This window comes from Hemitrygon akajei, chromosome 3, assembly GCF_048418815.1.
Source record: "Hemitrygon akajei chromosome 3, sHemAka1.3, whole genome shotgun sequence".
Taxonomy (NCBI): domain Eukaryota; kingdom Metazoa; phylum Chordata; class Chondrichthyes; order Myliobatiformes; family Dasyatidae; genus Hemitrygon; species Hemitrygon akajei.
The window spans coordinates 133,879,231-134,021,558 of record NC_133126.1 but is presented as its reverse complement, the minus strand read 5'-3'; the positions used below and the strand labels follow the sequence as shown (position 1 = coordinate 134,021,558).

General features: G+C 41.4%; 1 protein-coding gene across 3 annotated transcripts; it reads right to left on the bottom strand.

Annotated features, from left to right (window-relative positions):
* Nucleotides 1-71,145: 71,145 nt before the first annotated feature.
* Nucleotides 71,146-111,818, bottom strand: LOC140725415 (beta-galactoside alpha-2,6-sialyltransferase 1-like). 3 transcript variants are annotated; one of them, XM_073040849.1, is made up of 8 exons: nt 111,507-111,818; nt 110,710-110,775; nt 98,827-98,940; nt 91,649-92,498; nt 83,804-83,901; nt 78,904-79,005; nt 75,830-76,004; nt 71,146-72,149 (listed from the first exon to the last, which is right to left on the bottom strand). In XM_073040849.1, exons 4-8 carry the CDS (start codon nt 92,445-92,447, stop codon nt 71,896-71,898), a joined length of 1,428 nt encoding a protein of 475 aa, XP_072896950.1. In that variant the 5' UTR covers nt 92,448-92,498; nt 98,827-98,940; nt 110,710-110,775; nt 111,507-111,818; the 3' UTR covers nt 71,146-71,895. The 3 variants fall into 3 exon arrangements, with proteins under 3 accessions (XP_072896950.1, XP_072896949.1, XP_072896951.1); XM_073040848.1 differs by lacking the exon at nt 111,507-111,818 and having other exon boundaries at nt 110,710-111,002; XM_073040850.1 differs by lacking the exons at nt 78,904-79,005; nt 111,507-111,818 and having other exon boundaries at nt 110,710-111,007.
* Nucleotides 111,819-142,328: the final 30,510 nt, after the last annotated feature.

Here is a 142,328-nt window from a genome sequence, read left to right as displayed (position 1 = left end):
TACCTGAAAAGAATTCTTCAGGATATTACAGGTGATCACCCGATGTAAATATTAAAACTAATTTTCATTCCAAATAAATTCAAGTAATTACTTGTGGCAGATTTAAAGATATTAATTCAGCAAAACATATTTGGTATTCAGGGAAAAACAGCTCTCCATGGTTTGTTTGATCTTCGGCTATAACATATAATCAAGCTAAATACGATCTTTTCAGTTCAGCATAAATTGTCATGATGGATTTTGAAAACCGAGCTAGAACCTAGTTGGGTGTATTTGTCTCTTACATCACTCCAATGGGACCCACTATTAACAAATTTCATTGAACTCAAAGCCTGTTGTTGTTGAATTATAAATCAAATCAGCAAAAACAAGAAATAATTTTGTTCCACAAACTTTTCTCCATTTTTAAAGGTAGTGCAAAAAATGTACTTTATGCTTTTGGCTCTGTAATCCAGAGCTTTTTTTCTCAAGAATAACATTTCATGATCAAGTTGTTGAATGGAATTTTGACATAAGCATGATATGCATAAAATATGGCACCTTATTCTGTAGAAATGCAACATATTATAATCTATAGACTGGCCTCCGAAACTGTCTTTGGAGGTCTAACGTAGCACCTGACTTGTGCATCCACAATCATGGGATGAATCACACTAGACTTCATGATAGATTGTCATTCTCTATCATCACTGGATGCAAATCTTGGAATTGCTTACCCAAAGGCTTTATGTATCTTCACCAAAACGACTCCAGTACTTAAAAGATCGTCTACCACTACCTTCTCAAGGGCATTTTGGGATGGACAATAAACTTCTGGCCTCCCCAACAAAAAAGATACCATATTCATGACATTTAGATCTGTAACAAAATTTCACCAGATGTATATGAAGCAGGCAGATTCTGCCATTATTATATTACACTGATTTGGACCAGTGATCTAGCCAAAACTGCCTCGTAACCTCATGAACAAGCACTCAGGATAAAAAAGACCCCTACCCTCCCTTCATCCTCCAGTTCACCCCTCTTCTTCCATCAGTGCTTTTAAGAGGATTTAGTACCTTGTGAGCTTATTTAGGTGTTATTCAAATGTTTCAAGTGTTTATTGTTTTGTAAAATATATTAAGTTACAGGAATCCATAAGATGTGGTGAGGAAAGTGGTGAATGAATAGACACAGAGCCTTCAGGACAGACAAATTGTCCCATAAACTGAGTACGTTATTAGCATTCCCTTTTGAAAACAAAATAATTGGGAGAGTAAACCCAGTAATATGACACAATCAGCATGCCTTCAATCTATAGCTGTCTGCTACGGCAGCTGTATTCAGTCACTAAAAAAAATCCTTTTACTCTATGTGTTCTCAGATTTCTTCTCTGCAGTGTGAATTTGCCTGACCCTACGTGCCATGTGTTTGGAGGAAGTCTGATGAATTTCAGAGAGGGAAGCTGCAAAGGCCTTAGAGGACGATCTCAACTATCCTGAGACCCAGGAGTGCTGGCTGTCGCCAACTAATTGGACTCTGAAAACTCACATTCGTTCCACAATCACACTTTATTTACATGTACACAAGGAGAGCAGCATGACCCCAGCCACCACACTGTTCCATAGTTTGTACAAAGAAATTGCATTTTCATACAGAAATTGACTAGTTGGTTACAGTTATTGACCAATGAGTAACCTTGAGTTTGTTCAAATTTCTTATTTGTGCAATCAATCACAATTCACACTACAGTAATATAGGAGTCAATAGTCAATATAAACTACAAGTGAACAACTGACCACTTTGATCTTTACTAATTTCCCTCAGTTGGTATGTGGCTTGCATCCTTTAATTACATTCTTATGGTGCCTTAGTCTGCCAAATGGCTCCCTGCTGTGCAGGGGAAACTATGCTCTTCAAAGACCTTTCTTCAAAGGCCTCTCTTACCTTGGTTAACTGTGCACACTCTCTGCAAACTATCCTTGCCTGGACATTAACTTAACCCTTGCTTGTTGCCAGTTATGCACCAGAAGGGACTAGCAGCCTATGCTGATTGACAAGTGAACAAAATGAACAGGCAAGTTCACTACTGTAGTTGAAAATTTGGGTGGTTACAGTCTATCCTCATTTAAGAGCACCTGGCAGTCTGTGTACCATGGGTTGTCACTTCCCTGTTTTGCCTATTCATTAATTGTAAACCTAGTATATTTTCACATGTGCCAAAGTACAATGAAAAACTTACCTTGCATACCAATCTTATAAATTATTTTATTACAACAGAACATTGAGATAGTACAATGCAATACAATAAAAGAGTGCAGAATATAGTGTTAAAGTTAGAGAGAAAGATGATAATGAGGTGTTATAACAGCTAGGGAACTGTTCAATAGTCTTATAATGACAGAATTGGATCTTCCCTTGAGCTTGGTCGTCCATGCTTTCAAACTTCTGTATTTTCTGCCGATTGGGTGTGAGGACAAGAGTGCATATCTGGGGTTGATGGGGTCTTTTATCATGTTGGCTGCTTTACTCAGGCAGCATAGTTTGGTCAGAGGCCGTGGAGGGGAAGGTTAGCTTCCTGAGCTGTATCTACAATTATCTACAGATTCTTATGGTCATAAGCAAAACAGTTGTTCTATCTAACCATAGATTGGACAGATTCCAAGAATAGTATGATACTTTGCATATGACTTTGCTTTTCAAATGTACAAATGTGATGAGATTGTGTGACACTTTCAAATGCTTTTGCTTCTCAAATGTCAACAGTTCCAGTTTGCACAGAGAGAAAATTGAACGTTGATGATATTGATCTGACCTTCTGCTCTGGCAATCATCTGTCGCTGCAACTTCTATTGCCTACAATAACCACAGCATTGTTCAGCAAGGTTGAGTCCACAAATTGTCTTTCACTTGCATGCTGAATAATGTTCAAATTTTACAAAAAAAAACATGCCCACTTGGAACTGGGATGATAGCTTTCCAAGGTATTGGAGATTTGCATAACATAGCTTTATTTTTTGTTAAATATTGTCATCAATAGATCTCATTTAAAGTTTAATGCTCCTATATATATTTATTAACCTAAGTAATATCAAATAACAAAGTTAAATATTTCTGAACTACATTATCTGGTTATTACAGCTGACAAAATAAAGTAAAACAAACTGAAATTCTATGGAAAATAAATGGTATTCTGTCAATATTAAATTTTTCAACAGGGAGTCTCAGTATTTTTCTGTTGGCCCTTTGTCATATTCATCTCTGAAGATTTATGGAAGGAATATCTTCATAATTTGATAAGGAAATGTTGCTAAAATACCATATTCAAGTCAGAACATCATCAGCTCCAATACTGAGATAATGTTTTTTGCAATATTATCCAGCACATTATAATCTATCTAACTTGACTTTCAGTTAAATATATGGTTATAGATTATATGAGCAGAATTACATTCATATTGTATTCCTTACACTGCGAATCACATCAAGTTCAAATAAAAGGTACATACAGTACGGTATATGTTGTTGTAGACTACATTGAGATTCATTGTCTCTCAGGCATTTACAGGAAAATAAATACAACAGAGTGTATGAAAAACTATACCTGTACATAAAGAAAGAATGATAAATAACTAAGAGGCTCTTAAAAGACCCTATTGTATCCACTTCCACCACAGCCACCAGCAGTGATTTCCACACACCCACCCCTCTCTGTGTGAAAAACTTTCCCCTGACATCCCCTCAATACCTATTTCCAAGCACCTTAAAACTATGCCTCCTTGTGTTAACCATTTCAGCCTTGGGTAAAAGCCTCTGCTATCCACACAATCAATGCCCCTCATTATCTTATACACCTCTATCAGGTCACCTCTCATCCTCCATTGCTCCAAGGGGAAAAGGACAAGTTCACTCAACCTATTCTCATTAGGTACGCCCTCCAATCCAGGCAACATCCTCGTAAATCTCCTCTGCACTCTCTATATAGTATCCACATCCTTCTTGAAGGTGACCAGAACTGAACACAGTAGTCCAAGTGAGGTTTGACCAAGGTCCTATATAGCTGTAACATTACCTCATGGCTCTTGAACTCAATCCCATGGTTGATGAATGCCAACACACCACAACACTGTCAACCTGCTCAGCAGCTTGTGCTATCGGCACGGACCGCAAGATCTCTCAGATCCTCCACAATGCCAAGAGTCTTATCATTTAACTTACTTTCTGTCTTTAAAATGGACCTACCAAAATGAACCACTTCACACTCATCTGGGTTGAAGTCCATTTGCCACTTCTCAGCCCAGTTCTGCATCCTATTGATGTCGTGCTGTAACCCCTGAAAACCCTCCAGACTATCCACAACACCCCCAACCTTTGTGTCATCAGCAAACTTACAAACCCACCCTTCTACTTGCTCATCCAGGTCATTTATAAAATTCACAAAGAGCAGGGGTCCTAGGACAGATTCCTGTGGAACACCACTAGTCACCAACCTCCATGCAGGATACAAACCATCTACAACCACCCTTTACCTTCTGTGGAAGAGCCAATTCTGGAACCACAAACGAAGGACTCCTTGGATCCTATGCCATCTTACTTTCTGAAGGAGCCTTGCATGGGGAACCTTATCAAATGCCTTACTGAAATCCATATACACTACATCCACTGGTCTACCTTCATCAATGTGTATTGTTACATCCTCAAAGAATTCATTCAAGCTCATAAGGCATGACTTACCCTGGATAAAGCCATGCTGACTATCCCTAGTCAGATTATGTCTCTCCAAATGCTCATAAATCCTGCCTCTCAGGATCTTCTCCAACAACTTGCCCACCACTGAAGTCAGACTCATGTATTAGAAATAGTCCTTGAAAATGAATCTGTAGCTTGTAGAATCAGTTCAGAGGTGTGTTGAGTGAAGTAATCCATGCAGTTTAGTAGCCTGATGTTTGTAGGGTAATAGCTGTCCCTGAGCCTGGTGGTGTGAGACCTACAGCTCCTGTACCACCTCCCTCTTGGCAGCAACAAGAACCTAGATGGTGGAGTCCTTGATGATGGATGCTGCTTTCTTGTGGCAGTGCTTCATGAAAATGTACATAATGGTCACAACAGGGCTATAGCAGCTGCCATTTCTTTGGCTTATCACTTAATCCTGGAACATCTGGACATCTACACCCTAGTCATCAGGATACTCTTCACTGACTACAGCTCTGCATATACCACTATCATCCCTTCAAAGCTAAACTTTAAATTCCTCGGCATTATCATTTCAGAGGATCTATCCAGATTCCAGTTTGCAAAGATTTGGTATATCATCTAAAACTTTGACAGACTTCTATACATGCACAGTGGGAGGAATACTGACTGGTTACATCACAGCCTGATATGAAAACGCCAATGCCATTGAACAGGAAAATCCTCCAAAATGTAGTGGATACAGCCTAGTCCATCAGGGGTAAAGCCCTCTCCAACATTGAGCACATCTACAAGGAGCACTGTTACAGGAAAGCAGCATCCATCATCAAGGACTCCCACCATCCAGGCCATACTGTCTTCTCACTGCTGCCATCAAGAAGGAAGTTCAGGAGTTTTAGGTTCCAGATTCTGGAACTGGTATTACTTTTCACCTATCAGGTTGCTGAACCAGAGTGGATAATTTCATTCACGTCAACACAACCAATGGACGCACTTTCAAGTTCTCTACAATGTGTGTTCTCAATATTTATTACTTATTTATTATTATTATTATTATTATTGTTGTTATTATTATTTTGTTTTTTTCTTTTTATATTTGCACAATTTGTTGTCTTTTGCACATTAGCTGTTTATCCGTCTTTGTTTGTGAGCAGTTTTTTAGTGATTCTATGTATTAATTATAGAGTCATAGAGACATGCAGTGCAGAAACTGGCCCTTTTCCCATCTAGGCAATGCAAAAACCATTTAAACTGTCTACTCCCATCGACTTACACTAGGACCTTAGCCCTCCGTATGCCTACCAACCATTTATCTATCTAAACTTCTCTTAAACATTGAAATCGAGCTTGCGTGCACCAATTGTGCTGGCAGCTCATTCCACACTCTCATGACTCTGAGTGAAGAGGTTTCCCCTCATGTTCCCCTTAAGCTTTTCACCTTTCACCCTTCACCAATGACCTTTGGTTGTAGTCCCACACAACCTCAGTGGAAAAAGCCTACTTGCATTTACCCTATCTGTACCCCTCATAATTTTGTATACCTTTATCAAATTTCTTTTCAGTCTTCTATATTCTAAGGAATGCTATCCTAATCTATTCAATCTTTCCTTATTGCTCAGGTCCTCCAGTCCTGGGAACATTGCTGTAAATTTTCTCTGTACTCTTTCAACCTTGCTTACATCTTTCCTGTATGTGGGTGACCAACACTGTACACAATACTCCAAATTAGGCCTCTGTATTCCTTTGTATTTACTGCGAATGCCCAAAAGAGAATGAATCTCACTGTAGTATATGGTGAAATACATACACTTGGACAATAAATTTGCTTTGAACTATGGTGGGGAGGGCATTGCCTGTGATGGACTAGTCTGTATCTGCACTCACTGTAGACTTTTCCATCTCTGGATCTGCTGTTTCCACATCAGGCCATGGTGCAACAGGTTAAGATAATCTCAACTGTTCTTCTATAGAAGTCTGTCCAAGTTTTTGGTGATATACCAAATCTATGCAAGCTCTTAGAAGGTAGAGGTGCTGTTGTGTCTTTCTTGTGATGACATTTATATGTTGGTCCCAGGACAGGTTGGCTGATATGACAGTGCCAAGCAATTTAAAACTACTGACTCTCTCCATCTCCGATCTCCTGATGAGGACTGGCTCATGGACTTTCAGCATCTTCCTCCTATGGTTGATAATCACCTTTCTGATTTTGCTGGTGTTCAGTGAGAGATTGTTGTTGTGGCACCATTCAACCATTTTTATTCCAGTCACCTTCCTATTTGCTGAATTGTCACCACCTTTGATTCACCCAACAATAGTTGTGTCATCAGCAGACTTTAATAGATGATTGGAGTTAAACTTAGCCATACAATCTGAAGTATAGAATGAGTAAAGCAGGGGGGCTAAGCACACAGCCTTGAGGTGCACCTGTGCTGATATACAGTATGCAGATATTGTTGCCATTCCACACTGACTGGGGTCTGCATGTGAAGAGATCAAGCATCAGTTGCACAGGGAAGTATCGAGACCCAGGTCTTGGAGTTTTGAGTTTCCTGGGGATGGGTTTCCTGTTGAATGCTGAGCTGTAGTCAATAAACATCATTCTGATGCTTGCATCTTCCTTTTTATCTGCACTATATTTATCTATAATAATTTGATGCCTTTGCACTATACTGCTGCCACAAAACAACAAATTCCACATTATATAAGTCAGTGATAATATATCCAATTCAGATTCTGATTCTGATTCCTACCAATGCCAAAGTTCATTATAATAACAAAATGTTACACAGTAATTCAATGCATTTGAAGAACGTAAAATGTCATATTAAAGGTATGTTTACCATAACTCTAAGGGTGTAATTTTTATATTTGTCAGCTATTTTCATTAATCATAGCTTTTTTAGTCTTTCATCTCCAATCTCCTAATAAATTCCTAAGATGCCAAACCCTTGTTTCTATATTCCTTAATAATAAAGAGAATTTAGATGCTATCCCTTGGCTGTGAAAACAGAAAACAGATTTTAGGTGGTGTGCCTTCAACAATGGCAGAAACTCACCAAAGATTGACAGCATTTCCCCAATCTCATCTTTTACCATTTTGAAGATCAATGGCAGTGTGCACATGGAAGTAAGAACTTCTAAATTCTCTACCAATCTAAACATCATGTTGGAAATATAATGCCATTCCTTTAATACTTTTGAGTCCAATTGCTGGAATTCCCCATTTAACAGCAGCATAGTAGTAGCTTTCCCAAACACACAGTAGCCATCCAAGATGGCCACCCACCATCACCTTCTCAATTAAGGTTAGGTAATAGATGATGGGCTTGTAAGCAATACTCATGTAGATACAAAAAATGTTATCAAAGTGTGTGCTTGAGTATAAAAGGATACTTTATAATAATTAGTTGTTCCTTCTTGTTTTACCAAGGTCACTCAAGGTACCATTCTTCAAGTAAATATTAATGCTGACCCAGTTTATCAGTATTTTACACAAAACTGTACATCAGTGGCTGAAGCAATTCCTATCTTCTGAATACTGCACTGTGTGTGACAACTGGTAATTAAAGTTGCATTGTAGTTTTCATTAAATCACCAAAAGAAGCATCTCATAAAAATATATCAAATGACTCAGAGCAGCATCTACAACACAGAAATGAATACCACCCTGTTTGTTGATGGTGAGTAGATGCACCCTCCTACTCAATGATAATAACTTGTTGTGCCTTAACATACAGAGATGGTCAGAAATTACAGCTGGCAAAATCTCTTAATTTTTTTCAGAATTTAACATTAGTTCTTTGCACCCACTTGTCAAAATGATTAGCTTTTCAAGCTTTCATTTTGGTTAATTTGTCATAATAATTTAGATCAGTGTAGAAATAAAAGGGTCCTTATCATAAGACCTCAAGATATAAGATCAGAATTAGGCCATTTGGCCCATCATCTACTCCACCATTTATTCATGGCTTATCCTTTTTCCCTTCTTGCCCTGACTAATCAAGAATCTATAAACCTCTGCCTGAAATATACCAGAAGACTTGGCCTATATAGGCAGACAGAATGGGGATTATTGAGTAATTCGCTTGTTAATTAAATTTGCTGACACAAGAAGCTACTGATGCAAGAATCCAGAACAAAAAAATAAATTTGCTTACTGGATAACTCTACTGCTATCCAGTGACCTGTGTCTGTGACCTGTGAATAGACATGCATTGATAATATTTAACTGTCCTCCACACATTGGTGAGTTTCCCTTAAAAGGATCCAGAACTTGGAGTGAGAGCCCCAAATGTTTAAAAGAAGTATTTCTCGGGACTTTCGGGTGAGTGGCCCTTTGTGACATCAGTGATTCATCAGCTGCATGTCACATATCTGACTGTCCGCCTTGCAAGCTCGCCCTTGTGAGTGGACTGGTGTTTCAAGTGGCAAGGTACTGAAAGGGCAGTTGATTAGAGTTGGAGGAAAGGACTGAGCCAGCTGTTGTGAGTTTTCCCTCAGGCAGGAATTGGGAGTGGTGGTACAGATGATAGGAAATGACGGGGAAAGCAGAAGTAGCAAATGGGAAGTGATACTGAGTGAAATGAGTTGTATGGAGGAAGACAAATGGCAGATTTCTGGGAAATGGAAAAATAATCAGCCTTTTGAGGATTGTAGTGAATTATTGTTCAGTGATGAAGGCAGTAGACAGGCCTTAAATAAAAGAAGGAAGGAAGTCAGTAAGATTTTATTGAGCTTTGAATGAGTACCTGTTTCTGATATCAATCCAATTAGACTAACTAAGGATTTTTAAAAAGCATTAGGTGATATTGTGGGTGCAAGATCTTAATAGATGGGGCAGTCTAAGCAAAAATAGTAAGCAATGTGAGAAAGATTTGGGGTTAAAAGCTGTGGGAAGAAGGAAAGTTACACCAAGAAATTATATTGAACAACAGTGGCTTTGGTGCATAATCTCAGGAGTACCTCTAAATGTATCCATGGACCAAGTTTTAAATAATTTAGTCAGGGGAAAGTTGTGGATGTTAAACATTTGAAAGAGTTTCATTGTGGATTTAGAACAGATAGCTTATTGGTGTTGATTAAATTTGATGGAGAAATTTTCCAGGTAGTGCTAATTTAAGTTATTAAATATGAGTTATATGGTTCAAATCTATGTATCACCCCTCTAAGATATTTTCAATGTCACAAGTTTGGTCATGTGTGTGTAACAATAAAAAGAGGTGTGGGAGATGTGGTGGAGAACATGATCATGGCAATTGTAGATAAGGCGTTAGGCTTACTTGTAGCAGCTGTGAAGGAGAGCAGGCGAACATAGCTCTATTTATGTAGGATGTCTTGTTTATAAGAAAGCCATGAAAGTGGAGTGTGGTTGGGTGGAAACCGGCATATCATTTGCAGAGGCTCTGCAGGAAGTACAGAATACAGTGTCAATGCAATCTATTAATATTCAGAATGCAGTTATTTTAAAGAGAGTATAAAGTGCTTAATTGTATAATAAAAGACTTGCTGTTGATGAACTAAAGTTTGTCATTTTCATGGCAAATGTGGTAAATTGTACAACAGAAACTAAAAGTAGGACAGAAAAAAGAAACAAAATTAATGAAATTTACAGGAAGGTGCTTCCTGCTTGGCATTGCTGCCTGCCCCACCTTGAACAGCTCTCTTAGGTCAGGTGCACAGTCACCAGTCAGGAACCACTGCTCATTGATGTTTTGCTCCCTTCACCCTGGTACATCTCCTGGTGGTGGATCAGTGGTAGGGACATCTCCTTGCCACCCCCTGGAGCTTCCAGTGGGGTTAGTCGGTCCCCCAATTTTTGTCGTTCCTCCTCAGCCACAGCGAAAAGCTGCCCTTTTCTGCCTCTTCAGCCAACTCTCGGATGGCCCTTCTGACAGGTGCTCCAGTCACTGCCAAATCATGGGGTAACCTTGTTGGTGATGTGCTGCTGAAGCCCCGGCATCCTACCTCCACAGGGTAGATGATGGTCATCCAGCCAGCTTCAACCTCTTCAGCTTGTGGGCAGCCTCCTCTCCCTCCTCCCATGGGATGGTTAACTCAATGAGGAGGACTGTCTTGGTGACCATGGATCACAGTGCCATGTCTGGGTGAAGATTGTGGTGGTACTTTCTGAGGGGAACTGTAGCTTTCTGCTGAGATGTGCGCTCATGTAGAAAAACATCTATAGATTAAATACTTAACTTTATAGGAGTAAATAATGTTTAGACTTTGAAGGAGGTTTGTTAATGTTTTTTTTCTAATCTTACAATGGAATGGCTTCTAGCCTGTTAGTCAATGGTCAATAGTTCAAGAAATTTATTAAAGAATAACCAAATAAACCTGATGTTATATGTGTACAGGAAGCCTTTTTGAAATTTTGTCTAAGTATTAATATAAAAGGTTATGTTGATATAAAACGCGATTGGAGAATGGATAATGGAAAAGGATTGATTGCATTTCTCAAAAATGAGATAGCACATAGAGTTTTAGAACTTGTGGTTTTGTATGAGTCAATTGTGGTTGAAACGGGTATAGGTAACAAATTTTATAACTTTTGTGGTAGTTTAATACATGATATATTGGGAAGTGTGTATGCAAATGGGAAAAATAAGGTTATTTAGTGTGCAGATTTCAATGCTCATTATTCAATGTGGGTTTGTAGTGACACAAATATGAATGGGACAATTATGCAAGGCTATCTGAAGAAAAATGTTTGTGTGCTTGGATGATGGTAAGTGTACAAGGATAAATCTATTTAATAACACTGTTTCTGCTTTACAATTCAACTGCCAGGACTTAAGAACTTTTTAAAAGCTATTATTAATGCTTTTTGAGATAGTGATTTAGATGCATATCATATTTTTTACTGAGTTAAGTATTGTATGTAATTAGTTTTGCTACAACAAGTGTATGGGACATTGGAAAAAAAAAGTTGAATTTCCCCATGGGGATGAATAAAGTATCTATCTATCTATCTATAGGTCTGAGGATTTATCAGGGGTGTGTGACTGGGAAATGATACAATGGTGGAGAGTGATTATTTCCCCATTATCTGTGCAATGTATCAGAAGAAAGGTTTTTCATATCCCCAGATGAGGTTTTAAAAGGCAAATTGGGATGTACTTGATGATTTATGTGAAAGTAGATTTCCTGCTTATTTGGTCTTAGATAGTATTAAGTTGAGTCATAATACCTTGTGCTCTGTACTCAGCTCAATAGGTAAGGAATCAATTCCCAGAACTTTGGGAGATAACTAAAGGAAAGCTGTTCCCTGGTGGACTGATGAATGTAAAGGAGCTGTGAGGGAGGGGAATAAAGCTTTTGGAAAGCTAGGCAGTGTTTTGCTTATTCATCTTTTATACAACATGAAAGAGCTCAAGCTGTAGTTAAAGAAGATGTGGTTGAGATAGACAAGGATAATATATTGGAGAACATACTGTGATAGCATTGGGAGAGAGATCCAGGCAGGGGAAGTTTGAGGTGTGATACAGAAAATCAAGGTTTTAGAAAACTTGATACATTACCAGCTTTATATTGTGGGGAGAGGATTGCAGCTACTGACTCTGAAAAAACAGAATCATTAGCAAAAACATATGCCAGTGTACAAAGTTTGACCAATTTGAGTAAAGAAGAGAGATAGTTTAGAGAAATAGTTTTGGCAAGTAATCCTCAGATTGTCGAGCAAAAACAATGTTCCAGTTCCTGCTTGGATGTCGAGTTTACATTGTTGGAAATAAAAGGGCTATTGATGGTGTTGGTCAGACATCACCTGGGAAAGATGATATTTGTTATATTATGTTAACAATAGATAATAGACAATAGGTGCAGGAGAAGGCCATTTGGCCCTTTGAGCCAGCACCGCCATTCGGCCCTTCGAGCCAGCACCGCCATTCAATGTGATCATGGCTGACCATCCACAATCAGTACCCCGTTCCTGCCCTCTCCCCATATCCCTTGACTCCAATATCTTTAAGAGCTCTATCTAACTCTTTCTTGAAAGCATCCAGAGAATTGGCCTCCACTGCCTTCTGAGGCAGAGCATTCCACAGATCCACAACTCTCTGGGTGAAAAAGTTTTTCCTGAACTCCGTTCTAAATGGCCTACCCCTTATTCTTAAACTGTGGCCTCTGGTTCTGGACTCCCCCAACATCGGGAACATGTTTCCTTCCTCTAGCGTGTCCAATTCCCTAAATCTTACGTTTCAATCAGATCCCCTCTCATCCTTCTAAATTCCAGTGTATATAAGCCCAGTTGCTCCAATCTTTCAACATATGACAGTCCCGCCATCCCGGGAATCAACCTCGTGAACCTACACTGCACTGCCTCAATAGCAAGAATGTCCGACCTCAGATTTGGAGACCAAAACTGAACACAATACTCCAGGTGTGGTCTCACCAGGGCCCTGTACAACTGCAGAAGGACCACTTTGCTCCTATACTCAACTCCCCTTGTTATGAAAGCCAACATGCCATTAGCTTTCTTCACTGCCTGTTGTACCTGCATGCTTACTTTCAGTGAATGATGAACAAGGACACCTAGATCTCGTTGTACTTCCCCTTTTCCTAACTTGACACCATTCAGATAGTAATCTGTTTTCCTGTTCTTGGCACCAAAGTGGATAAACTCACATTTATCCACATTAAACTGCACCTGTCATGCATCTGCCCACTCACCCAACCTGTCCAAGTCACCCTGCATTCTCCTAACATCCTCCTCATATTTCACACTGCCACCCAGCTTTGTGTCACCTCCAAATTTGCTAATGTTACTTTTTAATCCCTTCATATAAATCATTAATACATATTGTAAATAGCCGCGGTCCCAGCACCGTGCCTTGCGGTACCCCACTAGTCACTGCCTGCCATTCTGAAAAGGACCTGTTAATCCCTACTCTTTGTTTCAACATGATTGTTGGATTGAAAACGTATATTGGTTTTGAAATTCTTTAATAAAATATGTGTTGAAGGGAGACTTCCTGTTTCCTGGAATTAGCAGTTGTTATCACTATATTGAAACCTGGTAAGGATCAATCAGATCCTTTCGGTCATTGAACTGCTTTGCTAACTTCACATGTACGTAAGATAATGGAATGAATGGTTACAGCAAGGCTTTCATATCTTGTGGAAAGTAGTGGAGAATTAGCTGTACACCAATCTGGATTTCATTAAGAGAGAATGACCATGTATTCATGTTAAGTTTGGAATTTGATATGTTAATAAAGAATCAGTGGTAGCAGTCATCTTTGATGTAGAGAAAGCTTATGATGTGTTATGGACACAAGAATTGCTGCTTAAACTGGAAAAGATGGAAATAGGTGGTAGAATGTTCAATTTGATTCAAGATTTTTTATGTGATAGAAAGATACAAGTTAGTGTGGGAACAATGTTCTCTAAGCAGTATGAGATACGTAGAGAATGGACTCCACATGAGTGTGTGTGTGTGTAGCCCACTCCTTTTTAGTATTATGATTAATGATATTTTCTTAAATGCTGCTTTAACATTTCCAAATTGTTATATGCTGATGATGGTGAGGTGTTGAAGAGAGGCAGGAATATAAATTATGTAGTTAGGAAAATGCAGGCAGCTGTTAACGAAATAGAGAAATGGGGACATCATTTAAGTTTTCTGTTGCAAAGATTCAAGTTATTTGTTTTTCTAAAAGGAACATTACAGCCACAATTGATCTCAAGTGTGGGAACAATGTTCTCTAAGAAGTATGAGTTACGTAGAGAATGGGACTCCACAGGAGAGCGTGTGTGTAGCCCACTCCTTTTTAATATGATTAATGATATTTTCTTAAATGTTGCTTTGATGTTTCCAAATTGTTATATGCTGATAATGGTGCAGTGTTGAAGAGAGGCAGGAATATAAATTATATAGTTAGGAAAATGCAGGCAGCTGTTAATGAAATAGAGAAATGGGGACATCATTTAAGTTTTCTATTGCAAAGATTCAAGTTATTTGTTTTTCTAAAAGGAACATTACACCCACAATTGATCTCAAGTTATATGGTAAATCTCTTCAACAAGAGTTGATGATAAAGTTTCACATATAACATTTGTTAGGATATCACTGACATCGTATTGTATATTAGTGCGTATTTGACTTTTCGATATTATTTGAGGAATTTTTTGGTGGGTGGGAATTTAGTGGATATACACCCTGTATCTTTGCTTCACACTCCAGCTTAGTAGGCGGTGGCAATGCACCTTATGTTGATCTGCAAGAAGAAGCTGAGAGGTCTTTGTTAGAGTGGCCAATGTAAGAGTGGAGAGCTGAGGCTTTAGACTGAAAGGGTGTAGTAAGTGCCACAGGTATTAGCAGTGAGGGCAGCCCTTCAGAGAGAAAGCAGTGGTATAAACAGGTAAGCTTTTATTTTGTTGTTGATCCTTAGACCTTGATTCAGTGCAGGCAGAATGGTAGTTAGTCTAGTGGAATGCTCTTCCAGCAAAATGTGGGAAGTCAGGAAACCTCATTGTCTTCCTGACGATTACATCTAGTGGTAGTGCACCAAGCTGTAGCTACTGACAGACCAAGTCAAGAAACTGGAACTACAGTTAGATGTTCTCAGGATCATCTGAAAGGCAGAAGGCTTCATTGACAAATGTTTTAGTGAGGTGGTTACACCTAAGGTATTGGCTTCAAACAGGTCGGTGACCACCAGAAATAAGGGAAGTAGGCAGTCAGTGCAGTGGCCATTCCCCTCACAAACAGGTATACCTCTGGCCACTGTTCAGGAGCATGTTTTTTCAGGGGCTGGTGGCAAAAGTCAGGTCTCTAGCCCCGTTAACCTGTGCCTTAGGGAAAAGGTACGGTCAGGCACGTGATAATGGCTGGAGACTCAATAGTGTGAGGGAGAGAAACGAGATTCTGTGGCTGCAGAAGTGTCAGGATGGTGTGTTCCGCCCCAGCCCCCAGGCTCAAGGATGCATCTGAGCAGCTACAGAAAATTCTTGGGTGGGGGAGGGTGAACAGCCAGAGGTTGTTGTACACTTGGTACTAATGACAAAAGCAGAACAAGTGATGAGGTCCTGCAAAATGAGTATAGGGAGCTAGGTAAGAAATTAAAATGCAGGCCCTTAAGGGTAGTGATCTCAGGATTTCTCCTGCTGCCACATGCTAGCAAGTCCTGGAATAGGAAGATAGGTCAGGTAAAGGTTTAATTGATTAACAGGAGAGAAGTGGGGTTCAGACTAAGGACAAAGTCAGTGAGATGATGAGGGTACATGAAACAACTAATGAGTGTAAAAGGGTAGGTAGGACCACAGATTTAAACTACATCTGTTTCAATGCACATAGCTTAACAAGAAAAGCAGATGAACTGGGGGGGGGGGGGGGGTGCGTGGGAGTGGATTGCCTCCAGGGACTAGGATATTGTGGCCATAACAGAAATGTGATTGAGAGAAGGGCAGGACTGGCAGCTCAATGTTCTGGGATACCAATGCTTCAGGCGTGACAGAGAAACCGGTAAAAGTGGAAAGGGTTGTTGCCTTTTTGATAAACGACATCACACAGTGTTAAAGGATATTCTAGAGGGGTCACCTAATTATGTCATTTAAGTAGAACTTAGAAATAAGAAAGGGATTTTCACCTTGGTAGTGCTGTACTATAGACTCCTCTCAGGTCTCCTCTCCCCCCCCCCCCCACCCCCACTCCAAAAGTCAGTAAGAACTGAGGAGCAGGTAGGTGAAGAATTACATGTTGTTGTCAGTTAATTGTAAATTTTCTGGCAACACCACTATCAAAGGTAGTGATGAATCAGCATATAGGAGGGAGATTGAAAAGTGCCATACAACAACCTCTTACTCAATGTCAGCAAGACCAAGGAGGTTTTTTTTAAATTCATTTATGGGATGTGAGCATTGCCAGCTAAGTCAGCTGCCCTTGAGAAGGCGATGGGTGATAAGCTGCCTGCTTGAACCACTGACAATAGACTTCAGGAGGAGGAAACCAGAGGTCCATGAGCCAATCCTCATCAGAGGGTCAGAGGTGGAGAAGGTCAACAACTCTTTTCCTTTCTGTTATTATTTTGGAGGACCTGCCTCAGGCCGAGCACATAAGTACAATTATGAAGAAAGCAAGTCAATGTCTCTATTTGCTATTTACAGCTTTGAAGGGCATTAAGGTGGGAAATATCCAGTGTCTGACCAAGTGCACCCCCGGACTTTATGGGAGGCCAAAAAAGAAATTACAGAGGCCCTTGTAAATACTTGCTTCATTGTTACCCACCAGTGAAGTTCCAGGAGACTGGAGTGTGGCTATTATCTTTCCACTGTTAAAGAAGTATAGCAGGAATAAGGCAGGGAACTATAGGTAACTGAGCTTGACATCAGTTGTAGGAATGTCATTGGAGGGAATGCTGAGGAACAAGAATTACTATCATTTGGATAGTCAAGACATGATCAGAAATAATCAACGTGGTGTTGAGTGGAAGGTCATGTCTGCTATGTGCATACATCTTCTAATGTCTCTGGACACATCTTCAGTGATGTTCCTGGAATCATCGGATGTTTTGGGTCTTTCAACATCATACACCCTTCTCCAGGTGACCCAGCCGGGGCTGATCAGACCCCAGCTTGTGTCCAGATGGCTAGCTACACATGACTCCATGGCTCCCCTCTCTTGAGCCACAGCCACCTTGAGACTCTCTCTGCCACATCGGTGGTACTGCGGATGGCTCTCCTCTTCCTCTCTCCCTCGATGCCCAAATTGCTGTAGGCTCTGGCTAAGGAACAGGCTGCGAATCCCCTACAACCAACTTCCACTGGGAGACACCTCGTTCTCCATCCAGCCTGCTGGCAGTTGCTGACCAGTCCTGTGTACTTAGAGAGCTTCCTTTCAAAGACCTCTTCCAAGCGATCTTCCCATGGGACTGTCAGCTCCAGCATCACCACCTGCTTCGTACCTGTTTCAGACACAAGGACAATGTCTGGGCGCAGGGTGGTGGCTGCGATATGGTTGGGGAATTTCAGCTGCCTTTCGAGGTCCACCAACAGCTGCCAGTCCCTTGCGGAGGTCAGGATGCCTGCAGATGTTCTTTTGGTGGGTATTGGCTGATGAATATTTTGGAGTTTTTAAAGAGGTAACTAAGGACATAGATGAAGGAAGGACAGTAGATGTCTACCTGGACTTTTTTAATGTCTTGGACAAGGTCCTACATGCCAAGCTGGTCTGGAAGGATAGGTTGCATGAGATTTGGAGCTCATGAGCTGGATTCAGAATTGGCTTGATAGGAAGCAGAGAGTGATGGTAACATGGAGGCCTGTGAATAGTGGGACCAGTGTTGGGTCCTGTGTTATGCATTCATTATGTAAATGATTTGGACAGGAATGAACATGGCATGATTAGCAAGTTTGCTGGTGATATTAAATTAGGGGGTCTTAATGGTGAACTAGGTCACAATGGATTACAATTAGACCTTGATCAGTTAGAGAAATGGGTAGAGGATTTCAACATGGGTAATTGTAAAGTGATGCATTTTGGATTTTCAAGCCAGAGTTACAGTGAGTGGCAGAGCATTGACATGTTATCAAACAGTAGGATCTGGAAGTACAAATGCACAGATCATTGAAGGTAGCCATGCATGTAGACAGGCTGGTGAAGGAAGGAATTTATCATGCTGGCCTTTATCAGTCAGGCAGTCATATTCTGCAGTTACATAAGTTGGTGAGGCCACTCTTGGAGTAACATATACAGCTTTGGTCACCCTGTAATTGGAAAGACATTGCCAAGCAGGAGAAAGTGCAGAAGACTTTTATGTAGATGCTACCTGGACCAGGGAGTCTGTGTTATAGCAAAAGTTTGGCCACACTGGATTATTATTCCTTGGAGAATGGGAGAATGAGGGATGTCAAGTTCATAAGGTACAGGATGTTTAAGATGGATCCGTGGCTGACAAGGGAAATAGAGCACCCGTGGCTGACAAGGGAAATTAGGGATAGTATTGTGGTGAACTACATATACCTGTCTGGACACCCCCCCCCCCCCCCGCTGACTGCTCCTGTGGCCCCTCCCACTGACTGTGGCTCCTCCCACAGACCCCGGTATAAAGGCGATTGAGGTCTGAGCCCGGCCCTCAGTCTCCAGGATGTAGTATGGTGGTCAACTACTGCTTGTTCTTTCTTCCAGTCAATAAAAGCCGATATCTCGACTTCACGTCTCAGAGTGAGTTATTGATGGTGCATCAATTTTATTGACTGGATGTTTTAAAACATGGAAAGCATTTTACGTCCGGAAAGATTGGATTTGGACCCCCAAGCTCCTGAAGCAGCTCTTGCCTTTGAACTCTGGCTTGCATGCTTCCAATCATACTTGGAGGAGGTTAGTGCAACTGAACCCGCTGTTATGCACTGAATTCTCCTCTCAAGGGTCACCCCGAAAGTTTACTCACTTATCAGAGACCTGCCAACCTACCAAGGGGCACTGGACGCCATCAAAAGACAGTACCTGCGGCTGGTGAACACTGTCTATGCAAGACATCGCTTAGCTACGCGACAACAGCAGCCTGGAGAATAGAGCGCCGAGTTTCTCCGAGCCCTACAGACACTCGTGCGAACTTGCGATCGCAAAACACTCACGGCGGAACAGCATGCGGAGCTCCTCGTACGAGACACCTTTGTTACAGGAATCAGGTCAGTGTATGTGCGCCAGCGGCTGCTGGAAAATGCCGATCTTACCTTACACTCGGCGATCGAGATGGCCGACACGCTGGAGGCTGCTCTGCACAACGCTGACGCTGTCCAGCCGCGCGATCCCCCGCCGGTTCCGTGGACACCTCAGACCCCACCGCCGCCGGTTCCCGCGAGTAAATTCGCCAACGCCGCTGCCAGTCCCGATTCCACGAACTCCCCGAACCCGACCACTGCTGCTGCCAGTCGCAAGCCCGCGCAGTGTTACTTCTGCGGACTCGAAAAGCACCCCCGAAACCGCTGCCCGGCCCGAGAAGCAACCTGTTCCAGCTGCGGGAAGAAGGGCCATTTCGCCAAGGTCTGTAAGCCTAAACCACGAGCGGGGTTGGGCAGCGCTGCGTGTGAGGTATGGAGGCCGCCATCTTGCATGCCTGGATGGAGGCGGCCATCTTTGTCGGCGCCAACATGTCCCGCCCCTTACCCACCAGTGCTTACTGGCACCAAGACGGCAGTTCAACTCTGGCCACCGTAACCCTCGACCAAAGCGCCCCACACCAGCTTGCAAGGTCAATGATGGACATCCTGGTGGAGGGGCACAGGACTAGCTGCCTGTTTGACACAGGCAATACTGAGACTTTTATTGACCCGGACACAGTGCAACGCTGTGGACTCGTTACACGGCCGGTAAGCCAGAGGGTCACCATGGCTTCTGTGTCACATTCCACAGACATCCGGGTGGGTTGTGTAGCGACATTGGTGGTGCAGGGCACAGAATATCGGGACTTTGCGCTACTGGTCATGCCTCAACTGTGCGCGCCTGTGCTATTGGGGCTGGACTTCCAGAGCCACCTCGAAAGTATGACTATGGCATATGACGGGCCCCTCCCACCACTCACTGTCAGGAATCCTCAGTTTTGTGGGACCTCGCCATATACCCCGCTACTGACCACACACACACACCGACCCACACATCCCACCCAGCACCATGCCGACAGCTGCGCTACTGACACCCCTTGCAGCCTCTCCACCCTCAAGATCTCTCCCCCACCGCTGTTCACTAACCTGACCCCCGACTGTAAACCGGTGGCAACTAAAAGCAGGAGGTACAGCGCGGGGGACAGGGCCTTCATTCAGTCAGAGGTGCAGCGGCTGCTCGGGGAGGGGATCATTGAGCCAAGCACAAGTCCTTGGAGGGCCCAGGAGGTCATTGTTCAGACCGGGCAGAAAAATAGGATGGTCGTGGACTATAGTCAAACCATCAATAGGTTCACGCTGCTTGACGCGTACCCCCTACCACGCATCACGGATATGGTCAACCAGATAGCTCAGTACAAGGTGTACTCGACCATAGACCTGAAATCCACTTATCATCAGCTCCCCATCTGCCCAGAGGACCGCCCCTACACCGCCTTCGAGGCGGGCGGCAGGCTCTATCACTTCCTGCATGTCCCATTCGGTGTCACAAATGGTGTCTCGATCTTCCAGAGGGAAATGGACCAGATGCTGGACCAATGCCAACTGAAGGCCACATTTCCCTATCTGGATAACATCACCATCTGTGGTCACGACTGGCCGGATCACAACGCCAACCTCCAACGATTTTTCCAAGTGGCTGAAGCTCTGAACCTTACTTATAACAGGGACAAGTGTGTGTTCGGAACCACCCGACTCGCTATCCTTGGGTATGTCGTGGGAAACGGGGTCATTGGCCCTGATCCAGACCGTATGCGCCCCCTGTTAGAACTCCCTCTTCCCACCACCCTTGGAGCCCTCAAACGGTGCCTGGGCTTCTTTTCCTATTACGCCCAATGGGTCCCTCACTACGCAGACAAGGCCCGCTCCCTGGTCAAGTCTACCACTTTTCCCCTCTCTGCCGAGGCCTGCGAGGCCTTCAGCCGCATTAAAGGGGACATTGCCAAAGCAACGATGCATGCGGTGGACGAGACCATTCCCTTCCAAGTAGAGAGTGACACCTCCGACTTCGCGCTGGCTGCTACCCTCAATCAGGCAGGCAGGCCAGTAGCATTCTTTTCTCGTACTCTTCAAGGCCCTGAAATTCGGCACTCCGCGGTGGAGAAAGAAGCCAAGGCCATAGTGGAAGCTATTAGGCACTGGAGGCACTATCTCGCCGTCAAAAGGTTCACCTTGCTGACCGACCAGCGCTCAGTTACGTTCGTGTTCAGCAACCAACAGCGGGGCAAAATCAAAAATGATAAAATTTTACGGTGGAGAATAGAACTCTCCACCTACAACTATGATATCCTGTACCGGCCTGGAAGGCTCAAAGAGCCCCCTGATGCCCTATCCCAGGGAGCATGTGCCAGCGTGCAGCTCGACCAGCTATATGCCCTCCATGCAGATCTTTGCCACCCGGGGGTCATCCGATTTTACCATTTCGTGAAAGCCCGGAACCTGCCGTACTCCCTTGAGGACATCAGGACGATAACCAGGGACTGCCAAGTCTGCGCTGAGTGCAAACCGCACTTCTACCGTCCTGAAAAGGCGCAACTTATCAAGGCCACCCGCCCCTTTGAGTGACTGAGTGTTGACTTTAAGGGCCCCCTTCCCTCCACTGATCGCAATGTCTACTTTCTCAACATTATCGACGAGTACTCGCAGTTCCCCTTTGCCATCCCCTGCCCCGACACCACTACATGTCCGTCATAAAAGCCCTGTGCCAGCTCTTCACTCTGCTCGGATATCCCTGCTATATCCACAGTGATAGAGGGTCCTCCTTCATGAGTGACGAGCTGCGCCAGTACCTGCTGGGTAGGGGCATTGCTACTAGTTGGACCACGAGTTATAATCCCCGGGGAAATGGACAGGTGGAGAGGGAGAATGCCACAGTGTGGAAGGCCACACTTTTAGCCCTTAAGTCAAAAGGGTTGCCGGTCTCTCGATGGCAGGAGGTCCTCCCTGAGGCACTCCACTCTATCCGCTCCCTGTTATGTACGTCCACCAATGCCACCCCTCACGAGCGCCTATTCTCTTTTCCCAGGAAGTCTGTCACTGGGACCACCCTACCAGCTTGGCTGATGTCGCCAGGGCCAGTGCTGCTCTGGAAACATGTGAGGAGTAATAAATACTCCCCGCTGGTTGAGAGAGTTCACCTTCTACATGCGAACCCCCAGTATGCTTACATGGTCTTACCTGATGGGCGGGAGGACACGGTCTCCGTCCGTGACCTGGCGCCCGCAGGAGCAGCAGACCACTACCCCCGAACACTCCACAGTAACTATGAACACTGTACCCGAGGTGACACCGCGCACACCGAGCCCTACACAGACTCCTCACGACACTCCTATACCGGGCGTCTTGTACACGCATGAGGGATCACTGACGCCTAGTGGGCTGACACCTCCAGTTAGGCCGGAACCAGCACAACCTCCGTCTCCGGTTCAATCACCACCGGCATCTGTGCAATCACAGCCGGTGCTACGTAGATCGCAGCGACAGATTCGACCACCTGATAGACTTAACCCGTAAATATACTTGTAAGAAACTTCGCCACATGGGGACTCTCTTTTAAAACAAAGGGGGGGTGAATGTGGTGAACTACATATACCTGTCTGGACATGTCCCCCTGCTGTCTGCTCCTGTGGCTCCTCCCACAGACCCTGGTATAAAGGCGATTGTGGCCTGAGCCCGGCCTCATTCTCCAGGATGTAGTATGGTGGTCAACTACTGCTTGTTCTTTCTTCCAGTCAATAAAAGCTGATATCTCGACTTCACGTCTCAGAGAGAGTTATTGATGGTGTATCAAGTCCAAAGAAGAAACATACAAATTAGCAAAAAAAAAAGCGGCACACCTGAGGACTGGGACAAATTCAGAGACCAGCAGAGGAGGACAAAGGGCTTAATTAGGAAAGGGAAGAAAGATTGTGAGAGAAAGCTGGCAGGGAACATAAAAACTGACTGTAAAAGCTTTTATAGATACGTGAAAAGAAAAAGATTGGTCAAGACAAATGTAGGTCCTTTACAGTCAGAAATAGGTGAATTGATCATAGGGAACAAAGACATGGCAGACCAATTGAATAAATACTTTGGTTCTGTCTTCACTAAGGAGGACATAAATAATCTTCCGGAAATAGTAAGGGACCAAGGGTCTAGTGAGATGGAGGAACTGATGGAAATACATGTTAGTAGGGAAATGGTGTTAGGTAAATTGAAGGGATTAAAGGCAGATAAATTCCCAGGGCCAGATGGTCTGCATCCCAGAGTGCCTAAGGAAGTAGCCCAAGAAATAGTGGATGCATTAGTGATAATTTTTCAGAACTCCTTAGATTCTGGATTAGTTCCTGAGGATTGGAGGGTGGCTAATGTAACCCCACTTTTTAAAAAAGGAGGGAGAAAGAAACTGGGGAATTATAGACCGGTGAGTCTGACATCGGTGGTGGGGAAAATGCTAGAGTCGGTTATCAAAGATGTGATAACAGCACATTTGGAAAGAGGTGAAATCATCGGACAAAGTCAGCATGGATTTGTGAAAGGAAAATCATGTCTGATGAATCTTATAGAATTTTTTGAAGATGTAACTAGTAGAGTGGATGGGGAGAGTCAGTGGATGTGGTATATTTAGATTTTCAAAAGGCTTTTGACAAGGTCCCACACAGGAGATTAGTGTGCAAACGTAAAGCACACGGTATTGGGGGTATGGTATTGATGTGGATAGAGAATTGGTTGGCAGACAGGACGCAAAGAGTGGGAGTAAACAGGACCTTTTCAGAATGGCAGGCAGTGACTAGTGGGGTAACGCAAGGCTCAGTGTTGGGACCCCAGTTGTTTACAATATATATTAATGATTTAGACGAGGGAATTAAATGCAGCATCTCCAAGTTTGCGGATGACACAAAGCTGGGCGGCGGTGTTAGCTGTGAGGAGGATGCTAAGAGGATGCAGGGTGACTTGGATAGGTTAAGTGAGTGGGCAAATTCATGGCAGATGCAATTTAATGTGGATAAATGTGAGGTTATCCACTTTGGTTGCAAGAACAGGAAAACAGATTATTATCTGAACGGTGGCCGATTAGGAAAAGGGGAGATGCAACGAGGCGTGGCTGTCATTGTACACCAGTCATTGAAGGTGGGCATGCAGGTACAGCAGGCGGTGAAAAAGGCAAATGGTATGTTGGCATTCATAGCAAAAGGATTTGAGTACAGGAGCAGGGAGGTTCTACTGCAGTTGTACAAGGCCTTGGTGAGACCACACCTAGAATATTGTGTGCAGTTTTGGTCCCCTAATCTGAGGAAAGACATTCTTGCCATAGAGGGAGTACAGAGAAGGTTCACCAGATTGATTTCTGGGATGGCAGGACTTTCATATGAAGAAAGACTGGATCGACTAGGCTTATACTCACTAGAATTTAGAAGATTGAGGGGGGATCTTATTGAAACATAAAATTTTAAAGGGATTGGACAGGCTTGATGCAGGAAGATTGTTTCCGATGTTGGGGAAGTCCAGAACGAGGGGTCACAGTTTAAGGATAAAGGGGAAGCCTTTTAGGACCGAGATGAGGAAAACCTTCTTCACACAGAGAGTGGTGAATCTGTGGAATTCTCTGCCACAGGAAACAGTTGAGGCCGGTTCATTGGCTATATTTAAGCGGAAGTTAGATATGGTCCTTGTGGCTAAAGGGATCAGGGGGTATGGAGAGAAAGCAGGTACAGGGTTCTGAGTTGGATGATCAGCCATGATCATACTGAATGGTGGTGCAGGCTCGAAGGGCCAAATGGCCTACTCCTGCACCTATTTTCTATGTTTCTATGGATAGTCATAATCTTTTCACCTGTATCGAGAGTCCATACCCAGAGGAAACAAATAGCAGATAAAATGGAAGTTATTTAAGAGAGTTGGGAGGAAACTTCATTACTCAGAAGCTGGTGACTACCTGAAAGAAGCTGCCAGTGGAAGTGGTCAAGGCAGGTACAGATGGTTCTCAAATGTTGCATTTAGATTGGTCGATGGAGTGGAGGATTTGGAGAGTTATGGGATGAATGTAGGCAACTGGTACTCACAAGGAAGAGCCTGGCATTGCATGAACTAGTTGAGCTGAAGATCCTGCTATTCTGACTTTACTCTATTGATACTTTCTGGGAAAAAAGTATAAACTTCACCTATTGAATGGTACATTACTATTTTTAATGTCCCCAATATTCCCCAATTGGGTGATATTGCATTAATTAATAGTCTGCAAATCAAACAAGTTTACTGTTTGTATTAATAAATGACTTCATAGTTTAAAGATCTTTGTCAAAAAAAATTGTACCTATTTGCATCTATGTGTGAAATACATAAATTATTTTTCTTAAGTTTTAAAGAAGTTTATGCCCAATTCTGGTGTAGGTGCACCCATCATGAAACTGGAGCATGTACTTCAATAAGTACACTTAACAGGTAAATTTAATGTCAGCGAAATGTATACAATTGTTACACGGACATAGCAGGAAGAACAAACCCAAGTGCAGGACTCTGACACAGAGGCAGGATCAGGAGGCAGAATCTCTGTAGCGAGCGCAGAATCGAGACCAGGCTGAGTCAGGACTAGGGAGGCTTGATTCACGAAGAGATATGGGGTTGAAGACTTGGAGCAAGGTTCCTCTCTTTCTGAGAGTCGAACAACAATCTGGCAAGGGCTGACCGGAGCTGTCGGGGTCTTGTCCTCCGGTGGCTAATGGAAACCAGGTGCTCGTGATTGAGAGGAATTGGGAAAGATTGGGAGTCAAGTGTGGGGATTAAGGACCAATCAGGGAGGAAAGGGAAAAGGTGGGAAATGCCAGCCAGGACCATGACAGTACCCCCTCCTCAAGGGGAGCCTCCCGGCGACTTCCCCGGCTTGTCGGGATGGTCCCAATGAAAGTCCTGGCTGAGGGAAGGGTCCAGAATAAAGGAGCGGGGAATCCAGGAACACTCTTCTGGCCCCTACCCCTCCCAATCCACCAAGTACTGGAACCCTTTGCCTCTTCGGCGTACATCCAATAGTCGTCGGACGGTGAAGGCTGGATGGTTGTCAATGATTCGGGCTGGTGGGGGAGTGTCGGGCGGTGGACACAAGGGGCTGACTGAGTGGTTTAACTTGGGAAACATGGAAGGTAGGGTGGATGCGTAGGGAACTTGGTATCTTCAGTCGGACCACCGTAGGATTGATAACCTGTTCTACCCTGAACGGACCTAGGAAGCGAGGAGCGAGTTTTCTATGCTCATTCTTGAGTGGAATGTCTTTGGAGGACAGCCATACCAACTGCCCAGGTTGGTACTCCGGTGCCAGGGTCCGGTGTCGGTCGGCTGTCTCCTTGTAGCGATCTGTTGAACGGGCTAGGGCCGCGCATGTCTCCTCCCAAATCCTGCGGCACCGGTCGATATGATCGCGGACGGATGGTACTGCAATCTCTGCTTCCTGCGTGGGAAACAATGGGGGCTGGTACCCCAATGAGCACTCAAACAGGGATTTTCCTATGGCTGAACTCACGAGGGAGTTGTGGGCATACTCGACCCACGGGAGTTGGTCACTCCAGGTGGCTGGGTTGTTTTCGGTCACACAACGCAACATCGCTTCCAGGTCCTGGTTAATCCGCTCCGTCTGTCCATTAGTCTGGGGGTGGAAGCCGGATGTTAGGCTGACTGATGCACCCAGAGCTCGGCAGAATGCTCTCCACACTTTGGAGATGAACTGGGGACCTCGGTCCGAGACGACGTCGGTGGGGATTCCGTGGAAGCGGAAGACGTGGCGGACAAGGAGGTCAGTGGTCTCTTGGGCCGAGGGGAGTTTAGGTAGGCCTACAAAATGCATAGCCTTAGAAAATCTGTCCACCACGGTGAGGATGGTCGTATTCCTGCGGGATTTGGGCAGACCCGTAACAAAGTCCAGCGTGATGTGCAACCATGGGCGGCTAGGAACAGCCAGGGGGCAACGCAATCCCACTGGCGGCCGATGCGAGACCTTTCCCCGGGCACAAGTGGGACATGCCGCGACGTAGGAGCGGGTGTCTGCCTCCATGGAGGGCCACCAAAAATGTCTTCTCAGGAGTGCCAGGGTTCGATTACTTCCAGGGTGGCAGGCAAATCGAGATGCATGCCCCCACTGGAGGACCTGAGATCGGACACGTTCAGGCACATAGAGGCGGTCGTTGGGTCCCTTACCTGGGTCCAGGTCATCCCGTTGGGCTTCCTTTACCACAGACTCGATTTCCCTTTACCACGGACTCGATCTCCCAGGTGAGGGAAGCCACCACGCAGGTCGGGGAATGATCGTTTCTGAACTGGAGATGTCCTCCCTGGAGCCATATTGGCGGGAGAGCGTGTCCAGCTTTCCATTCTTGGACCCTGGGTGATAAGTGATGGTAAACTTGAATCGCCCAAAGAATAATGCCCAACGGGCCTGGCGGGAGTTCAGGCGCTTGGCGGTTTGAATGTACCCCAGGTTTTTGTGATCTGTCCAGACAACGAATGGGTGCTCTGCCCCCTCTAGCCAGTGCCTCCACTCTTCCAACGCCAGTTTGACCACCAATAACTCTCAATTTCCCACGTCATAATTCCGTTCCGCGGGTACAATCGGCGGGAAAAGAAGACACAGGGGTGAACCTTTTCGTTCGTACCTGACCGTTGGGACAGGACTGCTCCTACCCCGGAATCTGAAGCGTCCATCTCCACGATGAATTGTCGGGACGGGTCCGGATGGATCAGGATGGCGGCGGTGGTGAAGCGTCTCTTTAAGCTATCGAATGCCGCTTCCACTTCGGCGTCCCAAGAAAAGGGTTTGGAGGGCAAGGTAAGCCAGGTGACGGGGGCAGCCACCCAACTGTAGTCCCTGATAAAACGGCGGTCGAAGTTTGTGAACCCTAGGAACCGTTGGAGTTGCTTAAGGGTCGTTGGCCTAGGCCATTCCTCCACCGCACGGATCTTCTCAGGGTCTGCTCTCACCTGCCCTCCTTCGATGATGTATCCTAGGAAGCTGACTGAAGGGACATGAAACTCACATTTCTCTGCCTTCACAAACAGTTGGTTTTCCCACAGCCTCTGAAGGACTCTACGGACATGGTGAACATGTTCTTGCAGGCTGCGGGAAAAATCAGAATGTCGTCTAGATAGATGAACACGAAACAGTTAATGAAGTCCCTTAACACATCATTGATGAAGGCCTGGAAAACGGTGGGAGCATTCGTAAGGCCAAACAGTATTACCAGATATTCAAAATGGCCCAGAGGGGTGTTAAAGGCTGTCTTCCACTCATCCCCTTCTCGTATCCTAACGGGGTGGTAGGTATTCTGTAGATCCAGCTTGGAATAGACGGTCATTCCATGTAGCGGGTCAAAGGCTGAACTAATGAGAGGTAAGGGGTACTTGTTCTTTTCTTTTTAAATCTTTTTATTAATTTTAAGAAAAACATAAGTGAAATATGAATACAAAACGTTTGAGAGTACATAATTAATCGTTTAAATAGACAATCAGATTCTTGTTCTTAATGGTGATATTGTTCAAGCCTCAATAATCAATTCAGGGGCGAAGCAATCCATCTTTCTTCTCCACAAAGAAGAACCTCGCGGCCACAGGGGAGGAAGAGGGCCTGATGAGGCCCGCTGCGAGGGACTCGCCCAGGTATTTCTCCACGGCCTCCCTTTCTGGTCGCGATAAATTATAACAGCGACTGGTGGGCAGTGGGGCCCCAGGGAGGAGGTCGATGGCACAGTGATAAGGGCAGTGCGGAGGCAGGGCAAATGCTCGTTGTTTGCTGAACACCTGTCCCAGGTCGTGGTATTCAGCGGGTACCCAGGAGAGGTCAAGGTCTTCAGAGACCGGTGGGGTCGCCGGAGCCTCCCTGGGAGGTGGGGCCGACCGTAGACCGTGGGCGTGACATGCCGGACTCCACCTGGCTATCCTCCCGGCGGTCCAGTCGATCTGGGGATTGTGGTGAACCAGCCATGGGCATCCTAGTACCAGCGGGGCTTGAGGCGAGTGGATTAGATTGAATCTAACCTTCTCTTGGTGGTTACCGGACAGGACTAGTGTTAAAGGCGGAGTGCGGTGGGTTACCCAAGCCAGCAGCCTACCTGTGGTGAACTACGTATACCTGTCTGGACACGCCCCCCCGCTGACTGCTCCCACAGACCCTGGTATAAAGTTTACTCCCTTATCAGGGACCTGCCGACCTCTACCGTCCAGACCCCGGGCCTCCACGGGGGTGGAGAGTGGCTCTCGAGGGATACCAGCCTGGGCGGCTACGTCTTCATCCATCAGATTCCCCGCAGCACCGGAGTCTACCAAGGTAGACAAGGACAGGGACTGTTGGTCGTAGGTTACCGTAGCTGGGATCTGCATCCGGGTTTGGGGAACTGAAGGGAGTGTCGTCTGATTCACCAGAACAGTTGGAGTGGGGGCTACACTAGGAGCGGACGGGGAAGAGAGGCTGGCCGAAGATGGTAAGGTGGGCCATAGGATGACCCAAGGAGCTGGGCGACCGGCCTTCTCTCTCTGCCGTTCTCGAAGACGATTATCTAACCTAATGGCTAGAGCGATCAAAGAGTCCAGGCTGTTCGCGTCATCCCTGGTCGCTGATTCATCTTTTATCTTGTCAGAGAGACCCTGTCGAAACACTTCCTGTAGTGCTTCGTCATTCCACCCAGAGTCGGCCGCTAAAGTTCGGAACTCTACGGAGTATTTCGCTGCACTTCGCGAGCACTGACGGAGAGTCAGAAGGTGCCTAGCGGTGTCCTTCTCGCGAATGGGCTCTTCAAAGACCTTCCTCATTTCAGAGACGAAGGTGGAGAAGGAGGAACAGATCTCTGGCTGGTTGTCCCAGATCGCGGTGGCCCATGATAAGGCATCCCCTTGTAACAGCCCTGTGATGTACGCAATCTTTGATCTGTCCGAGCAGTACGTACGTGGCTGTTGCTCAAAAACCAGAGAGCATTGCAGTAAGAAAGCCCAGCACTTCCCTAGGTCCCCAGCGTAGGGTTCTGGTTCGGGGACATATGGCTCTCAAGGGGATCTTGTTGATGGTTCCAGGGGCACAGACGGTCCAGGTTGCCCGGGTGAGTCAGCCAGAGTTCTCGGGGGTTGAGGCGGACCAAGGAAGATGGACAGCCGGTCCACCTGCTCAGTGACCTTCCCCACACTTGTGGTCAGCATATGGAGGTGTTCAATAACTTCCCGGAGAAATTGGTCGTGGGCGCCCAGCAACCGGCCCTGGCGGGTGAGGGCCCGTTGCATGGGATCCGAGTCCGCTGGGTTTATGGCTGGCCAGTTTGTTCTGTTACAGGGACGTGGCAGGAAGAACGAACCCAAGTGCAGGACTCTGACACGGAGGCAGGATCAGGAGGCAGAATCTCTGTAGCGAGTGCAGAATCGAGACCAGGCTGAGTCAGGACTAGGGAGCCTTGATTCACGAAGAGATGCGGGGTTGAAGACTTGGAGCAAGGTTCCTCTCTTTCTGAGAGTCGACCAACAATCTGGCAAGGACTGACCGGAGCTGTCGGGGTCTTGTCCTCCGGTGGCAAATGGAAACCAGGTGCTCGTGATTGAGAGGAATTGGGAATCAAGTGTGGGGATTAAGGACCAATTAGGGAGGAAAGGGAAAAGGTGGGAAATGCCAGCAAGGACCATGACAACAATATACATCCTGAAATTCTTTTTCTTCGCAAACATCCATGAAAACAGAGGAGTACCCCAAAGATGAATGACAGTTAAATGTTCGAACCCCAAAGCCCCCCCCCCAGCTCCCCCCTACGCGTAAGCTGTAACATTGCAATGATCTCCCCACTCCAACCAGGAAAAAAGCATTGACATCCAACCCACTGAGTACACAAACGTGCAGCAAAGCATCAATGAAGACATAGGGACATGTCTATGCAGTCTTTTGGGGTCTTTGCAGTCCCCCAAAGACTACTCGTTCACCCGGTAATTCAACGTACTACAGGCTCTGGACACAATTGACTTAGACTGGTTGTCACTTCCTGGGCATGCATACTTGCAATGATGTCATCAACATGCATAATAAAACCTACAAACAATTTGCCTTTGTCACTCACAGAAAAACAAACAATAAACCTTCAACTAAATTGCTAACCATGTATCTTAAAAACTCACAGTATGACTTCAATACTTTGGCTGCCCATTTGGCTGATCTCAGCATAGTTGGGTTTTCTTTCCTGTCACCTGACTGCCTACAAAATTCTTCACTGTAGATGCCTTTGGTTTTATCTCTGCCTGATGGATGTATCTCAGGGGTGTGCAGCCAGTTAGACGTTAGAACCAAGTGCAGGGAGTGGGAATGGTCATAGGGTGAATATGGGCCCCTCTCCACAGTAACACTTTCTCCATCTATTACATCTGCCATAGGATTGCAGCGTTAAAACTTGCAAAGACAACTACAATACTTTATGCAGTTGCCACTGAAATCCTCTGGATTGATATAACATGCCGAACTCTGTGAGTTTGTGTGTGTGGGGGTGGGGGGCAGTTGAAAGACAGAGTAGTTACTCTACGGATCTTTCAGGAGTACATTTTACCAAGTTTTAGCAGCAACTCCAAATGAGCATTCACCAAAATACAGCACACATTTATCACATCAAAAATGATGGAATTCCAATTTCCAGACATTTAATAGTGGAGCATGATGTAGAGATTAGCACAGAATTAGTTGAACACATGAATCAATCTGCCCTGAGTTCTTTTTCCTTCCCTGCAGAGATTCATTGATCACAATTCTCCAGAGAACAAACAAGGCAAAGATTGCTCTTTCTGTCCAGCTATGCAGAAATACCACAAAAATATTTGTAAACAATTTATACTGCTTCCTGTTCCCACTGAAACGTAGTTAATGGAGTTGGATTCCCATGGTTGATAATCATAACTTTAAGAAACAATTGGAGGAAACCACCCAATGCTGTGCAACAATACAGGGACAAGATTCAGACACAACTCTCCACCAACAACACACGCAGCTTATGGCAAGGTCTGCACACCATCGCAGACTTCAAAGCTAAACACAGTGGAGTTTCCAACAACGTTGCCTCGCTCCCAGATGAGCTAAATCTTTTTTACACTCGATTCAATGTTGCCAACACTGAGCCCCTGAGGAGAACGACAGCTGATGCAACCGGCAGCTTGGTCATCTCTGAGGCCAAAGTACACAGGTGTTTACAATGCGTAAGCAGTCACAAGACTGCGGGACCAGACGGCATCACAAGGCGAGTACTCAGGATGTGTGTGGTACACTGGCAGATGTATTTACAGACATTTTTAATCTCTCCCTCTCCCAGAGTAACATGGCTGAATGATTAGCTTCCTGTTGCACTCGCCTTAATAATAAACAAATGCTTTGAGAGGCTGGGCAACGACTACATCTGCAGCTTGCTACCACCCACACTGAACCCCCTACAGTTCACTTACTGACGCAACTGATCGACAGAAGATGCAATATCCACAGTTCTACACACCATCCTTACACACCTGGAGAAGAAGGATGCTTATGTGAGAATGCTGTTCTTGGACTACAGTTCAGCATTCAACACCAGAATTCCCTCCAGACTTGACAACAAACTCAGAAACTTCGGCTTTCACACTGCCTTGTGTTGCTGGATCCTGGACTTCCTGTCAGATCGCTGGCAGTTGGTAAGAGTGGCCTCCCTCACCTCTGCCCTTCTGATTCTCAACACAAGTGCCCCTCAGGGCTGTGTACTAAGCCTCCTCCTTTACTTTCTGTGTACCCATAACTGCGTCGCTACCCACAGCTCCAATCTGCTAATTAACTTTGCTGATGACACTACACTGATTGGCCTAACCTCAAATAATAATGAGGCAGCCTACAGAGAAAAAGTCATCACACTGACACAGTGGTGTCAAGAAAACAACCTCTCCCTCAATGTTGCAAAAACAAAGGAGCTGGGTGTCGACTACAGGATGAATGGAGACAGGCTAACCCCTATTGACATCAATGGATCTGGAGTTGAGAGGGTGAACAGCTTTAAGTTCCTTGGCATAAACATCACCAACAATCTCACACGGTCTGTACATACCGGCTGTGTGGTGAAAAAGGCACAACAGCACCTCTTTCACCTCAGATGGTTGAAAAGTTTGATGTGGGCCCCCAGATCCTAAGAACTTTCTATAGGGACACAATTGAGAGCATCCTGACTGGCTGCATCACTGCCTGGTATGGGAACTGTACTTGCCTCAATCGCAGGACTCTGCAGAGAGTGGTGTGGACAGCCCAGCGCATCTGTAGATGTGAACTTCCCACTATTCAGGACATTTACAAAGACAGGTGTGTAAAAAGGGCCCGAATGATCATTGGGGACCCGAGTCACCCCAACCACAAACCGTTCCAGCTGCTACCATCTGGGAAGCGGTACCACAGCATAAAAGCCAGGACCAACAGACTCCAGGACAGCTTCTTCCACCAGGCAATCAGACTGATTAATTCATACTGACACAACTGTATATGTATGCTATATTGACTATCCTGTTGTACATACTATTTATTATAAATTATTATAAACTGCATACTTAGATGGAGATATAATGTAAAACTTTTTATTCCTTATGTGTATGAAGCATGTAACTAATAGAGTCAATTCAATTTAATTCAAATGCAATTGCTACATTTATAAATAGCTACATCAGAGAACAAAATTAATACACCACAGTTGTTATGGAGCTTTTTTTTCAAGATTTAAGATTCAAATTTATTTATCACATCTACGTCAAAACATACAGTGAAATGCATCCTTTGCATTAACAACCAACACACATGAGGATGTGCCGAGCTTTTAAAGACACATACGCACTGGTGTCTCGCACCACCCCCCCCCCCCCCCCCCCGCCCCACAAAATCAGAGTCTTCACCATAGATGTAGATGAACTGCTTTCAGGGGGTTGGTCACAAAGCATATCAACTCTTGCCTGAGTGGTCACGCAAACCTACTCCAATTTGCCTACTGTCACAGCAGCTGAACAGTAGATATCATTTCATTGGCTCTTCACTCAGCTCTGGAACTCTTGGACAATGAAGATGCGTACGTCAGAATGCTCTTCATTGTCTACCGCTCAGTATTCAACACTATCATCCCCCAACTCATCACTAAGCTGCAAGACCTGAGCCTCAGTACCTCCCTGTGCAACTGGATCCTTGATTTCCTCACTGGCAGTCCCAGTTAGTACAGGTTGGCAACAACATCTTCCTCAAACTCACCATCAGCACTAGACTACAGAGCCGTGTGCTTAGCCCCCTGTTCTATTCACTTCAAACTTATGAGTGAGTGGCTAAGTACAATTCCAGTGACATATTTAAGCTTGCTGATGACGCCACAGTTGTTGGCCAAATCAAATGTGGTGATGAATCAGCATACAGGAGGGAGACTGAAAATCTGGTTGAATGATACCACAGCAACAACCTCACTGAATGTCATGAAAACCAAAAGCTGATCATGAACCACAGGAGAAAGAGGGCAAAGGTCCATGAGCCAGTCCATATTTGGGGAACAGAATGGAGGAGGGTCAGCAGCTTCAAATTTCTTGGTGTTAGCATATCAGAGAATCCGTCCTGGGACCAGAACATAAGGGACATCAGAAAGAAGGCATGACAGCACCTCTATTTTCTTAGAAGTTTGCGTAGACTTGGCATATTGCCCAAAACTTTGACAAACATCTGTCGATGCTTGGTAGAGAATATTCTAACTGGTGGCATCACAGCCATGTATGGAAACTCTAATGATCAGGAAAGGAAAGCAGTGAATACAACCCTATCATCACAGGTCAAACCTTCCACACCATTACATAAATTTACATGAACTGCTGCCACAAAAAAGCCGCATCCATTATCAGAGACTTACCCCAACCAAGAATGCCCTCTCGCGACTACCATTGGGCAGGAGGGTTAGAAGCCTTATTGTCCCATACCATCAGCTTCAGAAACAGCTACTACTCTACAATCATCAGGCTCCCGAGCCAACAAGGATGATTTCAATCACCACTCCTCTGAAGTGATTCTATAACCTACACACTCGCTTTCAAGGGTTCTTTACAACTCTTGTTGTCAGTATCTTCTTTTTATTTACAGAGTTTGTCTTCTTTTGCACACTGGTTGTTTGTCAGCTTTTGTCTTTTCCCATGTATAGTTTTTCCTAAATTCTGTTGTATTTCTTTCCTGTAAATGCCTGCAAAAAACTGAAGTGATAAGTGTGACCCTCTTCTCAAATGGAGAACTTGGAATGATGAGGATTCAAATTTATATGATATTAAGATTGATTTCTTAATTTCACACTCAGCTGTCACCAGGTGACTTTCTCCTCACCTCTATGTACACCTATGCTATCTTGAACCCTTCCTTTCTCTACAAGTTAAGAAATGTTTTATTTATCTATCTATCTATCTATCTATCTATCTATCTATCTATCTATCTATCTATCTATTTATTTATTTATTTGGAGATACAGTGTAAAATAGACCCTTCCAGCTCAACTAGCTGCACCACCTAGCAACCCACCGACTTAACCCTAGCACAGGCCCTTCCAGCCCAACGTGCTGCACTGCCTAGCAACTCACTTTCAACTTTTCATGGTTCTAGTGAGTAATTGGCCACTATGTCTTTGTTCTTCCTTTATTTGGTCACTTTGTAAACAGTTTTATTTTTATTGCATTTAACTGATTTAAGATATGAGTCTCCTCAATGCATAATATAAATCAGTCCCATGAGAAATGGGCTTTTGAAATAACTGTGTGTTCCAGTACACTCAACCTACTGATGATCAAAAAGTGCCAGAGATACATATTAGGTCAGGCAGTACGTATGGTAAGGGATGCTCATCTAACATGGCCAAGTATATTCTAACTTGCTGGGAAGGTGAGTAATAGAGACAATAAAGAGAATGGCTGTGTTGGGGCAAAGATGAAAGAAAAACTGAATAATATAAAAGTTGGTGATGCTGGCTGAGAGGGTATCTCTTACGCTTTGTAACTCCACAAACTAAGCTAAAGAAAAGCACGGAGCCGGGTGCAATGTGTTTATTTCATTCTTACTTTAGTGAGGTGTGCTCATACAAGGTGGTAGTGTAATGATGAATGCAGTTCATGTTTAACCCATAATAAATTATGTAAACAACAAAGAATGCTTAAGAAAGCAATACAGCGTATTTATAATATTGAACAAATAGTAAATACACAACACTCCTCCCTGCCTAACTGTAAATTCCAACTCAGTATAGAATGCATCTTAACTATATACACAGTTACTAGATAACGACTACTATACAGACATAAACCGCATAGTAAATTCTCAGACCCTAAGATTTAATTGTTGTGGAGGATTTCTTACTCTTGTGGGACTGTGTCTTTCCTGACAAGGGGTAACTCTGCCTGGTAGCTGGGGTTTGTGGCTGTGAAACAATCTCAGGTTCTGCGGTCTCCTCTGTGGTGCTTGTGAGAGTTGACTGTGGGTCTGCAGGAAATAGTTCTGACAGCTCTGGGCACCTTCCTTCTTTCTTCGCCAAGATGATCTTGGCATCTATTGGATGTGTTGGCTACCTGAACATGGTAAACTGCTTGATTTGCTCATCTATGCCACCAAAGCTTTGAGACAACACTTTCATTTTGATAATACCTAGATGACTAGCATGTAGCTCCTCCAACACTTTACCTCTCAGCTTGGATGATACAACTCCCAATGCCCACATAATGTACATATAGGGCAAGTTCCTCCCGGCGCTGGTAAAAATGGGGGAACTTGAGTTTCTGCTACATATTCCAGCCATTTTGGCCTGCCACAGAGACCTGAGACAGTGTGGAGTCTTTTCTGGTTTCCCTTTGGATCATAGGGAGACTTTTGATTTGCATGAAGGGGAATATGTACCTCCAGAGCAGTGTTTTCTTTGTAAATGTTTTGGGTATTTCCTTATTCAGGGATAAATAGGACAAACGTCAGCATTTCCACAATTCGATGTTGTAATTGCATCCAACAAGAAACAGTGCATTTGTGCTGCTGCTGTTAGTTGAAGATTGCACTGGTGAAGTTCAGCGTCTACTTGCTGGTGGCCAATAAAACAAAGAAAGCAACTCAACACTTGAGTCACACTTCTTCTGGTAAATGATCACTGCAAACAATACCCTGCAACTTTCCAGTTGGAGATGGACTTTTGAACCACTCATACGAGCTGACATTTTTGCAGTGTAAACTGAAGTCTCTGATGCACCATCAATAACTCTCGGAGACTGGAAGTGAATGATAGGCTTTTATTAGCAGCAAAAAGGGAGCACGACATCTCGGAGACTGAGGGAGGAGCATTGCCCCAATTATACCGGGGTCTGTGGGAGGAGCCACAGGAGTAGTCAGCAGGGGGCGTGTCCAGACAGGTATACATAGTTTACCACATTCACCCCCCCCCCACTTTGTTTTAAAAGAGAGTCCTCATGGGGCGAAGTTTCTTACAAGTATATTTACAGGTTAAGTCTATCAGGCGGTCGAATCTGTCGCTACGATCTACGTAGCACCGGTGGTGATTGCACCGGTGACGGTGGTTGTGCTGGCTCCGGCCTGACTTGAGGTGCCAGCCCGTTAGGCGTCAGTAATCCCTCATGCGTGTGCGTGGCGCCCGGTATGGGAGTGTCGTGAGGAGTCTGTGCAGGGCTTGCCGTGCACATCCAGATTTATCCAAATGTATGAGGTGGTTCAACTCGATTTTTTGATGTGTCTGATGGAGCGATACATCTATTTAAATGTAATCTGCAGCTCTGTTGCTGTTTCTAGTGAGGGATCAATTACACAATCACCAGTTGATCATAGAGGATCATCAAGAATTCATTCAGTATTAAAGGATTAAAATTCCTTTATGTTCACAAAGGTGTATGAGTCTTCAAAGACATCCTTCAATGCAATGCGAATAATATCAATTGTCCTAAGCACTTTGAGGAAGCCGGCTATTCAATAAATTTCAAGTGAACTCTGCTACTGGTCAACAATAACTCTTGTGAAATCATGTACTGCACATAATGGTATGTCAGTGAACTGTTTGGTGCTACCCTTAACTGCACCTTGGTTGGTCTGACATGATTCCTGGAATGAATTGGTTGTAAAATTCACCTCAACCACTATGGTTAAGCTGATTGGAGATAGCAAAATTAGATTTTTGGTAAATTACAAAACTGGTCAAGATATATCTCAAAAAGGCAGCATCCATCATTACGGACCCCCACTACCCAGGACATGTCCTCTTGTCATTGCTACCATCAGAGAGGAGATACAGGAGCCTAACGACACACACTTAACACTTTAGGGACATCTACTTCCCCCCCGCCGTCAAACTTCTGAATGGTCCATGAACCGATGAACACTACCTCACTATTTTCTTTCTTTTTGTACACACTCAGTGGCCTCAACTCCTGTACAATTGCACATTCATGCAAATATTGATTCAAGTCAATGGGAGCAGAAGGCAGGAAGGTGAGCGGGAGTTCAGCACCATCTGCCTGCGTTTGACCTGTCTCTCAGTCCCTCTCACTCACTGCTGCCAGAGGAAGGTGCCTGCCTTTAACCAGTCTCTCTCTCCCTCTTGTCAGTGCTGCCGGACTCTTGGGTCTTGTGTAAAATTTAATCGATGCAGTTTGTGAATCGGACTCTGTTATTCATGTTATATGTGTTTCTGATTTCTGGTTACAACTTATTGCTATTTTGTGCAATTTTAATTGGGGCAGACTGGCTCTGTGGTCTGCAGTCAATGAATAACACAGCACTGAATTGAACTGAACTGAAATAAACTGAACATTGGAAGCTGCATACGTACTGAGACAATAAATATACTTCAAATCTTTGAAGGACATAATGCTGAGGCTTCATAAGACATGGAATATTGTGAACAGTTTTGGACTGAAATTCACTGACTTTGCTTGGAAATATACAAACACGGTAATGTCTTGAAAGCTTATGAGTTCCATAATTAACACACGTGTCCTCACTTTGTAGTAGATTCCTCACTCCAAATGATAACTTTCAGTAATTTCCTTTAGGCTCAATTTGTTATGCTTTGTCAAAATGTGTTTCAGAAGTTTGTCCTTCGCCATTGCAATGATTTTTTACTTCATATTTTTTAAGGGCTTTATTCGCCAAATGGCATTCTTCAGTCAAAAGAATTGCCCTTTTTCTCCAGAGCAATATTTGGATCATTAAGATATACTTAACATATCTTTTATCAATCTACATTTGCACCAAAGGTGGCTGGGTTACCACAATGGGCTGGAAAAACCCAGCAGGTCAGCTAGCGTCTATGGAAATGAATAAACAGTTGATGTTTCAGGTCAATGCCCTTCTTCAGGACTGAAAAGGAAAGGGAAAAACTCCAGAATAAAAAGGTGCTGGAAGGGGAAGGAGGACAGCTAGAAGGTGATAGGTGAAGCCAGGTGGGTAGAACAGATTAAGGTCTAGAGAGAAGAAATCTGATGGAAGTGAACCATGGCAGAAAAAGAAGTAGACGGAGATTCAAGGGGGAGGTGATGGACAGGTAAGAAGAAGCAAGAGGCCAGTTGGGGAATAGAAGAAGAGGGGAGTGGAAGAGAAAAATGTTTGTACTGGAAGGAGAAACTGATATTCGTGCCATCAGGTTGGAGGCTACCCAAACAGAATATAATTTGTTGTTCCTCCATCCTGAGGTGTCATTTTCATTCCAATTTCCTGACTGCACCCACTGCAGTCATTTCCTAAGGCAGAAATGTAAGTTGAAAACATAGCAACTGAAACAAAAGTTGGCAGCAAATTGGGTCAGATGTATTTAGAAAAAAGTTAAAGACTCTACAGGCAGATCCAATTTACAATAGTGTTCTGTTCCTGAGAGCAGTTAGTCAGACAGAAATTAAAGAAAACAATTTGTAGCAGAGGACTGGAGAATCAGTAAGAGAGCGAACTGGTGTGGGAAGAGTGACAGACAGCCAGTCTCATTGATTCAGAACAGCAACTCTGCTCAGCTTAACCTAGCCTCTGATCATTACAGTTTGGGTTGGACAGTGATTTCATACAGAGATACTTTGTTTCCATCCAGCAAAGGAAACCTGCAACCCCGCTGCAACCAGAATATTCTTCAAACCAGTCTCTCAAGTCTAGATTAACGTGTTGCATAAGAACATAAGAAATAGGAGCAGGAGGGGGTGGGAAACTCTGACTGCAGCAGTGAGAATGGAAGATGTCTTTGAACACTCCAGCCAGTTAGTTGGCACAGGTTTTCAGTGCCCTGTCAAGTAGACCATCTGGGCCTTACGCCTTCCGAGGATTCACCCTCATGAAAGCAGTTCTGGTGTCAGCCATCCATCTACAGTCATAGGATGCCAGAGGGATTTGAACAGCCATCTGGCCCGTTGAGCTTGTTCTGCCATTCAATAAGATCATGGCTGATCTGACCATGGATTCATCTCCACCTACCTGCCTTTTCCCCACTACCCTTAATTCCCTTACTATGCAAAAATCTTTGCAACCTTGTCTTAAGTATATTTACTGAGGTAGCCTCTACTGCTTCGTTGAGCAGAGAATTCCACAGATTCTTTGGGATAGACAGTTGCTCATCTTCTCTGTCCTGAACTTACTGCTCTGAATCTTGAGCCTATGTCCCATAGTTTTCGTCTCACTTATCAGTGGAAACAACTTTACTGCCTCTATCTTAACTATTTCTTTCATAATTTTATGTTTCTGTAAGATCTCCTCTCATCCTTCTGAATTTCAGTGAGTACAGTCCCAGGTGACTCAATCTCTCCTCATAGTCTATCCTCCTCACCTCAGGAATCAACCTGGTGAACCTCCTCTGCGCCACCTCCAAAGCTAATATATCATTCCTCAAGTAAGGAGACCAGAACTGCACACAGTACTCCAGGTATGGCCTCACCAGTACCCTGTATAGTTTCAACGTAATTTCCCTGCTCTTAAATTCAATCCCTCCAGCAATGAAGACCAACATTCCATTTGCCTTCTTGATAACCTGCTGCACCTGCAGACCAACTTTTTGTGATTCATGCACAAGCACTCCTCTGCACAGCAGCATGCTGCAAATTTTTGCAATTTAAATAATAATCTGATCTTCCAATTTTCCTTCAAAAGTGGATGACCTCACATTTACCAACATTGTACTCCATCTGCCAGAATCCTGCACTCACTTTACCAACAGAGTATTCCATCTCTAGATTCTATGTATCCTCTGCACAATTTGCTTTTCCCCTCAATGTAGTGTCCTTAGCAAACTTAGATACACTACACTGGGTCCCCTCTTCCAGATCGTGAACAGTTGCAGCCCCAGCACCAACCCTTTCGGCACACTGCTCAATACCTATTGCCAACCAGAGAAACAGCCATGTATTCCCAACTCTCTGCTTTCTATTAGCTAACCAGTCCTGTATCCATGATAATACATCACCCCCAGCTCTATACATTCTTATCTTATGGATAAGTCTTTTATGTGGCACCATATCAAACACCTTCTGAAAATCTAAGTAATTAATGTCCATCTGATCCCCTCTATCAACCACACTTGTTATATTCTCAATGAACTCCAGTAAGTTTGTCAAACAAGAACTGCCTCTGCTGAATACATACTGCGTCGGCCTGTTGGATCCATTTCTTTCCAAATGCCTCACTATTTCTTCTTTAATGATAGCTTCAAGCATTTTCCAAACTACGTATGTTAAACTAACTGGCCAATAGTTACCTGCCTTTTGCCTACATCCTTTTTTGAACAGTGGTGTGACATTCACCACATTCCAATCTGCTGGGACCTGCCCAGAGTCCAGGGAATTTTGGTAAATTATTACTACAGCTTCAGCTATAACCTCTGCCATTTCTTCTAGTACCCTGGGATGCATTCTATTAGGATCAGGGGACTTGTCTATCTTTAGGCTCACAAGATTGCTCAGTACTATCTCTATAGTGATAGCTACTGTTTCGAGGTCCTCACCTCCCATCGCATTCATATCATCTTTCTTTGGCATGTTAGACATGTCTTCCACCATGAAAACCAACACAAGATAGTCATTCAAGGCCTGGGCCATTTCCTCATTACCCAATATCAATTCCCCCTTTTCGTCTTCCAAGGGAACTACATTCACTTTAGCCACCCTTTTCCACTTTATAGAATTAGAAAAACTTTTGCTATCTGATTCTATATTTTGTGCTAGTTTATTTTCATAATCTATTTTCCCTTTTTTTAATTGCTTGCTTAATGGTTCTTTGTTGTTTTTAAAAGTTTCCCACTACTCTTGGCGACTTTGTACACACAAGCTTTTAGTTTGATGCATTTCTTTATTGCCTTAGTCATCCGTGGCTAGCTCTCCCCACCCTTACTTGAAGTACTTGGACTTCAAAATTCACATGACAGCACCCAGAACATAAAGATTGCTGGATTAAAATTCATCCCCAACATGTCTAATGTCTAACTAAATCTCGTCTCATAATACAAAAAGAGACGCTTTCAGCCCACAGGTGGAGATAGTTCTCAGCAGACCAGATTCACCCTCTCCTTATTTCCCTGACAATCTGCATTTTTTTAATTTTTTTAATTAGTTTTTTCTATACATTTTACAAATTAAAAAAACCCAAATCACAATAAGGAACATTGATACAGTGCAAAATTAAGCATACAATGACAATGTACTACAAAGGAAGAGAATTTAACAAAAAAGCACCTAAATTAAAGACAAGTAAACTTAGTATCCTCCCCAAGCCCAGCAACACAAAAAAAAACTCCAGACCAACCACAACACAATATAGAGAATATAAATCAGGACAATCAAACTCCCAGACTGTGAATACACTTAGCAATAGAGGATAATAATGCCTACTACCAGAGAAAAAAAAAGGGAGCTGAAAGCAAGGGACCGAAAAGAAAAAAAAACCCTAGTCAAGAGGAAGGTTTATGAAAGTACTCGATAAAAGGTCCCCAGACCTTATGGAACTTTAGATCCGAATTAAGAACTGAGTAATGAATTTTTTCGAGGTCCAAGCAGGCCATAATGTCGTTAAGCCATTGAGCATGGGTGGGCGGGGCAACATCTTTCCATCTAAGGAGGATCAAGCGTCTAGCCAGGAGAGAGGCAAAGGATAATATTCGGCATTTGGTCGGACTCAGATATAAATCTGTCTCGCCCCAGAAACCGAACAAAGCAATTAAGGGGTTTGGTTCTAGGTGCTGATTCAGAATATACGATAACGTAGTGAAGACATCTTTCCAAAATTTCTCCAAGCTAGGTCAGAACCAGTACATATGAATGAGAGAGGCCACGCCCCTCTTGCATTTATCACAGAGCGGACTAATGTTAGGGTAGAATCGAGATAGTTTAGATTTAGACATATGGGCTCTATGAACAATCTTAAACTGTAAAAGGGAATGGCGTGCACAAAGAGAGGATGAGTTAACCGATTTGAGAATCGAGTCCCAGCTCTCATCAGATAAGGAGGTATTTAAATCCTGCTCCCAGGCCATTTTAATTTTATCCACAGGGGCCCGTCGTAAGGCTGCTAATTTATCTCAAATAATTGATATTAAACCTTTACCTAGTGGATTAATGGAAAGAAATAAGTCCATAGCATTTTTCGCAGGTATTTCAGGAAAGTTAGGAATTAAAGGAGCAATAAAGTGTCTAATTTGGAGATATCTAAAAAAAATGAGCATTGGGCAGATTGAACTTAACAGAGAGCTGCTGAAAGGAAGTGAAGCGATTATCAATAAAAAGATCTTCAAAATGTCTCATGCCCTTCCTATACCAAACATGGAATGCTGAATCGTACGTAGTAGGTAAAAAAAAGGTGATTATGCACGACAGGGCTGGAAACGGAAAAACCATGGAAACCATAATATTTCCTAAACTGAGCCCATATACACAAAGTGTGTCTAACAAGAGGATTAGCTATTAATCTGGACAGACTACTAGGGAGTGCAGAGCCAAGAAGTGCAGAGATAAATAATTCTTTAGTGGAGCTCAACTCCATTGCCACCCAATTAGGGCACTCGGGTTGGCCATGGAAGAAAGACCAAAAGGTAACACAACGTATATTAGCTGCCCAATAATATAAACGAAAGTTAGGTAAAGCCATGCCACCCTCTTTTTTAGATTTTTGGAGATGGATTTTATTAATTCTAGAGCGCTTATTCTTCCACAGATATGAGAAAATAATAGAGTCTAAGGAATCAAAAAAAGATTTAGGAATAAAAATTGGGATAGATTGAAATAAGTATAAAAATTTGGGGAGAACATACATTTTAACAACATTAATACGACCTACCAAAGACATAGATAGAGGTGACCATTGTGCCAGATTCTGTTTTATAGTATATGAAAGATTGGCAAAGTTTTCACGAAAGAGATCTTTAAACTTCCTTGTGACTGTAATTCCAAGATAAGTAAATTGATTATGGACTACTTTAAAAGGGAGATCACGAAATGTTAGTTCTTGTGCTTCTTTATTAATTGGGAAAAGTTCACTCTTATGTAAATTAAGTTTATAGCCAGAGATCTGGCTAAACTGGTCAAGAAGTGAAAACATTAGAGGTAAGGATGTAGACGGATTTGAGAGAAAGAGTAATAAGTCATCAGCATAAAGAGAAACTTTATGCTCAACACCCCCTCTCCAAATCCCGGTCAATTCAGGACAATTCCAAAATGCTATCGCCAAAGGTTCTATAGCCAAATCAAAGAGAAAGGGACTTAAGGGGCATCCCTGATGGGTGTCTCATTTGAGATTAAATACCTGGGATTTCTGAAAATTAGTTAAAACAAAAGCAGTAGGACACAGGTACAGCAATTTGATCCAAGAGATGAAACTTTGACCGAGGTCAAATTTTTCTAAGACTGCAAAAAGGTAGTTCCACTCTATATGATCAAATGCTTTCTCTGCATCGAGGGAAATAACACATTCAGGAATCCCAGTTGGAGGTGAGTATAAGATATTAAATAAATGCCGAATGTTAAAGAAAGGGAGACAGCTTTTGATAAAACCTGATTGGTCATCAGAGATAATGGAGGGAATGACGGTTTCTAATCTATGAGCCAAAACTTTAGCTAAGATCTTTACATCAACATTGAGCAAAGAAATCGGCCTATACGAGGAACACTCTGTTGGGTCTTTGCCCTTTTTTAATAGAAGAATAATAGATGCCTCATTGAAAGAGGGTGGCAGTTTGCCATAATTAAACGAGTCAGATAATACTGAAAGTAACTGAGGAGAGAGAAGTGAAGAGAATGATTTATAAAATTCTACAGGGAACCCATCAGGTCCAGGAGATTTCCCTGAGGACAGTGCAGAGATTGCAAAAGATATTTCTTCTGATGATATAGGCGCATTAAGTTTGGCTTTAAAATCAGATGAAAGTGAGGGAATATTCAGATTCTTTAAAAATTGATCAACAGAGATATTGTCATTCAAAGATTCAGAGGAATAAAGCCGAGAATAAAATTTTTTAAATGCGTCATTAATTTCTAAATGATCCGATGTAAAGTCTCCGTTCTCCTTCCGGATCTTTGTAATATGTTGTTTGGCTTTGGAACGCCTCAGCTGATTGGCTAGAAATTTACCAGACTTATCCCCATGAATGTAAAAGCGACTCTTGCTTTCGAGAAGTTGGCGTTCGACAGGTTGAGTAGACAGAAGATTAAATTTAGTTTGGAGTTCAACACGCTTCTTGTATAGTTCAGGGTTCTTAGTTTGAGCATATAGTTGATCCAATTCTTTAATCTGGTTAATGAGGTCTAATCGATCTGCACGGGATCTTCTGTTGAGATTTGCTGTGTAAGAGATTATCTGACCCCCCAGGTATGCTTTCATGGCATCCCAGACAATCTGGGATGACATTTCAGGTGATGTATTAGTGTTAAAATAAAAGGTTATCTGATCCTTAATAAATTTTAGAAAATCATCATCGGATAATAAAGTTGAATCAAACCGCCAGTGTTTATTCCTCTGAGGGAGACCAGGAAAGTTCAGAGAGAGAGTAATTGGGGCATGGTCAGAAATCAGTATACTCTGATAGTCACAAGAGTAGGCAAATGGAATAAGTTGGTTGTCGAGTAAGAAATAGTCAATTCTAGTGAAGGTATGGTGAACATGTGAAAAAAAAGAATAATCCCTCTCAGTAGGATGAAGGAAACACCATATATCAGAGATACCAAAATTAGAGAGAAATGATTGGATAGCTAAGGCAGATTTAGTAGGTGATCTGGTAACAGAGGATGATCGATCCAGATTAGGATCTAACCAACAGTTGAAGTCACCACCCAGTATAAGAGAGTATGAGTTTAAGTCTGGTAGTGAGGGGAAAAAACGTTCAAAAAAGTTAACATCATCAAAGTTGGGGGCACACAGGTTTGCTAGTGCAACTTTAGTGTTATATAGTTTACCAGAAACAATAATAAAATGGCCATTTGTATCAGATATTTTATTATGGAGTTCAAAAGGAATATTTGAGTTAATAAGAATGGAGACTCCCCTAGCTTTAGCGGCAAAGGATGAGTGAAAATGCTGACCCGCCCACTTTGACAGAAGCCGGGAGTTATCAAAACAATGAATATGAGTTTCTTGAAGGAAAGCAATGTCAGCTTTGAGTTGTTTAATATGTGAGAATACCTTCCTCCTTTTAAAAGGGTGATTCAATCCCTTTACATTCCAGCTCACGAATTTAAGTGCACTAGCCATCATCAATTACTAATGCATAAAAGGCAGCAGGCATATAAAAAGTCAAACTATACAGTAGCAGTCTGGGAGCAGAAATGTAAACATAGATTCGTAAAATCAAAACATAAACATGTCCTGAGCAATAAAGAAAAACAATAAATACAGTGAGTGATGTTGGAACTGGAAAATCCATCCCATCCACACAACCCAAAGCTAGACGGCTACCAAAAAAAGCATTGTCATTGACAACAGTTCCGTATAAATACTATAGCAAATAGTGACTAGTTTATGCACTAGAAAACATAACTACAAATTGGAACATCTTCTGCAGAAATATAAAACTTAATACAGAGAAAATCGGAAGAAAACCAAAACTAACCTACCCGCAAAAAATAAAGTAAGAGAAAGGGAAAAAAAAGGGAGGAAGGGGAAAGTTATAAATTCAAGAAGAGTACTTATCAACCATTTACAGAGAGTAGAAAAAAAAATCAAAGATTAAAAAAAAGGTGAAAAAAAAAATCAGCAATTAAACTGTGAACCAACGAACAGGGAGGCCTTCAATAAAGACTTCAAACCTCCAAAACAAGTTAGAGTCAGTTGTAGAACTCTATAGATAAAGTTATACAAGAATAAAATAGATTACACAAGTACTATTTAAACGTCCATAGGGAAACATTAAGCACAGAATGTCTATTTAAAAAAGACACACCAAATCCAGGGAGAGATTGTCAACAGCCCTCAGAGTTTCAATGAATAATGTCTAAGTGATTTAAGTAAAGTCTGAGTCCAGAAAAAGTAATTTTACTACGAGAAGTACTTATCCACCATTTTAGGAGGCCCGATCGGGTTCCGAAGATGACTGGATAGCCGGAAGACTTGCCACAAATGCCTCAGCCTCCTTCACTGACTTAAGCCACTTATATTTTCCAGTATTAAGCTTGATTCGTAAATTGGCAGGAGTGCGAAGAGAGGGTTTAAAACCACGGTCATAAAGCACTTTCATTATGCCTTTAAACTCAGCGCGCATCTTTAAGGTCTGGGGTGTAAAATCTTCCACAAAGCGAATGATTGTATTTTGGAAAGTAAAAGTACGACGTGCCTCCATAATCAGACGGTGTTTTACCTGGTATTGATGAAAGCACAAAATTACCGGTCGCGGGCGGGAGCCCAGAATTCCGGGGGGATCGTAGACCCTGTGTGCCCTTTCGAGCTCAGGCGGGTTCGGAAGCAAGTCTTTCCCAAATATCTCACAGAGAAACTCGGCGAAAAACTTCACGGTTGATCCCTGTTCGGTGGCCTCTGGCAACCCAAGAATTTGGAGGTTACAACGTCTGCTGCGATTTTCGAGATCCACCATTTTGGAAAGGAGTTTGTTACATTTTTCCTCTAGGCTGGAACAGAGAGTCTTCAAGTATCGAACCCGACTTTCTAAATCTTCAGAAGTCGAATCGATGCGAGATAAGTGTTCAGTATGTTCATCCACTCTATCGTTGATCCGATCCAGTTTGGCTTCCAGCTATTTGAAAACGGTTCTAAATTCCTTTAAAATTTCGTCTCAGAGCTGTTCGAGCGCAGCGAGAGTCTCAACCGAGAGAGCCGGAACTTCCTTTCTCCCGGATTTAGAACTCTTGCTAGACATTGTAAGGTAGATGTGTTCACAGGCAAGTAAAAGAAACCAAAAAAGTTCCTAACTAAGGTTTAAAAAAAATGGAGACATTTAGTGCAAAGATAGCGACAATAACAGAACAAAAGTTCAGAGCAGCTAAGCAATCGCCATCTTACCGGAAGTCCGACAATCTGCATTTATGGCATTAGCCCCAAATCCTTAATTCTGTCAATATCTCAAGTAACATTCAATGAGTTATTTTGCGTAGATTATTATTATTGGAAATGCAATGTTTTACATTTAATGCCCTGGTTCATATTTTTACTGTTATGCTGTATGTATTTCATTTTGGCAGTTCTGTAAGAGCAATCTGTTCTGTTTTTATAAAAACACAAAATGCTGGCAGAACTCAGCAGGCCAGACGGTGTTTTTATGCTTGTTTGGGTTACTGTTGAAGATAAGAGAGAGGAGTAGCGTGTGCTATCCAATTAGGATGGTCGGATTAAGGGGAGGTTTCTCTGGTGAGGACAACTAAGGTTGAGCTTGGGGCTTTAGCTTGAGGGGAGATGAAGAGAGAAGACGCTGGGGAGAACCGGTCGTAGCGTATGATCTGGTGCGAGACTCATTTGTTCGCGATGGATTGCCAGTGACGTTCCAAAGGTGGGTGCTTTCACGGCGACCGAGGGCCCAGCATGTGAGTAACAGAGAAGTTCAAGATGAGCTCCAACTTGTGCACATTGGACTGTTTAATTAGAATTGACCCTTTTCTCTTTGTTATTCTTTACTAACCCCTTATTTAAGATTCAAAAATACAATTCCTTTAATTGTACACATTGTACTGTCTGTTATTTCATGGCATTAATTTGTAATCGGGTGGTAAATGACACAGCATCCACACAAACCAGGATTTGAGGTTGGATTGAGCTCGCCTCAATCTCACGTGTTCAACAGGGCTGGAGATAGTCTTCTTTAGACTTATACAGGGTGTTTCATAGATATCAATGACAAGTGTCCTGGGTATAGCTGGTGAGTCAACATTGCTGTCAACTTATGTCCTATAGGACAAGGAAAGTTGATTCGTATTAGTACAAACATTTTTGCATGTACATGAAATAACACTTATTGCTAAACTGTCAGGCATGTACCGCTTTTAATTAGAATTAAAGCCTGATAAAAATTGTTCAATCTCTCCGTGTAAATTATCCATGTGAGAGTTTTAGAACAAAATACTTCAGTTGCTAGACATCTGAAATAAGTGAAAAAAAGCTCAAAAAAGTGAAGTAATGGACTTTTAACATCATAAACCAACCAGTTGTTATGTCTCCCCACTCACTGGGAAAATGGAGACACCCCTTTCTACCTTATTAGGGAGAGAGCGAGCCTGTGGTATATCATAAACTGGGTGAAACACAAAGTCTTTGGGGTAACTGCAAGTCTGTGTCTTTGCTGTTGCTTTTCTCACACTTGAGTGCTCGGTAGTGAGAGTCGATGTATTTTTTTGCCGATGGGAGGAGGGGGATTGATGCTTGCTGCCGCTTACGCACCGGAGGGAGGGGAGCAGGGGGACTTCGGGGTCCTAACATTTAACTGTCATTCATTCTTTGGGGGTACTCCTCTGTTTTCGTGGATGGTTGCAAAGAAAAATCATTTCAGAATGTATATTGTACACATTTCTCTGACATTAAATTGGCCCTTTGAAACTTTGAACCTTTGAAATTCTCCAAATACTTAACTAGGTCAAGTAGTATCTGTGGACAGGGACCCAGCTGATATTTAATTTTGATAATTTCTATCAAAACCAGGAAAAGTAGAGACTAATGTTTTTTTGAGATGAAAATCAGGCAAGAGAATGTGAGAACAAGGGGAAAGGTTTGGTATATATTGGAAGTCAGGGTGGATGAAATATGAACATGGACGATAACGTAATGCAAACAAGAGCAATAATATGACAAGCAAAGAAAGGAAGAGTTGATCCGGAGGACGTCTAAGAAGAGAAACAGAATCATTACTCTGAAATTAGTGAACCAGAATCCCAAGGATACCAGAAACCTGAAATCAGAATACAACACTAGAAGTGCTCACGGTGTGAAATTCTTAAACTTACTGTTCCGTCTGGGTGGTTGTAGTGTGTTAAGTTAGAAAATAAGGACAGTTTATCTATTTTACTTTGAGATTCATTGGAATAGATTACAAGGTCGAGGATAGAGAGTGTTGAGTTGGATTTGGATAGAGAATTAAAATTACAGGGAAATAAAAAACTAGGGCTACATTTACAATTAAATTTAAGCAATACACAAAATGCTGGAGGAACTCAGCAGTTCAGGTAGCATCAAAACTATGAAAGGTTAAGGAATTTTAGATTTAGGAATTTGTTAGGATTTAGGAATTTTTTTAGATAAAAATCAGGCGAGAACATGAGGAGAATTTCGGATACAAGGTACATCAGAATGGATTAAACATGAAAAAGGTCCAAAAAGTAATGATAGTATAATATGATTGGGTAGAGAGAATGAAGGACCTGGAACCACTGTAATTTGCCTACCACCAAATATTTACTGTGGACACAATCTCACTGGCTTCCACTCAGCCTTGGACCATCTAGACAACAGCAATAAATAAGTCAGGCTGCTATTTATGATTACTGCTCAGCACTCAACACCATCATCCCCTTAGTACTAATTAACAAGTTTCAAAACCTGGGCCTCTGTACCTCTCTCTACAAATGGATCCTTGATTTCCTCATTGGGACCACAGTCAGTGCAGATTAGAAATAACATCTCCTCCTCTCTGATGATCTATGCAGGTGCAACTCGAGGATGTGTGCTTAGCCCACTGCTAACTTGGCTCATAGACGTGTGTGTCTTCTGTGCACTCACATCTATGAGCCTAGGATTAGCTTAAATGACATCTGTAAATTTGCTGTTGAATCCACTATTGCTGGCAGAATATCATATGACACAAAGCAGGGAGATAAATCGGCTCATTGAGTAGTATGCAAGAATAATCTTGCACTCAACGTCAGCAAGACCAAAGAACTGCTTGTGGATTTCAGATAGGTAAGTCCAATCGCTTGACCGTTCTTCTACTCCTGGCAGATCGGCAGAGACTGAGGACTGCAGCACCAGTGGAGGTGTGTTCAAACAAGGCGAAGGAGTATTTACAGGAATATTTTGAACTGAAGAACTGGATTATATTCAAAGATCCATCTTTGGATCTGAATGAATATGCCACAGTTGTCACCTACTTCATCAAAACCTGTGTGGATGAGTGTGAGCCTTTGAGAACATAAAGAGTTTTTCCAAATTAGGAGCCCTGTCTGAACCAAGAGTTTCAAAGTTTGCTGAGAGCTGGATCTGCAGTGTTCAAGGTGGGCAATCCAGAGTGCTACAACAAATCTATTTATGATCTACAGAGGGCCATTGAGAAAGTGAAAAGCCAATTCCATGCGAAGGTAGAGAAGGAATCTGATTTACGAAAGCTGTGGCAGGGTGAACCTGTCATTACTTCGTATAAGGAAAATATGCAAAATATAAATAGCAGTGATCTTCACTCCCCAGTGAGCTCAATGCTTTTTATTCTTGCTTGGAAAGGGAAAATAATACTATTTCAGTGTAAATTATCATAACATCTGGTGACCCTGTGATCTCTGTCTCTGTCAGATCATTCTTCAAGGTGGTGAGACTTCAAGAAGATATCAGGCCCTAACGGTGTACCTGGCTGAGTACAGAAAACCCGTGCTGGCCAACTGGCTGGAGTGTTCAAGGACATCTTCAACCCTCACTATTCTAATCTGAGATTCCCACCTGCTTCAAAAGAGCAGAACTCGGGGGGCGTCACGTGATGACGTAGGGTCGAGACGTTGGGAATCCAGCTCCCTCGTAAAAGGTAATGAAATAGGGTTTAAATGAAGAAGAGTTAACAAATATCAATTAGAAACTATTTATAAGCAACTCAGGATTATCTTTTGATATGGCTCCTAAACTGAAACAGAAGAAATCTACTACTTCGAAGACTGCGCAAATCGGTGGGGAAAAAGGCCTAACCGTCTCGGCGAAGCATCGGACTCAAGTTGGATCTCCTCCCGGCGAAGTGCATGGCACTTCTGATGATGCGGGAAAGGAAGTTGCAGCAATGTCGGCGGTCTCTAAGAAGAAACGGCAGGAACAACACATGCGCGAAAGTATGTATGAACAGATATCAACAAAACTACAAATCCCAACTACGGCTGGAAGTGAAATTGGATGTGGATCGGAAGTAGAAACAGACTCTTTGGGAAATTCAGAGGAAGAAGAAGAGGAAAAGAAGGAAGAGATTAAAGGAGACATAAAAGATATCCTGATATATATGATGAATGAATTAAAAGCTACAAGAACAGATATGACGAATGAATTAAAAGCTATAAGAACAGATATAAGAAGGATGCAGAATACACTCGATAATGTGGTGGAAAAACAAAAGAAGATGGATAATAAAGTTAAAGAGATGGAAGTAAAAGTGGAAGAAAACACTGAAAGAATAGACAAGATAGAAAACAATAATCTTGCCTGGACAACAGAAAGAAAACGGATGTTGGAAAAAATGGATGCGCTTGAGAACTCTAGTAGACGAAATAATATTAAAATTGTTGGTCTTATGGAAGGTACAGAGGGAGAAAATCCAATAAAATTCTTTCAAGAATGGATTCCGAAAATTTTAGAAATGAAAGCAGGAAGTCAAGTAATTGAAATTGAAAGAGCACACAGAGCTTTAAGACCGAGATCTCAACAAGATCAAAATCCAAGATCAATTTTGATAAAATGCTTAAGGTACCAAGATAAAGAAATGATCTTGAAGGCAGCTACTCAAGGTGCTAAAAAGAGAAATGGGCCATTGATAATAGAAGGGAAAAGAGTTTTTTTTATCCAGACATAAGTTACGATCTTCTGAAGAGGCGGAAGGAATTTAATCCAGTGAAAAAATCTTTATGGGAAAAGGGCTATAAATTTTTATTGAGCTACCCAGCAAAATTGATAATTTTCCTGGATAATGGAGAATGAAGTTTTTTCATTGACTACCGGAAAGCGGAGAAATTTGTACAAGAATTACCTGATGTACATGAAGAGGAGTAAAGAATTATAGAAATGAAATGGACTAATGATGAAGACTGAAACAAGGTTGGACTTGATGGACATTTATAAGGAAAAAATAGTCGAGGAGTATTAATTGGGAGTAGATACATTAATTATTTTCTTTTTTTTCTTCACTAATATATTTTCTTTTTTTTTGCGGGGGAGCTGGAGGAGCTCCTGATCGATGGCTGCGAGTTTCACGTGTACAATCATGGCGATTGCCATGACCCGTAAAATGGGGGGCGGTAATGTTGTGTTCTTTTTATTCGCAACATTAGTGGGGGGGTATTTTGTTTTTTTTTCTTATATATTAGTTATCTTTCTTCTATTTTCCTTCTTTTTTGCCTGGATGGTTGGGGAGAGACTCATAGCAACATGGAAAATTTTAAAGAGTTCCCAAGGTACTATGAATAATTAATTTACTTAATTTATTAAGTTTTAATGTTAATGGAATTAATGGACCTGTGAAAAGAAAAAGAGTTTTAACATATATTAAGAAAATGAAAGGAGATATAGCTTTTTTACAAGAAACACATTTAACAGAAATAGAACATAAGAAATTAAAGAGAGATTGGGTTGGAAATGTCATTGCAGCTTCATTTAATTCAAAATCGAGAGGAGTTGCAATTTTGGTTAATAAATCTTTGCCAATTAAAATACAAAATGTAATAATTGATTCTGGGGGGAGATATGTGATTATACATTGTCAAATTTTTTCAGAATTATGGACTTTTATGAACATTTATGCACCAAATGAAAATGATGCAAAATTCATACAAGAAGTTTTTTTGAAATTGGCTGATGCACATGATAAAATATTAATAGGTGGAGATTTTAATTTTTGTTTGGATCCAGTCTTGGATCGGTCAACTAAAGTTGTTACAAAATCAAAAGTAACAAAACTAACTTTATCATTAATGAAAGATTTAAACCTGATTGATATATGGAGAAAAATTAATCCAAGAGAAAGAGATTATTCATTTTATTCAAATAGACATAAAACTTACTCAAGGATTGATTTTTTTATTATCAAAAAATATTCAAGATAGAGTGAAAAGTGTGGAATATAAAGCAAGAATACTGTCAGATCATTCCCCCTTGATAATGACAATGATAATGATGGATAAGGAGGAATAGATCTATAGATGGAGATTTAATTCAATTCTATTAAAACGTCAAGATTTTTGTGATTTTATGAAAAAACAAATTCAATTTTTTTTTGGATACAAATCTACATTCAGTTGAGGATAAAATTGTATCACGGGAAGCGATGAAAGCATATTTAAGGGGTCAGATTATAAGTTATACATCTAAAATTAAGAAGGAATACGCAGCAGAAATAGATCAATTGGTAAAAGATATAAAGTTAGAAAAAGAATCTCAAAGATATATGACAGAAGAAAAACGAAGACAACTTGTTAATAAAAAACTACAATATAATACGCTCCAGACATATCGTACAGAAAAAGTAATTATGAGAACTAAACAGAAATATTATGAATTAGGTGAAAGATCACATAAAATTCTTGCTTGGCAGTTGAAAACAGAACAGGTTTCTAAAACAATAAATGCAATTAGAACAAGTGTAAATAAGGTTACTTATAAGCCTTTAGAAATTAATGAAACTTTTAAAAAATTTTACACTGAACTATATCAATCAGAATAAAAAAAATAAGATTGCTGAGATAGATAAATTTTTATCACAAATAACCCTTCCAAAATTAAATTTGGAAGAACAGAAAGGATTAGATATGCCCTTTACATTAAAAGAGGTTGAAGAAGCTTTAGGATCACTTCAGAGTAATAAATCCCCAGGAGAAGATGGTTTTCCTCCTGAGTTTTATAAAAAATTTAAAGATTTATTAATTCCTCCTTTTATGGAATTAATATACCAAGTGGAAAGAATGCATAAACTCCCACAATCTTTTTTAACAGTGATCATAACTGTATTGCCAAAAAAAGATAGAGGTCCTTTAAAACCAACATCATATAGGCCTATTTCTTTGTTGAATACAGATTATAAAATACTAGAAAAAATTTTATCTAATAGAATATCTAAATATTTACCAAAATTAATACATATGGACCAAGCAGGTTTTATTAAAAATAGACAATCAATGGATAATATAACCCGGTTACTTAGTATAATTCCTTTGGCACAAAAAAGAGAGGAAATGAGTGTGGCAGTTGCTTTGGATGCAGAAAAAGCATTTGATAGATTGGAATGGGATTTTTTATTTAAGGTATTGGAAAAATATGAGTTAGGAAAATCTTTTATACAATGGATTAAAATTTTAAATACTAATCCTCAAGCTAAAGTAGTTACAAATGGTCAGATTTCAACACCATTTTGCTTAACGAGGTCAACTAGACAAGGCTGCCCATTATCACCTGCTTTATTTGTATTGGCAATAGAACCATTAGCTGAATTAATTAGAACAGATTCAGATATTGGGGGCTTTAGAGTTAATCAAGAAGAATATAAGATTAATTTATTTGCTGATGATGTTTTGATTTATTTAACAAACCCATTGCAATCTTTGCAAAAATTATCTTTTAGATTGGAAGAATATGGGAAAGTATCAGGCTATAAAGTAAATTGGGATAAAAGTGAAATTTTACCCCTTACCAAAGGAAATTATAATCAATGTCGATTAGCAACTCAATTTCGATGGTCAATAAATGGGATAAAATATTTAGGTATTAGAGTTGATAATGATGTAAAAAAATTATATAAACAAAATTATTGGCCATTATTAAAAAAAAGAGGATCTTGATAAATGGATGATGTTACCAATAACATTAATAGGTAGAGTTAATGCTGTAAAAATGAATATATTTCCTAGATTGCAATATTTATTTCAAACTTTACCAATACAATTACCTCAGAAGTTTTTTCAAGAACTGAATAAATATGTAAGGAAATTTCTTTGGAAAGGAAAGATGTCAAGAATATCATTGGAAAAATTGACATGTAAATTTGATTTAGGAGGGTTACAACTTCCAAATTTTAAGAATTATTATAAAGCAAATCAACTTAGATTTATTGCGTCTTTTTTTGATGAAGAAAAACCGGCATGGATTAGAATAGAATTAGATAAGATAGGAGAAAATATACCAGAAGATTTTATATATAAAAGGGAATCCAAATGGATACAGGAAAAAAAAAGAATCTCCTATATTAAGACATTTGATTGATTTATGGAATAAGGTAAATATGGACGATCAGATAAAGAAATCTTTATTAGCAAAAAGAACTTTAATTCAAAATAGGCTTATTCCTTTTACAATGGATAATAAACTTTTACATAATTGTTTTCAAAAGGGGATTAAATATATAGGTGACTGTTTTGAAGGAGGTATATTGATGTCGTTTGATCAATTAAAAAATAAATATAAAATATCAAATAACACTCTTTTCTGTTATTTTCAATTAAAAGCCTATTTACGAGAAAAGCTAGGATAAACAATGTTGATGCCAAAACCTAGTGAAATGGAAATATTAATTCAGAAAAATTTAAAAAATTACATCTTGTATGTATAATTTGATTCAAAAACAGACAATTAAATTAGGAATTCATAAATCAAGACAAAAATGGGAATCTGATCTGAATGTTAAAATTGATGGAAAAAATTGGTCAAGATTATGTTCTGATAGTATGAGAAATACAATAAATGTTCAACTTAGATTAATACAATATAATTTTTACATCAATTATATATAACACCACAGAAAATAAATAGATTAAATTTAAATATGTCTGACCAATGTTTTTGATGTAATCAAGAAATTGGTACTTTTTTACATTCTACTTGGTCTTGCTTTAAAATTCAACCATTTTGGATAAATTTAAGACTTTTATTGGAACAAATAACTGGAGTACAACTCCCACATAGTCCATTATTATTTTTATTAGGAGACATTGAAGGGACAATAATGAAACTTAAATAGAATAAGTATCAGAAAAAAATTATAAAAATTGCATTGGCAGTTGCCGAAAAAGTTATCGCAGTTACTTGGAAATCTGATTTATATTTAACAATGGATTGTTGGAATAATGAAATACATAGTTGTATTCCACTTGAAAAAATTACGTATAATCTAAGAAATGAATATGATATATTTTTGAAAATTTGGTTCCCATACTTACAAAAGATAGGATTAAATACATAGGTCCTTTGAAGATAAAATTATATTATTTGGGGAAAGTAAAAATAAATATCAAAATTATTTTGAGCTCCATGGAGCATGTGGGGATCCTCCGATATCCAGGCAATCTTTCTCTTCTTTCCTTTTTTTCTTTCTTTAGATAAGGGTTAAGGGGGGGGGGTGTTAAGGGGAGGGGGGAGGGTTAATATTATTTTTCTTACTATTGTATCACTACATTTATTCTTTGTAATTTCTAAAATTTAATAAGTAAATAATATTTTAAAAAAAGAGCAGAACTCGTGCTGGTGCCTAAGAAGATCACAGTAAGCTGCCTGAATGACTGGCGCCTAGCAGCACTCAATCCTACCATGATGAAGTTCTTTGAGAAGATGACCCTGTCTAGAATTAACTACTGTCTAATTAAGGAGATGGACAGGCTGCAATTTGCCCATTTCCTCAACAGGTCTACAGTGGAAACAATCCCACAGGCTCTCCCCTCTGCTTTGGAACTCACATGATGTCCAATGAAGAGAAGAACTTCCTTTGTGCTCTATCCATGTGGCTACTGTTACTGTCTTTCTTGGTGGTGTAGCATCGGTGTTTGGAGACATTGTTGAAGAGTATTTCCAGCTTCACCAGAAGCAACCACAGACTCTTTGTCTCAATCACCTTGATTGTCATGTATATTGGTTCTCTTGCCCAGCTCTGAGGTTGATCTGCTGCTTACACCAGATGCCACATATCCATGGGGAAACCCTCATTGAGGTTTAAATAAAAGAGTTGTTTCTGAAAACTCCTCCTTTTCACAACTGTTCTTCACAACTCGACCTCCTGCCTCATCCTGTTGTGTGTGTTTTCTGCTCACTCCCCAGTTGTCCTGCTTACTAATGCATCCACTGGGACAAGCTTCAGATTACCGAAAATACAATAACCTTAAGCACCCAGCACAGCACATCTTGGAACTGCTCTCTGAATTGACGTTCAAACCTTCAGAGCATATACTTTTGAGTTCTGCTGCACTAAAGTAACTAATTATGTTCAAGAAACTGTAATAACAGATTAAAACAGACAGTACTATTGCTGAGGAAGTCCATCATGCTATTGAGGGGACATTATATGTGTTTAAGGGGGATAGTTAATGTGTGAAGCGACTGGATGGCGATCCCACAAGAAAATAAGTTTTTCACATTGATTAGAACCAGTCTAATTTGAATAGTTCTGATAAAGGCTCACAACACACAACTTCACCATCACATAACATCATACCTTGTATGACCCCATTCACCCACACACATGGTGCTGTGGATGAAGTACTTAGATCTCAAAACTATGTGACTGAGCCCAGAGCATTAGCACTGCTGCATCCAAGCTCAACCAAAACATCTAATGTCTCAGTAAAACTCTGTTCCCATAATATAAAAGGAGACCGTTCATCCTATTGCTTGAGGTAATTCTCAGCAGAGTAAATTCGCTCTCTCATTTCCCTGAAAAGCTGCAGTTATGGCACTAGCCCCAATTTCTTGCTTCTCTCAATATCTCATGAAGTAATATTTGGTGAGTTATTTTCTGTATGATTATTGTGATTGGAATGCTGGAGTATCTCAGCAGGTTTGCCAGCATCTATGGAAAGAAATAAATTGTTTACGTTTTAGGTCGAGACCCTTCTTCAGGACTGGAAAGGAAGGGGAAAGACTCCAGAATAAAAAGGTGGTGGGAGGGGAACGAGGATAGCTAGAAGGTGCTAGGTGAAGCCAGGTGGGTAGAAAAGATAAAGAGCTGGAGAGCAAGGAATCTAATGGGAGAGAAGAGTGAACCATAGGAAAAAGAGGAGTAGAAGGAGATTCACAGGGGGGGGGGGGTGATTGACAGGTGAGAAGAGATAAGAGGCCAGATGGGGAATAGAAGAAGAGGGAAGTGGAAGAGAAAAATGTTTGTACTGGAAGGAGAAATCGATATTCATCCCATTAGGTTGGAGGCTACCCAAACAGAATATAGTGTGTTGCTCCTCCTCCCTAAGGTGTCATTTTGGTTCCAATTTCTGACTGTGCCCACTGCAGTCATTTCCTAAGGCAGAAATGTAACTTGAAGGCATAGCAACTGAAACAAAAGTTGGGAGCAAATTAGGTCAGATGTATTTAAAAAAAAAAGTTAAAGGCTGTACAGGCAGACCCAATTTACAGCAGTGTTCTGTTCCTGAGAGCTGTTTGTCAAACAGAAATTAAAGCAAACAGTAGAGCGGAGAATTGGTAGGCAAGTGAACTGGTGTGGCAAGAGTGACAAGCAGCCAGCCTCACCGATTCAGAGTACTGCAACTCTGCTCAGCTTAATCCAGCCTCTGATTGTTACAGTTTGGGTTGGACAGTAACTTGATGCAGAAATATCTCATTTCCAACCAGCAAAAGATACTGAAACCCCACTGCAGCTAGCAAATTCATCAAACCAGTCTCTCAAGTGTTTATTAATGTGGTGGTTGTCCATAAGCCATGACTTATTCAGTTAAATATCCAAAACTAGATAGGGCAATAGTACAAATACATCATGATAAATTGATACTTGCAGAGACATGTCCGCAGGGTGACCTAAGCTGAGTATTCCACTTTATTCAACATTGTGAAAAGGACTGGGAAAAGGTGCGTGGAGGTGGGGTAATGCTGTTCATAAAGATTACATCCTTTCATAGTTGGAAAGGATATTGGCTCAGCTTATTGTGTTAGCTATGATTTTGGGCAAAGCAAGATTAACAAAATTGGAGATGCATGTAACAGGAATAGTATAGCAACCTGAGGGCCTTGAATTTACATAAACATATAATCAATTAGTGTTGGTAACATAGAGGGTGAATTCTGGAATATATGCAATATGGATTTATAGATCTATACATTAGGGAATGGATTATTTTATATCTAGTGCAATGCAATTAGAAAGAGTTAATTAATAACCCTGCTGCACACTGGTCCAGGACTTAAGACCAGAACACGATAGAATTTGACATTAAATTTGAAAGAAATGTGTGCACTCCAAAATCTAAATGAAGGAAGCTATGAAACTAGGAGTCTGATATGGTAAGTGTGTGAAATTAACTTTGACATAATGAAGGACCTGGACCCACTGCAATTTGCCTATTACAAGAGGTCTACAGTGGACACAATCTCACTGGCTTCCACTCAGCCTTGGACCATCTAGACAACAACAAAATATAAGTTGGGCTGATACTTATCGATTACCGCTCAGCACTCAACATCATCAGCCTCTCATTACTAATTAACAAACTTCAAAACCTGAGCCTCTGTACCTCCCTCTGCAACTGGATCCTTGACTTACTCATTGGGGACCACAGTCAGTGCAGATTGGAAATAAAATCTCCTCATCTCTGACTATCAATGTAGGTGCAACTCAAGGATGCGTCCTTAGCTCACTGCTCCTCAGCTTAAAGACATGAGTGTCCTCTACACACTCATGTCTATGAGTCTAGGAATAGCTTGAATGACATCTATAAATTTGCCGATGAATCCACTATTACTGGCAGAATATCATAGGGCAACAAGGAGTGAGATAAATTGGTTGGTTGATCTTGCACTCAACATCAGGAAGACCAAGGAAGTGATTCTGGACTTCAGATAGGGTGATAAAGAAGGTATTTGTCATGCTGGCATTCATCAGTGTGGGCAATGAGTACAGGAATTGGGAACTTACGTCACGTTGTCACTAAGACCAAGGAGTTAACTGTAGACTTCATGAAAGTAAAGTCATCAGTGGATAGAATGAGCAGATTAATGGTCCTGTGCATTAACATCTATCTTGGGGTGAACATATTGGTGCAAGATGGCACCCCAGTCCCTCTACTTCATCAGATACTTGAGGAGATTTGGTATGTCGCCAATGACTAGTGAACTTCTATAGTTGTACAGTGGAGAGCATTCTGGCTGGCCGCTTCACCGTCTAGTATGGAGGTTCCGATGCACAGGGTCAAAACAAGCTGCAGAGAGTTGTAGACTTAGTCAACTCTATTATGAGCACAATCCTCCACACAATCAAGGACACTCCTCAAAAGGTGGTGCCTCAAGAAGAAACTTTAGTGTCCTGGACATTCCCTCTTCTCATTGCTACCATCAGAGAGGAGGTACAGGAGCTGAAGACTCAAACTCAATGTTTTAGAAACAGCTTCTGCCATTGGATTTCTGAATAGTCCATGAACACCTTCTCACTATTTCTCCTTTGCAATATTTATTTATGTTTATGTAACGTATAGTAATTTTAATGCATTACACTGCACAGCTACCATAAAACAGCAAATTTCCCGACATATGTCTGTGATAATAGATCAGATTCTGAAACTACATTGAAAGGCATGACTGAAGAGAGGAAGTGGCTAGCATTTAAAGAAATAGCACCTGATTTGTAACAAATATCCCTTCATTTAATGAACAAACGCACAGCAAGATCACTGTTACATCACCATTAAGAATATTTACTGTGCCATCCTGCACCCACACTTTGGCAAGTCCGATCGCCTGGCTGTACTTTTACTGCTGGCATATCGGTAGAGACTGAGGACTGCGGCACCAGTGGAGGTGTGTTCAAGCAAGGTGCACAGTACTATCTTGAATTGATGAACTGGACTGTAGGAGCCATCTATATATACTCTATCTGCTTTGTATTCAGTGTTGCCCATTTATTATGGAGACTATTCACGAGTGGGGGTGTGATAAAAGTGATGGGAGTAACCTAAGAAGGTTGGCGTCATTCAATGTCTGTAGTGAGATGCTGAAGATGTTCTATAGGTCAGTTGTGGAGAGCGCCCTCTTCTTTGTGGTGGCGTGTTGGGGAGGAAGCATTAAGAAGAGGGACGCCTCACGTCTTAATAAGCTGGTAAGGAAGGCGGGCTCTGTCGTGGGCAAAGTACTGGAGAGTTTAACATCGGTAGCTGAGCGAAGGGCGCTGAGTAGGCTACGGTCAATTATGGATAACTCTCAACATCCTCTACATAGCACCATCCTGAGACAGAGAAGCAGTTTCAGCGACAGGTTACTATCGATGCAATGCTCCTCAGACAGGATGAAGAGGTCAATACTCCCCAATGCCATTAGGCTTTACAATTCTACCACCAGGACTTAAGAACTTTTTAAAGCTATTATTAATGCTTTTTGAGATGGTGATTTAGATGCATATCACATTTTTTTTTACTGAGTTAAGTATTGTATGTAATTAGTTTTGCTACAACAAGTGTATGGGACATTGGAAAAAAGTTGAATTTCCCCATGGGGATGAATAAAGTATCTATCTATCTATCTATCTATATATATTCGTGCTTTGTTCTGTGCGGTTTGCAGCTGGGGGACTGACGGATGTCATGTTTGTTGAATGCTCAATTGTACTTAATTTACATGGGTACACTTAAGCTTTGTCTTGAAGTTTCATCGCTTCAAGCTTGTATGTTTGCTACTTGCTAATAAAGGATCGAATACATACACTCGACTTTTGGAACAATCATTATTAGAGCTGAGGGCACATCATACAAGTATATCAAATCCGTTGGGGTTGCCAGCAGTGGTTTGGTTAGGATTGGCCACTACATGGACTATATTCTGGGATCCATCTTCAGATCTGAAAGAATATGCCACAGTCCTCACCTACTTTGTGGATGAGTGTGCGCCTTTGAGAACATAAAGAGTTTTCCCAAGTTAGAAGCCCTGAGTGAACCAAGAGAGTCAAACTTTGCTGAGAGCTAGATGTGAAGTGTTCAAGATGAGCAACCCAGGGTCCTACAAGATACCTTTGTATGATCTACAGAAGGCTAATGTGTGAGCGAAAAGCCAATTCCATGTGAAGTTGAGAGATAGAATCTGTCGTACGAAAGCTGTGGCAGGGTGTGCCTGCCATTACTTCCTATTAGGCAACAGCTAAAATCAACAACAGCAGTGCTGCTTCACTCTCCAATGAGCTCAACGCCTTTTATTTATGTTCTGAAAGTGAGAACAACACTATGCCTATGTAAATTTCCACAGCATCTGGCAACCCTGTGATCTCTGTCTGTCAGGACATTCTTTAGGATGGTGAGCCCTCACAAGACATCAGGCCCTAATGGTGTACCTGGCTGGGTACCGAAAACTCGTGCTGACCAACTGACTGGAGTTTTGCAGGACAGCTTCAACCTCTCGCTATTGTAATCTGAGATTCCCACCTGCTTCAAAAAAGCACAAAGAGTACTAGTGGTCAAGCAGAGCATGGCAAGGTGTCTCAATGACCATCGCCTAGTAGCACAGGCACTTACCGTGACCAAGTGCTTTCAGAAGATGGTCTTGGCCAAAATTAACTCCTGCCTAAGCAAGGACCTGGGCAGGCTGCACTTTGCCTACAGCCACAATGGGTCTACAGTGGCTCAATCCCACTGGCTCTTCACTCTGCTTTGGAGCTCTGGCTGTCAGTTGTAGTAGGGCTACACAGTAAAATGTGTTAGCAAACAATGTCAGGCAGCATCACCGGCAATAGCACATGCTTCCTGGTGTGTGTAGCACATCTTATGCACCTTTGGAACATAAGGGAACTGATATGTCACCACTCACCCTGACGTTCTCCAGTGAACATAAGAAATAGGAGCAGGAGTCGGCCATCTGTCCCATTGAGCCTGCTCCACCATTCAATAAGATCATGGCTGATCTGGTCATGGACTCATTTCCACCTATCTGCCTTTTCCCCATAACCCTTAATTCCCCTACTATACAAATATCTATCCAACCTTGTCTTAAGTATACTTACTGAGGGAGCTTTCACTGGGCGGAGAATTCCACAAATTCATCACTGTCTGGGAAAAGCAGTTCCTCCTCATCTCTATCCTAAATCTACTCCCCCGAATCTTGAGGCTATGTCTCACCTGAATCTGCCTTCTCCACTGGGGCCATAAGATCAGTTTTCTGGAGGGTGAACCTGCAGAAAGCATCAGGCCTGGATAGTGACCCTGGCAATGTCTTTAGATCTGCGTGGATCAGCTGGCATAGGTAATGGCAGACATTCCTAACCTCTCCCTGCTACAGACTGTGGTTCCCTTCTACTTTAATAAGACCACTACCAAAAAATTATCCCAGTGTGTTAATGATTACTTCCCAGTGGCTCTGTCATCTACCGATATGAAGTGCTTTGAGAAGCCAGTCATGACACTCATCAACTTCAGCTTACCCGACAACAACAAGCCTATCCCTGACGGACATTATTTTCTTGGCCCTACACTCACCCCTGGAGCAACTGGACAGTAAAGACACTCATGTCAGATTATTGTTTTTTGACTGCAGTTCTGCTATCAATACAATCGTTTCAATTAAACACATAACCAAACTCTGGTCACTGGGAGCCAATGCCTCCCTCCCTCTGCAGCTGAATCTGACCAACAAACTGCAATGATTAAGGACAGGGAACCACACCTCTTCCATGATTGTTTTAAGCATTGATGCTCTACAAGTCTGGGAACTTAGGTCTCTACTATACTCACTGTACAATGATTCTGCTCAAATCCTATCAACACGTTTGCAGATGATACCACTGTGGCGAGCAATTTCTCGGATAACAATGAGTTATGGAGTGCAGGAAGGAGATAACATTGTGACGTGACATTTCCCTTAAGATCAACAAACAAGCTCGTCTTCGACTTCGGGGGGGGGGGTTGCTTATGCTCCTTTCCACATCTCTTTGACCCCCCCTACTATCAGGCAGGAAGTACCGTAGCATTAGAACAAGTTCAAAACTGTTAGGAAATAGCTTCTTCTCCCGGGCTCTAAGACTACTGAACTCTCTGCCACCACCCAGGTCTCATCACATATGAAGAGCCAGTAGAATTATACTGTTTACTTTTTAATTTGTGTCGTAAATGCATCTTACCATTTGTTAATTTGTTTGTGATAATATTTGAGTGTGTATGTGTGTATGCCTGTGCGTGTGTGTGCATGCCTGTGTGTGTGTGTGCATGTGCATGTGCGTGTGTTATACTACTGAGTTGTGCACCTTGGTCCAGAGGAACATTGTTTCATTTGGTGTCAAACATGTGTACTGTTGAATGACAATAAACTGAAGTTGAACATCAATGGTGTTGAGACAGTGAGCTTCAAGTTCCTCAGAGCGAACATCACTTGGTCCAGCTATGTTGATGCGATCGCCAAGAAAGCTCACAAATGTCTCAATTTTCTCAGGAACCAGAAGAAATTTAGCATGTTCCTGTTCAATCTTACCAACTTTTATTGGTTCACGATAGAAAGCATTCTATCTGGGTTCATAATGGCTTGGTATGACAGCTGCTCCACACATGACCTCAAGAATCTGCGGAAAGTTGAGGGTGCAGTTCAGCACATCACAGTAATCAACCTCCTTTCTATGGACTCTGTCTATATTTCACACTATGTCAGCAAGGCGGGCAGCATAATCAAAGACCATAAGACATTGGAGCAGATTTTGGCCATCTGGCCCATCGAATCTGCTCCATCATTCAATCATGGTTGATCCTTTATCTCTATCTCCTCCTCAACCCCAGTTCCTAGATAGATAGATAGATAGATAGATAGATACTTTATTCATCCCCATGGGGAAATTCAACATTTTTTCCAATGTCCCATACACTTGTTGTAGCAAAAACTCCTTACATACAATACTTAACTCAGTAATAATATGATATGCATCTAAATCACTAACTCAAAAAGCATTAATAATAGCTTTAAAAAAAAAAAAAAAAAGTTCTTAAGTCCTGGCAGTTGAATTGTAAAGCCTAATGGCATTGGGGAGTATTGACCTCTTCATCCTGTCTGAGGAGCATTGCATCGACAGTAACCTGTCGCTGAAACTGCTTCTCTGTCTCTGGATGGTGCTATGTAGAGGATGTTCAGGGTTTTCCATAATTGACCGTAGCCTACTCAGCGCCCTTCGCTCAGCTACCGATGTTAAACTCTCCAGTACTTTGCCCACGACAGAGCCCGCCTTCCTTATCAGCTTATTAAGACGTGAGGCGTCCTTCTTCTTAATGCTTCCTCCCCAACACGCCACCACAAAGAAGAGGGCGCTCTCAACAACTGACCTATAGAACATCATCAGCATCTCACTGCAGACATTGAATGACGCCAACCTTCTAAGGAAGTACAGTCGACTCTGTGCCTTCCTGCACAAGGCATCTGTGTTGGCAGTCCAGTCTAGCTTCTCGTCCAACTGTACTCCCAGATACTTGTAGGTCTTAACCTGCTCCACACATTCTCCATTAATGATCACTGGCTCCATATGAGGCCTAGATCTCCTAAAGTCCACCACCATCTCCTTGGTCTTGGTGACATTGAGACGCAGGTAGTTTGAGTTGCACCATATCACAAAGTCCTGTATCAGTTTCCTATACTCCTCCTCCTGTCCATTCCTGACACACCCCACTATGGCCGTGTCATCAGCGAACTTCTGCACATGGCAGGACTCCGAGTTATATTGGAAGTCAGATGTGTACAGGGTGAACAGGACCGGAGAGAGTACGGTTCCCTGTGGCGCTCCTGTGCTGCTGACCACTGTGTCAGACCTACAGTCTCCCAACCGCACATACTGAGGTCTATCTGTCAAGTAGTCCACTATCCAATCCACCATGTGAGAGTCTACTCCCATCTCCGTTAGTTTGTGCCTTCTCCCCGTAACCTTTGATGCCATGTCCAATTAAGAACATATCAATCTCTGCCTTAAATACACCCAACGACTTGGCCTCCACGGCTGCATGTGACAACAAATTTCACAAATGCAGCACCCTTGGAAATTTCTCCACATCTCTGTTTTGAAATGGCTCCCCTCTATCCCGAAGCTGTGCTCTCTTGTCCTCGACTCTTCCACCATGGGAAACATCCTTTCCACATCTACTCTGTCTAGGCCTTTCAACATTTGAAAGGTTTCAGTGAGATTTCCCACCCCCATCCTTCTGAATTCCAGCAAGTACAGACCCGGAGGCATCAAACATTCCCTGTATGATAACCCTTTCATTCCTGGAATCATCCTTGTGAATCTCCTCTGGATCCTCTCCAATGCCAGCACATCTTTTCTAAGATGAGGGGCACAAAACTGTTCACAATACCCAAGGTGAGGCCTCACCAGTGCCTTATAAAGCCTCGGCATCACATCCCTGCCTTTGTATTCTGGACCTCTTGAAATGAATGCTGACATGGCATTTGCCTTGCTCAGCACTGACTCAAACTACAAATTAACCTTCAGGGTGTTCCGCACTAGGGCTCCCAAATTCCTCTGCATCTCAAATTCCTGGATTTTCTCCCCGTTTAGAAAATAGTCCACACGTTTACGTATTTCTACTACCAAAGTGCATGACCATGCATTTTCCAACATGGTATTTGCCACTTTCTTGCCCATTCTCCTAATCTGTCTAAGTCCTTCTGCATCCTACCTGTCTCCTCAACACTATCTGCCTCCCCACCTACCTTCATATCATCTGCAGACGTGGCAGAAAAGCCATCTATTCCATCATCTAAATCATTTATGTACAGCATAAAAGGAAGTGGTCGCAACACCGACCCCTGTGGAACACCTAGCTGGTCTACAATTTCCCTTCTGCTGCCTTCCTCCTTTCTTAAAGAATGGAGTAATGTTTGCAAGTTTCCAGTCCTCTGGCACCATGCCAGAGTCCAATGATTTTTGAAAGATCATTTCTAATGCCACCACTTTCTCTAATGCTACCTCTTGAAGAACCCTAGGGTGCAGTTCCTCTGGTCCAGATGACTTATGTACCTTCAGGTCTTTCAGCTTTTTGAGCACCTTCTCCCTTGTAACAGTAACTGCACCCACTTCTCTTCCTTCACACACTACAAAATCAGGCATACCGCTTGTTTCTTCCAGAGCGAAGACTAACACAAAACACTCATTTAGCAATCTCCTTGTCCCATTATTATTTCTCCTGCCTCATTTTCCAGCGACCCTATATCCACTCTCATTTCTATATAACATTATATTCATTATATTTAACATACTAGAAAAAACTTCTACTATCCACCTTGATATTTTTTGCTAGTTTGCTTTCATATTTCATCTGTTCCCTTCTAATGATTCTTTTTGTTCTCTGTCAGTTTTTAAAAGCATCCCAATCTTCTACCTTCCTACTAATTTTTGCTTTGTTGTATGCCCTTTCTTCTGCTTTTACAATAGCTTTGACTTCCCGTCAATCACAGTTGTACTATTTTACCATTTGAGTATTTCTTCAATTTTGGAATACACGTCCTGCACCTTCCTCATTTTTCTCCGAAACGCAAACTATTTCTGCTCTGCTGACATCTCTGCCATTAGCTCCTTCCAATTTACTTTGGCTAACTCCTCTCTTATACCACTGTAATTTCCCTTACTCCACTGAAATACTGCTACGACAGACTTTACTTTCTCCCTATCAAATTTCAAGTTGAACACAATCATATTCTGCTCACTGGTTCCTAAGGGTTCGTTTACTTTAAGCTCCTTAATCACCTCCAGTTCAGTACACAACACCCAATCAAGTATAGCTGATCCTCTACAAGGTTCAACACCAAACTGCTCTAAAAAAACTACCTCTTAGACATTCAACAAACTCACTATGTTGAGATCCATTACCAACCTTTTTCCCAAATGACCTGCATGTTAAAAGCTCCCACGACTACCATAACATTGCCCCTTTGACTCGCCTTTTTCTATTTCCTGGTGTAACCTGTGGTCCACCTCCCAGCCACTGTTGGGAGGCTGTATATAACTGCCATCAACGTCCTTTTACCCTTACAATTTCTTAACTCAATCCCCAGCAATTCAACATCTTCTGATCCTATGTCACATCTTTCTACTGATTTGATGCCATTCTTTACCAGTAGAGCCAGACTACCCCCTCTGCCTAACTTCCTACCCCTCTGATATAACACGTAACCTTGGACATTCAGTTCCCAACTACAACCATCCTTCAGCCATGATTCAGTGATGGCCATCCTGGACATTCTCTCCCCTCCTCTCTCCCAACAGGCAGAAAACACAAAAGCCAAAAAGCACTTACCTCCAGGCTCAAGGACAGCTTCTAATCTATTGCTATCAGGCCCTTGTATGATAAGGTGGACTCTTAAACTGTCAATCCACCTTGTTATGATCTTGTACTTTATTGTTTACCTGCACTGCACTTTTTCAGTAACCTTTACACTTTATTAACCTTATTTTACCTCAATGCACGTGTAACAATTCAATATGCCAGATAAGCTTTTCAATGAATCTGGGTACACGCGACAATTATAAACTAAGAACAATACCTAGACAGCAGCAAAACATGGAATAGGCTACTGATTATTGATTACAGTTCAGCATTCCTCAGCAGCCCCTCAGTATTAATCAGCAAGCCTCCTTCTGCACCTCAACCATCCATTTCCTTATCAGGAGACCATTGTGCAGAAAGGTAATAATAAGTCTTTCTCATTATCAAGACAGTCATAGCTCAAGGATGTATATTTAGCGTACTGCTCTATCCTCCAACATTAATGATTGTGTCGGTAGGTGCAGCTCAAAAGCAATCGATAAACTCCCAGATGTTGCCAATGTTGGTAACACCTGAGGTGGCAAAGAGGAGGGGTAGAGGAGTGAGAGCTTGGCTAGTTGGGTGGAGTCACCAAAACAACCTGACACTCAGCGACTCCAAGGAATTGATTGTGCACTTTAGGAAGGAGAATTCAAAGCAGACACCAGTCCTTATTAAGGGGTCAGTGGTGGCAAGCGTGAACAGCTTTATGTTTCTGGGCATTAACATGTCAGAGGTACTGTAGCAATCAGTGCTCAAGTCTCATCTACTCCCAAACAATGCCGACAATTTGTTTGTAGGGTGTAAACATCTCATTTTCAAGTGGGCTGATGCCACTACTGAATTTTGCTGGCTGCTTCAGCTTCCGGTATATTTCTATTTTACGTGAGAGAACATGTGTTTTGTGAAATCATTCTGGAAATCTCCTTGAAATAAATGAAAACCTGGCAACATGTTAAATCCTCCAGTGTGCTACTCATCTTTGTGAATGTTCTAGCAAGTAAAAGAATTCAATTACTTCACTGGGGCATCCTCTCAGTGCAGCTGTTCAGCCTTTAATCTGTCCACTGCTGTACTGCAAAACGACCTGCAAAAATCAGCAACATTTCCATCTGCATCTTAGCAATCAGCTAATAGTCCTGATCAGATCTGTTTACACTTTTCAACATGAAAAATATCCCCACTTTTCCTTATTCATCTCTGACCATTTATGTTCTGTGAGCTTAAGGTCATTTGGTACAAGTTGAGATGAATTTATACTTCATAAATTTCAACTAAAGTACCCCGAGATTATATTTCACATCCTGTTATTTCACAGTATTGAATTATAATTGATCAGGCCAGTTATAATCTTTAGAAATTTATTTAAGTTTTAATACATTACAATCAAGTTCAAAATCAGTAGCAACATTCATGAAATCAAAGACATAATGACTTTAGTATCTGCAGCAAGGTAGGCGATGTGAAAAACTTAATGACATCGAGCCTGTGGTTCACACACATCATTCCATACCTCCGCTGCAGTTGCTGAAAGTGAATGCAGTACAGGAAAATCACCGTCACGATTTTTTTCATAAGAGAGAGATTTAACAATCAAACATATTTCAGTAGGAGCACTGGCAACAAAGTGCAAATGTAACCCATGACATACCTATACCACGGATTCCAACAATGAATGCTAACTTTTCAAAAATATTTTCTTTAATAATTTCTTTTAAGCTAGTTGTGTTTCTCCCAGCCCTAAGATGTACCTACTTGATATGAGATCTCTCCACTTTCTCCAGTGGCCAACTAGTCATCTCAATCTGTACATGCCAACTATTGTATTAAAACAAGACCAGATAAAATTGCACAGAATGATACTTCAAAAATATTAAAAACACTATAAACTTATAAAACTAAAAATATTTTACAAAGTACAGACAAACCATTGTTAGGTTACCAACAGGTAGAAATACATATGATTAATGAGTAATCATTATCTTCAAAAACTATTTACTAAAGTTAAAATCAAAGATCAATAGTAAATTTGATTTTATATTATGTAAAATTCAGAACAATAACCCCAAGTGTTCATAGTTGGCGATGCTGTATTTATTTGGAATTAGGACACCGGAATGTTCCAAATCCTGGAAGGGTGACTTTTCCTTGAAGATAGATGTCCCTATCTGAACCCTGGTTTATACGTTTCACCAGGTTTTTCTCAAACATCAGTGGATGGTAAGCACCCACTGTACAGGCTTGATCTTGATAATTTTCAAAATAATGGCAGAGATCCGTTCGTCTTTGTGAAGGCAGAAATTCATAGACATTTACTTGGTCACAAATGGTCATCATTAAAAGGATACCTGGGAATAAAGGAAATGCTTCAAATGATGCAAAAGAGAGGGAAACGAATAGCAGAATCCACATTTTGTCGTCAGTGTATAGGGTCAAGTAAACAACCGGAACTAAACTCAACGCAAGCTCATCTTCTCCTGCATGCTTATAACACTGAACATACAGCCTTATAGCACAGTACAAGCCAAATCAGCCCCACAATGTTGTACCAAACTTTCAACCTACTTTATGATCAATCTAACACTTCCCACCTACATGGCACTCCATTTTTCTAATACCCATGTGACTATCTAAAGAGTTTCTAAACTGCCCTTCTGTATCTACATTTACCACTATATCTGGCAGGGTGAAAAGAACATAACTGTGATATCCCCTATATATTCTTACAATCACCTTAAAATTGTGTCCCATGTACAGTGTTAGCCATGTTTTCCCTGTGAAAAAGTCTCAAGCCATCCATTCAATCTATGCCACTTATCGTCTTGTACAACTTTATTAAGTTGCCTCTCATCCTCCTTCACTCCAAAGAGAAAAATTCTAGCTCTCTACCTATCCTCAAATCCATGCCCTCTGATCTAACAGCATGCTGGTAAATCTCCTCTGCACTCTCTCTCTAAAGCTTCTACAACAATGTGGCTAGAACTGAACACAATATTTAAAGGGTTTTATAGAGCTGCAACATTACCTCATGGCTCTTGAACTCACACTTCTGACTAATGAAAGCCAGCATACCATATGCCGTTTTAACCCCCCCTATCAATTTATGTGGGAACTTTGAGGGATATATGGATGTGGACCCCCAGCTCCCTCTGTTCCTCTACAGTGCTAAGAATTATGTCATTAACCCTATATTCTTTCTTCAGATTTGATGTTCCAAAGTGAATGACTTCACACTTCCCCAGGTTGAATTGTCAGCTAATTCTCAGACCAGTTCTGCATCCTGTCAATGTCTCACTGTTACCTACATCAATCTTCTACATCATTCACAACTCCATAAACCATTGTTTCATCTGTTAACCCACCGTTTCACTTCCTCACTTGTCACTTACGTGACGTGCATAAAGAAGCCCGAAAAGAACTAAAGAAGGGAATTAGGAAAGCCAGGAGGCGCCGTAAAATGCCTTTGGTAAGTAGGATTAAGGTGAATCCTAAGGCATTTCATATAAAAATCAAGCACAACAGGATAACTCGGGAGAGGGTAGGACCGCTCAAGGATAAAGGGCAGAACATTTGCTTGTGAGTAAGACACTTAATGAGTACTTTGCTTCAGTATTTATCAGGAAGAGCATATGGAAGGCCAGATCAGTGCCGCGTATATAAATATGTTAGGGCATTTAGAGTTAGAGTTAGGGCAAGAAGAGTTGGATCTCCTAAGGAGTATTAAGCTGGATAAGTCTCCAGGGCCCAATGGGATTTACTGCAGGTTATTGGTGGAGGCAAGAGTAAGATTGCTGGGGCCTCAACCAGTATTTTTGTGTTCTCTCTAGGCACAGGCGAGGTCCCGGAGGACTGCTGAGTGACTAATATTGTATTTCCATTTAAAAAGGAAACAAGGGGAAATTCCAGGAACTATAGACCAATGAGTATCACGCCAGCTGTATGAAAATTGTTAGAGAAAATTCTCAGGAATAGGATACAGAGCACTTGGAAACCCATGACCTAATAAGGGAAAGCCAGCACGGCTTCAGCTACCACCCCACCAGCCTCTGTGTCCAGTGCATAATTCTGCACTATTTCCGCCAACTCCAATGGGATCCCACCGCCCAAGCACATCTTTCCCTCCCTCCCTCCCCCCACTTTCTGCAGGAATCGCTCCCTACATGACTCCCTTGTCTATTGATCCACTGATCTCCCCCCCAGGCACTTATCCTCCTAAGCAGAACAAGTGCTATATCTTCCTTACATTTCCTGTCTCACTGCCACTCAGGCCCCAAACAGTCCTCCTAGGTGAGCTGACACTTCACCTGTGAGTCAGTTGGGGTCATATACTGTGTCCTGTGCTCCCGGTGTGGCTTCCCGTAGATCGGTGAGACCCAACATAGATTGGGAGACCACTTCGCTGAGCACCTATGTTCCATCCTCCAGAGAAAGCTGGATCTCCCAGTGGCCACCCATTTTAATTTCACTTCCCATTCCCATACGTCAATACATGGCCTCCCCTACTTTTGTGATGAGAACACACTCAGGTTGGAGGAACATCACCTTGTATTCCGTCTGGGTAGCCCCCAACCTGATGCCATGAACATTGATTTCTCAAACTTCCGGTAATGCCCCCTGCCCTCATCATTCCCCATCCCCTTTTCCCACTCTCACCTTATCACCTTGCCTGCCCATTGCCTCCCTCTGGTGCTCCTCCCCTCCTCCTCCCTTTTCTTTCTTCCATGGCCTTCTGTCCTCTCCTAATAGATTCCCTCTTCTCCAAACCCTGTATCTCTTTCAGCAATCAACTTCCCAGCTCTTTATTTCACCCCTCCCACTCCCAGTTTCACTTATCGCCTGGTGTTTCTCCGTCCCGCCCCACCACCTTTTAACTTTACTCATCTTTTTCTCTCCAATCCTACTGAAGGGTCTCGCCCTGACACATCGACCATACTTTTTTCCATAGATGCTGTCTGGCCTGCTGAGTTCCTCCAGCATTTTGTGTGAGTTGTTTAGATTTCCAGCATCTGCAGAGTTTCTCTTGTTTGTGAGGGCTTTGTGTTGAACAGGCCGTGCCTTACCAACTTGATTGAATGTTTTGACAAGTTGACAAGAGGTTGATGAGGGTAGGTCAGTGGATATTGTAAAAATGGATTTTAGTGAGGCATTTAACAAAGTCCCTCATAGGAGGCAAATCCAGAAGACCAAGATGCATGGGATCCACAGCAAATTGGCTGTTTGGATTCAGAACTGGCTTGTGCATAAAAGACAGAGGGTAGTGGTTGAAGGCACTTATCTAAGTTGGAGATTTGTAATTAGTGGTGTTACACATAGATCTGTTCTGGGACTTCTGCTGTTTGTGATGCATATAAATGACATGGATGAAAATGTAGATGGGTGGCTTGTTAAGTTTTTGTGAATTATACCAAGATTGGTGGAATTGTGGACAGTGTAGAAGGCTGGCAAAGAATACAGCGCAATATAGATCTGTTTCAGGTATGGTCTGAGAAATGGCAGATGGGTTTTTCTCTGGGAAATGCCTGAAGTGGGTATGTTGTTTACAGGAAAGGATAACCAGGAGATGTTTGTCTCCTCTGGAGCTTTAGAAGAATGGGAGGGACCTTGATTGAAATAAAGATCCTGACCAGTCATGCTAAGGTGACTATGTAGGGGATATGGGGATTCTAGAACAAGAAGCCATTATTTAAAATCAAGGGATAATCCATTTATAGGAGACCAGGGGTGACTTTTCTTCTCTTAGATGTTCCACTTCTTCCTCAAAGTGGAATGGAAACAATCTGAATTTCTGTAAGCAACAGATGTAGATAGAATCTTGATAAGAAAGTGATGAAGAGTTATCAGGGGCAGGTAGGCACTCAGAACTCTGTTACGATTTGATCAGTCATGATGGATTGAAATGGTGGAACGGACTGAGAGACTGAATGACCCAAGTTTATAATACTAACAAGCAAGAAAAAAGTTATCATCTTTCTATGCATAGAATATTATAACATGGAACAAAAAACACTTAGAGAAAGTTGTCACTCACCTATCAATCCAGAGGAAGGAGGATTGCGCTGGATATCCTCAGCCGTGTTTTCCTGCATGATGTTCCAAATCTGCCATTGCGCTTTGGGATTTATAATATAGAAGGGCTGACCAGGATTCTCTTCACGATACTTCGTATAACTTCCAAAGAAATCATACTCTGGGTGTTTGGACCACTGGGGGTGGGGAGGGATCAACGGGTAGGAGGAAAAGGAAATGAGAAATGAGTATTGTGATGAAACTTGGAATTTGCTTCCTCCTCCCTCAAATGCCTATTGAGAATTTTGAGAAAGAGTGCTGCTCAGAGGAAGTGAGGTTTAATCACTCATGTCCCATTATAATCACTGATGTTAAAATATGGATGACTCATGTATATTCAAGAGTAAATCACTATTAATCTTCACCATTGGATATATTTAATTAACACTTTTAAGTAATGCAAACCTGCTATTCTTGGTAAAAAAAACTTCTCAGAACAACTTTGTAGTTCTTTCAGAATCTAACTCCAAGCAGATGCAAAACCCCTTTCTACTCTGGGTGTTTCCATTAATTATAAGGACTAAAATCAGAATTGACAGACTTCACATTTTAACATGTCTGTGGTTATTATGAATGGACTTTAAACAACATCTATCAGAATTAAAATGAAATTTACCAAAGAATTAACTGTAAACTATAATATACATTCCTTCCTTTCTGCATTACTTCCCATCACTCAATGATTCATGCACGAGTCATAGCATTAATGTCAACAGTAAGGGCAATGAGAAAGGAACTCGGAAATGTGCAGAACTACTCTAGCAGCTTTCTATGTATGCCCTTCCACTGCATTTCAAATGTTGAGAACCAGAATAGCTTCTAGCCAAAAAAAAGTTTCTTAATAGTTATTCCAATTAAACAATGTAGATAAATCCAAATCTTATTCATAATCATATGTATAATTGCATATCATGTGGACAACGATGAACTTTAAAATGTTCTCAACAATAATTAATGCCAGTTTTGGTATGAGTGGCTTTTGCTGTTCACTAGTTTTGCACGTTCCCTACACTGATGTGAATCGGTCAATGCCTCAAAGTGAAACTTAGATGAGCAACAAATTCTTCTGCACCTCAAAGCTCCAAGGTAGTACTGAAAGTGCCATTCTTGTGAAGCTCCTTCAGCAATCAAATTCTATCAAGGGTAAGGCCTTAGAATTTTTCTAAAAGTTTCTAACACTAAAAGAATTAAAACAAATAATGAAATTATTTAAAATCTCACTAGGCTCAATTAAAAAAAAATACAAGTTAACTCTTCACTTAAATGAATGTGAAAGACATTCCTATGCCAAATCTAACTTGGTAAAGGTTTTGCAGGCAGGTATTTTGGCATAATTGCTGGGGAATGCTACCTATGCACGGAGTCCAAAATTGCGGAAAAGATAAGGAGTCACTTACAAGTTTGGGACTTCTACATTCACATTATTGTACACAAAAAACCTGAATGTAATGGTCTTTATGCAGGAAGTTGCTAGCAGTTCCATACAAGACTGTCAGTATTTTATTTAAAGCCTAACCCATCTCTAAGATTGAAAAGAACTCAATCTGACCCTTCATACAAGTGTACTATTATACATGTTATATACAGTAACTTCTTCAAATTGTTAAAAAATTAGGTGTTTACATTTTAACTATATCTAAAGTCATATACCAAATTTGCAAAAACGATTTTGAAATAAAAAAAAACACTTTGGGGTCCTTCTTATGGTCACAGAAGCGAATTGATCCAAATGCATAAATTCAGCTTTTCAAAACAATCTGTCCTTAAGCAATGTTCAAGTTACATTGGTACCTGAAAGCCCTCCTTACAAGAGGCTAAACTTAACACAGTAGAAGTGCAGAAAGTAATTCTGTAAATAAGTTTGGCCCTGGTGGTGGATTTGTGACATGCACAATAGCTGGCAATAAATATGAATCATAGAATTGCTTTAGCATTCAGAAATCCAGGAGTACATTAAGAAGGAACTCTCCAATCTGCATGCAGGTTCTGAGGCAGCTGCATTGTAGATTTGTAACAGGGCTGAACCCACATCTGATTGTGGAACTTAAAAATAAAATCTCAACTATTTTTTGGTGAGTAGAATTTGTGAAGCAAAATTTATTTTATTTTTTTGTAAATTAAATAAGCAGTTAAAGAAGCTAAAATATGAATAGAATTTTCCAAACAACTCGAGGACTTCTTGTAATTCAAAGACTCAAAGAAATCAGAAACTGCTTGATTGAAATATTTAAAGAGTAGTGTTTTAGTTGTAAAAACCTTTGAGTTACATATACATAAAAAAGCCTGAAGAATTTCTAGAGCTAACTCTGTTCTTTAGATCTTGCTGGGAAGTATTTAGGTGAACACAAGCCTTTAACATACACAGCAAGCTCTATGTCCCATCCCCCACCCACTGGCTTTGGGTTGCTTTGGAAGAATAGCAGCTAAAGGGAACAACGCCTGAAGGTTATGCCCAGGGTGAAGGACAAGTAGGTAATTAAATTTTAAGTCATCTTGGACAATGGGCTGCTATGAAAGCATTGCAGATGTAGCAATCCTGGGGCGCGTTCAATCACCAAATGACATCACTGCATTTAGATAGGTGCCCTCTCTCTTTCTCTCAGACAATTTTCTAGACAGCAATTGGGAGTGAGGCTCTCAAATGATTTTTACTTATTTATTAAGATACAGTGTGGAATAGGCCCTTCTGGCTCTTCAAGCCATGCTGCCCAGCAACCCAAGATTAAACCTTTGCCTAATCACAGGACAATTTACAATGACCTACTAACTGGTACGTCTTTGGACTGTGGGAGAAAACAGGAGTACACAGAGGAAACCCACGTAGTCCCAGGAAAAAAGTACAAACTCCTTACAAACAGCATAGAAAAATATCACTCAGGCACTCCTAACCTGCAGTTAACATTATTCCTGGTGTGTTCTCTTGTTCTGGTTGACCAGGAGACGGTGATGATGGTTTTGGCAAACATAAAAACAAAGGTTTTTTTAAAATTCCTCCAGAAAGTAAGAGCATATTCTAGCATGTAAATTACATCATACCTCAGTAAGGTTAGCCGAATATTGTGCCGGGTCCCACACTAATAAGACACCCATTTTGTACAAACTGTTATCATGAAACTTGTGCTCTTGCATTGTGACAATCTGTGGAAGAAAGCTCTGGTTTAGCACTTGCAAAACGCATGGGCATCATTTGTGTATCAGAGCAGAATGGTGAGTTGCTCATTAGACACTGTATTCCTCACTCCCATAAAGCCCAGCAAAATCTACACTCTTCAAATAAAAATTTTATTTTATTTATTATATATTTTATGTGTCAAAAATTAAACAACGAATTGCAACATCCCCCTCTAGAGAGCATAAGTTTTATAGATCTATAGGGTACTAGAAAATCCAAATGAGGTTGATTTTTGCTTCCATTTAAACATTGAATTTATTCCAAGATTTAATACTGCAATGTCCCATGCTATTCATAAAAATATACCAACAGCACCATCTGCATCACTCAACTAGGAAATCCCTTACATAATCAGAACCTTACTTTCTCCAAAGCCTCCAGGTACATCAGAATTCTCACTTATGCCTTTAGCATTGTGAGTACTTTCATTATAGAAGTTAATCTGCCTCAGTAATTGGTCCACACATTTCCATTTCTGCAATACCTTCCTTAGTTGAGTTTAATCTCCAAGTTAAGCCCGAATCCATCTAAGTGAGAAAAAGCCTAAAAGGCTCACAGCCAAGTTATTACAGTAAACCAACAAACCAAGATTGTTCAAAAATAAATTTGACATGTGATTACCAAAGGCATTGTGTAAAATACTACAGATATACTAACATAAGGGTTAAATCTACTGCACAAATTTACATACCACAATGACAATGTAAATGGTGCAGCCCTAAGTAGGTGTAGATGATCGCTTGGTATCATCGACATTCCAGTTGCCATCCATATGACCATTGCATATGATGCAACATTCAATGTCCAACAATGAGCATAATGCATTTTGACTGTTAAGTATTTACATTAGCATTCCAAAGGTTGTGAATGAGCTAAACAGTGCCTTGAAAAAGTATTCAACCCAAACACTATTTTCATATTTTACTGAGTCATTTACTAAATTTAAAGCATATTGAAGTAGAATTTTGAACTAATCTACAGAACATCGTTCATTTTGTCAAATCAAATGAAACAATTCCAAAATATGTCCGAAATTAAAAACCAAAATTGTGAGGCTGAAAAAGTATTCATCCCCATTCTAACTACTACACTGTTTTCCTCAGACGCAGTATACTACATTACTTTACCAACTCACCCAATTTGATGATGTAGAAAATTGGAGGGTCACCTGTTTTCAATGAAGTCATGCGGATAAATACTTCCACTTTCTGTAAGGTCCAACTATATGGTAGATTTTCAACAGACCAAGCCAAAATGAAGCCAAAAGAGCATTCAAGGCAAGTCAAGGAAATGATAATAGAGAAGCACAAATCTGAGGAGGGTACAAGACCACATCAAAGGCACCGAACATAGCTTGGAGGTCAGTGTAGTTCATTGTGAAAAAGTGGGAAAATTATGAAACCACAGCCACACTGCCTAGGTCAGGCTGCCCCTTTAAACTTAGTTGCCGGAAAAGAATGGCAATTGTAAGAGAGGGTACTGTGACACCAAAAGTTACTCCGAGTAAGCTGCAGAAGCCAGTGGCTGCGACAGGAGGTGAAGTTCATGGCTCCACAATCTCTAAGGCCTTGCACAAAAAGGGTGTTTATGGAACAGTGGCAAGGAAAAAGCCCGAGCTAAAAAAAACAACAAACATACCTTTTCCCATAAAGACTTTGCAAAGTGCCATTGGAAGATGCTGTAAAAATGTGGAAAGAGGTCTTATGGTTGGACAAAGCTAAAGTGGAACATTTTGTCCTGTGTGGCCTAAATATAATACCGTGCATCAGCCAGGTAATACCATCCCTTCTGTAAATTATCCTGGAGGTAGCATCATGCTATGGGAATACTCATCTGCAGAAGTGCCCAAAAATCTGATTAAGATTGTTGGGAAGATGAATGCTACTAAATACAAACCTGCTAACCTCTACCTGAAAGCTTAAAATGGGGAGGACAATGACCCAACACACACTGCTAGAGCAAACATGGAGTGGCTTCAAATGAAGAAAATTGATGTCCTTGAGTGGCCCAGTCAGAGTCCCGACCTTAACCCAATCGAACTTCTGTGGCAAGATCTCAATATTGCTGCCCAGCACTGCTCCCCAACTAACCCACAGCTTGAGCAATTTTGCAGAGAGGAATGAAAAAACCTTGCTCCATCACATTGTGTAAAGCTAACAGAGACTTACCGAAAAAGATTACTGCAAGAGATGGTTCAACTAAATACCTAGCAAAGAGAGATGAATACTTCTAAGCTCCTGACATTTCAGTTTTGAATTTTTAGCTTTTCATGTTTTAAAATTTTCCGTTTTCTTGGCTCTACTGTGAAAAAGGAGCATATGATTCACAAATAAAAATTCTGAATTAAATTGATCAAAATCCATGGTTGCAATACTCATTTATATGAACAAAGGGTTAGGGGCTGAATACTTTTTCAAGGCACCGCATTCACTGATCGTCGCACTTTCAAATACCCATTCAGGTCAGGCCCTGCCACACTAAAGCCATACCGATACTCATACAAAATGTGTAACTTCTGATGACACTATCACAGTGACAGGAATCCAGAAGAAATGCTCGCATTTAAACAAAATTATCAGCTCATCACTTCCTTTCAGTCAACATGCTTGAGAACCTCAGTTCTGGCATTGGGCTTCTAAAGCATCACGGGAAAGAAATTTTAGATCACCTCAGTTCAGTCTTGTACAAAGCACAACTACTGTTCTTAATTTTTCCAAATAGAAAAAGAAATTTGCTGGCACCAAATATAAAACTCTGCTGCTGAACGAATTCAAATTCATTATATGGTAATTTATGCTGGAGGAAACAAATCACTGGACCAATACCAGACACTCATTACTTCACTATTTTTAACAGCTTTCAATCTCTACCGAGCAGCTATGGGACACTGCAGCTTTCCCAGAAATATTTAAAAATGCAGATTTCTAAACAGCCTTATTATTGAAAGGGTGTAAGGACACTCTGTAATTTGTTGATTATTTTCATACCTTCCAATTGCTGGTAATATAACAAGTTTTAGAGTAGATATTCTACAGATGTTTTGCTTGCATGGAGATGTTTGCTTTTTAAATTTCAGAGAACTATTTTTCCATAAGTTGCAATTAGAATTGACAGTGGTAAATTGATATTCATCTTTTTTTTAGCTCCCATGTCCACGTGAATTCTGGGATTCAGCTTCCATGTCCCGATAAAGAACAGCAAATTTGGTTACTACATGCCCCAGAAACACAACTAAAATGTGAATGATTAACAGCTGGCTCAGATGCATGGACAATTGGCCAAACCATCTATTGAAAGATATTTATCAACCAGTGAAGCATAACATTCCAAAGCTGATCATTTATAAAATGCCAATTCTGATGCCATAAGCTGTTAAAACCTCAGTTAACCAATTATTGGGGTGCATCATCTTGTAAAATTATTTGCATTTTAATCTAGTCACTAAATGCACATTTAATATTAAAGTCATCATGTAGCTTACAATTCAAACCATGTCCAAAAAGGGAGCAGGTGGGAAGGAGCGGGAATTGTGTGAGAAGCTATAAAGTGGCAAGTGGAAGAGGCAAAGAGGACAAAGGAGAGTGGTTACTAGAAGATAGAGAAGTCAATGTTGGAGAGTATGAAGATGGGATAGGAAGTCTTATTTCTCTAATCTGTGTCTAGGCTGAACTTTGCAGTAGAGGTCATGTACAGACATGCCACTATGAGAGTGGGATGTGGGAATTAAAATGCCTGACCACTGAGAGACCCTGGCTGTTACACTGGATGGTGCAACAGTGCTTGACAAAGCAATCTGTCCCCAGCCATGTTTGCTTTCTGTTATCCCTTTGATCCCATTACTCCTTTCTATCCCCTCCCCATCATCTCAACCTACCCACCAACCATATCTTCCTTCCTCTGGTTCCCACTTCCTTCATTTTATTTCATGGTCCCCTTTCCTCTCTTATCATGTTCCATCTTCTTCAGCCTTTTGCCTCCTCCACCTATCACCTACCAGTTTCTCACATCCTTCCCACTTCTTCCCCTTCCTCCCACTCTTTTATTCTGGCTTCTGCCCTTTCTTTCCAATCCTGATGAAGTGTCTCAGCCACAGATAGTCACTTCTCATTTCCCTCCACAGATGCTGCCTGACTTGCCAAGTTCCTCCACATTCCAACATCTATAGTTTCGTGTTTGTCTATGGAAAGCCCAGAAAAGAAACTTCTATTGTCAACAATGTACATTCTGCTAGGCTTTTCCTTTATCCAATTGATCGCTCTCAGTCTTCACTGGCCAAATGGAATCACATGGTTTGAACCTGCTTCACTGCCCATGATGTCAGCTAATATTTCAGAGAGCAATACACATAAAATGCTGCCTGGCCTGCTGAGATCCTCCAGCATTTTGTGTGTGTTACTCGGATTTCCAGCATCTATAGATTTTCTTTTGTTTGTGATTCCTGAGAGCATCCTGCCACAACAGACTCTATTTATCATGAATTATATCAAACTACATAAATGAGATTGGGTTGTGTAACCATGCCCAGCACCTTGGGAATGAAGATAATCGATTACACCACCTCTGTATATTATTAGCCCCATTATATCCTTCAGAAAGCAATATATAGTATAAGATACAAAAGTATTAACCTCTGAATCACTATTGAGAATAAACTATCAGGGTGACCCTGTGTAAAGATCATTTGGAGAAAATAAACAAGAGAGTCGGAGGCTTGCTCTGACATTGGGCTGCTTCCATACAAGTGTCAATCTTGTTTGACGTTACCTGTGAATTAACTATCCGAATTGTTGTACGGCTCCCCACATCAGACTCAAATCCTATGGTAGGTGCCCCATTGAACCTTACAATGGCATCATGAGCATCTGATAACAAGAGAAAGTGACAAGTACATTCCAAATGTTTTGCTTCAGACTTTGTTCAAAAAATTATCTATTGACAAATCCACAGGATGGAGATTATTTATATGCCTTACAAACTTAAAGCAGTACAGCAGTACAGTTTGTAAATCTGACAAATGAATCAGCTGAAGATCACAATTTCAAATTAAATGGTTTATTTTAGTATAATGAACACAAACATTCAGATTTCAGAGTGTTATTTATTTGCAAGGCTTTCAGAAAATGCAAGCTTTACGTTGGTTCCACAGCAAAATAGTGTTACGTGTTTAATAGTTTAGATTACATTATGATGGCCATGTCCAGTATGACTTCAGTGATCCAACAGAATTAACCTTGAATTTGTTCTGGACATATATTCACAGCCCACGGTTGTAACTCATATTGGGATTCAATATGTAACCAGGTATTCCTGTGCACTTCAGGAAATGAAAGCAAAGACATGCTATTCCAAAGGGGATATCTCGTATCCACAGTGTAGGTGGATCATACTTGATGCCAGCCCAAAATGAGTTGATTTGGGGCTGGTATGACTGGAATTCCACCCCCACCCCCCACCCACCCAAAAAGGATGAGCATTACATTACTGTAACCTGTACATATTGATGAAGAACAAAGATTACATTGAGTTTTTTAAAATCTCCCCAGACCCCTTTTGCCTTGTTTTTCACTTTTCAGAGACACAATGGCACAGTGATTATTATAATTATTTTTCTGCATCAATAGCCTCCTTTAGATATCTGTTTTTATTGGATGACTTCAAACATCTTTTAGTTCTTCCCATTGCAAATAATGATGAGAAGATTCTATGGGTAGAACTAAAAGTTGTGCAAAGTCATCTAGTAATAACAGATATATAAAGGAGGCTATTCACACCGAAAAACAATCATAATGCTACACAGAGACAGAAGCATAATCAAGTCAGGCACTTGACGGAAATGACCAACTGTTTAATTAAAGTAGTTTAGGAAAGAAAGGGAAGTGGACAATATGCAAGCATACGGAGAAAAGTAGTACATGGAACTGAGACTGGTGAAGCCACAGGCTTGATGGACAGAAGAAACCAATGAGATGGAAGAGTCGGCAGGAATTTAGGGAGGGTAATTTAAAACCGAAAGGAGTGAATAAGAAGCAAACACTTGAAAGATTTGAAGAAGACCACAATATTTTAAATTCAAGCTGCAGCTACTTCAAGCCAGTGCAGTTTGCAAAGATGATGGGCAAATGGGAAGATGGAAACAGCTCTGGGAAAAAACTGTGGGCAGAGTGGGGATGGGGATTTGGGCCAGCATAGAAATGATAAGGTACAGCCACAGACACAGAGCTATATTAAATCATTAGTAAGGTATGGGATTTGAATCGGAGACTTACGATGATGCTTTTAGTCTATTTAGTGTTTAACTGAAGCAAAATGTATCTTGTAAAAGGTTGGATGCCAAACTTGAAAACATACAGGGAGTGGAGAGGAAGAACTTAGCTCCAGCAGTCCACATATGAAAACTGATCCCACCTCTGTAGACAATTTCAAAGGAAAAGCTGGGGTAGGGATGATGGGGCAGAAGGGGAAGAAATGAATACTTGTGGTCCAAAAAGTAGGCAGGGAAGCCATGAGGCTTGCATATGCAGACTAGAGCTTAGTGACAATAGCACACCAAGAGGAACGTCACAGAAAAGCCACTGGAGAAGCAATGAAGTAGTCATCTCTGTTAAAAGCCACAAGGACATTGAGGATAGGTGACGCTCCAGATCTGCAGAGCCACATGAAACTTTAAGCACCTTTCAGCAGAATAAAGACCTGGACCACACACTCAAAAGAGATAAATTTGTGTTCAAGGATTTTCAAAATGACAGGTGGTTAGTTGTAAGAAGCAAGTGTTTTTTGAGATAGTGTCAATTAGCGATCTAATAAGTAATGAGATTTGTTCTGAAAAGTACAGCAGCGGGTGTCCATGTGGAGCAAGTGGGGAGATGGATGTTGACTGGCATTGTGGTAAGGAGATCAGAATCTGCATCTCAGGCAAACTGAACTCAAACAGGACACAAATGAGAAAGCTAGATGTAAGAATCCACAGCTCAACTAGGAAGCAGCACGGGTAGATTTAACTTCTCAAGCAAAAGGTAGTAAGGAAGGAAAAGAGTGATTAGGATAAAGTTCACGAGGAATCATTAGAGATGGGAAATCCAGAAAAAGCAATCAGAAACATGGATCAATTATGGACCAAGAACATAGAGTGAAACACTGAGAATATGAATGACAGAACCAAAAAAAGGAAAAAGTTGGGAAAATAAAATCTGAGAACGGAGTGGGATAAATGACAGAGTGTTGAGTTGGATGACATGCAAACAAAAGAAATAAGGTGATGAAAATGAAGTTCTTGGAAACAAATTCTGGGAAGTCAGGTGTGGCATCAAAAAGTGGGTAGATAAAACACAATGGGTTTTCTTTCAAGCAGAATAAATTCACAAATTAAAAAAATCACAAAAAATCTATTTCTCTACTGTGCTTATGCAACGGTATCTCATCTGCATGATAAAAATACTCACGACAGGACAAATGTTTAAATCTTATGTGTCTTTCTGCAAACCATGTTAAGTATCCGCCCACTCGTCTAAATCAATCCACTAACTCCCTGAATGATGTGTTGCAGAGTTTCATTTGACTCATTAATTCGCTTGACACAGTTACAGTTTGCATCTGGAGAAAAGAAAGTCACATTTCATTTGGTTTTAATTTCCCCTGGGATACTTGGTCCAATACGAACAATACATATTCAGTTTCATTCAATGCCCAACTCAAGAGGGATATTGGGTGTCAAAATCTAACAAAAGTAACAATCAGCCCTGTGGTGTGCATTACTGAATCTAGTCGTAATTAAATACAAACTCGTTGGATTTTAACATTGATCTCATTGTCAGCTGGTTAATACTGCAAATTATTAGAAAATACTCAATTGTAACCATTTCAATACCATCACTAGAATTCTCAAAAGCAGAGAAAAAATGCCCATGGCCTTTACTGCCCAGCTGTCAACAATTTAAAAGTTCCAAATTGTTCTATTGCAGCACCGCTTTCAAAAGACTGAAAAGTGGAATTAACTCAAGACCAAAATGAGCCAAAAACATTCACTCATTTTGTCAAACACATCTCAAAGAAAATTTCTTTCCAAGTACTTACAGTGTTGTGCAAAAGTCAGGCACATACAGTACATACAGCTAGGATGCCTAAGACTTTTGCACAGTACTGCTGCTGCAAAAGAAAAAAACCAGTTTCACGACACATATGAGTGATGATAAACCTGATTCTGATATGGGTCTCTATTATGGACTGAGAGAGGGAAGGGGACAGGGAGAAGGGAATCATGGTGGAGAAAAGGGGAAGCAAGAAAGGAGGGAGTGGGAAGCACCAGAGACATATTCTGTAATGATCAACAAACCAACTGTTTGGAAACAAATAACCTTGCCTAGTGTGTCAGGATTGCGTGTGCCTGCACATGTGCCAACCCCCCTGCCCCGGCACACCTTCTCTGCCACCTGTCCCACACCTCTCCCGCGGCACTCCACCCTAGCCAGTTTGACATCCTTTGCTCCACCAGATTAACAAAGTTAACATTCTGATCCACATTAACAAATACGGTATTATTCAAAAGTCTTTGACACCCTAGCTATATATATGTATTTGTCATTATATATGATTCGTATATAGGAAATATAGTCAGATTCATTTTCTTGTGGGCATTCATAGTAGATTCAAAGAAACACTTATAAGATCTGAGAAAAACTACATACAAGACAGACAAACAACCAATGTGCAAAAGACAACTGTGCAAATATAGAGGAAAAAAAACAAAATAATTACAATAAATAATATCAAGAACACGAGTTGTAGAAGCCAAAGTTTGTGGAATCAGTTCAGTGTTGCCAGAAAAAGGCACTTTTTTTTCCTTAAATAATAGTGGAAAACTTGGGGCCTCCTTCTAGCAGCCACAAATTGCAATTATATTTTAGTGTTCACAAATTTGGCCACTGATTCTTGTACATTTCCATAACTGAAGATAAAATCTCAAAACAGACCTGTGTAATATCCAAGGGTTCTTAGATTTTCTCAGAAGAAACTATTTGCTTGAAACTTGAATGTGCTGCCGGAGGATATGGTGGAATCAGATACAATCACCACAATTCAGAGGCATTTAGGCAGACACACAAACAGGCAAAGTTAAAAAGAATAAAAAGGTAGATATTGACATTGTGGACCAAAAAAATTGGACAGCATAAAATTAGCTGTGTGACTCGATTAAATGACTGAGTATTCTGATATCAATTGGCCAGTGGGAAGAAATTGTAAAATTCTAAATCACTAAACAGAGAGCAATAGAAGGCATTCATTTTGATTACTAATTCTAATTGTTAGGATTTCTGTGTTCAAAAGGATCTGACAACTTGATTTGTGAAAAGTGAAAGGAACTGTTCAGTTTTTATACTCAGATGCCTCAGCTTCCCTTTTCCAAGCAGCTGGGGAAGATTTTTGACTTGCTGCCAGGACACCAAACTACATCCTATTTTGACTCCATCTGAACTCTACATGGTACTTTTAAAGTTCTATCCCAATGCCTACAAACCTTTTCATTTCTTGATTCCAGGCACAATAAAAAGGTCAGTGTAGGAAGACCAAAGGCTGTCTTTGCACTACTGAATTCTAGAGCTTCAAACAAACAGGCATTGTTTTCAGCAGCCTTTTTGTTTAGTCTCTTTGGCTTTATATCATTAATTGACTTATTCCAATGTTGCCAATGAGCATCTGAATTACAAATACTGCTACACACTGCTATGAGACCAGAAGACCATAAAATATAGGATCAAAAGTAGGCCATTCAGCCCATCAAGTCTGTTCCACCATTCAATCATCAGCTGATCCAATTCTTCCAGTCATCCCCACTCCCCCTGCTTTCACCCCATACCCTTTGATGCCCTGGCTAATCAAGAACCTATCTATCCCTGCCCTAAATACACCCAATGACTTGGCCTCCACAGTGTTGAAGCAGATGTACTGGTGGACAGGAATGGCTAAGTGGCATTCCTACTATAGACCAACACATTCAAAGCTCTCTCTACATTAGACACACATATAAACAAAGCATTTATTAGCACTTGAGAATTAGAAGTACAGTGTATCAAAAACTATCCTTATACATTTCATCTGGATTATCTCACAACTGATCAGCATAACTTTATAAGAAACCTTAATTATGCGATGTTTGCATAGATTTTCTGCCCATCTCATCCTGAATGCAAGAACCTAAGGAAACGTGGCACGTTTCACTAATGCTTGAGTGCTCATCTAACTGAAAAGGAAATTTTAAAGCCACATTGAAGTGAAGAAAGGGACAGCCACATTAAAAAAACAGATTCTATTTCCTTTCTGTCATGCATAAACAACGGACAGGGCAGCAGCTCTCCGCCTGGCTTCACTGAAAGAAAATGTAGCTTGAATTCTTGTCACAAGCACAGCTGAAGATACACCAAGGCCTGGCAGGGGGAAATCAAGCATGTGAAAACACAGCAATCCTCAATGGCGAAATACTGATTTCAAGACTAGGCTTTTACTGACAGTAGGAAGGCCTTTTTATTAAAACATTCACAAAGTTGCTAAAAAGGGGCTATATAAACAATTCAAGTTCCTGTAAGTCTGGAAATCTCTTCACAGCCACTCTCACACTTGACTTAGCACAAGTGTGGTGGAAAAAGTTACACATCTGCACTGAAAGAAATACAAGTCAGATATACTTAGTGACAAGGCAGGAATCAGCACCAGCCTGTGTGATAATGATTTATGGTTGTAACAGTGACTTCAAATGAAGCTCTTAAGCCCCTCCCTATTAAATAAAGCCAACTCAAATGATTTGGCACTGTGCCTATGTAGTTAGTTTAATGGGTTATTTGGCAAAATTGGTACTCTAACACTGCCAAGCCAGTCTTTACATCTTTGGCTAAAATCAAGCCTTTGGAGTTGTCTTTCAGCCTAACAAAGTGTTCTTATAATTAAGCTGCTGATAATATCAAAACAGATTTTGCAGATTCAAAAAGGTTAAAAAGCCTATGAGCAAGCAGGTCTGATTTTTCAAAAGTATGAGAAACAGTAAAGAAATTATATACTAGGTCTAAAAAAGTTACCAAAATAATCTAAACAAGCAAATTAGCAAAATATTCACTAATTTACTAAACATATGCTTTGACAAAATCAAAGCTAAATTTCATGCAAAACTTGATATAGTTTTGCTGATATAGATTTACCAGTGAGACAAAATCAATGCAGTTTACATTGGTAATAGCCAAAGAAATGCATAGAATTAACATACAGGAGTTTTACTTCAAGTGTTAATAATTCAGTAATATTTCATATAAGGAGATTATAAGAATGATAAAACTCATGTTTTTATTCATTTTGTAAATTTATATTTTTGCTGATTGCTTTACTTGGCAAATGCATGCCAACAAGGGAAAGACTCCCTTTTTTAATCACTTCTGAAATAATATTTCTCTGGGCATCTAAGCAGTTGGTGTCATGTGATCAAGACTGTTCATTTCAATCATGGAACTGGAGGACTTTAAATATACGGGTTATTGAAATGGTTGATGGTTACCTGACCCTACTGACCATTAACTGACCCAAGAAACTGCCATATATTATTTGAATATATTGAATTGTTTCAGAGGATAAAGATTCCCTTCTAAGTTCTTGGTGAGTTTGGTTTATTGGACACTTACGTGTGTTTTTCAGTAGTCAAACTTTTCCCGTGATGCAAACTATGGAAAACTTATACCTTATCCCTGTAGGCACAGACAAAAGCACACAACAGACATACTGAGGGGAAATAAAGCATTCAGATTCAATCACATCAGAGATTAGTTTCAGCTTTTGACTTTATGAATCATCAAGATTTATAGAGCCTTAATGCCCAAATGCATTATATAAATTTGACATTTTTTTATATTTTCTTATGCCACAGAAGCAACTCAATCCATTGAGTCTATGCTGGGTCGCAGGGCAATTTCAGCTATCAGCAATCCCACTCTCTCCTTATCACACCACAATCTATTCTCTCATATGCCTTTTACTCTACCCTAATTTTCCTAACACACAACTACAAGCCATAAAACCTTATAGAACCATAGAATATTACAGGCCTTTTGGAAAACCTTATATTTTCCTGCTTGGACTGTACAAGTAAACATTGCAGTGAGCTTTAGAATAAATGAAATCATCAGCACATTTCTTTGCTTTCAGGGTGGAACTTGGTTATACAAGAGACTGTTTGAAAACATTGACAGTCTGACAGCATGAGTTACAATTCCATAAGCACCAATAGCAACTATGAAACAAGCAGATATCTGTGCAGTGAAGCAACAAGTTTGATGAGACTGGTTTGATTTATGGTGTTCTGCTTCATTGATAAATCAAACTGTTCTGTTCTCTTACTGACCCAAGAACAATTTGGAGACCTGTAGTGGTTTCCTTATCTTATGAACAGCCGAATTAGAAAACCCTGAACCAAATGTTATCTCCTGAAATATGGACTTACCAATACCTCAGCAGAATAGGATGCAGAATCTTTCTTGAGGGCCTTTTTTCTCTCTCCAGTTTTTCTATTGAAATAGAAAGCTTTACAAATATTAGCCTTGAATCCTCACAGTCAACATTATTTTATGTAAAACTCACCTATTTCCTTTCCCAGACTTGACTTAAGGATTGATCCAGCTGATGCTACAACAGCACATGTCCGGAAGTGTCCAAGCTCCTGGGAGAGATTCTTAGTCGGTAAATATCTCTGCCACTTGGTTGTCGTGAAGGGACCGTCTCCAAATTTAATAGTAGCCATTTCTACTCTCTGTTTCAGTTCACACAACAATTCTTTGCTGCTCAGCTTCTTTGATCTTCTTCTTCCAGTGAAATTCACAGCATACTTATTCATAGCAACGTAATTGTGTTTGACAGTTTGTAGTCGGCGATTGAGACTGCTTGAAGAGCTGTCTTCATTCCAAGCAATCCACTGATTTTTAAAAGGTGGTTTTATTTTGGTTACTTTTGCAGTTTTGATAGAAGTAACTAATTGTTTGTTTACTTGTTGACCCCTCCTGGCTAAATCCATGATAGTTTCAGATGCAAGCAAATGATTCTTCGAAGCAGAACTCTCTTTCGTAGGAACTTCTGCCTTACTGGATCTGCTGTCAGCAAAATGAACTTCAGAATTTGACTGTGCTTTCTCAAAATGAGTCAAAAAAGAATCTTGCTTGGCATTGTCATTACTTGTATTCTTCTCACCATTCAATGCCTCCTGCATGTTATCTTGATTCAAAATATATTGCACTCCCAAGGTCCCGCCATCCAATCTATCATTAAGCAACAGATCTTCTTTCCAAAAACACTCTTTATAGAATGAAGTGTAGATGCAGAGAATTATGACAAGTGCAAAGATACAGACCTTCTTCACAGATTTTCCAAGTGTACAAGGAGCCATATCTAGTCACAGCTATGTTCAAACTATCAAATGCTGAATATTGCAGGAAACCTGTAAAAAGAACAATTGTATACTTAATCATTTTCGTTGTCACTTTTAGCACACCTTGGTCGTTTGAAATTTGCAGCTGGCGTGAACACGTTCTACAACAAGTGATAAAAAGATTACACTGACTTCAAAATAAGACAGACTAGAGAAGTTAGTACACCTGTTTAGATAACTTTTTGTTGCATCAGCTCATTTCAATATGTCATATCCCTTTTGAATCATGAAGCTCTAGATCTGTGTGCAGGTAACAGAAATATTTAAAACCATAAAAAGGGTTTCTATAATAAACTTTTTTCTAATAATCTGTTTCACAAAAGAAAGAAGAAATGTCTTTTCAGTTTTCAAGCAGGTGGGAGACAAATGGCTGATGTATCAGAGGATAATATGTCCATCTGATTGCATAATATGCAAGTTTATACTCATGACAACAAATTGGACTCATCTTCCTGAGTTACTTTTAAGAGCAAGGCGGCCAAATCTGGGCTCATCAAAAATGTTTTAAGAACTGCCTACAAGGAAGTGTGCAATAATAATAGCATTCTTTCCACCAATAAAGAATTAAACTGGTGTTCCATAGTCTCCAACCCGTTACAGCTCCCACAACTTTGCTGAGCAGCATGGTGAGAAGAGTAACAGTCTTTAAATTAACAGAGTCTTCAGAAGGATTGGTGATGAGATGCAAAGCAGGAGGGAGAGCTTACATACAATAGAACAGTGACAGTGTCAGTCCAGATGAAGGTCTTCAACTGAAATGTTTCTGTCCATTTCCCTCCACAAATGCTAGCTGACCCTGATAATGTAAAGAAGGTACTGTCTTTTTACTGTCTTATTCCCTTTTATGGTTAAAAGATTTTTGATGTATGATTGTCCCCTTCTAAGGCTAAAAGGTTGTTAGCTGTTCTGCCAAAATAGTAATTTTTAGTTAGTCACGTACACGAAGTATGGCAGACTGTATTGTTAAATTTTTGGTTTAAGGTTATTCCTGCTTTATAGCTAACTTGGTTTACAATTAACCTGTGGTCGAGACAGAGTAAGCTTGATCCGCATTTGAGGATGGACAATTATGGACCTTCTGCTGTGCTGATTGCTTAAGGGGAAGTAACTTGAAGACTGTTGTAATTGTTAGAAGTTCTAAAAAAAAATCTGTATAAAAAGGGATGGTATCTGTAAGGTAGAGATCTTAGGACAGAGGTCCAGACGGCAAGAGGAGGATTCTTGCCCACTGTAGATCTCAGATCTCTCGCCAGCTGAAGTTGCACTAAAGAAGAAACTGTTGATTGAAATTAGACAGTGTCTGATTTGACTTAATTCCACAACCCAGAGTTCCTCTGACATTTGTGTGTTGCTCCAGACTCCAGCATCTGCAATTCCTTGTGTCTGCAATATAACAGTGCCATAATTGAAGGTTATGGGATTATAGTAGTAAAGTGGCGCCAAGGTAAAAGGTCTGTCATGACTTTATTGAAAGGTGCAACAAACATGAGGGGCTGAATGGCCAATTTCTAATTCTGATCCTTATATTCTTAAACCATCATGACATTGCTAGTTTCATGTAAGAAAACACAGTTGAACCACAACACTGCTTTTAACCTGGTCACTAATCCAGGCACATACCCACACCTCCTGTATCTACCTTTCATCTATAAGGTCATAGAGCACTACAGGCCCTTAGGCTGAACTGTTACCCTGCCTAATCCCATCAGACAGCATCTGGAACAAAGTCCACTATACCCTCCCCATCCATGTATTTACCAAGTTTCTCCTAAATATTGAAATCGAACCCTTGTCTGCCACTTCTACTGGCAGCTCATTGCACTCTCTCCACTCTCGAGGAAAGTAGTTCCCCCCCTCAGGTCATCCTTAAACATTTCACTTTTCACCCTTAACTAGTTAATCTGTAGACAATTATCCTCCCATCCATTGATCAAATCCATTTAATCTTCTCCAATGAGGTAAAATCAGTTAAGCAGAAAGCCATGCAATCTGGAGACCCCCCCCCCCCCCCCCCCATTAGCTCAGCGGTTCACCAGGAGTGAATCCTCAGCTGTATGAGCACACAGACAACTAATGCATTCATCAACTACCGTACTTAAATTCTCCAGAGAAAAATAAAATCTGTTGTTGTAAGCCACTGGGAAAGAACATAATCGGTCTGCACTGAGTCACTAGCAAGACCAGTTGAAACCTTCTGTTGTGAATTTAGAGGCCTCTAACTGCTGTTTGTCTACAGTATGTAATTCCGTTAGTGAGACTTTTAGTTTTCTTGTGACAATGAAACAACTCATCTTCTGAACCTGGTAGCTGTAATTTGTTTTGGAAGACTTCAAACTTGCATTCTATCATGATATTTTAGGTGTATATCTAGGAAATTGTTGGACAAGGCTGTGCTGATGCCAACTGGACAAATTTTATCAAGAAGTGATCACTATATATGAATTAGTACAAGATATAGCACTTTTGAAGTGTGCAGTACTAACATAAAAATAGATCTCTATGCAGTTTTTTCCCCTAGGTAATTCAAAAATCCATCTTTGTTTTCAAAATGTGGTGAGAAGTGCAAGTCAAATGCTACCAGATAAAAGAAAACTTGATTAATATCTTAGCGCTGAAACAGCTTAAAAGTTTTAGTGAGTTAACTAACAGATGAAAATTCGGGCTGGAAAAGTTCGAAAGCTCTAGCACACCTTATTTTATTTTAATTAACTTTCAACATATTTAAAGCTGTTTTTGATACTTAAGTATAACTAGGTGAAAAAGCAGAACAAAGTAAACATGGAAATATTGAAAAAATATTGTAAGATTCTTATTACCATTGTCATTTTAGATAAGCTACTCTGTTGGTTGAAATATTTTGAAAGCTTTTACTTCATAAACTGGCAAATGATTTTGTATTTTGCTTTCAGACAAACGGCAGACCAGATTCATATTTATCAAATGTAATTTGAAACATACAGTGAAATGTGATGTAAGTTAACAACACAACCTAAAAGTGTGCTGGGGGCTCCCCGCAAGTGCAGCCACACGGCATTCCCACAAAGCTCAGAAGGAGAACAGAACACAACAAAACATAACACAAGCAGCAAAAAAACAACAGCAGCAAAATAAGCTCCATCACACACACACACACACATTCTCCAACCCCCAGAATACAATCCTGATGTTTTAGGCTATATTTTGCATATGACCTTTGTCACAATACTTTTCCCATTTTAAATTAATTTCAAACAGAAGGTCCTCGCTTTGTTGTGTCCATTTTTTCTCTTTATGGGTACGTGCTTGATATGGATCCAAAATATCAGCTTGAAAACCTATAACCATTAATTTTTACTGTAATCCAGACCCACCTTTGCTTCTAGTCAATCTGTGCTTGAATGTTCCTCCAACGACTGAAAATGGCTTACTTCAAGTTGAATGATCTCATATTCCATGGTTTGTTTTACCTATTCATTATCACTCAGATGTCTTCCAACCTAAATTACCCCATCTCTCCCAATTCACTCTCAGAATCAGATCCAATATTGATTCCTTCCTTACTGACTGGAAACCTACTGGTTATGAAAAGAAACTGTTCCACCTTTTTGACCTTCACTTCATTTTCCCCGTGTCTACATTTAGGTAAAGGAAGTCCTCCACTAGCTATATTCTCTTTAAGTATTCCTGTCCATTTTGTAACCATACCTTAGTTGTATCCACACTTTTTAAATGGTATCTCTGGCACGTCAACATTATTTGTAACATATATTGCATTAACACGCATGCCAGTGTGCCTTTTGCTCTAGCTCCCTCTTCCTTCTACATAATTTGTAATGCCGCTTTTCATTAGACATGATCTTACTCTTCTCATGTCCCTGTACTTCTGTATTTCTCATCTGTGATGCCAAGTTTTAGATCCTCTTCCATCAAATTAGTATAAACCCCACCCCACACAACTAGCTATTGTCAGACACTAGCAATTAATATTTTTAAGTCCTTTAAATTCTCTTTATAAAACTTAAATTTGGCTTAATTAACAAATAAGCTACTTAAAAATACTAATAATTTTAATGGTTCCTGATTTCACCATCACCGTGACCATTTTTGTAGGTATTACAACCTCTAACGCACCATTCACATGTAGATATCCATTGAAATTTCCTCTCAGTTGTTTATCTTATGCGCCTTTAGAATACCTTTTTACCTTTAGTGCCGTAAGAATATCCCCAGGGGATTTAACAAGTGCATGAAAAATCTCAGCACGCCGAAAGGGGAGAATGGGAGGCATAAGCAAACCACTAAATATCAAAATGACCCACAAGAGAATAAACTTTAAGGAGGACGGTGGATCACAACGTAGTACAAGGCATTCAATATGGCAGCCAATTAAATAGACAATAAAATGAAGGCCAGAGTTCTAAAAAAAATATAGAATTAAGATGGTAAAGGTGGAGGTTTCAGAGAAAGGAAGGATACCATGATACAATTTAAAAAGGACTGAGAACTCTAAATGTAAGGTGTTGTATGACAGACTAACCATCATAAAAGTCTCAGTGGAGCTATCTTGGCCTGGCGATTTACTGGAAGAAAGCTCTGGACAGTTACCTGGTTGCTTTGTTGACCATACATTCTTATGATGCTAATTTATTTAACTGGGAAAAAAATCTATAAAAGAATTTAATGTTTACCTGATTAAGCTTTTTTCCCCCAATTCAATTAGTGTGGAACAAGTCCAAGGAAGTAATTTGACCAGTTCTGACCTACACTGCCTATCAGCAGGATTCCAGTTATCAAGTGGTATTAGTAGAAAAGTGTCCGTCAGCTGAAGTTGTTGCGCAGAGGATGAGCAGCTGTCAATCCTATTTGAATAGAATTAGCCACATATCCAGTGTTAACAATGTGATAAGGCTACTGAACCCATCATATGCATATTAACACCCGACACACACAACCAGGTCCCACCTTAGTGACTTGCATATGAAAGCATATTGTGTAATAAGCTTAATAGGAAATCTTGAATGAAAATTATTTAGCCAACTAGCTCAACAGAAACACAGAAAACCTACAGCACAATATAAGCCCTTCGGTCCACAATGCTATGCCGAACATATACTTTAGAAATTACCTAGGTTTACCCATTGCCCTCTATTTTTCTAAGCTCCATGTACCTGTCTAAGAGTCTCTTAAAAGACCCTATTGTATCCACTTCCACCACTGTCACCGGCAGCCTATTCCACACACTCACCTCTCTCCGCGTAAAAAACTTACCCCTAACATCTCCTCTGTACCTACTTCCAAACCCCTTAAAACTGTGCCCTCTCGTGTTAACCATTTCAGCCCTGGGAAAAAGCCTCTGATTATCCACACAATCAATATTGCAGAAACATGTTCCAAAGCACAATGATCCAGTTTCAAAATAATTATTTTATACTAAATCACAATTCATGATAGGTTGTTAAGTTCCTCAAGTATTTGACTTATCAAAGGGGTCTTATAGGTATTTTATTGAGGGAACTTTACATTTGCTATTTTTCTTCTCTAAGGATACTCAATAAAGGTCAGGTTTTAAACCCTTTCAATATTATTTGCATAAATGAAAATATTTAAATAACAGAATCAACATCCTTTCAAGACTTCATAACTATCCATACTAAATATCATAAATGCAGTTCCGGTGAAAGAACCCAACAAAATATGATTCAATCAGCTATTATTGGAATAGTGTTTTCTCCGTCTCCTTTGTACATAACTAAAATGCTCACCAGGGCTCTGAACAGCTGTTTGGCTAACAAGTTTTACCAGGACAGCTGATCAATTACAATTATCATAGGAAATCATGCTTTATGACAGAGACAATATGCATACAATACGTTTTTTTTTAAGTATACAAGAGTCTTCAGATTACTTTGCTGATTATGCCAGCTATGCCATTTGGAGCTTAATTCCTTAACTATGTATCACTGAGTACCTGTAAATAATCTAGTTGATTTCATTTAGCTGGTGATATAACTTTACAGGTATCTATTGGATAAAACACAATACAAGCTCCATATCATCATTTCAAAGATTCTACCAAATCTAATGGCACTATTCATATTTTAGAAGTTTTCTCTGTTGTGCTGGTCGGTGTTCATCCCTCAATCATTACAAAAACAAAAATGATCCAGGGCTATGGAATTCATTTGTAGGAAATCTGCTACAGAACTTGAGACCAGGTCTGATTGAGGATTAAATCCTAGTTCTTACATTCCTCCATGACTTTACCCATTTATTGACTAAACTCATAACTGAAGGAATAGGTTTTTTTAAAGCACGGTGCCAAGATCAGTGGCATATATGACCATAGAAAATGACTTACATGCAAAAGGAAATCACATGGCATTTCTAGAACATGCCTGGGGTTGCTGAATTCGGATGAGATTAGAATTCAGCTTCAACATCATCCAAGCCTTAAGGACTCCAAAGCCAAAACCTGAAAGAATAAAGAAAACTCAATTCTTTAGAAAGGCAAAAGACTGATACATATGAAAACACATACATTCACCAAGTAATTTCGATATGCACTTAAGTATTTAGTTAGTCAAATCAGTATTTATGAGCTAACAGTTGCTTAGCTACTTTACTGGAGGAATTCAAAAACCCAATGTTAGATAAAGTTAACAAAAGCTTAACACTGATCATGATGAAGTCTTAACATTCATGCATTCTACTCAATAACTTCATTTGCAATTATCTTTTGCCTCTCTCAGTAGCCTTTCCACCACAACCACTGTGTCATCAAGGGTCAATGGAATAAGCAGCACGGGGGGAGGCAAGGGTCGATGCTTCTGCTGCTGCTTGTGCATGGGGGGGGGAAGAGGCTTTGGGGTTTCTTGTTTGTGGACATCTCTGTGAAGGGCAAGAATATCAGGTTGTACACTGTATACATTATTTGATATTAAAATCGAACCATTTGAAGTTGTAATGCTTTTAACAGAATGCCAATTGTACTGGAGATTTTTAAAAGGCCAAACATTAAGGAACAAAATGTACAAAGTGATAATTGCTGATATGTACAATGATAATCGACACCTGTTCAATTTAGCTAACTACAGGTGTTGAACTGGTAAACACATTTATCAGTGGAATTAGAAAATGAAATTGTACTGGAAATGCACTATTTGTTAAACAGTAAGAAACTGCATGGTGTTGACATTCAAATGTAACAATATTATGTAAAGTCATTCATGTTATTCAAGGTCAAATGGTAGGTGAATCCTTTTTAATAAGAGGAAATAAATCCAGAACTAAGGAAGTTTTGTCTCAATCACGTGATACCTTGGGTGAATTAGCACTTCCAGTGTTGGGTGTGGTTTTAGTTATGTCACCTGAGAAAGAATGGTCTTCCCATAGCAAGTGTGGTAACACGAATTCAGTAGACTGGTTTCAGAGAGAGTAGGTTTGCTGTTTGAACAGAAATTAAGCAGACTTGAACCATGTTCTCTGACATTTCAAGCAGGTCCCATAAAAAAAACACATACTAAAAGACTCGAGAGACCAGATGCAGGGGTGTTTCTCTTCACTGAGGAGTCTTGAGTCAGAGAACAGCATTTCAGAATAACATATGGGCCATTTAGAGCCAGGGATGATGGTGAACATTTGGCTTTCTCTACCCCAGGGAGCTAGGAAGGCTCATTTGTAGTGCTCATTCAGATCAATAGAGGAATGCAGTGTTATAGAGATAAATCTGAAATGATTATCCAAGCACAATGGAGCAGTTTCAATGGTCCTGATGGTCTAACAACCAGTTTCTTATGAAACGCACTCCTTGTTTAATTATAGTATGACATGGCATTTCTAAATCTGCATGCCTCACTTACAGAATTAAGATGTGTGAAAATCATGACATTAAAGAAAACATAGAAGACTATAGCACAGTGCAAGGCCTCTAGCCCATGAAGCTGTGCTGACCAGTTAACCCACTCCAAGGTCAATCTAACCCCTTCCTCTTACATAGTCCTTCAGTTTTCTTTCATTCGTGTGCCTAAGAGTCTGTTAAGCTCCCCTAATGTATCTGCTTTTGCCACCATCACTGGCAGGGCTTTTCACACACTCACCACTCTGTAAAATCTTATCTGATATATCCCCTGTACTTTCCTTCAGTCCTCTTAAAATAAGGCCCACTTGTATCGGCCATTTCAACCCCGGGGAAAAAAGTGTTGACTGTCAACACTATCTATGCCTCTTATGTTATACACCCCTCATCCTAAAAAAAAGCCCTAGCTCACTCAACCTTTCTTCATAAGACATTAATCCTGGTAGCGTTCTGGTAAATCTCCACTCCATCCTCTCTAAAACTTCAATATCCTTCCTATAATGAGATGATCAGAAATAAACACAATATTCTAAGTGAGGTCTAACCAGAGTTTTATAGAGCTGCAATATTAGCTTGTGGCCCTTGAACTCAATCCACGACCAATGGAGGCCAGCACACCCTATGACTTCTTAACAACCCTATCAAGTATGCATAATCTATCTTGCAACAGTACCTCAAACCATTATAAACTGACACCAAAGGTCAAATTTATCTAGCTCTGTTCTGTTTATATTTGCATAATGATAAACATTGTGTGTTTTTATACTGATGAACTTACTGGAATTTTATCAAGTCAAGTTTATTGGCATGTATGTAATGTATATAACCAAATAATGTATATAGAAAGGAGACGTTTCTTCGAACCAGAGTGTAAATTGCCCACCATTGAGAACAACTACCATAAACACTGCCTGGACAGGGCGAAAAGCATTATCAAGGATGCATCTCACCCTAACCATGGACTTTTTACTCTCCTCCCACCCAGTAGGCGCTACAGGAACCTCTGCTCCCGCACCAGCAGGCACAGGAAGAGCTTCTTCCCTGAGGCTGTGACCCTGCTGAACCTCGCGTCACAGCGCTAAGCAGTATTGCACCCATATGGTACTGTCTCAGTACTTTTATATTTGTATGCTTTTTACTCACAGTTATTTTGTAAATAACACTATTCTTTACATTTCTGGTTAGATGCTAACTGCATTTCATTGGCTTTGTATCTGTACTCAGCACAATGACAATAAAGTTGTATCTAATCTAACCTAAAGCACGGTGGTAGACATAACACATGATAGCTTATGAAGGATAAAATCCACAGATCAATCACACATAAATTACAAACTAAAGTGCATTAATCTAAAGCACTGGATGGTACAGAACATATTAACCAGTAACACTTTGAATGTGACACAGCCAGGAGTTCAGAAGCCTAATGGCCTGGGGGAAGAAAATGTTTCTCATCCTGACTATTCTTGTTTTTATGCATCGTAGTCTCCTGCCTGATGGTAGAAAGTCATAGAGGATGCTGATGGATGGGTGGGAACCTTAATAATACTTAGGGTCCTGCATACACAGCACACCTGATAAATGCCCCTGATAGATGGTAGGGAAAACCCATATGATCCTCTCAGCTGTTCTTATAGTTCTTTGTAGAGACTTCCGTTTTGAATCTCAGCTGCTCCCATACCAGATGGCGATGCAACTTGTCAGGATGCTCTGAATGGTTCTCCTGTAAAATATAGTTAAGATGGAGGACTGGGAGCCTTGCTGGCCTCAATCTTCTTGGGAAGTAGAGGCACTGCTGTGCCTTCATGTTCAGGGAGGTGATATTAAGAGACTAGATGAGGCCATCCATGATGAGGATTCCCGGGAACTTGGTGCACTTAATTCTCTCTATGGAGGAGCCATGTATTCACAGAGGGGATGAATTTTCTCAAGTTCATATTGTCAAAGCTCTGGGCAGGTTTTCACCACCGTTAGAATTGGTTTGACCTGTTTGATCACTGGTTTGTATGCCAGAATTAACATCACAGATAAATGATCTGAGAGGCCAATGTGAAGCAGAGAAACTGCTTTATAGGCACCTGGTATATTAGTGTAATCCAGGTCTAGAGCACTTTCACCTCTGGTGGCAAAAGCAACATGCTGGTGGAATTTAAGCAGGAGTGTCTTTAGCTCTGCATGGTTAAAATCACCTGTAATAGTAAAGACAACATGGGGGTGTTTAGTTTGAAAGTCAACAATGGCGCTGAAGAGCTCACACAGTGCCTTGTTAGCATTAGTGGGGGTGGGGGGGGGAGAAATACAGCTACCAACACAACAGTAAACTCCCTTGGTACATATAATTGTCTGTACTTCACAGCAATGAACACAATCATCAATGAACAGTGGGATGCCACTGCTAAAGCATTCATACACCAGTTCTTATTTATGTAAATACAGATACTGCCACTATGGGTCTTGCCTGAGATCGCTACATTCCTGTTAGCCCGAGACGTGCTGGACGCCCATGTCCGGGATGGATTCATGAAGCCATGATTCCATGACAATGACTGCACAAATGTTTTTCCCCCTGTTGCTTCAGCCTCAGCCGCAGATAGTCTGGTTTATTTACAAGCGAATGGACACTTGCCGGTAAGAACGACAGGACAGCCGGCTTCAAAGGCTTCGACCCAAGTCATTCCCAGATTCCAGCGTGTTTTCCCCCTTTTGTTTCTCCTGCCCGCTCTTCCTATGGCGGCACTCACAGAGGTCTGAAGCAGGCAACATCATGGGCAATAAGCCCAAGCTACAGAGCTCCTCTACAGTCCAACAACTCATTAGTGAGGTGGAATTGTTGTGCAAAGTACATTTAACAACCAGCTGCATTTTTCCAACCATAGCAAAGACTTACAGGACATGAGTGAACTATTACACCCAGAGGCAAAGTGGTCTCTGCATCTAAGTGTGCCTCATCCTGATTTATAACATTGTTCTGCACTCTGGAATTCAATCTCAGCCAGAGTTCCCATTTTTTGCATTTTCTCATATTCTGAACACAGTGACACTTTTTAAATCAAACAACATTCCCTATCTGCACCAAGGACCAAAATCCACCAAGCTAATCTAGCAATGACCTCTGCAGAATTTAAGTGAACATGGCAGGCAGCACAGCACGTTAATAACTGATAGAGAAGTAAACTATTATTGATTACACCCCGCATATTAACTGAGACTTGCAAAATGATCATACCTACAGATATAGTCAGAGGGGTTTACTGACGTGCATCATTTTTAAAAAAGTTCAAAACAGAAGTTTTTTTTCTACCTCATCAAATAAATTCTAATTGATTGTGAGGACACGCAGTCCTTGTTTATTGTCATTTAGTAATGCATGCATTAAGAAATGATACAATGTTCCTCCAGTATGATATCACAAAAACACAAGACAGACCAAGACTAACTAAAAAAAACACGTAATTATTACATATTGTTGCAACAGTGCAAAGCAATACCGTAATTTGATAAGAGCAGATCATGGACATGGTAAAAAAAAAGTCTCAAAGTCCCAACAGCCCATCATCTCACGTAGACGGTAGAAGGAAGAAAAACTCTTCCTGCCATGAACCTCCAGCGCCGCAAAGCTTCCCGATGCAGCCTCTGGAAGCATCCGACCACAGCCAACTCTGAGTCCGTCCAAAAACTTCAAGCCTCCGACCAGCCCTCCGACATCGAGCACCAAGCACCATCTCTGCCGAGCGCTTCGACCCCGGCACCGGCCGCCAAGCGACAGGCAAAGCCGAGGATTCGGGGCCTTCCTCTCCAGAGATTTTTCGAATGCACAGTAGCAGCGGCAGCGAAACAGGCATGTCAGAAGTTTCACCAGATGTTCCTCCGTGCTTCACACGTCCGTCCCCATCAAATCAGGATTGTGCACGGCCCCTACTTACAGATATTAATTCCTGGAGTGGCCGCACACGCTGCAGTCACACCGCCATTTTCTCTCTTACGAGAGTACGCGATGACATGACAGGAGGTCTCCACAACAAGAAAACTGAAGATAGTTTATACTATTATAACCAATGTCAATCCAAATAAAGATAATTTAAGCATGTGACAACAGACCTGAGATCTATAAACACCTTCTGATCTTTGTTTGCTGAAAAAGCAGTAACTCAAAATCTTAGTAAATATTGGTGGAAATGCTGCATCTTACCTCTAAGGGTGTCTTAAACATCAAAGCTTGTACACATTTAGACAAAGGATAAAGCATTCCCACCAATATGCATGAGCTGAACAGGGCCTCTCCCTTACACAGGAGTGATCAATTAAACATGTTTGTTAGACCATAAAACACGCAATGCAAGTCATCCTCATACTCAACTTGAACATATACTGATTGATGATTACCTATAACTAAATGAGAGCCATGTGTAATGAAAATATTTTAGAATTCATTCCATGTTCTTTTCTAATTCAGCAGGACGAGGTACTCACAAACAATGGAGGTACTATGCACATGTTGAAGGCCACAATAAATCTCTTTATTAGAGTTATATAAAGCACACAATACAGAAAGAAAATGATTACCGAGTACAGAAAACAAAATAATACTTACCATCCACTTAAGAGCTGATTTCCATAATGCAGATCAGGGGAACCACAGATCCAACAATCTCTCATGCAGCTTTCTCTCCCCTCTCTCTCGAAAGCCCCATCCAAATCTCTTAACTCTTTACACTAGACCTGACCCAGCCTAAGAAAATTTCCATTTCCACAAAGAAATTACGCAAACATGAGAAAATCTGCAGAATCTGGAAATCCACGCAATACACTCAGCAGGCTAGGTATGATAAAGAGTAAACAATCGATGTTTCAAGCCAAGACCCTTCATCAAGGCACCCGAAACATTCACTTTTATGAATATTTATGAGCGTTACACAAAGAAATTGCCTCTTTTATACCATTCAAGACCCCTTTTATCTCTTGAAACCTTCAGACCAGATACACAGAACTCAAAAATAGGGACAGCAGGTGTGTAAGGGGAAAACATTCTTCACTAATATCTAATCTTAATGAGATGCATTCAAAATAGAGACATACTACGAGTCAATATGGGAAAAGCAGACCATTACCACATTCCAAGCTGACTCCATTCTATCTTTCAAATTTCCATTTTATTTTAGCACAAACCAAGGAGGAATCACATTTACCTCTTTCCTTATGCCATGGCTATAGGTATAACATTTACAATATAGGGACCGAGGGATTTTTGAGATGCACTTTGACCATATTTATTATTCTTTGAGGCGAATAGGTTAAGCATCCATGTGTAATACACATTCAAACAGCACATCAAGTCAAGATTAAATCCAGTTTCTAACCATTTGCACCAAGTATTTTGTCCAGGTTTCTATCTTGGATGTGTAGCCTAAAACACAAAGGGTGCTTTCTATTAGTCATGTTACAACTCCTCAGGCCCCTCATTGGGCAACCTTCTCTGCACTGAGAGCAAAACCGACATAATTTCTTGTGATGTGCAAAATTCAATTTGTTCCTTTCTGTATAGTATGTTGTTAATCATTTTTTAATATAGTTACATGTCTTATCAAGCTAAGTCTGACCACTTGGCTGCACTTCTCCTGCCCGAGGCTAAAGAGCAAGGCTCCAGAGATTAGGACAGCAAAGAGGTGGTCGTGCGAGGCAGAGGAGTGGCTACAGGATTGATTCGAGTCGGTGGCTGGGCCATGTTCAAGAGCTCATCTCAGGAGCTGAATGAATGCACCACAGTCATCACAAACTTTATAAAACAGTCATAGACGAGTGTGTCCCCACAAAATCATTCAGCGTCTTCCGCCACCAGAAGCTCTGCTGAGGACCAGATCAGATCTATTTAAATGAGGCGACCAAGTACGATCTCTGGAAAGCCATCTCATGGGCAAAGTGACATTTCTGGACTAAGCTTGAATCAATGAAGGATGCCAGACAGCTGTGGCAGGGCTTCAATGCTATCACCTCTCACAATGTGAAATCAAGCGACATAATGATGAGAGGATTTCGTCTTCTATGCTCGCTTGGACTGCAAAACATGGAGGAACTATCACGAACCCTCACAGACCCCAGTGGCCTTGTGATTTCAGTCTCTGAGGCCGACATTAAAACATACTTCAGAAGGGCGAACCCATGGAAAGTATCCCGCCTAGAAGAGGCACCTGTCTGACGTGTGCTGATCAACTGGCTGCAGTGTTCAACAAGATCTTTAACCTCTCACTTCAGCAGTCTGAGGTACCCACCTGCTTCAACCAGGCTTCGACTGTACCAGAAGAACATGGTAACCTGCCTGAATAACTATCCAGAAGCCCTTACATCCAAGAACAATGAAGTGTCTTGAGAGGTTGGTGATGAAACATATCAACTCCTGCCTGAGGAGCGACTTGATCTGCTCCAATTTGCTTACTGGCACAACAGTTCCACAGCAGATGCCATCTCAACCCTGTAACATCTGGACAGTGAAGATGGATACATCAGGATGCTTGATATTGACTGTGGTTTGGCTTTCAATACTACTATCCCCTCAAAACTAAATAAGCTTCAAAACCTTGACCTCAATACCACCTTGTACAATAGGATCCTCCATTTCCTCATTTGCAGACCCCAGTCTGTTTGGATTGGCAACAATATCTCCTCCACAATCTCCATCAGCACAGGTGCACCACAAACCTGTGTACTTCACCCCCTGCTCCACTCACTTTACACTTATGATTGTGTCTCTCAGCACAGCTCCAATGCAATATTTAAGTTTGCTGATGACACCACTGTCACTGGACAAATCAAAGGTGGTGACAAATCGGCACATAGGAGGGAGATTGAAAATCTGGCTGAGTGGTGCCACAATGTGAGCAACACCAAAGGACTGATTGGTGACTTCAAAGAAACTGGAGGTCCATGAGCCAGTCCTCATTGGGAATCAGAGGTGGAGAGGGTCAGCTCAGAGGTCCTCGGTGTTATTTCAGAGGATCTGTCCTGGGACCAGCACATAGTGTAAACGCAACCATAAAGAAAGCACAGCAGCACCTCAACTTCCTTCGAAGTTTTGCAGATTTGGCATGACAACTAAAACTTTGATAAGATAAATCTTTTTAGATGTGTAGTAGAGAGTTTATTGGCTGGCTGCATCACAGGCTGGTATGGAAACACCAATGTCCTTGAACAGAAAATCCTACAAAAAGCAGTGGATACGGCCCAGTCTATCACAGGTAAAGCCCTCCCCATTAATGAACACATCTACACGGAGCGTTGTTGCTGGAAATCAGCATCCATCTTCAGGGACTACCACCACCCAGGACATGGTCTCTTCTCGCTGTTGCCATCAGGAAGGTGGTACAGGAGCCTCAGGACTCACACTGCCAGATTCCGGAACAGTTATTACCCCTCAAACATCAGGCTTTTGAATCAGAGGGAAAAACTTCATTCAACTTCAATTGTCCCATCACTGAACTGTTCCCACAACCTATGAACTCACTTTCAAGGACTTTTCATCTCATGTTCTTGATATTTATTGCTTATTTATTTATATTTTATTATTATTTCTTTATATATTTTTTATATTTGCACAGTTTGTTGTCTTTTGCACACTGGTTGTCCACCCTATTGGGTGCAGCCTTTCATTATGGTTACAGGGTTCATTGAGTATGCCCACAAGAAAATGAACCTCAGGCCTCCTTTGGCATATAATTTCACATATCAAGTTTTGTATCATTGAAGCACTTTCAATAGTGTTGGGTTGGGTGGAATTTTGTGGTGCAAGGAGGCTTGCAGTCATCAAATTGTGAATTTGGAGACACAGCAAAAGACTGCTGCTTGGAAACTTAATTCTGATGAAGGGCCCCTGAATTGAAGTGTTAACCGTATCGCTTTCCAAAAATATTCCTTGACCTGCTGAGCATTTCCAGTTTTATTTAAAATCTGCAGCATCTGCAGATTTTCTTTTTAATTTTCACCTTTGGAATCTTCCTGGACTGAGCAAAAAAGGACTGAATATTACAAAGCCTGCCTGATGTGGGCATAGATTGATCCAAAGATCTTATTTGTGAACTGTCCAATCAGATTGCCATTGTGATGCAAATAGCACTGAATAACAGAGTTTTGTTACACCAAGGTTATATATTTGCAAAGTTATAATAGCAGCGAGGTTATCTCTTCATCAGCACCTGATTACATGATACACATTAAACCAGTTGTGGTTTGAAAAACCAGCAGACCTCAGACACCCAAAATGCACAGCTCACAAGTTTTCCATTGCTAAAAATACAATAAAAGAGGATACACTGCATAAGTTTGCAAAGCAAGTAGTAAATGGGCAAATACTGAGTTACTTCCTATGTATCTCATTGCCAAGGGTGCAGATGCATAGAGAAAACCTAGGAAGCTGCCCTGAATATCACAGTAGTAAGAATATAATTAGATTAAAAGTTTTTTAAAATGTTGTATTTTTTTCTTAATGGCAGTGTTGCATTAAAGTTTAATCGCGAAATTTTAGGCAGAGATAACTGGAGAATTCTGTAATTTTTCTTTCCTCAAATCTCTTATTTAATGTTACTACATTCAACTTTCAGTTTTGAAGAATAGCTTGCCCATCTATCCCATGGTGCTTCCAGAATCTTCTGCAACCAAAAACAAACCACTGGAGGAATTCAGTATATCAAATACAGCATCTGTAGAGGCAAAAAGATGATCAACATTTCGGCTCAAGACACTTTTTCAGGATTGAGGTTTAAGAGGGGAGATCATCTGTATAAGGAAGCAAGAGGAAGGGTGAAGAAGGAGACTGACAAGCAAAAGTTGTAACTAGGGAAGGGAGGAAGAGGGGTAAAGTTGTGAGGCAGTGTGGCTTCTGTCTCACAATCTTCTATTCTATTGTGGGGTCTTGTTCATTTCCAGATCAGGCAACATCGATGAATATAATGTTAGTCTTTCAGATTGCCCTGAAATGTCAACATCAGCTATGTTTTTCTCCAGCTTGACCTCCATGAGATTTAGAGCATCTTTTCTGTCCTCAAATACAATGAGGCCCTAGCCAATCAAGCCATGTCTCTTACTGCTGGAATACAACATTAGGAATCTTAGTGCCAACTACAATATACTCCCTCCCTTCACTTCTTTGAGGTGGTAAAATACACTTTAATCATTGATGACCAGCTTCCATTCAGACACATCAGGAAGGCTTCCTACTAATCCTCGAGTCTACTTATTGCTCGGTTTTGCAACGAATGTTCCCAGCTCGAAGTGCATTAGAGGTTTATCAAGTGGAACTTTTCTAGCACCTGCTAATATTTGGAAATAAAAGTGTAAATCAGATTGAAAGCAAGTTAAGTTATGTTCAATATGCAGAATAACAAAAGAGATTTTAACACTTAGGTTTATGCTTATTCACTGTCACAATAAGCCCACTGCTGGTTACTTCTTTCAGCATGTTGTTGGGATTAAGTTGAAAGTTTTGATGAACCAGTAATGAAGTTTGTAAACTGATTAACTCATAGCCAAGGTACAAACAGTGAAGGTCAGCCAAAAAAAAAACTTCGATTTTCTATAAATGCAAGAAGTCTTCAGATGCTAGAAATCCATTGTAACAGATAGAAAATACTGGAGGAACTCAGCAAATTGGACAGCATCGATGGAAATGGACAAGCAGTCAACATTTGAGGTCAAGATCCTTCTTCAGGACTGGAATGGAAGGAGGAAGACGCCAGAATAACGGGCTGGAGAGGAAAGACACTCATAAGAGGGAAGGAGAAGGGGATCCAGCGGGAGGTGGGAGGCAAGTGAAAAGAGGCAAAAGGCCAGAGTAGGGAATAGAGGAGTGGCAGGGAAGGAATAACATTTTTAAAAAATCGATATTCAAGTCATCAGGTTGGAGGCTTAGCAGACGGAATACACGGTGTTGCTCTCCACCCTGAGGGTTTTTCTATACACATTCCAATAAATCGTATTTCTTCATATTTAAACAAATTTGCAACGTCATTTTCTGTAGATCGAAACACTAGTTTAAAAGAGGGTAGGGATAAAATCATCCAATCAAATTATACAATTGACGAGTGGCAATTAAATAGTGTACAATATCAATGCGAGAAAACGCCGAAGCGAAAAGACTGAAAACGGATTTAGAAAACGGACAGGAAAACAATAACGCCAAGGACTTTTAAGTTAAAGAGTAGTACCAGTGTTAACTGCTGATTAGATACCCCATTCAAATACACTGCTGCAATTTAAATCAAGCGTTCTTTCATTTTAAAATATAAATCGTGTCTAATTCTTGAAAGAAGCAAGTTTCGACACGAACTGTTCACAGTCTAGATTAGAATATTTTGGCAATAGAACAAGAAAAGAAAATGGCGGAAAATGTGGAAGACTTACTTGAGAAACTGTTTCCCCATGGATTTCTGAAGGTTGTTTGTAAAGTATTGAATACTCACTAACATTCTGCAAGCGACAAAACAAATGCAGAATTACTATAATAAACTTAAAAACAAGTAAACCTCACGAGGCCGCGCTAAAGCCAGCTCACACTCGTCTCGAGAACGGCACACAGAAAGGAGCAACAAAAGGGGGTGGACTGGAGAGCGGGAGGTCGTTTTATAAAAAACGTGTTTCTCGTTTAACTATTCCTTACAAAAGATTAGGTGGGTAGCTAGCAAAAAAAAAAGTTATCGAAGAATACTAAATTTAGATTCAAACGGAAAGTACATCCTGATGTTTTCATATTGTTAAACTTACGAGCTTTAAAAAAATATACTCTATGATTAAAAAGAGACAGGATTTAAGTATTAGTCTAGGAGCCTTCCTTCCTTTTGATGATATTGATCGTTCCGATATGAGCTCTTGTAAGAACTTCCCTGACTAGTACTAATTGGTTCCATGTTAGGAACAGTGGTGTCGCAAGAGGAAAATAAACTTAATTTCATTTTCAACCTACACCTCTTTCCCACACTTTCCTAGAATTGACAGGAGTCAGAGTACAATTCCTGGATAACAGCCAACTTTCTGTACCTCTTTCATAACTATTATTCGCTAACGACTGTTATACTGATTCAGAGTAGGGTTCACAATATCCAGTCTGTCTGCCCCCTCACACAGAGACACACACCAGGTAAACAAAGACAAACGTAGACATTAAATATATTTCATTGGCAGTATCTAGAATAGCAACTCACCTGCTAATAGTCTGCTCATTATCTTTATAAAACCATTCAGAAAAATATGTAAGTCCAGGTTATCTGTTACAGGTTCTGCTCGCTTATTGTTTCTGCTTCAATGCTGCCTGCTTTACCAATGATGTTTGCTTTCATGGATGTTGAAAATGACCTTTATCTATTTGCATATTACTGCAATCTGGATGATTAGTGCTGATCGCCTGGTGAACACAAGCAGTTGTTTATATCCAGAAATGCATTGTTACAGACAGGGACACAGTGGAATGGACTGTGAGAAAGCATTTCAGGAAACTAAAGGCTCACAACTTCAGAAGGATTGCTCACGTACTTTGACAATCTCCTTACCAATCTGACTAGCTTGTGATACCACACCCAATACGGTAGCAACTGTGTTATTGCACAAGTTTCCAGATGGCTCAGAAAGACAAATAGCCTATGCCTCAAGAACGCTAACTTCAGCTAAGCAACTTCGCAAAGATTGACAGAGAGGCCCTAAGCCTTGTGTGGGGAGTCAAGAAACTCAGTCACCACCTGTATGGTCAAGAATTTACCCTGTTGACTGACCACCAGCCTCTCGTGTCAATCTTCAACCCAAGAAAAGGCGTTCCAGTGATGATAGCACAAAGGCTGAAGCGATGGTCTCTGTTCTTAGGAGGTCACATGTGTGACATTGAACACAAGGGGACCAAGCAACATGGCACTGCAGATAGGTTGTCATGTTTACCACTGCCGACTTCAGAGATAACTACACAAATGGATTCAGCAGAGGTCTTTCACACAACAATAGTTGAACAATTACCAGTGACAAACAGCCTCATTGAAAGAGAAACACGCAATGACTCTATGTTATCAAAAGTGTATGACCTCATGGTAAAGGGATGGCCAGCACGTGGTAGCACGTTGTTTCCAGCCTTCTCAGCGAGGAAGGAGCAGTTGTCAGTGTGTGGCTCACAAGTTGTGATTCCTCCCAAGCTACGCATCAGAGTGCTGGAGGAACTGCATGAGGGACACCTGGGTACCGTGAAGATGAAAGGTCTTGCTTGTGCCTGTGTGTGGTGGTCAGGAATTGATAAACAGATTGAGGACTTGACCAAGAACTGCTCTGGATGTCAAAAGATCCAGAACACACCACCACAAGCCCCTCTCCATCTGTGGGAGTGCCCCTCATCACCATGGCAACAAGTGCCCATCGACTTTGCTGGACCATTCATGGACTCTTCTTTTTATTTGCTGTCGATGCACATTCCAAATGGCGAGAGGTCATCAAAATGAAGACAACCACATCGGAAAAGACCATTACAGTGCTGAGGACCATGTTCACCAGGAATGGCATACCAGAACAAATCTGCACAGGCAATGGAGAACAATTTGTCTCTGAAGAATTCCAAAGTTTTGTGAAGAACAATGGAATCAAGCATATTACATTGGCCCCTTACCATCTATCCACAAATGGCTTGGCAGAAAGATTTGTGCAGACATTCAAGAAAGCCGTCAAGGCAATGGACAGAGAAAATCCACTACTGTAACACGAGATAGACAACTTCCTCCTTGCCTATCGTAATGCAGTATGTGCAACCACTAACCAAACTCCAGAGATGATGTTTCTGAACAGGAACCTGAGGTCCCGTGTGGTCCTTCTCAAACCAGATGTACGGCATGATGTGGAGAACAGACAGTTCAAACACTTGAATGCTGAGTCAACACGGAGCTTCAGTGTGGGACAGTCAGTTCTTGCACGTGATTACCAGACTGAAAAGTGGCAGCCGGCTACAATTTCCAACATAGACGGGCCACTGATGTATACAGTGGAGATGGGAGAGGACGTATGGAGACCAAATCCTGGATGCTCAGGTGAAAAACACAACCACACCTTGCCCGGACTCCCTGACATAGAAGCAAACACTCCTGATGTGACCACATCAGCGTCATCTACAGATAAGCCAGCCATCAGTGCTGAGGACCCACCTGATGTACCTGTGGAGACTCATTCCCCAAAGCAAACTTTTAAGGTCAGACATTACCCAGAGAGGCAGAGAAGACCTCCCAAGAGACTTGAGCTCTAAATGGGTCTTAGACCCAAAGTAAAATAAGAGAAAAAGAAGGCTTGTTATAATTTGATATTATTAAGTCACTTTGTTATAATTTGTAAACAAATGGTAGGCATTTGTATGTTAAGGGGAAACATAATTGTTTAGCATAGTGTCCCAGGAATTTTTTTTTTAAAAAAAACAGTTGATATACTATTAAAATAAAAGGGGAGGAGTGTACCGTATGGCCTACATTATAATAAGGGACTACTTTATGTTTTAGTAACACATTTTTGCATGCGCTATTAGGCGCATATTGATCTGTATGTGTGTGTCAAGTTCGAACTCTACCAATGAAGAACATGAAACTTGGTTCCTGTCTCCAGCGTTTTTATTAATAACATAGTTGTGTAAACAGGCCGCATACACAACAGTATTGCAATGTACTGCTGTCACAAAACAACAAGTCTCACAGTAAATGTCGGTGATATTAAACCTGATTCTCATTCAGAAATAAAAAGCAATGGCTGGTTTTGGTAAAAGACATTTTCCAGCTTGAAAGATTTCCAGGTTTGCAATGGTCAGTTTTATGTTCATAGTTCTGTTGAGTTTTTGTAAATGATGTAAACTTTGGTGTTGGGATTGGCATAAAATAATTTTCATGTGGTACAAATATTATAAAGTAGTATAGAATATCAAAGATGGTTGTGCACTCAGTCCAACTTCAGCTCAGATCAGATTCAGATTCAGATTCAGTTTATTGTCATTTACAAACCACAAATACAATGCAGTTAAAAAATGAGACAACATTCTCTGGAATTATATCACGAAAAAGCACTGAACAGACCACACAAGAAAAAACACATAACATTTGGTCATCCCCAGTCCAGAGTCTGGAGAGGCTGCTGTGTATCGATATCACGCTACCGTATTAGCACGTTCACCGGAAAGGAACTACAAACCCATCAGACAAACCTAAAGCTACAAGACCTACACAAAACCACATAGATTACATATAAGTATAGTTAACATATAGTTTCAACAGTGCAGACAATACCATAATTGACAGAGACCACATAATTATAACACATAGTTTCAACAGTGCAAAGCAATACCATAATCTGATAAAGAGCAGTCCATGGCACGGTTTAAAAGAAAGTCTCAAAGTCCCGACAGCCCATCATCTCACGCAGACGGTAGAAGGAAGAAAAACTCTTTCTGCCATGAAACTCCAGAGCCGCAGCTTGCCGATCCAGCACTTTGGGAGCTCCGACCACAGCCAACTCCGAGTCCGTCCGAAAACTTCGAGCCTCCGACCAGCCCTCCGACGCAGAGCACCGAGCACCATCTCTGCCGAGTGCTTCGATCCCGGCACCGGCCGCCAAGTGACAGGCAAAGCTGAGGATTCGGGGCCTTCCTCCCGGAGATTTGCAAAAGCTGATTAGGAGGAGCCCGTTGCAGGAAAATGTGTTATATTTTGGGAAGAACAATATCAAAATAAACTGTGGAGGGTGCAGCTCTAAAAATGAAATGGAGTAAAGAGATTCCAGAGTCCAAATATGAAAATACTTGGAAAAAAAACTTGAAAATATATGAAAATAAGTATCTGTGGTGTTTGGATTTATAATCAGAGAAACAGAACATAAAAGCAAACAATTATACAAGAAAAATGGAAGTCATCAGTTAGAGCAAAGCTGCCATTGTGTGATAAATCTTGTGCACCATATTTCAGGGAAGCCTGAAGAAAAGATCCACAGTGAGCTTACAGAGTGTCACTGTGAATGAAAAGCATTAGTTTTAAGAAGACTTTGAGAAAGTTGGAACTCTTAATCTTGGAACAGATAAAGTGTAAGGGAGTGACATTGTGGCTACCCACTTTCTACGCAGGCGAACTGGCTCACAAAATGGCGCACGCATCAGCAGAGAGGCCAACCCCAAAATGGTGCTGGGCTGCCTTCTTCAGCAGCAAGGGGAGAAAGCCCACGTGCGAGAAGAGACTTTTGTAATGCACCTCTGATGTCATTTCCGCCCGGTGAGGGCGGGAACGGAACTGTGTAAAAACCAGTGCTGCAAAGTTTGAATAAACGGGTCTCGAGTGCAACTTACAGACTGCATGTCGTTATTTCTAGCTCTGTGTGTAGCACGTCACTACATTGGTGACCCCGAAGGTCCAAACGGGATTTGGACCAAAGATGATCGACTCTTCATCTGTTCACGCAGTTTCACTGGAACTGCCAACTTTCTGGACGCTGCGACCACGTGTGTGGTTTGACCAAGCAGAAGCCGAGTTCCAGATTCGGCAGATAACTTCTGATTCCATGCTTCACTATTATATGGTGAGTTCCCTTGACCAGGAGACAGCTGCCCAGGTTGAGGATTTCATACAGTCACCACTAGAAGAAGGCAAATATGCAGCATTCAAAGCGCTGCTCATTGGGACCTTTGGCCTCTCACGGCGTGAGCGAGGTGCCCGCTTGCTGCACCTGGACGGTTTGGGAGACAGGCCGCTGTCAGCATTAATGAACGAGATGCCGGCCCTGGCTGAAGAACACAAGCCCTGCCTCATGTTTGAGCAGGCATTCCTAGAGCGACTGCCCGAGGACATACATCTGCTGCTGGCTGACGCAGATTTCAGTGACCCCCAGAAGGTGCGGCCCGGGCAGACGTGCTGTGGAAAGCCAAGAGGAAGAGCGGGACATCCGTCAGACAGAATACTAAGCCATGCGCCCAACAGCAGGCCAGACCAGGCCCAGAAATGGAGCGCACAACACAGAGGCAGGAGTGAGGAGACCAGTGAACAGTGGTGTTTCTACCACCAGCGGTGGGGCACAGAAGCAGGCTGTTGTCGCCCGCCCTGCAAGGGCCAGGGCCAGGGCCAGCTGCCGCTAATGGCTACAGCGGCTGGCCACCAGGACAGCCTCTTGTACGTCTGGGACAAACAGTCGGGACGCCGCTTCTTGGTCGACACCGGAGCAGAAATCAGCATCTTACCCCTGACGGGGTACGACACCCGCAACAGGAAGCCAGGACCCGCCCTGAGGGTCGCAAACGGCAGCACGATATGGACCTACAGCACCCACACAGTGCAGCTGCAGTTCATCGCCAGCTGGTTCACGTGGGACTTCACACTGGCTGCCATGGCCCGACCACTCCTGGGGGCGGACTTCTTGCGAGCTCACAGCCTACTGGTCGACTTGCAAGGGAAAAAACTGGTACATGCCGAGACTTTCCAGACGTTCTCCCTGGGTGAAGCCAAGTTGCCGGCCCCACACCTGGACTCCATCACGCTGTCTGACAACGAATTCATCAGAATCCTGGCGGACTTTCCATCGATTCTGGCACCACAGTTCACGGCAGCCAAGCCCAGACATGGAGTACAGCACCACATTCTGACCCAGGGACCACCCCTCCACGCCGGTGCACGAAGGCTCCCCCTGGAAAAGTTCCGCCTGGCGAAGGAGGAGTTCAAGAGGATGGAGGAATTGCGGATCGTACGGAGGTCCGACAGCCCATGGGCCTCCCCCCTGCACATGGTGCCCAAAGCAGCCGGGGGTTGGAGACCATGCGGTGACTACTGCAGACTGAACGAGGCTACAACTCCAGACTGCTACCCCATGCCACACATACAGGACTTTGTAGCAAACCTGCATGGGGCAACCATCTTTTCCAAAGTAGACCTTGTCTGGGGATACCATTAAATCCCGGTACACCCTGAAGACATCCCCAAAACAGGACTCATCACCCCATTCGGCCTGTTCGAATTCCTCCAAATGCCGTTCAGCCTGAAGAATGCCGCACAGACGTTCCAGCGGCTAATGGATGCGGTGGGACGCGGCCTGGACTTTGCGTTCATCTATTCGGACGACATCCTCATTAGCCAGCAGTAGTCATCAGGAGCATCTGTCCCACCTTCGCCAGCTCTACTCCTGCCTGAGTGATTTCGGCCTCACGATCAACCCGACCAAATGGCAGTTTGGACTCAACACCATCGATTTCCTGGGCCACAGGATTACTAAAGACGGGGCAACACCTCTGCCCGCCAAGGTAGGTGCGAACCGCCACTTCGCCCGGCCCAACACAGTCAAAGGCCTGCAGGAGTTCGTTGGTATGATGAACTTCTACCACCGTTTCCTCCCCTCAGCAGCCCGTATCATGCGCCCTTTGTACACCCTGATGTCGGGTCAAGGCAAGGACATTACTTGAGACAAAGAGGCCACGGCCACATTCGTTACAGCCAAGGAAGCCTTGGCAGATGCCGCGATGCTGGTGCACCCCAGAACGGACGTTCCAACTGCCCTAACAGTGGATGCATCCGACACAGCAGTCGGTGGGGTGCTGGAGCAGCTTATCGAGGGGTGCTGGCAACCCCTGGCATTCTTCAGCAAGCACCTACGACCACCCGAACTCAAGTACAGTGCCTTCGACTGGGAGCTGTTGGCACTGGATCTGGCAATCCAGCATTTCAGGTACTTCTTAGAAGGCAGGCCGTTCACCGCGTTCATGGACGACAAACTGTTGACCTTCGCATTCACGAAGGTGTCCAATCCCTGTTCGGCCCGCCATCAGCGACATCTGTCCTACCTCTCCGAGTACACGACAGACATCCAGCATGTCTCGGGAAAGGACAACGTTGTGGCGGACGCACACGTTGTGTGGACCAGCTGTCCAGGCCCTGTCCCTGGGGGTGGACTATGCAGCACTGACGGAGACGTAGCAGGCAGACGACGAGATGCCCAGCTACAGGACTGCAGTCTCGGGTTTGCAGCTGCAAGACTTCCTCGTAGGCCCAGGTGAGAGGACCCTCCTGTGCGACGTGGCTAGAAGCCAACCTGCCTGACGGCGGCAAGTTTTCATCTCCATTCACAACTTAGTGCACCCCTCCATCAGGACAACCGTCCGGATGGTCTCCAACAGGTTCGTTTGGCATTGTCTCCGCAAGCAGGTCAGTGAATGGGCCAAAACGTGTACGCAGTGCCAAACAGCCAAGGTGCAGCGGCACACTAAAGCCCCGCTGCAGCAGTTCGAACCCACCTGGCAGAGGTTCGACCACATCCATGTGGATATCGTGGGCCCCCTACCAGTGTTCTGAGGAGCGCAGCACCTCCTGACTATCGTGGACCAGTTCACAAGATGGCCAGAGGCGGTCCCGCTCACCGACACCACCTCCGAATCCTGCGCCCGGGCACTGATTGCAACTTGGGTATCTCGCTTTGGTGTACCATCCCACATTACCTCTGACAGAGGTGCCCTGTTCACCTCCAGCCTGTGGTCGGCTGTGGCCAGCCTGTTGGGAACGCAGCTACACCACACTACTGCCTACCACCCACAGTCGAACAGACTAGTGGAACGCTTCCACCATCTCTTGAAGTCAGCTCTCATGGCCCGCCTGAGAGGACCTAACTGGGTGGACGAGCTTCCCTGGGTCCTGCTCGGAATTCGTACAGCGCCCAAAGAGGATCTGCACAATTCATCGGCCGAGCTGGTGTACGGCGCACCCCTGGTCGTCCCAGGAGAATTCATACCAGCCCCAAAGGGGCAAGAGGAAGATCCCGCAGCTGTCCTGGACAGACTACGCGAAAGGCTCGGCAACCTGGCCCCCGTACCGACTTCGCAGCACGGACAGATCCCGACGTGCATACAAAAAGACCTGCAGAACTGTAAGTTTGTATTTGTATGAAGGGGCGCACACCGGGCACTGTTACAGCAGCCGTACAAGGGACCGTTCAAGGTGATCAGGAACAACGGGTCCACATATGTTCTGAATATTGGGAGGAAAGAGGAGTTTTTCATGGTGGACCGACTCAAACCGGCCCATGTGGACTTGGCACAGCCAGTCGAGGTTCAGGCACTGTGGCGCAGAGGCAGACTGCCCAAACAGAGACTGATCCAGACTGTGGACATTGGGGGGGGGGGGGTGTATCGCTGGTTCTGAGGGGGGGGGTGTTATGTGGCGACCCACTTTCTACGCAGGCAAACCGGCTCACAAAAGGGCACACGCATCGGCAGAGAGGCCAACCCCAAAATGGTGCTGGGCCTTCTTCTTCACCAGCAAGGCGAGAAAGCCCACGCGCGAGAAGAGACTTTTGTAATGCACCTCTGATGTCATTTCCGCCCAGTGAGGGCAGGAACGTAACTGTGTAAAAGCCAGTGCTGCAAAGTTTGAATAAACGGGTCTCGAGTGCAACTTACAGACTGCGTGTCATTATTTCTAGCTCTGTGTGTAGCACATTGCTACAATATAATTCAGGTGCTCACGGTGATGAGGAGCTTACGTGAAAGAGAGATAGCATTAAACACTCAACAACCTGTGGTTCACTTGATATTATCATCTCTTTTTCTGCATCCTCCCCTGCCTGTGTCAAACCAAGTTTTGATTTTCGATATTTTGCAAGTATTTACTTCATTACAGCTGACTGCTGAATGCTGCAAGCAATCTCTTCATTGGCACGATTAGAAAGGCAATGAATTCAGCTCGGGAAATTACTGAAAATGGCAAAATAAATCTCCTGACAACTTTTTAAATTCTGTGTGTCATATGCAAAGGCCAAAGAACGATAGCTGATTTATTAATTTCAATATGATTCCCAAGCAGAAATTACCCAGGTGCAAACCAATCCAAGATCAAAAAAAAAGTTTGATCTTCCTGAAAGCACAACATTAAAAATACAGTGGATTCTGGTTAATTTGGCCACTGGTTAATCCAGCCAGCTGCTTATTTGGGACAACACTTAACAAAAACAAATCAAGAAAATAGCTAGGATTCCCTTTGTTTACTTGGAACACCATTTTGGGTCTGGAGACTGTTGTTCGAACATTTTCTGACTAGCGTCAGTCGTGTGCACGTTGTGTGGAAGTTGGACACTACACCGTGCTTAGAGCATACAGTTTGAAAATAGTTTCACTTGTATGTGTTTCTGTTCAAAAAGCAATGATTTTTTTCACTGATAGTTGGTGATTAATAAACAGTAAGATATGTTAGAACTACTTTGCTCACTGCGGTTTCAAGTATTCAGGCTTGGATATGCCAGAAACAGCCAGGAATAAAAATGAAACAATTTCACTATTTCAACAAGTTAGAAACTATGAAGAATCTGAACAAGAACTATCATCAGTTTTATTGCATGTTACAATTAAAATGAAGATGTGAAGAATGCAGTCATCGAAGGCACTGTCTGTAGGCAATCCACTATCTGCACTAAGAGCTTGCACTGATCTTAATCATTGCAGTTGTTATGTTTTACAAATCCAAAACATTAAAACGGGAAAGCCAGGAGATAAACATGCACACTTCATTTTTTACTTTAAGTGAAGTATGCATGTATCATGTGGTAGAGTTATGATGTATGCAATTCATGTATTTTTACATATAAACCTGCAATAATTTATTTAATTAATTTAAGAATGCTTACTCAAACAATATATATTTGTAATACTATTCAGATGTTACTTAAATATTAAATACCCAACACTCCTCCCTGATGAGCTATAAACTCCAAGTTAACAGAGAATGCATCAACTATATACACAGTATACTATATAATACAACTTCTATATACAGACATCCACAGCATAGTAAATTTTAACTGTCCCATTCAGGCTTAAAATTTAATCTCCATAGAGGGTTTCTTATTTTTTGTGGGATAATGTTGTGTCTGACAAGGGACATCTCTCTGCTTGGCAGGTGAAACTTGTGCCTGTGAAACACTCTCATGTTCTGGGGCCTCCTCCATGGTGGTTATAGGAGTTGACTCTGGGACTGCAGGAAATGGCTCTGACAATTCCGGCCACCTTATTTCTCTAACAATTGACTCTGCTGTCATCAACTGATCAAGGTGTCACCTCCGGATGATATCGGACACAATCTCCTCTGTGTAGGAGAGTAGTCTAATTCTGTCTTTAATCTCTCCAAATGCCCACTTTTGATCACCTCTGTAGACCCTCACCAGGATTGCTTGTCCTGGAGTGAAGCACTGAACCTCCTTGTTTGAAAAGCCTTCAATTTGTCTTAGCTGTTTGTCCTGCAAACTCCTTTTGAGATTGTGTTTGAGATCCAAGCGTGAAAGCAGGGACAACACAGGAACAGCATAACTGGTGAGTTGTCAGTTGTGGAGAGTGCTCCAGTGTGATATGCAAGGAGGACATCCGTGAGCTTCTGATTCAGCGCCAGTGTAGTGTGTTCTGATGGCATTGCTCGCAATGCCTTCTTTAGACTCTGAACAAACCCTTCAACTAATCCGTTTGTGTCTGGGTGGTATGCTGCAGATATGATATGTTTATTCCATTAACTTTTAGGGATAACTGAAACTGTTCCACAAGAAATTGTGGTCCATTGTCACAAATGTTCTGGAACACCAGTTCTTGAGATGAGGCTTCTCAACACATCAGCAGTGTGCAAGGCTGTAGTGGAGGATAAGGGGAACATTTCTGGCCACTTTGTACGGTAGCTGCATCTAGTTCCACCAAGAAACTTCTGTCCATGAATGGTCCGGCAAAATTGACATGAATCCTCTGCCAAGGCAATGCAGTCTATTCCCAGGGATGAGGAGGAGCTGCCCTCGGCATAATCTGGACATGTTGGCATCCTGAATAGTGCAGGGCAAGCTGCTCAATCTGCTGATCTATCCCAAGCCACCAAACAAAACTTCCGAGCCAACACTTTCAGTTTAACCATGCCTAACTGACCAGCATGTGGCCCCTGTGGCACTCTGGCTCTCAGCCTGGATAGTATAACAACTCTCAATCCCCACATAATGCATCGGTCGTCAAGGGCAAGTTCATCTCGGTGCTGGTAAAAATGAGAAAACTGGAGTTTCTGCAGCATATTCCTGCCATTTTGGGTTGCCATGTAGACGTGAAATAGTATGGGGTATTTTCTGGGAAATGGATCATAACAGTGTCCTCCAAGAAACAGAGCCTGGCTCTGAATTTATGCTGCTGTTGTTAGTTGAACAACCTTGAAAATGGGCACTAGCAGCTGATAATCAGTAACAAGGGTAAACATTCTCCCATGCAAGTACTGGCTGAAGTGTTTCACACCACAAACCAGACTCAAGGACTCTCTGCCAATCTGTGCATATTTTTTCTTTGCTCTGGTAAGGGAATGTGATGCAAAACCTATGAGGTGTTCACTTCCATCACTCATAACAATGTGACATGACTTCACCTATACCATAAGCCAAGGCATCACAGGCAAGCCTCACTGGATGATATGGATCACAATGTATAAGTACCATGTCCGATGTTACCAATTCCTTTACATTTTGAGAGCCACTTCACACTGCTTCTTCCCATCCTGTCGTAATGAGTACAAAAGGTGGAGCACAGCAGCCAGGTTTGGCAGGATCCTGTTATAGTAATTGACAAATCCTAAAAAAGACCACAACTGCAGTATGTTCTTTGACTTTGGAGCTTCCACCACAGCTTGTGTAATTCTTGGCTGTCAACTCTATGACCACAGTAAGTGATGCTTGATTTAAAGAGTTCACACTTGTTGCATCATGTTCTTTGCCCATAATCTTCTAATCCTTTTAGCACCATTTTGAGATTTTGGAGATGTTCCTTGTCATCCTTACCGGTAACAATAATGTCATCCAGGGAACAATGAGTGCCTGGACAACCTTGCAGCACCTGGTCCATGGCTTTCTGCCAGAGTGCAGGTGCACATGAGCCTATTATAATAAACCTATTGTGATAAGTCTATTATAGCAAAAAAGCTCTTTGTAAGAGTTTACAATGAGAAATACTTTGGACTCTTTGATCTCCACCTGTATATCCACTTTGCTGAAGTGTTTCCCTCCGGAAAGGTTTGCCCTCTATCCTGGGCAGAGAATTTTGATATCCTTTCAGTACTAGAATGAATGTGACATAAAAATCACCACAGATCCTGACAGACCTATTCTTCCTGGCTATTGGGATCACAGGCATTCCTATGAACTCCACTCAACCTAGGAAAGAATTCCTTCCGCCTCCAACTTTTCTAGCTCATTGGCTACTTTATCATGAATGGCATAAGGAATTGGATTGGCTTTGCAAAACTTGGGTGTGGAATTTTCATTTAGCACTATTTTACCCTTGATATATTTGCAAGTTCCAATGCTAAACTTGAACACTGCTGTGGCATCATCCACTACCTTTCTTAATTTGCTTTCAGTTGACAATGCTACAGGGAATGTGGCATTCAAATGGTGGATGCATCGGCAATCAAGTTGTAGTTGTTTCCGTCACACATGGCCCCACAATGCTGGCCCTCCTTTTATACCACATACAAGCCCAATGTGACTTGTGATTGTTATATTTCACTGTTATGGAATTTATTCCCACGGTAGTTATCTTTTCTCCAGTAGGAGTTCTTAGTTGGAATCCGCAGGCTTCAGTTGAGTGTCATTGAAATGCTGCTCAAATTCATTTTGTGGAATGACTGAAACAGCTGAACCAGTGTCCAAATTCATTTTAAGTAATTTCATTCACTTCTGCTGTTAGCCATATTGCTTGTCTATTGCTAGTTTTCACATTATAACTCTCAAGGCTACACAGTCCTGTGCCACTCTCATCATTGTCAGATTTTTCATCAACAGCAGCGGATTGGTGCTCTTTTTGAAACTGCAACTTGACTCTTTATCTTTATCTCTTTCCTGTGCAGTCCATTAATTTTTGTCTGCCTAACATGTGTTTTGTGTGCGTCCTACTTTGTTGTAGTTTCTGCAGGTTTCACCTTTACATCTGCATTGGTCTGGAGTATGTGAGTCCCTGCCACAATGGTAACACTATTTGTTCAGTCAGGCCAGTTTCTGTTTGGACAATACAATTTTGTTCATACATAATTTAATTCCTGACTGCAATTCAAATGTGTCTCTGTCATTTCCATTGATACAGCTATTTCAACTGCTCTTTTAAATGTAAGGTATGTTTCCATTAGGAACTGTTTTTGAATGTCTTTTTGTAAGATTCCACAAACAAAGTAATTTCTCATTGCATTATTAGGCCCATCACTGAACTGACAGTGCTCAAGCAACTTCTTCAATTCAGCTGCATTCACTGAAATGGATTCCTGTTCCTTTTGATTCTGCTTATGAAACCTAGAATATTCAACAATCAAATGTTTTCAGTTCTAGGTGTTCCTGCATTACTTTCATGATATCATCAAAGCTCATTTCAGCTGGTTTGGTTGGCAGTGTTAAATTTCTAAGCAAATTGTATGTATGCCTTTAAACCCAATGCACGAAGCAAACCCGGCACTCTCTTCTCATTGGCTATTTCATTCAACACATTGTTCAGTTCAGTATACATGAGCTAGTTACCAGTTGTGTAATCAAAGCAGTCATTCTTTCCAATGTAGCCAGCCATTTTTACTCTTTCAATGTGAATATTATCTTCCAATACTCAACTATTTTATTAACTGATGAATTCTTCTGTTTTTTGCTTTTTTTAAAAAACTTGATTGTTTTGGCCCATTCCCAAAGAAGCACGTGATATGCTATTTCTGTTACTCAACCGTTTCTTGCTGCACTTCTTTACATTTTTTTTTACTCAATCAGTTCGCTGCACTTCAACAGGTAGGTAGCCATCTCGAGTTCACTTAAAACTTACTCATCGCCACTGCTGTGTTTTGTAATATTAAATCTACTTTACAGCAAAATAAAGAACCAGGAGATAAACATGTATACTTCACTTTTATTTTAAGTGAGGCATGCAAGTAATGTCATGACATGTACAATTCACATATTTTAACGTTAATTAATTATTTAAATAAGTAAAGAATGCTTACTCAAATAATATATTTACAATATTACTCAAATATTGTTGAAATATTAAATACAGAACAACAGTTAATCAAAAGAACTGAATAAATTCCTCCATTGATAACTATAGGGAACTAATACAAAGTTTTAAGGTACCGTAGTACTTTTGGTAGTGTTTGAATTTATTCTGTATTTCATTTAAATACATAATTTATGACTCAGTTAAGCAGTGGCTTGTCTTTTTGATTCCTGTTTAACAATTTCCATGAAACTTCGGCTAATTGGGATAGCTGTTTTGTTGGATGAAAAATGTACTGGTCCCAATGTGTCCCAGTTAACCAGAATCCAATGTATTTGGGAAGCTGACAAATGGACAACAGTCAGATTCTAACTTCTCATCTGTTCTGTAATTCTATCCGTGTAAGGTTCACTTGCTGTATAAGATACAAACAAGCATTATTCTGCGATCGAAGGTGAAAGAAGCAGGAACAAAGGAACTGAACACGTGCCAACATAAAAGTTTAATACAAGCAGGGACTACAATAAATAATGATGAGAAAACCTTGTGGATCTAATACCTGTACAACCCTTAATTATGCTTTTCCACTGCACCCTTCCAGATTAGGTTTCCAAGATAAACTATTTACCTATTGAAAGCAAGAATAGGTAGGGTTATTTGCAGCTGATTTTTGTATTTTGGCTTTCAAACAAATGTTTTCAACAATTGCTTATTCAAAAATCTAATCAATTATTTCCATTTTACCAACAATGGAGGTCTTGTCAGGCCAGCAGATGTCATTTGTGTTATCACATTTCAGCTCAAAAAATCACTGAAACTACCAATGTTAGAAGAGTGATTAACTATTAAAGTCAAAGAATCATAGAGAAGTACAGCACAGAAACAGGCCCTTCGGGCCATCTAGTCCATGCCAAAACCATTTAAACAGCCTACTTCCATTGACATACAACGGAATCATTTCCCTCCATACCCCAATCATCCATGCACCTATCCAAACATCTCTTAAATGTTGAAATTGGGTTTGCATGCACCACTTGTGCTGGCAGCTCATTCCACCTTAAACTTTTCAGCTTTCACCCTTAACCCATGACCTCTTGTTCCTGCCCAACCTCAGTGGAAAGAGCCTGCTTGCATTTACCCTATCAATAGCTCTCATAATTTTGTATACCTCTATCAAAGCTCCTCTCAATCTTCCATGCTCAAAGGAATACAGTCATAACCTATTCAATCTTTCCTTGTAACTCAGGTCCTTCAGACCTGGCACCATCCTTGTAAATTTTCTCTGTATTCGTTTAACCTTGTTTACATCTTTCCTGTAGGTAGGTGACCAAACTGAGTGTCTTATACAACTTCAACGTAACATCCCAGTAGCTGTACTCAATATATTGATTAAAGGAGGGCAATGTGCCAAAAGCTTTCTTTACATCCCTATCTACCTGTGACACCACTTTCAATGAATTTTGGATTTGTATTTCCAGATTCCTCTGTTCTACCACACACCTCAGTGTCCAAGCATTCACTCTGTAAGACTTACCCTGGTTGGTCCCGGCAGAGTACAAACCCTCATTAAATTTCATTAAATTTTCATCTGCCATTTTTCTAGCCCATTATTTCAGCTGATGCAAATCCCTCTACAAGCCGTGATAGCCTTGTTTGCTGTCCACTACACCCCCATCCTCGGTGTCATCCACAAATTTGCTGAACCAGTTAACCGTGTTATCATCCAGATTGTTGATATAGATGAAAAATGGCAACAGACCCAGCACTGATCCCTGCAACACTCCACTAGTCACAGGCTTCCAGTCAGAGAGGGCACTATCTATTACCACTCCCTGCCTTCTCCCACAAAACCAATGTCTAATCCAATTTACTACCTCATCTTGAATGCTGAGCAACTGAACCTTCTTGACCAATCTCCCATGTGGGACCTTATCAAATACCTTGACAAGGTGGACAACATCCACTGCCTTGCCTTCATCCACTTTCCTGCTAACTACCTTGAAAGAATCTATAAATTGGTTTGACATGACCTTCCACTTAGAAAGCCATGTCGACTATCCTTAATCAGTCCATGTTAATCCAAATACTTAGATGTCAGGTCCCTTAGAATACCTTCCAATAACTTTCACACAACTAATGTCAGACTCACAGGCCTGTAATTTCCTGATTTATGTTTAGAGCTTTTCTTTAAACAACAGACTATATTGGCTGTCCTCCAATCCTTTGATACCTCTCCTTTTGCTAAGGATGGTTTAAATATCTCTGCTAGGACCCCAGCAATTTCTGCACTTGCCTCCTATAAGGTCTGAGGGAACACCTTGTCTGGCCCTGGGGATTTATTTACCCTGATTTGCCCCAGAGTAGCAAACATCTCCTTCTCTGAAATCTGTATTGGGTCCATGAAGTTGATTCGGTTTTATCTCACTTCTACAGACTCTGTTTTTGCCTGCTGAGTAAAGTCAGATGCAAAAAAATATTAAGATCTTCCCCATCTGTTTTGTCTCCATACATGGATTACCATTCTGGTCTTCCAGAGGACCAGTTTTGTCCCTAGCAATCCTTTTGCTCTTAACATATCTGAGAACTCCTTAGGATTCACTTCATGCCTTCTTTTAGCCCTCCTGATTTCTTTCTAATGTTTCTCTTGCATTTCTTCTACACCAGAAGCAACTCATTTGTTCCTGTGGGCCTATACCTGCTATGTACCTCTTTTTTTCTCCTAACCAGAGCCTCACTATCTCTTGAAAACCAAGGTTCACTACACTTGTTATCTTTACCTTTTATTCTGACAGGCACATACATGTTTTGTACTCTCAAGGTTTCACTTTTGAAGACCACCTACTTACCAAGTACACCCCTGCCAGAAAACAACCTGCTCCAATCCACACTTGCCAGATCATTTCTTATACCACCAGAATTGGCCTTTCTCCAATTTTGAGTCTCAACCCGTGGACCAGACCTATCTCTTTGTATGCTTACTTTGAAACCAATGGCATTGTGGTCACCTGATGCAAAGTGTTCACTTACACAAACTTCTGGCCCCTACCCTGTCTCAGTCCCCAATAGCAGGTCCAGTATCACACACTCTCTGATTGGGACACCTACGTACTGATGAAGGAAATTTTCCTGAACACATTTGATAAACTGTATCCCATCTAGTCCTCTTACTCTGGGATTCCCAGTCAATATGTGGAAAGTTAAAATTACTTTCTGTAACAACCATATGTTTCTTGCAACAGTCTGCATTCTCGTTACAAATTTGTCCCTTTAAATCCCTAGGACTGTTGGATGTCTGTAATATAATTCCATAAACATGATCATACCCTCCTTATTTCTCAGTTCCACCCGTGATGCCTCACTAAATGAATTCTCCAGTCTGTCCTGACGGAGCACTGCTGTGACATTTTCCCTGATTAGTAACACCGCCCTCCTCCTTTAATTCGATCTGCTCTGTCACATCTAAAGCAATGGGAGCTTGGAATATTGAGTTCCTAGTCCTGCCCCTCTGCGACTGTTTCACTAAAGGCTAAGCTGTCATAATTCCACGCGTTGATGAGCTCATCCATCTTGCCTACGCTACTTCTTGCATTGAAATAAACACAGCTCAGGATACTAGTCACAGCATGCTCAACCATGTGATTCCTGACTTTGTTTGAGGTCTTACCGACATCTGTCTCCACAACCTCTCACTATCTGTCAAGCACTCTGGTTCCCATTCCCCTACAACTCTAGTTTAAACTGCACCATGCAACATTAGCAAACCTTCCCGCTAGGGTATTAGTCCCCCTCCAGTTCAGGTGTTAGCCATCCCTTCTGGACAGGTCCCACTTTCACTGGAAGAGAGCCCAATGATCCAAAAATCTTCTGCCCTCCCTCCTACACCAACTCCCTAGCCACATGTTAAACTGTGTAATATTCCCAGTTCTGGCCCCAATAGCACGTGGCATGGGTGGCAATCCTAAGATCACAGTTCTGGTGGTCCTGCACCTAACTCCCTAAACTCTTAATGCAGAACCTCATCACTCATCCTACCCATGTCATCGGTACCTACATGGACCATGACCTCTGGTTATTCAGTCTGCCGAGGTGTACCTCTGCTAGGTCATACCCCCAAAAGTATCCAAAGTAGTGTACCTGTTGTTGAGCAGGAATGGCCTCAGGGGTGCTCTGCACTGGCTCCTTAACCTCTTTCCCCTTCCTCCTTCCTGTCTCTCACCTGGTTTCCTGTGCCCTGCACTTTGAGTGTAACTACTTCTCTGATATGTTCTTTCTATCACCCCCTCAGCCTCCCAAATGATCTGGAGATCCTTCCAGCTCCAGCTCCAACTCTTCAGTGTGGATTGTTAGCACCTAATGTGGTTAGCACCTAACCAATGTGGATGCAGCTGGATAGTTGTAATCGTCAGGGACCCTGGAAGTCCACATGCCATCCCCCATCCCCCATGAGGAGCCTTCAGCTATCCTGCCTGCCATCTCTACTATCCTAACTGTAATGAAGAGTGGTGGGGGGGGGGCAGAACCTTTAATTACAGCTTTTCTTTTTTTGCCTTCTTTGACTGAAGCCTCAAAGAGCTAAAGCCTCCAAATCTCCACTCTTACTCAGATGGTGGTCGCTGCACTCGCCCCTGCCTTACTTTAATTTGTTCTTGCTAATCAATCCCAAATACCAATTGGTCAAAGCTCCAAAAAGTAAACTGCTGCAAGTTGCTGCCTTTTATACTCAGTCAGTGGACTTGACTGAACTTCCTCCTTTCAATTTTCTGATCCCCCCTTTGGTAACTGGTCAGAGGTCAGAGTTACTCATGTGGAAAGTAATGTGTGTGGTGGTATTATTAATGATTCAACAGCTATCAGGGTAGCAAACACCAGGAGTCTACAGAGGAAGAGGTAGCAGCAGCCCAAATTCCTCCTGGTAACCCAAATCAATGAAAGCTGTTTCTCCCACCAGAAATGAAGAAGAATAACATTGATACCTCATTATTCATGCAAATATAAAAGAAAATTACACAATAATTGGAGATATGAAAATAAAACCAAATTCATTAGGAAGAGGAACAAAGTTAAATTTTCAGGTCAAATTTTGAGATGAGGGAAAGCATGGAGACCTCCAGTGGCAGCTGGGGAGGAGAGATAAAGAGGTTGCTATGCAATATAGAGCATGAGGATGGGGTTGGGGGGGGTGAGTCAATACCTGTCCATTCCCGAAGAAGCACGTGCTGCACTTCTACTCGGCAGTTACTCACTGCACCTTTTTGTTATCCCGAACGTCTCGCTGCGTTTCAACAGGTAGGTAGCCGTCTTTGGTTAATTTAGAACTTGCTCATTGCCGCTGTTCTGTTTTGTAACGCCAGAACATTAAAACTCATTGAAAACAAAATAAGGAGCCCGGAGATAAACATGTGTACTTCATTTTTATTTTAAGCAAGGTGAGCACGTACTGTGTATTTCACGTATTTTTACATTTAAACCCTAATGAATTTGTCGAGGGTAACTATGAGCATAAACTGCACACAAGGTTATCTAGCTAATGAGTGAATGGGAACAATAGAGAGTGAGAATTTAGATTAAAGATTGTAGGATATTCCTTAGTTGTACCCATGGTCACTCTTGTTGATTTACTCTATCAGAAAGTTCACTTCACTAGCCTCGTCCATGTACTTTAATGACCTTCTTTGTCTCCTGCCCAGTTCTGACAAAGGGTGTTTGATCTGCTTCTCTTCCCACTGATTCCTATCTTAATATTGTATGACTGCTTGACCTCATAACATGGAATCTTGTTTTAACACATCACTTAATCTTATGGAATGGTTTAGCGCCAATATTTGGGCTTTGAATTCTTGCTTGAACCTTGTAGAAATTGAAACTCATTTCACTATTTAATCATTGTTCCCATATGGTTTGCAGAATGCAGCCTGGAACTTAAACATATAGAGTTGTTCTGCTGATTGCAAAGATGAGAAGTTTCTTTTTTGCCATAAGTTCTTAATGTAAGAACTCTAGTTTGTAGAACTTCCTGTTGAAGGAAGTGGCAATCTCTTGCTAATGAAAGAGTGATTTCTCTAGAGAATACTATGAGGCCTAGAGCATCAAAAAGATGCCGATAAAAGACAAGTCAGGCTTAGCAGCTGACGTACTCAAATATGTTTTTGTTTGAATACTTTGCCCACAAACTACTTAAGAATTATAAACCGTTCCTGTAAAAACAACATAGTTAAAAAACACAGATTTAACTGGTTGTTTTGTGAAAATAAATGCAACCTATATAAACAATTCACCTTGATTTAACATAAGCATTATATCACTTCTGAAAATCATTGAGAAATTATTGGCTCTCTGAGATGCACAAATTCATTTTAGAATCTTGCAGAACCGTAACAGAACAATCTGTCAAATGTAAATTGCTGTCAATTTCTTGGAGCTTTAAGAAATATTTTACTATACTCCATCAATCCTGATGGATGATATTACTGTAAAGACTATAAACACTTAAGACCAAGTGCAGGCCTTACAATCGATACACACCCATCCACCTTTTAATAAATGGCAACTTTGATCTTGGTCTCAACACTCCTGTTTGTTCCCTAAAAGTCTGCACTCCTTTATAATTTAAAAATCTGAATACACTAAAGGCCGAGAAAGAAGATATCCACCTCCATAGCTCTCTGAGTAGAGAATTCTGAAGATCCTTAACTCTCAGAATATATTCTTTTTCATCTCCACCTTAATTGGAGGAATCATTCTGAAGTTATCCTACCTGGTTCTGGATTGTCCATGGGTGGAAATATCTTCCATCATGTATCCTATGAAAACCCATCCAGAATTATGTATGCTTTAATAAGATCACTCCTCAAAATTTCAAATCCATTGAGTAAAGGCCAAACTAGTTCACTTGTCCTTCATTCCAGGGAATCAAACCAATAAACCTCTGAACCTCAATCAAGTATATCCCTCCTTAAATAAACAGAAACCGGGCACAATATTTCAGGAGCTGTATAGTCTAATTACAGATGCAATACTTCCATAGTTTTGTTCTGTATTTCTCTTGCAACAAGGGCCCCAACATTCTTTTCCACCTTTCCAGCACAAGAACGCATAAATTCCTCAGACTGCAGCACTCAGTAGTCTCTTCCACTTAAATCAATATTTCTCCGGATTTTTCTTTATTCTGCTCTGTTAAAAGGTAATTTCTGGAACATTTGTTTCTGATGTCTTAATTTTTACTTCATATCAATGAAATTTTGAACTGATACCACTACATGGTCACAAACATTTGGAAGAATGAAAGGAGAAATATGTCTACTTTCATGTCCATGGACTATGAAATATACTATGATGTTTAACATACCTCCTGCAGAATAGATGGAATGCCTAATTATATATTTAAAGCATCTGGCTGTCAGATGTGGGATTTCCAGGAGACTCCCAGCCTCCCCGATAGCCACATTTGCACCAGGTGCTTCAAGATGCAGCTTCTTAGAGACCGTGTTAAGGAACTGGAGCTGCAGCTCGATGATTTTCAACTTGTTTGGGAAAGAGGAGCAGTGAGCTACCGGGAGGTAGGCACCTCAAAGCTGCAGGAGACACATAAATGGGTGACTATCAGGAGAGAGAAGGGAGAACGTCAAGTAGTGGAGAGCACCTCTCTGGCTGTCCCCCTTAACAATAAGTACTCCATTTTGAGTACTGTTTAGGGGGATGACCTACCTGGGATAAGCAACAGCGGCTGTGCCTCTGGCACTGAGTCTGGCCCTGTGGCTCAGAAAAGTAGGGAACTGAAGAGGATGGCAGCAGTAATAGGGGACTCTATAGTCAGGGGGACAGATAGGTAATACAGTGGATATGAAAAGGAAACACGGATGGTAGCTTGCCACCTAGGTGCCAGGGTCTGAGATGTTTCTGGATGCATCCACAATGAAAAGGGAGGATGAGCAGCCAGAAGTCATGGTACATATTGGTACCAATGACATAGAACGAAAAAGCAAGGAGGTCCTGAAAAAAGAATACAGGGAGTTAGGAAGGAGGCTGAGAAGCAAGACCTCAAGGGTAGTAATCTCAGGATTGCTGTCTGTGCTGTGCAACAGTGAAGATAGGAATAGAATGAGTGGAGGATAAATGTGTGGCTGACGAGTTGGAGCAGGGGGCAGGGATTCAGATTTCTGGGTAATGGGGACCTCTTCTGGAGCAGGTGCGACCTGTACAAAAGGGATGGGTTGCCCTTGAATTGGAGGAGGACCATATCCTTGCAGGCAGCTATACTAGAGCATTTGAGTTAAACTAATATGGCAGGAGATGTGAACCAGGATGATAGAGCTGAGGAGGAGTCAGTAGGTTTATAAGTAAATGACAGATAGATGTAAAATGAATGTAAGGAAGGACAAGCTGTTGATTGGGTACAAATGCAGACAGAGCAAAGAATTAAATTGTACCACAGAAGCAAAATTCAAAAAGGTGAAGAATGCAGGACTGATGGTGCTGTATCTAAATGCACATAGTGTTTGGAATAAGGCGGGTGAACTCGTGATGCAAACAGAGATTAGTCAGTATGATGTTGTAGACATTATTGAGTCGGGGCTGAAAGAAGGCCATAGTGAGAGCTTAACACCAAAGGATATATTTTGTATTGAAAGGACAGGCCAGAAGGGATAGGCAGTGGTGTGGCTCTGTTGGCAAGAGATGGAATTACATCCTTAGAAAGAGGTAACATAGAGTCAGAAAATGTTGAAGCTTTGTGGGTGCAGTTAAGAACTTGCAAGGGTAAAAAAAAACTATTATGGGAATCATATGTAGGCCTCCAAATAGTAGCCAAGATGTGGGGGTGAGATTGCAAAGGGAGCTGGAAAAGGCATGAAATAAGGGTGATGACACAATTGGAATGGGGGAATTCAATACGCAAGGGGAAAATCAGGCTGGTGACAGATCGCAAGGCAGGGAATTTGCCTATGGAAGTGCCTATGAGATGGCTTTTTAGAGCAACTTGTGCTTGATCCTATTCGGGGATAGGCTATCTTAGATTGGGGGTTGTGTAATAACCCAGATCTTATTAGGAAGCTAATAACCCTTAGGAGACAGTGATCATAATATGATTAAATCCATACTGGAATTTGAGAGGGAGAAGCATATCTCACATGAATCAGTATTACAATGGAATAAAGGGAATTTCAGAGAGAGGAGCCTCTCCAGGTGGATTGGAGGAGGATACTGGCGGGGATGACCGCAGAGCAGAGATGGCTGAAGTTTCTAGGAGTAGTTCACAAGATGCAGGATAGATATATCCCACAGAAGAAAATGTTCTCAAATGACAGAGGCAGGCAGCCATGGCTGACAAAGGAAGTTAAGGACTGTATAAAACCCAAGGAAAGGGCATATAAGGTAGCAAATGTGAGTAGGAAGTTGGATGTGGGAAGCTTTTAAAATCCAACAAAAGGCAACTAAAAAGCTATTAGAAGAGAAAAGATGAAATATGAGAGCAGATTAGCCAATAATATAAAGCAGGATACCAAAAGTTTTTCAGTTATATAAAGAGTAAAAGGGAGGTGAGAGTTGATATTGGACCACTGGATCACTGGAAAATTATGCTAGTGAGGTAGTAATGGGGAACAAAGAAATGGACTTTGAACTTAATGGGAACTTGGCACCTGTCATCATTGTGGAAGACACTAGCAGTGTGCAAGAGGCCTGTGAGTGTCAGTGAGCAGGAGTGAGGACATTACTATTCCAAAGGAAAAAGTGCAAGGCAAGCTAGTGAAATTTAAGAGACTACTGGACACTGATATGGATTAATTTAAGGTGGGGGGATATATGGGAAGCAGGATTTAAGGGTTGGCACAACATTGCGGGCTGAAGAGCCTGTACTGTGCTGTACTATCCTATGTTCTATGTTCAAACTCTAAGGTCTTAATGTGGATAAGTCACCTTGACCAGATAAATTGCATCCCAGAATTCTGAGAGAGGTTGCTGAAAAGATAACAGATGCATTGGTCATGACCTTTCAAGAATCACTTGATTCTGGCATAGTCCTGGAGACTGCAAATATCACTCTTTAAGAAGGGAGGAAGGCAAAGGAAAGGAAATTATAGGCCAGTTAGCCTAATCTCAAAGGTTGGGAAAATGTTGGAGTCTATTATTAAGTATGAGGTTTCAGGGTACTTGGGACTAATGATAAAATAAATCAAAGTCAGCATGGTTTTTGCAAAGGGAAATATTGTCTGACAAATCTGTTGGAGTTCTTTGAGGAAGTACCAAGCAGGGTGGACAAAGGAGAGGCAGTGGATTGCACTTGCTTGGATTTTCAGAAGGCGCTTGATAAGGTGCCACACACGAGGCTGCATTAACAAGATAAAATCCGATAGTGTTACAGGAACATGGCATGGATAGCAGAATGGCTGACAGGCCAGAGGCAGCGAGTGGGTATAAAAGGGGCCTTTTCTGGTTGGTTGTTGGTGACTAGTGGTGTTCCTTGAGGGTCTGTATTGGAACTGCTACTTTTCACCTTGTTTGTTAATCATTTACAAAATGGAACTTATGGCTTTGTGGAAAAGTCTGCAGACGATACAAAGATATGTGGAGTGATAGGTAACGCTGAGGAAGCAATGCAATTGCAGTAGGACTTGGACAAATTGGAAGAATGGGTAAAAAGGTGGCAGATGGAATACAGATTTGGGAAATGTATGATAATGCATTTTGATAAAAGGAACAATAGTGCGGACTATTATCTAATTGGGAAGAAGGTTCAAACATCAGAGGTGCAGAGGGGCTCGTGCACGACTCCCAGAAGGTTAATTCACAGGTTAAGTTTGTGGTAAAGAAGGCAAATGCAATGTTGGCATTTATTTCAGTGGGAATAAAATATAAAAGCAAAGAGATATTGCTGAGCCTTTATAAGTCAGGCTGCACTTAGGAGTATTGTCAAAAGTTTTGGGCTCCATGTATCAGAAATGATGTGTTGTCATTTGAGAGATTCCAAAGGATATTCACAAGGAGATTCCAGGAATGAAGGAGTTAATGGATGAGGCGTGTTTAGCAGCTTTGGGCCTATACTCACTGGAATTTAAAGGAATGTGGGGGTTCTTATTGAAACCTACCGAATATTGAAAGGACCAGATAGGGTGGATGAGGAGAGGATGTTTCTTATGGTGGGGAACTGGAGAACTAGAGGAAACAGCCTCAAAATTGAGGTGCAACCCTTTAGAACAGAGTTAAGGAGGAATATTTTTAAGCCAGAGAGTAGTAAATCTGTGGAATGTTCTGCCACAGCTTGCAGTGGAGGCCAAGCGCGTGCTTATATTCAAGGCGGAAGTTGATCGTTTTCTAATTGGTCAGGACATCAAAGGATATGGCGCGAAGGCAGGTGTGTGGGGTTGAATGGGAACCGGGATCAGCCAAGAAAGAATGGCAGAGCAAACTTGATGGGCTGAATGGCCTAGTTCTGTTCACATGGAACACGGTTGGAGATCACGTCCCTCCTCTCAAGTTTGGGTGAGGACTAGAAGTATTTTTTTAATGTAATAATCCATACAATTCCTTGTGTCTACATTAAGCTGGAGCAATTATTGAGTATGACATTATGTTTTGCATAAAAACAGAACATGAAAAATGGATCAATTGAACCAAAAGTTCATGTAACCAACAGCTGATAATATCACATCTTCAGTGCTTGCAACCAAAAAGAATTCTATCATTTCTTGTATGTAAAGCTTCTAACAGTTAGCAGTATCTACTATATTGTATGAATATATAAAACTCAACAACTTGAATGGCAAGTGTGAAATCTTTAAGTCCCAACGTAAAATTCACCCTATTATCCTTACTGCTTCTTACCAGTTAACCAATTCTTCATTTACCAAGAGCTTTGAACTTGCAAATCATCCTTTTTTATTTAGTCTTAGAAACATCGAAACATAGAAAACCTACAGCACAGTACAGGCCCTTCGGCCCAAATGCTGTGCTGAACACGTTCTTCCTTTAGAAATTACCTAGGGTTACACATAGCCCTCTATTTTTCTAGAGTCCATGTACCTATCCAGGAGTCCTTTAAAAGACCCTATCGTTTCTGCCTCCACCACTGTTGCTGGCAGCACATTCCACACACTCACCACTCTCTGCATCAACAACTTACCCCTGACATCTCCTGTTACGGAATATCTTTTGAATATGCAAAAATATTACACATCTGGCTCCCTCTACCACTCTGGGTGAAAATGCAAAAAAAAACCCTATGTCTGGGTGCAGTGCCACACCATCATGCAGTGAGTACTCCTAAAACATGGAACTCAGAAAGCAAGAAGATTGACTCGATGCTCCTCTGAAGTTGTTGGCGAATGCAATCAACATCCATTTCTTTGTTTTTTTTTAATAGTCCATACAATTCCTTGTTACATTTAAATGATAACTATGCCTCCATTGTTTCTAATGGTTGCAAACTCTATCAAATCCTACTTGCTAGATCTTGCTCAGAAACACAGATCTGCTGAAGTTTAGGGATACTGAAGTGATTTCAGTTACCACAGTCCACAGCTGTGGCTCGATGGTCTGAACAGCTATGTGCAGGAGTACTCAGCTGAAATTACATGCTGCCTCCTTTGTTAATAACTTGTTTAGTTATTAAACAATAACTAAACAAGTGGTTAACAAAAATTCCTTCCAAGCCACTCTGGTTGAAATTTGAATCAGCATAGAGAGCAACAGCCAAAGGAAACTAACCCGTGATATGCAAATATTTGACGTGTTGACAGTGCTTGACACGTGTAGAGAAAGATGCAAGGACCTGTGTCACAGTTCATTCCGAGCAGCTGCGTGACAAAGAATACTCTGACCCATGGGCTGTTCTTGGGGACAGACTCAGAGACGGACATCAAGTGCTGTTAGAAGATTGTATATGCGCTGAAGGATGCTCTTTGGTCTGCCAGGACGTCGAGATGTCTGTAGAGGAATGTTATTACTGACACATAAGAGGCTGGAGGAGTACGTCCTAAGGGATTGGTGCAGCCACAGCAAAGGCTCTTCTGCTACAGGACAAGGAGGGGCATGGTTGGGCGAGGAAGTCCCTCGTTTATTGTAATAGTGTACCACCTCAGGGGGGCCACATGAGTAGCAACAGTGCAATTGATTTGAGAAATGTTCTGGAACACTACTCAACACATTGTCTATGAATGTAAGAATGAAAGTGTATTGCACAGTTTGTAAATAATTTTTATTAGGAATTACATCTACTTTGAAATTAAAATATGTATAAAATGGAGGTGGGGGGAGGTTGGATAGAATGTTGAGCTCTCAAAAGCTGTGACAGGATGAAGATTCACTGAATATACTGAGGCCTGTTCTGCATACCTTTCAGAGAGCTAGGTGGGAAATAACAGTAATGGTTACATAATGAGGTTAAAGGGAGTACCAAATTGGAAGAGGAAGTATATAATAGTAAGAGATTTGAAAATAGTGGGGGGAGGGGGAAATGCGAAATGATAGGAGAAGACCGGCCCCCTCCCCCCACTACTTTCAAATCTCTTAGTATCTCTCCTTTCAATTAGTCCTGACAAAGGGTCTCGGCCCGAAACGTCGACAGTGCTTCTCCCTATAGATGCTGCCTGGCCTGCTGTGTTCCACCAGCATTTTGTGTGTGTTGTTAAAATTCAGAATTCAGCAAAGGAGGACAAAACAAATTCAAGAAGGAGAAAGTTATCTCTGAGGGTAAATTAGCAAGAAGTATAAATAAAATCTAAGGGTGCATTGACAGGTGAATGTTGGGTATATGTTTTCTCTCATGTCTTTATGGTCTTTATAGTAATATCATTCATCAAGATTGATGGAGTGTTTTAAAATATTATTTCAAGCTCCAAAAATCTCTTTGAAATTCTTGGTCTTTTCTCAGTCTTTAAAATTCCTTTTCCTGAAAAGCTGTGAGACAGCGGCTTTCACTTTATTTAAAGCAGAGATAGATTTTTTAAATAAATCAGTAAAGGAACAAGGCAGGAAAAGTGGTCTTTGGTGACCTTATTGAATGGTGGAGCAAACCTGAGGGACTCTATGATCTATTCCTACTTCTTATGGGTTTACAGTGAATATTAAAAGCAGATGTGCTAACCCCTTTACCAAGCTATTGCTTTGCATTCCTAAATATGTGCACGTGTGTGCATGGATATTATTTGTGGAACCAAGGGCACTCCTGGTACACAAATATCAGACACAACTAAGTTTAAATTCATTATTGCCCTTCCTGATCTTTGCTGGTGTAGAGTTGGGTTATATTTCTACCAATATAGAAAAAGTCATCACTTCAATTAGACAGACATTGATTAACAGATGAGTCATCTTATTAGCCAGTCAGACAAGAAATTCACTGTAAAATAATGTAAGAATCAGGAGTACAAACATAAAAATTCACAGTCATGTAAATTTCTATACATACACACTCATTGCAGTACAGTGTATTATAGTTTAAACTAAATCCTTCAACTTGCAAGCAACCCCTCTCCCTCTCCCTCTTGCTCACTCTCTATCTCTAGTTCATTCTTTCTCTCTCTCATTTTCCAGCATTTTCCAGAGTTTTTATTAAAATAGGCTGGGCTATAACTGATTTGGAAGTTACATTTTAGTACAAAAACTGTAACACTCTAACAAGTTCAGAACCATTTCATTCTTTTCTATTTGATTATTCAAATACGGTCAATGGGACTTTCTTATTTTAATCCAATACTCCCAAAATTCTTCTGGCAACTAATCCTGGAAGAAGGTTAGCCCTCTGTACCTTCTCCAATGTCACACCTTGGCGAAGACACAGAAGAGGCATAAAAAGATAGTGTGCTCGTTTCTGATCCCTTTGCTCAGCAAATTGTAGCGGAAATGGAGATGAGAGGGAGCAGATTATCAAGCTTAAATAGGATGGGATTCTCACTGTAACTTCTCAGTTAATATCCAAACACTTGCCAGCACTTATACTTACATTAAATGGATTTATGGGAATGGTGGTGGAATATAAATGATAGTGTTGAAGTTAACTTCATATAAATCACTGCATAAAGAGATGAGAAAATTAAAAAAGGAATGCTGTAATCTTTTAGTCCTCCCTAACCAACCTCTTGCACGGAGAATGGCTGAGAGATAATAGAAGACTGCATGAACCCATGAAGCTATCAACACTGGAGTGGACCACTGTCCAGTAAATGAGAGAAATGTTCAATTACTTCTTTCCTCTTTGGTACCACACACAGAAATGCCTGCATTACTATGAAATATTGTAAATGATGACTTAACTATTGGCAGCAAAATAGAAACTTCAACCAGTAACTATGATACTTTTAGTGCAAAGGAACAATAACAGGTTCAAAGTTTTAAAATGCACCAGCTCTCTTAAGATAATTAAGCAAAACCATTGTTAGTAAGCAGCAGGATAAAAGGGTCCTAAAAGAGCAAAATAGACATATTAGATTGAAAAGTACATTGTTTCTGGCTGTCAGTAACAGTTTTGTTGCAAGAGATACACGGCATATATTCGTTAAGCAAAACAGAAATTTCTATGGCAAAGTTCATTATTTCACTTCCTAAAACAATAGACAGTATTGACTAAGTAGGTAAAGCACAGGGGGAGAGTAAGAGAACAATTCTTTATTCCATGCTGGACTTCAGTGCCGGTGGAGCCCAACTGAAAGAATTTAAATACCTTGTGCTAACGTAGTTTGCTGCTGCTCCAAATCTCTCTTGTCACATGCCTTTTCTCCCAAGATGACTTTGTGAAACTGAGCTCAGCAGAGACAGACCCTGGGGTTTCTATTTTCTCCTTCAATCCATCAAGGCAAAGTAAAAGAAACTTTGTTTGCTATGAAATATTTAAATGAAACCAGGCCGGTGTTGTGAGCACTATCATTTGAACACCACCCCCACCTTCTGCTCCACTCAGCTCATTACCTCATGCCTTGTGCTATGCATTACCCTATAGCAGAGCACCTCTCAGATTGTTGACTCAAACTGTACAAACCAGTTGATCAGTTCACTTTATTTTGCCTGAAAAGGCTGGGTTAGCAACAGACATCCTATGCTCAAATAATACAAAAGCTTGAACGGCAGAAAGAAGTCTGATCTATAGGCACAGATCAATATTTGCAAACCTGAGCTTGGGTAAGGAAGAATTTACTGCCAAAATAATAGCGAGTTCAACTGTACGTTGTTTTTAATAGGTAATTAATCCAAGAACTTTTGGTAAGAAGGAATAGCGAATGAATTGCAAATCACAACTAGTTGGTAGCTGATCTGTTTTGCCCTATGGCCACACTCATGACCGAGGCAATTTGCCATCAATCGACTCATAGTTTCATGTGATTATTAAACTTAAACTGGTTTTTTTTGCCAATTAAGCTATCTGGAGAAATACAGCACTTCCACTTAATAGTTTTTCTTTTGATGAGCTAATTTATGGTTCTCTTTGATTTCCAGATTTCTGTCCATTTCTTTATTTCTCCTTTCAAAATTTCTTTGCCTTTTATCATGTTCTCCTCTGTGCCTTATTCAACATTAATTCACTGTGTTGCATTCTCTGGCATTCCATTTTATTTCTTCAACAATTTTTATTCAATTATAGTACAGTGGGTTTAAGACTTACTCCAAAGACTTGAGCAGAAATAAACCGTGATATCTGAGGGAGTCATACACAGTCAGGAGTGACATCTTTTATGTGAAATATAAAAATGAGGCAGCAACTTCTCTCTCAAGTGAATGCAAGCTATTGAAAATACCATTCTGAAACCGTAAAAGAGACAACATTTGGCTCTTAAAAAACTTCACTAACATCAAAATTGAGAGAAGGATCAATGTTGGCTGTCATAGAATTACAGACTCATAGAAAAGTGTGGTACAGAAAAAGGCACTTCTGTCCCTTCAGTTCATCTAGTCCATGCCAGACTACTATTCTGCCTAGTCCCATTGATCTGCAACTGGACCATATCTCTCCATACCCCTCACATCCATGTATTTATCCATACTGCTCTTCAATGTTGAAATTGACCCCACATCCTTCCACTGGCAGCTCATTCCACACTCTCATCACCCTCTG

Coding starts and splice junctions, on each gene's coding strand:
- LOC140725415 (XM_073040849.1), bottom strand. CDS start 92,447: ATGGCTCCTTGTACACTTGGAAAATCTGTGAAGAAGGTCTGTATCTTT. Junction 79,006..83,803: donor TTCGGATAGTTAATTCACAG/GTAACGTCAAAC, acceptor TTTCTTCCACAG/ATTGTCACAATGCAAGAGCA. Junction 72,150..75,829: donor TCCTTCCTCTGGATTGATAG/GTGAGTGACAAC, acceptor CTTTATTCCCAG/GTATCCTTTTAATGATGACC.